General features: G+C 38.6%; 3 protein-coding genes across 3 annotated transcripts; 1 reads left to right on the top strand and 2 right to left on the bottom strand.

Moving 5' to 3' along the window:
* Positions 1-13,492: 13,492 nt before the first annotated feature.
* Positions 13,493-27,358, bottom strand: tmem30b (transmembrane protein 30B). Its single transcript, XM_063007360.1, has 8 exons — positions 27,171-27,358; positions 21,908-22,104; positions 19,970-20,077; positions 19,758-19,865; positions 19,573-19,663; positions 18,733-18,876; positions 16,261-16,467; positions 13,493-14,151 (listed from the first exon to the last, which is right to left on the bottom strand). The coding sequence occupies exons 2-8, from the start codon at positions 22,091-22,093 to the stop codon at positions 13,967-13,969; spliced, it is 1,029 nt and encodes a 342-aa protein (XP_062863430.1). The 5' UTR covers positions 22,094-22,104; positions 27,171-27,358; the 3' UTR covers positions 13,493-13,966.
* Positions 27,359-27,735: 377 nt separating this feature from the next.
* kdm1a (lysine (K)-specific demethylase 1a) lies at positions 27,736-62,598 on the top strand. The gene is made up of 21 exons (XM_063007016.1): positions 27,736-27,784; positions 31,510-31,800; positions 33,075-33,240; positions 33,342-33,475; positions 38,585-38,663; positions 39,072-39,164; positions 39,242-39,348; positions 39,485-39,566; positions 39,704-39,798; positions 40,299-40,316; positions 40,640-40,782; positions 49,945-50,035; positions 50,935-51,069; positions 51,635-51,708; positions 51,861-51,972; positions 53,057-53,189; positions 53,593-53,780; positions 54,551-54,665; positions 54,876-55,003; positions 56,405-56,551; positions 62,001-62,598. Exons 2-21 carry the CDS (start codon positions 31,534-31,536, stop codon positions 62,184-62,186), a joined length of 2,493 nt encoding a protein of 830 aa, XP_062863086.1. The 5' UTR covers positions 27,736-27,784; positions 31,510-31,533; the 3' UTR covers positions 62,187-62,598.
* Positions 62,599-93,107: 30,509 nt separating this feature from the next.
* On the bottom strand, positions 93,108-143,919 carry luzp1 (leucine zipper protein 1). The gene is made up of 4 exons (XM_063007980.1): positions 143,722-143,919; positions 96,246-99,397; positions 94,827-94,949; positions 93,108-94,322 (listed from the first exon to the last, which is right to left on the bottom strand). Exons 2-3 carry the CDS (start codon positions 99,153-99,155, stop codon positions 94,842-94,844), a joined length of 3,018 nt encoding a protein of 1,005 aa, XP_062864050.1. The 5' UTR covers positions 99,156-99,397; positions 143,722-143,919; the 3' UTR covers positions 93,108-94,322; positions 94,827-94,841.
* Positions 143,920-144,179: the final 260 nt, after the last annotated feature.

Genomic DNA, 144,179 nt, shown 5'->3' with positions numbered 1-144,179 from the left:
ATCTTTCAAAGACAGCAGTTGGATGTGACGCTGAGCACGTGCACTCAGCTTCTTTGGACGACCAATGCGAGGTCTGTTCTGAGTGGACCCTGCTCTTTTAAAACGCTGGATGATCTTGGCCACTGTGCTGCAGCTCAGTTTCAGGGTGTTGGCAATCTTCTTTTAGCCTTGGCCATCTTCATGTAGCGCAACAATTCGTCTTTTAAGACCCTCAGAGAGTTCTTTGCCATGAGGTGCCATGTTGGAACTTTCAGTGACCAGTATGAGAGAGTGTGAGAGCTGTACTACTAAATTGAACACACCTGCTCCCTATGCACACCTGAGACCTAGTAACACTAACGAGTCACATGACATTTTGGAGGGAAAATGACAAGCAGTGCTCAATTTGGACATTTAGGGGTGTAGTCTCTTAGGGGTGTACTCACTTTTGTTGCCGGTGGTTTAGACATTAATGGCTGTATATTGAGTTATTTTGAGGGAAGAATAAATTTACACTGTTATATAAGCTGCACACAGACTACTTTTCATTGTGTCAAAGTGTCATTTTGTCAGTGTTGTCCCATGAAAAGATATACTTAAATATCTGCAGAAATGTGAGGGGTGTACTCACTTTTGTGATACACTGTATATACAGGTCCTTCTCAAAAAATTAGCATATTGTGATAAAGTTCATTATTTTCCATAATGTAATGATAAAAATTAAACTTTCATATATTTTAGATTCATTGCACACCAACTGAAATATTTCAGGTCTTTTATTGTTTTAATACTGATGATTTTGGCATACAGCTCATGAAAACCCAAAATTCCTATCTCAAAAAATTAGCATATCATGAAAAGGTTCTCTAAACGAGCTATTAACCTAATCATCTGAATCAACGAATTAACTCTAAACACCTGCAAAAGATTCCTGAGGCTTTTAAAAACTCCCAGCCTGGTTCATTACTCAAAACTGCAATCATGCAATCATTGACTGCCGACCTGACTGCTGTCCAGAAGGCCATCATTGACACCCTCAAGCAAGAGGGTAAGACACAGAAAGAAATTTCTGAACGAATAGGCTGTTCCCAGAGTGCTGTATCAAGGCACCTCAGTGGGAAGTCTGTGGGAAGGAAAAAGTGTGGCAGAAAACGCTGCACAACGAGAAGAGGTGACCGGACCCTGAGGAAGATTGTGGAGAAGGGCCGATTCCAGACCTTGGGGGACCTGCGGAAGCAGTGGACTGAGTCTGGAGTAGAAACATCCAGAGCCACCGTGCACAGGCGTGTGCAGGAAATGGGCTACAGGTGCCGCATTCCCCAGGTCAAGCCACTTTTGAACCAGAAACAGCGGCAGAAGCGCCTGACCTGGGCTACAGAGAAGCAGCACTGGACTGTTGCTCAGTGGTCCAAAGTACTGTTTTCGGAAATCAAGGTGCCAGAGTCTGGAGGAAGACTGGGGAGAAGGAAATGCCAAAATGCCTGAAGTCCAGTGTCAAGTACCCACAGTCAGTGATGGTCTGGGGTGCCATGTCAGCTGCTGGTGTTGGTCCACTGTGTTTTATCAAGGGCAGGGTCAATGCAGCTAGCTATCAGGAGATTTTGGAGCACTTCATGCTTCCATCTGCTGAAAAGCTTTATGGAGATGAAGATTTCATTTTTCAGCACGACCTGGCACCTGCTCACAGTGCCAAAACCACTGGTAAATGGTTTACTGACCATGGTATTACTGTGCTCAATTGGCCTGCCAACTCTCCTGACCTGAACCCCATAGAGAATCTGTGGGATATTGTGAAGAGAAAGTTGAGAGACACAAGACCCAACACTCTGGATGAGCTTAAGGCCGCTATCGAAGCATCCTGGGCCTCCATAACACCTCAGCAGTGCCACAGGCTGATTGCCTCCATGCCACGCCGCATTGAAGCAGTCATTTCTGCAAAAGGATTCCCGACCAAGTATTGAGTGCATAACTGAACATAATTATTTGAAGGTTGACTTTTTTTGTATTAAAAACACTTTTCTTTTATTGGTCGGATGAAATATGCTAATTTTTTGAGATGCCAAAATCATCAGTATTAAAACAATAAAAGACCTGAAATATTTCAGTTGGTGTGCAATGAATCTAAAATATATGAAAGTTTAATTTTTATCATTACATTATGGAAAATAATGAACTTTATCACAATATGCTAATTTTTTGAGAAGGACCTGTATATATATGATCCCCTGCTGATTTTGTAAGTTTACCCCCTTACAAAGACTTGAACAGTCTATAATTTTTATGGAAGGTTTATTTTAACAGAGAGAGACAGAATATCAACAACAAATCCAGAAAAAAAACATTAAATAAAAGTTATAAATTAATTTGTATTTAATTAAGGGAAATAAGTATTTGATCCCCTACCAACCAGCAAGAATTCTGACCCCCACAGACCGGTTATGTGCACAAAAGGCACAGAAATTAGTCCTGTCCCTGTATAAAAGATTCCTGTCACAGAATCAGTTTCTTCCATTCAAATCTCTCGACCACCATGGGCAAGACCAAAGAGCTATCAAAGGACGTCAGTGACAAGATTGTAGACCTGCACAAGGCTGGAATGGGCTACAAGACTGTCAGCAAGAAGCTTGGTGAGAAAGAGACCACTGTTGGTGCGATAATTCGAAAATGGAAGAAATACAAGATCACAGTCGATCGCCCTCGCTCTGGAGCTCCATGCAAGATCTCACCTCGTGGGGTAAGAATGATTCTGAGAAAGGTGAGGTCAGCCCAGAATTAAACAGGAGGAGCTTGTCAATGATCTCATGTTTATTATTTAAATGGCTTTATTTATATACTCAACATGGAACAGAGTGCTACAACAATAAATTATAAAATACAAAAACCAAGACCCATCTCAATTTGACCAAAAGGTCTGATTGTGTATATTACTTGTAAATTTGCATCTAGAGTGAAAGAACACATCAACAAAGCATCACTCAACAAAATATGAATGAAAATGTGCAAAAGAAAAAGCAGCATCCAGGTGACAGTATTTGTAAGTATTTAGTGAAGATTGGCATTCAGAAAAACCGAGCTCATCTTTGAGGGGTTGATCCTGTTTCTCCTTTCTGTTATGATCTGCCCTGTTTTGGAAAAGATTCTCTCTGAGGGGACAGATGTTGCTACAATACACAGTGACATGTATAAGATGTGGGTCTCAGTGGGTCTGAACTTCTCTGTTAAAGTGGTTCCTCGTGTCCAAACTTTACTGTTTCCTGTCACTCATTTTCCTCACCTTTCCAGCGTGTAATGTCTGGCTATGTAAAGCGCAATGTAAAACTTCATCAAGTGCTCTCTTTCTTTCTCTCTCTCTCACTACCTCCTGTTCATGTGCACGCTGTCCGTGTGTGTGTGTGTGTGTGTGTGTATATGTAACCCCGCCCCTCCTGCTCAGTGTAAACACACAAACGTCACCACGCATCTTGACCAATCACGTGCGGCTTTAACGGAAAAAAAAAAACCGGAAAAAAAACCGAATCGGCTCCGGATCCTGCCGTTCATTTTAAAGAGCCGACTCTTAGAGCCGGTTTGTTCGCGACCGACCCATCACTAATAAATTACAGAACGCACGTGCACTCGTACAATCGCGCAGATGGCGTCACATCAATGTCAAAACTAGCGCGCGCAACTTTTAATATTTCGCGCGTGTAAATATCCCTCTCGCGAGCACAAAAAGAGGAATCGCGTGCGCACTGATCATGAAATCGCTCTCGAATGTTGTTTTTCTGCTCAATTTCATTGTTGTGCTCGGCTGCTCTTTCTGCGCGACAGCAGTTTTTGCGCTCGAGTTTTGACAGTTTGGGGGCGGAGTCAGGGCCTCCGGGTTCTCGTTTACGGGCAGATCAACTTCCGGTATTCAGACGCCAACAAGCAGATATTGTTAGGCATGGCTCTCTTTTACACTTGTTGTCTTCAAGATTAATCTCGTCTGACAGTGAACGATTTAGACCGACCCACGCATGGCTTGTACTGCTTCTTCTAGCAAGAGGGATAAAGGATTTTAAATGTACAACTCCAGCGACATTGACAAATATATATATATATATATATATATATATATACATTTTCAGCATTTAGCAGACGCTTTTATCCAAAGCGACTTACACAATGAGCAGAACACGATGAGCAATTGAGGGTTAAGGACCTTGCTCAGGGACCCAACAGTGGCAACTCGGTGGTGGCGGGGCTTGAACCGGCAACTTTCGGTTTACTAGTCCAATACCTTAACCACTGAGCTATCACTGGCATTATATACAGTGTATCACAAAAGTGAGTACACCCCTCACATTTCTGCAAATATTTCATTATATCTTTTCATGGGACAACACTATAGACATGAAACTTGGATATAACTTAGAGTAGTCAGTGTACAGCTTGTATAGCAGTGTAGATTTACTGTCTTCTGAAAATAACTCAACACACAGCCATTAATGTCTAAATAGCTGGCAACATAAGTGAGTACACCCCACAGTGAACATGTCCAAATTGTGCCCAAATGTGTCGTTGTCCCTCCATTGTGTCATGTGTCAAGGTCCCAGGTGTGAATGGGGAGCAGGGCTGTTAAATTTGGTGTTTTGGGTACAATTCTCTCATACCGGCCACTGGATATTCAACATGGCACCTCATGGCAAAGAACTCTCTGAGGATGTGAGAAATAGAATTGTTGCTCTCCACAAAGATGGCCTGGGCTATAAGAAGATTGCTAACACCCTGAAACTGAGCTACAGCATGGTGGCCAAGGTCATACAGCGAGTTTCCAGGACGGGTTCCACTCGGAACAGGCTTCGCCAGGGTCGACCAAAGAAGTTGAGTCCACGTGTTCGGCGTCATATCCAGAGGTTGGCTTCAAAAAATAGACACATGAGTGCTGCCAGCATTGCTGCAGAGGTTGAAGACATGGGAGGTCAGCCTGTCAGTGCTCAGACCATACGCCGCACACTGCATCAACTCGGTCTGCATGGTCGTCATCCCAGAAGGAAGCTGACGCACAAGAAAGCCAGCAAACAGTTTGCTGAAAACAAGCAGTCCAAGAACATGGATTACTGGAATGCCCTGTGGTCTGACGAGACCAAGATAAACTTGTTTGGCTCAGATGGTGTCCAGCATGTGTGGCGGCGCCCTGGTGAGAAGTACCAAGACAACTGTTTCTTGCCTACAGTCAAGCATGGTGGTGGTAGCATCATGGTCTTGGGCTGCATGAGTGTTGCTGGCACTGGGGAGCTGCAGTTCATTGAGGGAAACATGAATTCCAACATGTACTGTGACATTCTGAAATAGAGCATGAGCCCCTCCCTTCGAAAACTGGGCATCATGGCAGTTTTCCAACAGGATAACGACCCCAAACACAACCTCCAAGATGACAACTGCCTTGCTGAGGAAGCTGAAGGTAAAGGTGATGGACTAAACCCAATTGAGCACCTGTGGCGCATCCTCAAGTGGAAGGTGGAGGAGTTCAAGGTGTCTAACATCAACCAGCTCCGTGATGTCATCATCAGTGGAAGAGGATTCCAGTAGCAACCTGTGCAGCTCTGGTGAATTCCATGCCCAGGAGGGTTAAGGCAGTGCTAATAATGGTGGTCACACAAAATATTGACACTTTGGGCACAATTTGGACATGTTCACTGTGGGGTGTACTCACTTATGTTGCCAGCCATTTAGACATTAATGGCTGTGTGTTGAGTTATTTTCAGAAGACAGTAAATCTACACTGCTATACAAGTTGTACACTGACTACTCTAAGTTATATCCAAGTTTTATTTCTATAGTGTTGTCCCATGAAAAGATATAATAAAATATTTGCAGAAATGTGAGGGGTGTACTCACTTTTGTGATACACTGTATATATATATATATATATATATATATATATATATATATATATATATATATATATATATATATATACAGTGTATCACAAAAGTGAGTACACCCCTCACATTTCTGCAAATATTTCATTATAACTTTTCATTGGACAACACTATAGACATGAAACTTGGATAGAACTTAGAGTAGTCAGTGTACAGCTTGTATAGCAGTGTAGATTTACTGTCTTCTGAAAATAACTCAACACACAGCCATTAATGTCTAAATAGCTGGCAACATAAGTGAGTACACCCCACAGTGAACATGTCCAAATTGTGCCCAAATGTGTCGTTGTCCCTCCCTGGTGTCATGTGTCAAGGTCCCAGGTGTGAATGGGGAGCAGGGCTGTTAAATTTGGTGTTTTGGGTACAATTCTCTCATACTGGCCACTGGATATTCAACATGGCACCTCATGGCAAAGAACTCTCTGAGGATGTGAGAAATAGAATTGTTGCTCTCCACAAAGATGGCCTGGGCTATAAGAAGATTGCTAACACCCTGAAACTGAGCTACAGCATGGTGGCCAAGGTCATACAGCGGTTTTCCAGGACAGGTTCCACTCGGAAAAGGCTTCGCCAGGGTCGACCAAAGAAGTTGAGTCCACGTGTTCGGCGTCATATCCAGAGGTTGGCTTTAAAAAATAGACACATGAGTGCTGCCAGCATTGCTGCAGACGTTGAAGACGTGGGAGGTCAGCCTGTCAGTGCTCAGACCATACGTCGCACACTGCATCAACTCGGTCTGCATGGTCGTCATCCCAGAAGGAAGCTGACGCAGAAAAAAGCCCGCAAACAGTTTGCTGAAGACAAGCAGTCCAAGAACATGGATTACTGGAATGCCCTGTGGTCTGACGAGACCAAGATAAACTTGTTTGGCTCAGATGGTGTCCAGCATGTGTGGCGGCACCCTGGTGAGAAGTACCAAGACAACTGTATCTTGCCTACAGTCAAGCATGGTGGTGGTAGCATCATGGTCTTGGGCTGCATGAGTGTTGCTGGCACTGGGGAGCTGCAGTTCATTGAGGGAAACATGAATTCCAACATGTACTGTGACATTCTGAAACAGAGCATGATCCCCTCCCTTCGAAAACTGGGCCTCATGGCAGTTTTCAAACAGGATAACGACCCCAAACACAACCTCCAAGATGACAACTGCCTTGCTGAGGAAGCTGAAGGTAAAGGTGATGGACTAAACCCAATTGAGCACCTGTGGCACATCCTCAAGTGGAAGGTGGAGGAGTTCAAGGTGTCTAACATCCACCAGCTCCGTGATGTCATCATGGAGGAGTGGAAGAGGATTCCAGTAGCAACCAGTGCAGCTCTGGTGAATTCCATGCCCAGGAGGGTTAAGGCAGTGCTGGATAATAATGGTGGTCACACAAAATATTGACACTTTGGGCACAATTTGGACATGTTCACTGTGGGGTGTACTCACTTATGTTGCCAGCCATTTAGACATTAATGGCTGTGTGTTGAGTTATTTTCAGAAGACAGTAAATATACACTGCTATACAAGCTGTACACTGACTACTCTAAGTTCTATCCAAGTTTCATGTCTATAGTGTTGTCCCATGAAAAGATATAATGAAATATTTGCAGAAATGTGAGGGGTGTACTCACTTTTGTGATACACTGTATATATATATATATATATATATATATATATATATATATATATATAATGTATGTATGTGTGTGTGTGTGTTCAATTCCCAGGTGGAGCGGTCTGGGTTCTTTCTGTGTGGAGTTTGCATGTTCTTCCTGTATCCATGTGGATTTCCTCCGGATGCTCCTGTTTCCTCCAATAGTCCAGAAGCGTGTAAGTGAGGTGAATTGGAAATACAAATTGTCCATGACTGTGTTTGATATTAAAATTGATTAATTGAACTGATGAACCTTGTGTAATGAGTAACTACCGTTTCTGTGTTTCTGTCATGAATGTTAACAAAGTGTGTAAAACATGACGTTAAAATCCTAATAAAACATAAAACAAACTTAACATTTCTGACTGGATATATTACCAATTTGCCCTCAATCTTTTGATTAAGTATAAAAAGTTTACTTTACCAATATATTAATAAGTTATCTTTTATTTATTATCAAATGTTATGTCAGACCTTTAAATTTTCATGTCATTTAATTAATTTGATGTTACAGTACAGAATAACATGTCTTTCTCCAACAAACATTTTTGTTGTAAATGTGAGGATAAATTTAGATTTTTTTATTCTTATGTTTTTTAAGGCAGGTTATCAAGACTTGGTCATTACAGAATTTATCATTGTCACGCTGGCAGCAATGGGCTATCAAATATATATGCTGTTCAATTCAAAACCTTGCGTTACAAAAGAGAAAAAAATGACTGTCATTTGAAATGAAATGTAAAAAGATTTTATTTCAAGCCTTTAACACCATTTAAGTGGTCTATTCATCATGAATAAATGCTAAACTGTCAGATTCACGAAACATGAGAAACAGCAAAAGTGGAGCTAAACTGTTTTACACACTGAATATGGACAAGTCTTTCTTTCTTTCACTGATCAGCTGTAACATTTAAACCACCTCCTTGTTTCTACACTCACTGTCCATTTTATCAGCTCCACTTACCATATAGAAGCACTTTGTAGTTCTACAATTACTGACTAACTGACTGACTGCATGCTTTGTTAGCCCCCTTTCATGCTGTTCTTCAATGGTCAGGACCCCCACAGAGCAGGTATTATTTAGGTGTTGGATGATTCTCAGCACTGCAGTGACACTGACATGGTGGTGGTGTGTTAGTGTGTGTGCTGGTATGAGTAAATAAGACAATAAATACAGCGCCCCGTGGGCAGCGTCCTGTGACCCAGATGAAGGTCTAGAAGATGATCGACTTAAACAGCAGCAATAGATGAGTGAAGGTGGACCAACTAGTTAGGAGTGTCTAATAGAGTGGACAGTGAGTGGACACGGTATTTAACTCCACTCATACCAGCACAACACACACTAACACACCACCACCATGTCAGTGTCACTGCAGTGCTTAGCATGATCCACCACCTAAATAATACCTGCTCTGTGGGGGTCCTGATTATTAAGAACAGAAAGGAGGCTAACAGAGTATAGAGAGAAACAGATCTACAGTCTGTAATTGTAGAACTGATAAAATAATCAAAGTGTAGATATAAAAGATATGTTTACATAATAAAAAAGCTTTTGTTGGTTTTTTATGCTTTTGTTTAAACACAGAAATAGAGTATAAACTATAATATATATTTACAATATTTAAATGTACACGTTATTTTAAAAAATTGCAGATAAAGGCGAGTGTTTAGCTTGCTTTGTCCAATCTGATGGTTCACATGCAGGCAAAACACAGTACACAGGAATGGACATAGCGATCACTCTGTCGAGCAACTTATGTTCTTTTACCCGTTGAATGCAGCGTTCAACATGAACTCTGAGAATGTTCTGATCCACCTCGATCTTGTTTTTGAAAACGCAAACTCTATATATTCACCACTATACGACATGTTGTGTTTAAAACTTTGCCGGGGTTCTCACACACCAGAATGTAGCGTCCCTGACTAAGGCTAAACGGAAACACGTCACAGAGTAGAGGTGGGCGGATCGATCCAAATATCGATAATATCGATACCAACGCTGGTATTGATATTGAGCAATACTCGTGTAAAAAGATCGATACTCAAGCTTTTTCTCTCCCGCACGCACTGACTGCTGCGCACGCGGATTCATCAAAGTCTCTCTGTCTGTAAGAGTAGCGCTGCGCTAAAACAAGGATTTTTAAGTGAAATGTTACAATTAAAATGGTGAACACATTTTATGCTAAATGTACTTATGTTAAAAACTGCTGGGACAAGAGAAAACTGTAAGGGAGTTTTATTCACTCACATACTAGGCAGTAATACTATCCAGCAGAGACCCTTGACTTTGTATATATGTCAGATTGTAGTTAAAATTTTTCCATCAGCAAACATTGTAGATCAGCGGTGCTTTAGGTGGGATAAGGCGTAGTTATTGTAACAGACTTTTCTGTGCTTGTATTGTGACAATGGTTTGATGGACATTTCTACACGAAGTGAGTGTGTTTTGACCCTTTGGGGCTTCCATAGTTCATGGAATAGCATGCTTGGCTAATGACTCTAGCTGTCCGCTATTCGGTACCGTAACAGAAGGAGTTAATAAAGCGTTCTGCTCCCGACAATTTGTGAATATACCGTGTATTTATTTCTTTATTAAGCGAGTGCATCACTACGACGCTCGGTTACATTATGTTAACGAACCGCAAATGAAAAACGGTGGCAAGTCTCAACATGAACTACGGATGACTCGCAGGGCCAAATAGAATTTGCGTTAACAGCACTATTTTTTTTTTATCGCGTTAAATTGAGATTGCGTTAACTTCGACAGCCCTTATATATATATATATATATATATATATATATATATATATATATATATATATATATATATATATATATATATATATATCTATATATCGCGAGTTTCATTATATATATATATCAAGTTTCATTATATACTGTATATATGTCGAGTTTCATTATGAATACTAATACGAATCCTTTATTGTCATTGCACATTGTACTTGCACACTTGCACAACAAAATTGGAATACAACCCCCCCTCTCGGTGCAAGAAAAAACAGCAAACAAGTGGGTGGGAGGCAAGACAAGATGTGACGTTTCACCAGTTTCTCGAAGCACTCTATGACAATCGGTGTCAGAGCGACTGGTCGGTAGTCATTGAGGCTGCTGATGCTGGTCTTTTTCGGCAGTGGTATGATTGTGGCCGCCTTCAGACATGGTGGGATGAAGGACTGGGACGGTGAAGCATTGAATATCTTTGTAAAAATCCCAGCTAACTGATCCGCACACTCTTTGAGGACCCTTCCGGTCACTCCGTCTGGTCTAGCAGCCTTTCTGGGGTTCACCGCCCTCAGTGTGCACCTCACCTCATGTTCCTGCATCACGAGGCTGTAGCTGCTACAGTCGGATGGTGGGGCTGCTGCTGCCTTTGAACTTTCCACCTCGAAGCGTGCGACGAAGTGGTTCAGCTCCTCCGCAAGCACCGGGTCGTCCTCAGCCATCGTGATGTTGCTGGACTTGTAGTTGGTAAGATGCTGGACTCCCTGCCACATATGCCTAGTGTTGTTGGTTTCAAAATGGTTCTCGATCTCCCTTTTGTACTCCATCTTGGCCTTCCTGATGCCTCTCTTCAGGTCAGCTCTAGCGGCTCCGTACTGCACACCATCTCCAGACCTGAAAGCAATGTCACGTTGAAAGCGATGTCACGTTCATTATATATATATATATATATATATATATATATATATATATATATCAAGTTTCAATTTATATATATAAAGTTTCATTATATATATCGAGTTTCATTTTATATATATATATATATATATATATATATATATATATATATATATATATATATATAAGTTAAAATTTGTATATATCGAGTTTCATGATATATATATATATATATTTATCAAGTTTCATTATATATATCGAGTTTCATTATATATATACGTATATATATATATATATCAAGTTTCATTATATATATAATCAAGTTTCAATTTATATATATATTGTGTTTCATTATATGTATGTATATATATATATCAAGTTTTATTATATATATATATATATATATATATCGAGTTTCATTATATCAGCGTTTGCTATATATTTCCTGTTTGTATGTATATATAAAAGAAGAGAGAGAGAGAGCGAGAGAGAGAGACGCACGACACTGAATGGATGTTTTCTTAATTTTATTAGAATCATAGCAAGTTCACCCTGATGCACTTTGGTAACAGATTTCAGTGACTTAAAATAATACATCAACATCAATATGTTTCATCTTATCGTCTTCATTATTTCCAGACCCATTCTTGCTTGTATACAGCTGATCCTTCTGTTAATACGTTTTTAATACTCAACCATGATGGCATTACTGATTACATATGTTTGTTACATAATACATCATGTTTTTTAGATAATATTGGTAACCCACTTGACTTGCTGTTTATTTAAATGTCAGTGTGTGTCAATTGCTTAGACATGTAGCTCTAAATTGAATAAGTCAAAATACAGTGGGGGAAATAAGTATTTGATCCCCTGCTGATTTTGTACGTTTACCCCCTTACAAAGACTTGAACAGTCTATAATTTTTATGGAAGGTTTATTTTAACAGAGAGAGACAGAATATCAACAAAAAATCCAGAAAAAAAACATTAAATAAAAGTTATAAATTAATTTGTATTTAATTAAGGGAAATAAGTATTTGATCCCTACCAACCAGCAAGAATTCTGACCCCCACAGACCGGTTATGTGCCCATGAGGCACACAAATTAGTCCTGTCCCTGTTTATACTCTTTCACACTGTACTCTTACAGGAGTCTGTCACAGAATCAGTTTCTTCCGTTCAAATCTCTCGACCACCATGGGCAAGACCAAAGAGCTATCAAAGGACGTCAGGGACAAGATTGTAGACCTGCACAAGGCTGGAATGGGCTACAAGACCATCAGCAAGAAGCTTGGTGAGAAAGAGACCACTGTTGGTGCGATAATTCGAAAATGGAAGAAATACAAGATCACAGTCAATCACCCTCGCTCTGGAGCTCCATGCAAGATCTCACCTCGTGGGGTAAGAATGATTCTGAGAAAGGTGAGGTCAGCCCAGAATTACACGGGAGGAGCTTGTCAATGATCTCAAGGGAGCTGGGAGCACAGTCACCAAGAAAACCATTAGTAACACACTTCGCCGTAATGGATTGAGATCCTGCTGTGCCCGCAAAGTCCCTTTGCTCAAGAAGGCTCATGTACAGGCCCGTCTGAAGTTTGCCAATGAACACCTAAATGATTCAGAGAAAGCTTGGGAGAATGTGATATGGTCAGATGAGACCAAAATTGAGCTCTTTGGCATCAACTCCACTCGCAGTGTTTGGAGGCAAAGAAATGCCCGGTGGGGATGGTGTTCTTGGGGTCATATCCAGCATTTCTCTGCTCCCAGCTCCCTTGAGATCATTGACAAGCTCCTCCCGTGTAATTCTGGACTGACCTCACCTTTCTCAGAATCATTCTTACCCCACCAGGCGAGATCTTGCATGGAGCTCCAGAGTGAGGGTGATTGACTGTGATCTTGTATTTCTTCCATTTTCGAATTATCGCACCAACAGTGGTCTCTTTCTCACCAAGCTTCTTGCTGATGGTCTTGTAGCCCATTCCAGCCTTGTCCCTGACGTCCTTTGATAGCTCTTTGGTCTTGCCCATGGTGGTCGAGAGATTTGAACGGAAGAAACTGATTCTGTGACAGGAGTCTTTTATACAGGGACAGGACTAATTTGTGTGCCTCATGGGCACATAACCGGTCTGTGGGGGTCAGAATTCTTGCTGGTTGGTAGGGGATCAAATACTTATTTCCCTTAATTAAATACAAATTAATTTATAACTTTTATTTAATGTTTTTTTTCCTGGATTTTTTGTTGATATTCTGTCTCTCTCTGTTAAGATAAACCTTCCATACAAATTATAGACTGTTCAAGTCTTTGTAAGGGGGTAAACTTACAAAATCAGCAGGGGATCAAATACTTATTTCCCCCACTGTAAGTGAACACTTGATCACTGATGTTAAATTAAGAGGCCTGGCTCAAAATCATGTGTCAGTCCATCCTAAAGATGTTCACTTGGGTTAAAAGTGAGGGTTCTATGCAGGCCACTAGAGTTCCTTCACACCAAACTCATCAAATATCTTTAAAAACTAGCTTCATGCATTCCTTCCCTAAACAGTTGCCACAATATCTAAAGCAAATATTTTTATATAATTCATTTTACATTTATTATTTTTATAGGTGTAACAGGCTAAATAATAAATTAGGCCGATTTACCTAAACTCAATAATTACTAAGGGTGTTTTCACACTGTACTCTTACATTACAATTCATAGATAATAAAGTGTATGTATGTGACAATGATGACTTAATAGTACAAACAACAATAACAATAATCTTTAGGATATCAGGGGATTTACAAGGCTAATTAATTCCATACTAATCACAATCATCATCTGGAAACTTATATTTAGCATAAACGATAAGCATGACTACAGCCATGCCAATGCAGAGAGAGCCTATCACAAGATAAGCAATTCCCAGGAACTGGTTCTTGCCTCCCATCCAGGAAACATTGCTGAAAACCACCTTTTTTCTGCCATCAAATTTCACCACGGGGTAATCTGGATAAAGAGTTAGGGATTATAGAATCTTTGATCTATTGAATACAGCATTGTTCATCCAATATTTAATAACATTCAAAATTAAACAGAATTTTGAAAAGAAAAAAAAAAAAAAAAAAAAAAATGGCTGGTGTATGTGTATGTATGTATGTATGTATGTATGTATGTATGTATGTATGTATGTATGTATGTATGTATGTATGTATGTATGTATGTATGTATGTACAGTGGGGGAAATAAGTATTTGATCCCCTGCTGATTTTGTAAGTTTACCCCCTTACAAAGACTTGAACAGTCTATAATTTTTATGGAAGGTTTATTTTAACAGAGAGAGACAGAATATCAACAAAAAATCCAGGAAAAAAAACATTAAATAAAAGTTATAAATTAATTTGTATTTAATTAAGGGAAATAAGTATTTGATCCCCTACCAACCAGCAAGAATTCTGACCCCCACAGACCGGTTATGTGCCCATGAGGCACACAAATTAGTCCTGTCCCTGTATAAAAGACTCCCGTCACAGAATCAGTTTCTTCCGTTCAAATCTCTCGACCACCATGGGCAAGAAGACCAAAGAGCTATCAAAGGACGTCAGGGACAAGATTGTAGACCTGCACAAGGCTGGAATGGGCTACAAGACCATCAGCAAGAAGCTTGGTGAGAAAGAGACCACTGTTGGTGTGATAATTCGAAAATGGAAGAAATACAAGATCACAGTCAATCACCCTCACTCTAGAGCTCCATGCAAGATCTCACCTCGTGGGGTAAGAATGATTCTGAGAAAGGTGAGGTCAGTCCAGAATTACACGGGAGGAGCTTGTCAATGATCTCAAGGGAGCTGGGAGCAGAGAAATGCTGGATATGACCCCAAGAACACCATCCCCACCGGGCATTTCTTTGCCTCCAAACACGGCGAGTGGAGTTGATGCCAAAGAGCTCAATTTTGGTCTCATCTGACCATATCAGATTCTCCCAAGCTTTCTCTGAATCATTCAGGTGTTCATTGGCAAACTTCAGACGGGCCTGTACATGAGCCTTCTTGAGCAGAGGGACTTTGCGGGCACTGCAGGATCTCAATCCATTACGGCGAAGTGTGTTACTAATGGTTTTCTTGGTGACTGTGCTCCCAGCTCCCTTGAGATCATTGACAAGCTCCTCCCGTGTAATTCTGGACTGACCTCACCTTTCTCAGAATCATTCTTACCCCACCAGGTGAGATCTTGCATGGAGCTCCAGAGTGAGGGTGACTGACTGTGATCTTGTATTTCTTCCATTTTCGAATTATCGCACCAACAGTGGTCTCTTTCTCACCAAGCTTCTTGCTGATGGTCTTGTAGCCCATTCCAGCCTTGTGCAGGTCTACAATCTTGTCCCCGATGTCCTTTGATAGCTCTTTGGTCTTGCACATGGTGGTCGAGAGATTTGAACGGAAGAAACTGATTCTGTGACAGGAGTCTTTTATACAGGGACAGGACAAATTTGTGTGCCTCATGGGCACATAACCGGTCTGTGGGGGTCAGAATTCTTGCTGGTTGGTAGGGGATCAAATACTTATTTCCCTTAATTAAATACAAATTAATTTATAACTTTTATTTAATGTTTTTTTTCCTGGATTTTTTGTTGATATTCTGTCTCTCTCTGTTAAAATAAACCTTCCATAAAAATTATAGACTGTTCAAGTCTTTGTAAGGGGGTAAACTTACAAAATCAGCAGGGGATCAAATACTTATTTCCCCCACTGTATGTATGTATTCAGATATGTCATTTTCCCTTTCGTTTCTGAAATAAAACAGTGTCCTGCAACTTTTGTAAAACAGGTTTCACACTAATTAATGTGATAAACAAACACATAACTACACATGACTATAACAAATAAACAAGACTAGTCATTGTGACTGACTAAAATGTTTCCCTACATTGCCTTTTAAAAAGACATTACAACACACATGCATGTTCCACCCAAACCAGACAAACCTGTTTGTGCACATTAAGCTACAAAAGGTTACAAATGAGAGGACGGTGTTGGCAAAGAGTTTAAAGCTCTGGAAGGAAATGTCAGTAAACAATGTAGTCCCGCAGTGGATGAATTTTAGTAAGTAAAAGGATACTGTAGGTAATTTCCAGCGTGTAGTTTCCTGCTGGCAGGCCTTGAGCATATTCTCCCCCTGTAATTCGCCCATACAGCTTTCTGAAGTCAGGAAGTGCTGCCCGTCTCATCCACACTAGAAAGTCTTGGTTTTGAAAGCCATTATTAGCCTGATCAGTTGGATCAAGCTCATATGCAGGCTTTGGCCAGTTTATGGGCTTTACTGTTCCTAGAAATATAATTAATATTTAAGTTTAATTTGACAAGACACACTCAAGCTTAATTACTGCTAGTACTGTTAAATCTAAACAATACTTTTTCAGTATATGATGCATACTATAAAGGTAAAGGCACCACAGAATAATGTGGTCAAATAAAATTTGAAGTAATTTAATTTATTTAGTTATTTACGTTATTTCTAAGAGGTCTGGGACTACATTAATGAAAGTGGGATTCTTTAAATAGATAAAACAGTAGTAAGTGTGAAGCTCAAGTGCAATACAGTTATGCAACAAGATAAAATAATCTAAAGTGCAAACCCAAACATGACCGGCTTTGGATAAAAGTGTCCCTCTATTTGTTTACACTTTGGTGGTATTTGACTTAACCCTCCTATTACCTTTGGGGTCAATTTGACCCCATTCGATGTTTAACGTCTTTAAATAAATGATTGACATAATTTTTTTTGCTTCATATTTGATGACTTTTCCTAATTTAATGGGGACGACTGGGTAAACATAAAATTAACACAATGTTATGTTTTCATTGTCCTGTACACATGTTGTACGCATCGGTGCTCTTTGGGGTCAATTTGACCCCGGGCTGTTTTAGCTGTATAAAACATATAAAAAATATCAACATTTTACACACATTTGTTTTGGTTGTTTAGGAAGATAACGAGGTCACTATGACATGCAATTTTATAATCTTCAAAAAACTTTAAGGCCCTAACCTCACATAACCATAACTGTAGTAGTGCGAGAACCACCGATAGTTCACACAACCTGGGGGAGGGGTAAACATCATCCTCGCAAGATTTTTCATATTTCCCATGCTGTGGGGACAGGAAAATATGGTTTCTGCGAATAGAGACAGAGGATGATGTTGAGGAGGACCCGGATTATTAGGCATCCTCCTCTGATGAGCATGAGACCCTCAGTGTTGACCCTTCTTTTGTCTCTCAACCACCAGCAAACACACTACCTTCCAAAACTGAAAAATTATAGTCTGTCTCCCCACTGGAATAACAAGGCAGACTTAGTGCTGCTAATGTCAACAGAATGCTTCCAGACCCCACCAGATATGCTGTCAGTCACGTCCAAGACATAAAATCATCATTTGAGCTCTTCATGACACCATCAATTGAAAAGGATATACTTGAGATGACAAAGTTAGAGGGGAGGCATGTGTATGGGGACAGTTGGAAAGACTTGGCTGTGACCCACTTGCAAGCCTACATTGGGTTGCTTATTTTGGCGGGAGTGTACAAGTCAAAAGGCGAAGCAACAGCAAGTCTTTGGGCTGCTGACACTGAAAGGGCAATATTTCCAGCCACCGTGTCTCTAAACACATTCCATGTTTTCTCCTGTGTCGTATGCTTTGATGACGGAGAAACAAGGCAGGGCCGACGAGAGCGTGACAAACTTGCAGCAATATGGGATGTATGGGACAAGTGGGTTCAGCGATTACCCTTTCTTTACAATCCAGGCCCCAACATGACTGTGGATGAATGTCTAATTGCATTTTGTGGGCTCTGTCCTTTCAGACAATACATGCCCATAATGATGATCTGTTTTACAAATAAAATCCTTCTAAATTTTCGAAATTGTGTGTGTGTCAAATTGACCCCAAACAGGTTACTATTCCATATAACAGAAATTGTTTTTCATTCCAAATGTTATAGATAACAAAAATATGTCACTCATATCAATCCATTAAAACACCAAAAAGATCCCTACTTCCAATTTTAGGTCAATCAATGACATTTGATGGTGATCTGCATATTTCTCCATAGTCACGCAACAGGTATTCTGGATGTATAAGGGGATGGGTGGGGGGGTTGTTTATTTTTTTAAAAGGCTATTTAGGTGGTCAATGAACAAACAAAAAGTATGTGACATAAATTTGGGTAACAATTTTAATTATAATCATTTTCTGGAGATTTAAATTGCTGGGGTCAAATTGACCCCAAGCATAAAAGGTGTTAGTAAATTTGAAGGTAATAGGAGGGTTAAATAAAATTTAAATTTTCCCATCTGTAATATGTGTAACATGAAAAAAGGCAAATAATTTTGTCACAGCACTGTTTACCATATACACAGCACATCTTCAAAAAAAGGCACTTTAATTTAGACTGGTATATCTGAGTAATTTAGCTTAACATACTGAAAATAATTTATATCATTTCTAGTGGAACCTCACTACATGACATGGCTTATACTGTATATATTCATGACCAGTGTGTATGTGTGGAAAATTAAAACTGCATGATTACCATTAAAAGCATTGGCAAAAGAACCATTCACTGGTGCAGGATTTCTGTATTTTATGTTGTAGTCTGTCCACCAGGCAATTCCTTTCCTATCAAACAGAACCTGCTTTTTCTCCCCATTGACATACCTGTACAGCTTGAAAGTGTCTTTTTTTAAACAAAAAGAGAATATTTGTTTATTAAACAGGAGCAAATTACTTTTACTACAATAAATAACATAGTAGGTATCAGTTAATAAATTATGCTGTTCTATTATGACCATTATGCTACATGGTCAGAAAATTCGTACAAAAAATCCTGAAGTAGAATGTGAGTATAATTAAGGCCAGGGGTAAAACAGGAAGTTTGGATATGTGAAAAGTATTCACAGAGAATATTTATTTATTCATTAGGATTTTAACGTCATGTTTTACACAATTTGCTTACATTCATGACAGAAACAGTAGTTACTCGTAACACAAGATTCATCAGTTCACATGTTTAATGTCAAACACAATCATGGACCATTCTGTATCTCCAATTCACCTCTCTTGCATGTCTTTGGACTATGGGAGGAAACCAAAGCGCCCAGAGGAAACCCACACAAACACAGGGAGAACATGCAAACTCCACACAGAAAGGACCCGAACAACCCCACCCAGGGATCAAACCCAGGACCTTCCTGCTGTGAGGTGACAGTGCTACCCACTGAACCACCATGCAACCCCCACAGAGAATAACATAGGCCAAGACATTAGCTGGGAGGGAGCAGTGGTAGGTCACTTCTTAGTAATAAATAGATCAAATAAGTTTGGTAAGACCACAGTGAAGTGATTAGGTTTTAGAAGCACAATAATAGTGTACCATTGAACATGCTGTTTGCTAGAGAACCACAGGGAACAATAGGCTTCAAACTGGAATCATACTGATAAGGAACGCAGGTGTCTTCTGGATTCTGCAAGTGGGCAGATTTTAAATATGTCAAATTAAAGAAAAGCATGTTTTAATGTTTCAACAATTGCAAAAAATATTCTTAGACAACACTATACCAAGAAGTACTTGGTGTCTCCAGATAGCTGGCTGGCATCTACAGATGCTCCGTACTGTCTGTAGTTCTGATAGTAATTAGATAGTCCATAATAGAAGAAGACAGGCCCCTGAAAACAGTAAGTTTAGCCTGTGAAATAACAACTACTTAATTCCCCTAGCAATTCTTACACTCAAAAAAAACACAAAGCAAAGGGGCAGAAAAGAACAGTACCTCTAATAGCTCACTAAAGCTGAAAGTGATCTCACAAATGCAATTTTTCACACCAGGAGTGGTACATTTGAAACAGGAAGAATCTTGTACGATACCCGTGTAATCTTTCTGTTAAACAAACACAATTTTCACATTGAATAGGGCTGCATCAATTAAAAAACATCATATAAAAGGTTTAAAGAAAAGGTTGCCTGTAATAACATTTTTATGCTTAAGGGAAACAGCCATGCTGGCTATTTTGTAATATTAGAAAAGGCTGTTTATTGCAAACTTTATTATTTATAATAAAAAAAGGCAACTAGACCAGTGCACATGCACACAATTCAATTTCCAAAAAAATCTGACAATGACATAATCTGTTTAGCGGGTTTACATGCACTTTAATAATGTTAATATGGGATGGTCAGTAATTACATTTTATTTTTAATCTTTGAAAAATCAATTATTTGCATATTTAATAACATTAATTAATCGAAGGTTCAGATTTTTAAAAACAAAACTAACAATTAGAAAAGTGTAACTGGGTGGTGAGTATAAACACTGGGATTTACCACCAGATTAATACTGGACCCAAATGCAGGAGCTGACCTGAATAAGAAATAATAAGGGGGTTTGTGAGAGGAAGCAGACAAAGGTAATCCTTACAGAGTGCCCCCCCAAGGAACGACTCTCAATGTTCCCAGGCCCACCTTCTGATTGCAGTGGAACTCCTGAATGGGGTCTGGGTCCAGAACATGCTGGGCTGGAACCAAGGAGGGAAGCCCCTAGAAGGTATTTGGTCCAGGTCCTGTGGCCCTGCATCCCCTCCCAATCTCATATCAATGGATGTCCCACCGGTACCCTGAATTCATAACGGGGTTGCCGCTCTTTCTTCTTTTTAAGTTATAGTGGTCATGTTCTACATTATTTTGATACCATTCAGATACAGACAGGTAGACAACCTACAAACCCTATTTTTAGAAAAGTGTGGAGATTTTGTAGAATGCAATAAGAACAGGAATCTGTAATTTGTTCATTTTTATACAACTGACAAAAAAAACTTATATTTATGATTTGGCTTACCAACTTATTTGTATTTCATAAAAATAAAGAGTAAAAAGTTGATTAAATTTTCAACTTACCAATTCACCTGCTTATTATGGAATGTTTTAAAACAATGTAATAGGTGAAGGTATTATAATTGGGTAAAAAAAAGGATCGACCAAAAGCTGTCTATGCAAGCAGAAATGGGTTGAAGTTCAACAACTTGTAAGAGAATTGTCAATCAGTTGAAAAAGAACATTTCTTAACAGAAAATTGCACATGATTTAGGTCTTTCACCATCTTCCATAGATACTATTGTGAAAAGATTCAGGAAATCTAGAGAAATCTTAGTTCATGCAAGGCAAGGCCAGAAACCACAGTTGAATCAGAGATAAGATGTTTAGCAGATCTTTCATCTGCTAAACATCTTATCTCTGATTCAGCTGTGGTAAGCAAGAAAAGCCAAAAAATCTACTTGCAAAACTGCAACAATTAAAATGATCAGTTCCCGAATGATTAAACACTACAATTAATAGGAAAGGTAATGTAACTGATCAACATACTTCAATCGCAAGTTTTTTTTACACTGAAATTCTAAAGTTGTTACAAGTTTACAAATACAATTTAAAGTTGGCGAGTGAAAATATTGGATTATTTTTCTTTGTGCTTTTGTCAGTTAATACCCAAGAGAATCAACAAATCACAGATTTTTGTTTTTAATGCATTTTACAAAATGTTCCATCTTTTTACAAAAATGGGGTTTGCAGAAGTAGTTCTAAAAAAAGAACTAGGATTTGGAATATGCCATATATAAGCCTATTTTTTTCTTGATTAAAACACATAAGAAACAGTCAATCAACCTATTACAGACACACATCTGGATTTAAAGGAACCCAGTTTTTATTTTTTCCTTACCTCCATCACTTTGATGTTCTGTGAGGTGACAAACAGTGCAACACCAATGCCAATGAAGGACAGGCCAATGATTGTAAATCCTGGTATGATTATACCTGCAGATAGCATGGGCTGCCAGGCTGGGAGCCGCTGCTGTGTGAATGCTGTGTTATCTGGCCTATTGGCCATGTCCCCTTTTGTCTTCATCCTGAGAATGTCTAAGAGAGAAATAACATAATGGTTATCATGTGCAGTTAATATAAACATTTATTTTGAAGAAAGTTTGTTTTTAGCAAAAGTACTTTAGTTTAATTTTTTATGTTTAAAGTTTATTTTATTTTTTGTTACTTTAAGTCTAAAGTTTTGTCAAATCCAGTTCTAAAACCCCCAAATGAGAAAGCCTTTTAAGCATCTATAATAATACAAATATACTGTCAAAATAAAAATTACCTATACATGCAATACATTTATTTTACCTGTGAATATTTGGAATTTATTGGAAACAATAAAAGTTTGTAGGAAAATAAAATTTTAATTTAAACATATTTTAACTAGTATAAAGAAATGCACTCTTGCTATTCTCAAATGAGTTAGGTCAACATATTGTTAAGGCTGGTGATGGTATTATTATTTTATTATACCTCTTTTTTCTGATAAATGGACCTGATTTACTGCAGATGCATAGTTGACAGAATAATAAAGTGGAAATATTACCTTAAAATTCCTAAATCTTAGGTGCAAGAAGTGTGTCAAAGGTTGTCAAAAGCAGGCTTCATGAAGTGAAAAAAATAACCAATTAGGGCGTCTTTATTTTCGACTCAGAAAGTTGATACATTTTATGACAACACACATTACATAATCACTTTGTGAATTAACTCAAATTTATGTTTATTTTGACTAAGAAGTATGTTTTCCAATGATTAACAAAACATAACAGGTGAACTGAAATCCTAAGACTGTCATGATATACAGTGCTGTGAAAAAATATTTACCACTTTCTTCCTCTACATAACTGGCAGGTTTTTGGTATTTATAACACTAAATACAACATTTACACTACAATTTGACAATTTTATTTATTGAAGAAATGTTCTCCAACACCATCAGGTCCTGTGTGGAAAAAAGTATTTGCTCCTTTAAGATAGTTTGTTGTTTATTAGGATTTTAGCATCATGTTTTTACACCTTGGCTACATTCATGACAGGAACGGTAGTTACTCATCACACAAGGGTAATCAGTTCACACAAGGTTATATCGAACACAGTCATGGACAATCTAGTGTCTCCAATTCACCTTACCTGCATGTCTTTGGACTGTGGGAGGAAACCGGAGCACCCGGAGGAAACCCACGCGGACACGGCAAGAACATGCAAACTCCACACAGAAAGGACCCGGACCACCCCACCTGGGGATTGAACCCAGGACCTTCTTGCTGTGAGGCGACAGTGCTACCCACTTAGCCACCGTGCCGCCCCTTTAAGATAGTAAATCAATCATACAAATAGGAAACAACACCTTATAATAATAATAATAATAATAATAATAAGTTAAACTTATATAGCGCCTTTCTCAATGCTCAAGGACGCTTTACAACATTTTACAATACAATACTTTTACAATACAATACAAAAACTATGAAAAATGCTCAGTAAAGAGAAGTGTTTTAAGCAAAGATTTGAAAATAGTGAGGGAAGACGCAGAGCGGAGAGCCAGAGGAAGGGAATTCCAGAGGCGAGGGGCAGCACAGGTGAATGAACGGCCACCCATAGAAGCCCGCTTGAACCTGGGTACAGCCAATAAGTCAGAGTCAGAGGACCTAAGACTGCGACAGGAAGAGTGATACGTTAGTAAGTCAGCTAAATATACCGGGGCCAGGCCATGTAGCGCTTTAAATGTAAGTATAAGTAATTTATATTTAATTCTCAAAGAGATAGGTAACCAGTGCAGCTTAGCCAGTACAGGTGTAATATGGTCATATTTTTGGGAAAATGTAAGGAGCATTTTTCCTTTTTGCATTTACGCTGCACATCAGCACACAAACAACTTTGATCACTCGCTTATTGTTGACGTGCATTTTTGGACGTAGTATAGTCGTCACTTCTGGCGTTTGTTTTCATGAAAAAACGTAGTTTGGGAGACCAGACAGACTCATCTGCGATTCCTCCTGATGGTAGATCGTGTAGTGTGAAACTAGTGATGGGTCGGTCGCGAACGATCCGGCTCTAAGAGCCGGCTCTTCAAAGTGAACGACGGGATCCGGCTCCTGATTGGGAGCCGATTCGTTTTTTTCCCGTTTTTTTTTCTTCTGTCAAAGCCGCACGTGATTGGTCAAGATACGTGGTGGCGTTTGTGTGTTTACACTGAGCAGGAGGGGCGGGGTTACACACACACACCCAAACACACCCACACACACACACAGCGTGCACACGAACAGGAGGGAGAGAGAACTCAGCGCTTTACACAAGTCAAATCAAATCACTTTATTGTCACGTCACATTAACACAGGTGTGAAAGGTGAGTGAAATGCTTAGGTGCTCAGTCCCTCACAGTTCCAATACACATTAATTACAAAAAATATACACATTAACTTACACAGGCAGACATTACACGCTGGAAAGGTGAGGAAAATGAGTGAGAGGAAACATAGTAAAGTTTGGACTCGGAGCCCCTTTTACAGAGAAATGCAGGCCCACTGGTGGGAGACCAAGTGTTCAGTCTACCCACATCTTATACATGTGATGGCACATAGACTGTGTATCTGTCCACTCAGAAATAATCTTTTTTTAACAGGGCAGATCATAACAGAAAAGAGAAACAGGATCAGCCCATCAAAGATGAGCTCCTTGGTTTTTCTGAATGCTGATCTTCACTAAACTAATCTTCTTTTTGTTTTGCACGAGTGTGAGTGATGCTTCGTTGATGTTGTTTCACTCTAGATGCTTGTTTATTTTGTTTATTAGGATTTTAACTTCACGTTTTACACTTTGGTTACATTCATGACAGGAAAATTCACCTCACTTGCATGTCTTTGGACTGTGGGAGGAAACCCACGCAGACACGGGAAAGACATGCAAACTCCACACAGAAAGGACCCGGGCTCTTCACCTGGGGCTCGAACCCAGGACCTTCTTGCCGTGAGGGCGACAGTGCCAACCACTTAGCCACCATGCCGTCCCACTCTAGATGCAAATTTACAAATAATATACACAATCGGATCTTTTTGTCTAATTGAGATGGGTTTTTGTTTTTGTATTTTATAATTTATTGTTGGAGCACTCTGTTCCATGTTGAGTATATAAATAAAGCAATTTAAATAATAAACATTTAATACAATGTTTTTTTTACATTAGTAATTTATTTTACATGTAATTTGGTAATAAATTAATTTAAGCAACAAAAAAATCTAAGGAGCCAGAGAACCGGCTCTCTAAAAGGAGCCGAAATTCCCATCACTATGTGAAACCCCCTATCGCCGATCAGTCGTGTAGTGTGTAGTGATGGGAATTTCGGCTCCTTTTAGAGAGCCGGTTCTTTTGGCTCGGCTCACTAAAAAGAGCCGGCTCTTTCGGCTCCCAAGTGGCTCCTTAGATTTTTTTTGTTGCTTAAATTAATTTATTACCAAATTACATGTAAAATGAATTACTAATGTAAAAAAACATTGTATCAAATGTTTATTATTTAAATTGCTTTATCTATATACTCAACATGGAACAGAGTGTTCCAACAATAAATTATAAAATACAAAAACAAAGACCCATCTCAATTAGACAAAAAGATCTGATCGTGTATATTATTTATACGTTTGCATCTAAAGTGGGATTCCCAGGTGAAGAGCCCGGGTCCTTTCTGTGTGGAGTTTGCATGTCTTTCCCGTGTCCGCGTGGGTTTCCTCCGGGTGCTCCGGTTTCCTCCCACAGTCCAAAGACATGCAAGTGAGGTGAATGTTCCCGTCAAGTGTAAAACGTGACGTTAAAATCCTAATAAACAAAACAAAATAAACAAGCATCTAGAGTGAAACAACACAACATCAACGAAGCACTCACACTCAACAAAATATAAATGAAAATGAGCAAAACAAAAAGAAAACACAGCATCCAGGTGACAGTATTTGTAAGTATTTAGTGAAGATTGGCATTCAGAAAAACCAAGGAGCTCATCTTTGAGGGTTTGATCCTGTTTCTCCTTTCTGTTATGATCTGCCCTGTTAAAATAGATTCTCTCTGAGGGGACAGGTACACAGTCTATGTGCCATCACATGTATAAGGTGTGGGTAGACTGAACACTTGGTCTCCCAGTGAACACTTGGTTCAGTGGATCTGCACTTCTCTGTAAAAGGGGCTTCTCGTGTCCAAACTTTACTGTTTCCTCTCACTCATTTTCCTCACCTTTCCAGCGTGTAATGTCTGCTTGTAAAGCGCTGAGTTCTCTCGCTCTCTCTCCCTCCTGTTCGTGTGCACGCTGTCCTGTCTCTGTCTCTGTCTCTGTCTCTGTGTGTGTGTGTGTGTGTGTGTGTGTGTGTGTGTGTGTAACCCCTCCCCTCCTGCTCAGTGTAATTACACAAACGCCACCACGTATCTTGACCAATCACGTGCGGTTTTGACAGAAAAAAAACCCCGGAAAAAAACGAATCGGCTCCCAGTCAGGAGCCGGATCCCGTCGTTCACTTTAAAGAGCCGACTCTTAGAGCCGGATCGTTCGCGACCGACCCATCACTAGGAAAACCACAACGACTAAAAAGACTCCCAAATGCAAGAGATCCAGTTGTGTAGTGTAAACTGTACAGCGATCCGAACAACTTGAAAGTCTGATGTACTCGTTTCCCAAAGGGTTTCGATTATTTTGAATTTACCGTGACTTTTTTTCCTCTATGGATTTAGAGTTGCGTAGTATAGATGCTAATAAAACACTAAAAATGTCAAAACATGTCTGCACTAAACCATATTATCAGGTTACCAAGAGTGAACTGAAGTAATGAAATATTAGAGATAATGATACAAAACATGAAAAAAATAAAAACAAGAAAAACACAATCTTTAAAAAGTCTATGATGGCTTAAACTTTATTATTAGGAATATAGCATATGGTTAAAGTTATTTACACTCACAGAGCATTTTCAAAAAATAACTTCTCGATGTTTTGATTAAGCATTGTTAACAAAGGACTTCCTGCTAGTTTTGTAGTTCTCTCAAAATTCCATACACTGTAACTCACCTATCCAATTTGCAACATTTATAGCAGTTAAAGAAATTAAACAAAAAATCCAAATAACTAGGCATTAACTTACTTGTTATTTACCGTTTACACAATAAGTCGTGAAGGCCGGAACATCACGCGTTACCTGTCGGGCGAGCTACCTTAAAGCTAGGTGGACTTCCTGTTTCATGCTACGCCGAGCATGAACTAACGGCATATGCACTCTAGGTAGCGCACTATAAGAATAGCTTGGTATTCAGAGAGTATAAAGTATCTTGGAACACGTTAAAATATTTTAAGCAAAGGTTCCTTTCTGTCCTTACCAGTTCAAACCAGGCGTCAGTGTCAAGGAATAAACACAAAGAAATTGTATGTATAGACAAATAAGTAGCTCCACCTACAATTAGCACTTACAATTGTCTATATTTTTATACATATTTTCCATATTTTTAAATAAATTATTAAATCTATGTAAAGACATAATAAAATAACAAGTAGGTTATGCGGATTTTAATAAACTGTTAATAGTGAATTATTTGCGTTACAATGTCCCTGCATAGATTTGATCGACGTACCTCCCAACCAGTTAAAACTACAGAAATTTAAACCCCGCCCATATGGATTGAACTGTATTGTCTGGTTGGATCTTTTCCCAGAGACTGCAAGACCCCTGGTTTCTTTGTGAGGCACGGAAGCTAGCCGAAGGTAAATAAATGTGTTTGGTATTTTTTTTTTTACAATACATATATACTGGCTGAATGTGATTTTAATAGGGATGTTTGTTGCTTAATATTAGCTAATTCTTACAGAAAATTCAACCGTTAACACTTCAAGACAACAGCTACATAAACAAATAGACAGGTTTAGCTAGCAAAGCTGCCTCTTCTGTAGCGTTAACCTACCCGTTTCGGACATGTCCCGCCTCTTGCAATCTGATTGACTAATCGTTGTTTTTATCAAGTTCTTAATTGGTAGCTAACTTTTCAGGGCAGTAATAAAGCAGGAGGCGGGTTACGACAAACCAATCCTGACGCAGGAGAAAAGAGTTGTCGCAATACGAGTGGGAAAATAATAGTGCAGGCTAGTATGTTAATTCATTGTGTTCTAACCCGGTTTGAAATTTCTAACGTAGATTTCCGTGTTCTCCCTTAAAACATACAAATCGTAGCGTCTGCATAAGTAACTAGGCGCTCATTTTCCTGTTTGATTCTGATTCTTCTTTTTTACTCCCCAGTGATTGAATGGATATTTCCCGGTGCACCGAGAAATGGGTAATACAAAGTTACTGTAATGTGCAGTCGACGTGATTTTTGCCATTATTTTGCACATCTTTCAGCACGCTGGTGCATCTTTATGTTTGTCATATTTGCCATGACGAGAGCTAAACCCCTCACAAATTGGCTATTAATTTAAAAAAAGATGTTATAGTAGAAAAACATGGTAAGATGGTTTTTTTAAAGTGTCATACTCCGTCCAGCCAAAACAGTACAAGTGCCTCCGTAGGTAATATATGCAATTTCTGTTAGGTAGTGGTTCTCAAACCTTTTAGACCAGATATATCGCTGATTAAATCCTGGCCCTGAATTAATACGTCCTAAAAGTTTTAGAAAATAAATTTTTTGTGCACTAACTGCTCAAAAATAACGGAATACATTAATCACATCTGTTTTTGTTAAATGAAAGATTGAAAATCTTTGCTGATATAAATCGTGTAATTTGTTGGAAACAAAACGACGGTCATAGGAAACTAAAATCATTAACCCATTAAGGCCTGGATTCTAAATAACATTAAAAATAAAAGTAACATGAAATCACAAGGTGATCCAGTTACCTTGTAACTTGACTCACTAGTGTATATGACCCTATATGCACTCCAGACAATGTCTGGGCGGGCGGCACAGTGGCTAAGTGGGTATCACTGTCACCTCACAGCAAGTAGGTCCTGGGGTCGATCCCCAGGTGGGGCGGTCCGGGTCCTTTCTGTGTGGAGTTTGCATGTTCTCCTCGTGTCTGCGTGGGTGCTCTGGTTTCCTCCCACAGTCCAAAGACATGCAAGTGAGGTGAATTGGAGACACTAAATTGTCCATGACTGTGTTTGATATAAAGTTGTGAACTGATGAGCCTTGTGTGATGAGTAACTACTGCTCCTGTCATGAATGTAACCAAAGTGTAAAACATGACGTTAAAATCCTAATAAACAAACAATGCCTGGGCAGAGTCCTGATGAGATGCTGGATGGTGTCCTGGGGGATCTCTTCCCAGACCTGGATCAGGGCATCATTTATTTCCAGCGCTGTCTATGGTGTTACTTGGCGTAATCTGATGCACTCGTACATACCGTCCCAGAGGTTCTCAATTGGATTCAGGTCAGAGAGACATGAGGGCCAGTCAATGGCATCCATGTCTTTGCCATTCAGAAACTGCCCTCACACGAGCCATGTAAGGCTGGGCATTGTCTTGCAGACAATTTGTGGTTCCATAAATTATGACAAGTTCTCCAGGTCCTGTGCAATCAAGGCAGTCACAGACTATAACACTACCACAACTATGTTTGACTGTTGGCATGATGTTCTTTTTGGTGGAATGCAGTGTTAGTTTTATGTCAGAAGCAGCAGGACCTATGTCTTTAAAAAATTTACTCCTTTCACAAAACATTATCGTAAAAGTCTTGAGGGTCATTTAGATCAATTGTTCCTGAAGTAAGTGTGTGTGTGTGTGTGTGTGTGTGTGTGTGTGTGTGTGTGTGTGTGTGTGTTGGGAAGGATACTTCAAGGCAAGTGAATGAGGCATGTCTGAGCCCTGCTAGCAATAAATACTGTTACACTGTATTAAAAAAACAAAACACTTTTTGTTTTGTTTACTAAGAAGTTGCAGTTCTGTATGGGTTACAGTGTTTAAAATAAATTCCAGGGAAAGACATGTACATGTTGGAGTGAGAGGCTTGAAAATATTTTTACCTACAAAAGGGGCATAAAAAGTTTGGGAACCACTGATCAAGATGATTTTTGGCAAATGCTGTTGTTTCCTTTGGTCAGCAGTGGTTTATGCCTTGCAGCTCCTCCATCAGTACAGTTTTGCCCAATGTTTTCATATTGTGGAATTAAGTACATTGGCCTTAACCGAGGCAGTTCTTTAGATGTTCTTTAGGTTCTTTTGTGATCACCTGTATGAGTTGTCGATGCATTTTTGGTAAGATTTTGCTAAGCTGGCCACATCAGGAAAGGTTTACCACTGTAGAATGTGGCATCATGTGTTGCTTTTTGAGATTGTGCTAAATTGGTCATCCTTCTTGATAGAGTTAAAAACGATGCACACGATTGATTCAAATAAAATTGTCGCTGGAGTAAGACAATACAATATGTAAAACCCAAGTGTAACAGAGTCTATTATAGCAGTGTTGAAAAAAACATTTTTAACAGGATTACAACAAATTTAAGAGCACTGCAGTGAGAAATTGAAAATGGTTGCAACTCCTGTTGTCTAACGTTACCATGCCAGATTTTTGTTCATTGTAGAATGTCATCGCTGCCACACTTTCAGTGAACAATTTCTAGTTTTATTGGTACACTTGGAAACAAGACAGTAGCATGTTATGTGTGATGCGGATAGTTCTGGATTTGGATGTGTACTGTATCATATTGTAGGATACCACGCTATGGAAAAGAGGCATTATAAAAACATGGAACAAGCAGTAAAAAGAAGGCTAAATTCCCAGCAGAAGACAGGATGCTTGGGGGAAACACTTCCCATGTAGTGGCTGGGAGTCAGAATTAAATAGATGGCATTTAACAATAAGGATACCTTATGGTATTACCAGTTCAGCTGTTTAATGTGAAGGATTTCAAAACTTTACTATTCTTTAAATTTTTCACTTTTATTTTACCTTTTCATTTAACAGATTTTTATTGCATTTTATAAAATGTCCCAACATTTCCTAAAATAGGGTTTGTACAAAACAAACTATTTCTTTTGTGGTGTATAAAGTTTTATAATGTCATTTAACTCATGGCATGGCTTCTTAATTTTTTTGTAAGTGATTAAGATGGTCTCCTCTGTGCCCATATAAATAGGACTAGTTTGACTGCACCCATTTAAATGACTGACAGGTTCTTTACAAGCATGTTTAAACTTTAGAATTCATCTGAACCACACTACTTGGCTTTTGATAGAGAGTTGTGTGTGTAATTTTACAAACTTGGCCTACGTTGGCATTTTTTAACACTTGAAAACCACTGCAACTTAGATGTGCCATTGGCTTGTGAATGTGTGTGTTCAGTCTGTGATCCACATTTAAAACTGCTTTGCCATTTACAACCATGCATTTAGCTCTAGTTCATTCTGTTTTCACTTTAAATGTTTCGTTTTATCATCTCACACGTCTCCCACACATCACACTTATCTCAAGTGTTCTCTGTTCTGTGTTGTTTCAGGAGAGGCCCCTGTCGTCACCTATCATGCTGTCAAATAAAAAAGATCTTGGCTCTTCCTCGTCATCATCGTCGTCAGGAGGAAATGGGGCTGACCGATTACTGGAGGCCCCTGCTGGCCCCCAGCCAGCCGTAACAGGTCCCACAGGAAGTTCAGTGGAGATAAGAAAAAAGGAGAGGGCATCTCCGAGTGGGGAGACAAGTGGAGCACCCCCACATCACCCTCCTGGCTCAGGGGCAATCGATCAGGACTCAGCTGACGGTCGCAGAACTAGTCGTCGTAAGAGGGCCAAAGTAAACACCTGCATTTTCCTTATTAGTACAGAAGCGCTGACTATTGGTTGTGTGATGTATGTCAGTATTAAATATTTTTGAGTGAACATGTCAAACATTATTCTGAAGTTTAATATAGACAGAAGTTGCATAATTGGCAAAATATATTCACCTACTGGCCGATGTTTTAGGAGCACTATACTAGTACTGAGTAGGAAGACCATTTGCTTTTAGAACAGTCTCAGTTGTTTGTGGTGTGTATGTGTTGTGAACATTAGATTTTATTCTTTGTTCACATGATTGTGTAACTTGATTGCTTAATATTTGTCAGCTGCACCTTCATGCTTTAAACATTTTAAAGGAGCTCTGTTGTATTTGATGACTAGTGAGGCTATTAAAGGGATTGGGTTGAGGCCATAAAGGGACAAATATAGTTAGTAACAATTCTACAGTTCTTCAATGGTCAGGACCCCCACATGACCACCAGAGAGTAGGTATTATTTAGGTGGTGGATCATTCTTAGCACTGCAGTGACACTGACATGGTGGTGGTGTGTCGTGCTGGTATGAGTGGATAAGACACAGCAATGCTGATGGAGTTTTTAAACATTTCACTGTCACTACTATACTGAGAATAGTCCACCAACCAAAAATATCCAGCCAACAGCACCCCGTGGGCAGCGTCCTGTGACTACTGATGAAAGTCTAGAAGATGACCAACTCAAACAGCAGCAATAGATGAGCAATCATCTCTGACTTTACATCTACAAGGTGGACCAACCACTCATACCAGCACAACACACACTAACACACCACCACCATGTCACTGTCACTGCAGTGCTGAGAATGATCCAACACACAAATAATACCTACATTGTGGTGGTCCTGTGGGGGTCCTGACCATTGAGGAACAGGGTGAAAGCAGGCTAAAAAGGTATGTAGAGAAATAGATGGACTACAGTCAGTAATTGTAGAACTACAAAGCGCTTGTATATGGTAAGTGGAGCTGATAAAATGGACAGTGAGTGTATAAACAAAGAGGTGGTCATAATGGTATAGCTGATCATATATTGATCATATATATATATATATATATATATATATATATATATATATACTGTATATATATATATACACATTACATATACATTACATACATACACCTAAAAAAAAATTCTGACTGTGAGATCTTTCTTGATAACTGTGTTTTAGATAGAAAAAGACTTCTTGTAAATGGTCAACCTGTAAGTGCTGCAGTGACTGTCGCATAATGTTTTTATTTAACCCCTGCTGAAGGTGGAATATAGGGAGATGGATGAGAGCCTAGCTAACCTCTCAGAAGATGAGTATTACTCGGAGGAAGAAAGAAATGCTAAAGCAGAGAAAGAACGAAAGCAGGTGATCCCTCCTCCTGCTCCACCCATTGAGGAGGATAATGACAGTGAGCCAGAAGAACCTTCAGGTATTAAGACATTGATTTAGGGTTTATTGGTTTAGGTGGGTTTTTTTTTTGGAAATTGTTTGAGCGTTTGTGGTTATGCCTATTGGTTCACCTATTTTCAGGCTTAGAGGGTGCAGCCTTTCAGAGTCGTCTCCCACATGACCGAATGACTTCACAAGAAGCGGCTTGTTTTCCTGACATCATCAGTGGACCACAACAGACGCAAAAGGTCTTCCTGTATATCAGGAACCGAACGGTAAGAAACGGTTTGCATTTGATTCAACTTTATGAATCAGAATTGGGACATTACATTGTTAAGCAGTTCAGCACTAGTTAGTATTTACTACCTTAATACTAACTGGTTACTTAATATATATATATTAACTTCTTAAGTGATTGTTTAAAATTGACAGATTAACTATAAATTCATGTTACCATTTACTACAGAGAATCTAAAACTTATTAGTATTGAATTTGCATGTTTGGCTGCCTGGGCAATGTTTACAGTTCATTTGTTTAATTAATTAACAAATTATTAGTTTAACATGGCGTTCATATGTAAAAATGTGTAAATGTTCACATAAAATTTGTGATGCAGAAAATAAAAGAAAAATTCATGAGATATCATAGTTTAGGGCAGGGGTTTTCAACCTGTGGGGTGGGTGTATCTGTGTGACATTATGAGACTTTTTTTTTATTATTCTAAAACTAAAGCAATTCATTTTTTACTCACAGGAGGCATATTTGATAAATCTTGCTGACCGTGCACAAACATGTCTAATGTTATCCACCTTAGTCTGGAAAGAAAAGTACCATTGGCTAGCAACACTTAAAAATAGAGCTAACAGTGTATGACTGCATTGTTTCAGCCGATGACTCCACTAGCAAGACAATCTATTCCGATAGCACTGATGACGATAAGCAATCTGCATCAATAGTTTTGGCTGTGAGTCAAAGCAGAGTATTCTGAACTGGTGAAATTAGCAGTTAGTGTACTTTTGCCTGTACTGCAAAATTGTATTGTATGTATGATGTGCACAGCATTAATTATATTATTTGAGATTGTCAAGAGCTTTTGCAATGGTTTCTGGGCGAGGGTTGATTGGGGAGGGGGGTGCAAGTTCAAGGTCGGCACATGTACTTGCTTACTCAATTACTTACCACTGTTTAATAAGTAAGTATGTAAGTATGTATGAAGTGAGGAGTGGTTCTATGTATACATACTCACATTATCCTTACCTAGTGCTGGACAATAATTCAATATCGATATATGTCGCGATAGAAAATGTTTCAATAATGGTGATATGATTTTTAAACAAATTCGATCGATATACTGGTGCTGGTCATAAAATTAGAATATCATGAAAAAGTTGATTTATTTCAGTAATTCCATTCAAAAAGTGAAACTTGTATATTATATTCATTCATTACACACAGACTGATATATTTCAAATGTTTATTTCTTTTAATGTTGATGATTATAACTGACAACTAATGAAAACCCCAAATTCAGTATCTCAGAAAATTAGAATATTGTGACAAGGTACAATATTGAAGACACCTGGTGCCACACTCTAATCAGCTAATTCACTCAAAACACCTACAAAGGCCTTTAAATGGTCTCTCAGTCTAGTTCTGTAGGCTACACAATCATGGGGAAGACTGCTGACTTGACAGTTGTCCAAAAGACGACCATTGACACCTTGCACAAGGAGGGCAAGACACAAAAGGTCATTGCTAAAGAGGCTGGCTGTTCACAGAGCTCTGTGTCCAAGCACATTAATAGAGAGGAAAATATGTGGTAGAAAAAAGTGTACAAGCAATAGGGATAACCGCACCCTGGAGAGGATTGTGAAACAAAACCCATTCAAAAATGTGGGGGAGATTCACAAAGAGTGGACTGCAGCTGGAGTCAGTGCTTCAAGAACCACCACGCACAGACGTATGCAAGACATGGGTTTCAGCTGTCGCATTCCTTGTGTCAAGCCACTCTTGAACAAGAGACAGCGTCAGAAGCGTCTCGCCTGGGCTAAAGACAAAAAGGACTGCTGAGTGGTCCAAAGTTATGTTCTCTGATGAAAGTAAATTTTGCATTACCTTTGGAAATCAAGGTCCCAGAGTCTGGAGGAAGAGAGGAGAGGCACAGAATCCACGTTGCTTGAGGTCCAGTGTAAAGTTTCCACAGTCAGTGATGGTTTGGAGTAGGGATGCACCGATCCAACTTTTTCAGTTCCGATACCGATCCGATACATATACTTTGCATATCGGCCGATACCCGATACCGATCCGATACCATTGTTGAATTAATAAACTGTATACTTTATTATGTGGGAAAGACTTAAGGCATCAGGATTGACTTAAACATTACTAAGTTTGCAAAACAAAATATAATTAACACAGATATAAATGTACTGAACTGCTATTTATTTGTCAATAAAATAATAAACAGGCATCTTAATATTTCAGTGTTATTTTCACTCAACGAGTGAGCATCCGACGCTGCCTTGGTGACCAAAGCAATCCCAGCATTCATTGCAGAAAAATAAACATAGCTGAAAGGGGCGGAGAAACGAATGGAGTTATTATCAAACGTAAATAAAATATTACTGATTTTTAACTTGTATAAACCTATACCGAGTGTTTTTATTTGCAAGTTCGAGCTTGTCAGGAAATGTAACCGTTATCGTTACATGAAGGGAAATGTTATATTGGCGTTAGCGCTGTGCTACCTCAGTTCATTGTTTTTAATTGATAACTTATTAGATAACTTTAGTTGATAACTTATTAGAATCCTCTCTACTGAGGCAGCCGCTTATGTAGACAGTAAGACAGCAAGGCAGCTCCTTGCACACCCAAAATGTGGCTGCTGACAATGAGAAAAACAGTAGTAGCTTAAATAACTTTTTCAAATAAACGTATCCGTAAATATTTAGTGCAAACAGTAATTCAAAATAAAATATAGCAGCTAAACATGAGTAATAAACATGTTGCCATCGAACTTGTTAGCATAGCAAGCGTGAAATACCTCCATGCAGCTGACTCTTTGGCTCGCTCCATGTTGCTCTTTTTGTTTGTGTTATATGCCATACGTCAGCAGCGTGTCCTGTATGGGCTTAGCACGCGTCGCAAACGAACTAAAGTGAACGTATCGGAACCCATGGATCGGCCTGATTATCCGATATCCGATCCATCTCATTTTGGTAATATCGGGACCGATATCCGATCTTAATATCGGATCGGTGCATCCCTAGTTTGGAGTGCCATGTCATCTGCTGGTGTTGGTCCACTGTGTTTTCTGAGGTCCAAGGTCAACGCAGCCATCTACCAGGAAGTTTTAAAGCACTTCATGCTTCCTGCTGCTGACCAATTTTATGGAGATGCAGATTTCATTTTCCAACAGGACTTGGCACCTGCACACAGTGCCAAAGCTACCAGTACCTGGTTTAAGGACCATGGTATCCCTGTTCTTAATTGGCCAGCAAACTCGCCTGACCTTAACCCCATAGAAAATCTATGGGGTATTGTGAAGAGGAAGATGCGATACGCCAGACCCAACAATTCAGAAGAGCTGAAGGCCACTATCAGAGCAACCTGGGCTCTCATAACACCTGAGCAGTGCCACAGACTGATGGACTCCATGCCACGCCGCATTGCTGCAGTAATCCAGGCAAAAGGAGCCCCAACTAAGTATTGAGTGCTGTACATGCTCATACTTTTCATGTTCATACTTTTCAGTTGGCCAACATTTCTAAAAATCCTTTTTTTGTATTGGTCTTAAGTAATATTCTAATTTTCTGAGATACTGATTTTGGGGTTTTCATTAGTTGTCAGTTATAATCATCAACATTAAAAGAAATAAACATTTGAAATATATCAGTCTGTGTGTAATGAATGAATATAATATACAAGTTTCACTTTTTGAATGGAATTACTGAAATAAATCAACTTTTTCATGATATTCTAATTTTATGACCAGCACCATTATATTACGTCAATGCGTGATGACATACGCCACAGGCACGAAGCCAGTGCTAAGCGTTACCGCTCTGATTACACTTCGCTACCTACGGTGGATATTAGCGGCAAAATGAGTTCAACAGTTGTGAGTGAATGAGCATCCACAGTCAGGGGCGGAGCCACCAGGCCACCATAAATTAATCTTCAGCCACCCCCCGGCTCCCCCACCACCGCTTTGCCGGTGTTACTTTTTTGCGGAAGCATTTTTGCACACAGGTGTTCCCACAGGATTTCAACAGCGTACCTCAAGCAAGTAGTTCTCCACCAAAACAGTGCAGTAATACAGTCAACATAAATGTCAACCACCAACACAATTACAGAAGAAGTACTACTACTGAGTACTTAGTACTACTACTACTTAGTAGTTGTGGCGCGCTACGAGTAAAGGCGCATTCCAGTGTTGCCAGATTGGGCGGATTTCATGTAAATTGGGCGTTTTTTTTTGGAAAAACAATTTAATAGCATTTAAATAACACTTCTATTTAAAAGAAAATATTCAGTTTTAAGAAGCCCCAGCATTGTAGAAGGCTATTAAAAGTAAAGTCAATTTTCAATGCTGATATGGCTTAATAGTGTTGGTCAGTCTGTGTCATTCTTGAAGTGACATTTTCCATGCATTCACGCTAGCATGTTCTGGGGTTCAAATGAGTCTCATCAGTACACACAAGATTGCAGTCAAATGATCAAGTATTGCAAAGGAATATCTTTGAAATTCTTTCTCATAATGTTAAGGTTGCTATATTGAAGTTTTTTTACTTGTCAGGGTAAATGAGAAAAAATAAAAAGCTTATTATGCTAGGCTTAATGTAATTCTACATGGCACTCACTGCCTGTATAGGTAAATGAGTGAGTGACCAAAACACTACTAGATCCACAGCTACTTGCCACATAAAAAAATATATTATCAGACATTTTCTGTGCCACCCCTGTGTGAGCAATGGTCTCAGTCTGGCCACCCCTATGAAAATTGTCTGGCTCCGCCACTGTCCACAGTTGAAAAAGAAGCAGACGAAATAGCTGATAAGAGAGGAAAGACTAATTCAGTGGTGTATTCAGCTTGTATTTCTTGCCAGAAACCAGAAAAGAGGTTTGCAGGTACAGCCATCCAATTTGTGTTTTTGGCAGTTTTTCTGACATTTGTATTATTCATATCGATATCGGAATTATATTGTATCGACCGAAATTAGGAGTTATATCGTGATATAAATTTTAGCTATATCGTCCAGCCCTATCCTTACCTCTTCATCTGGAGACATCTGGACTGATGGTTTTAACCAGTATCATAGTCCTCACACTGAACAAATGAATAAATAAATGCTCTTGTTTTTTTTTTATTCTCTTTTTCCAGATTCAACTCTGGTTGGATAACCCAAAGATCCAGCTCACTTTTGAGTCTACAGTGCAACAGTTGGAGGCCCCCTACAACAGTAGGATCAATACATTTTAGCAACTCTGTTTCATTCTTTTAATTTTTTTTAAGAAGTTATTTAAAATATTCTCGAATGTTAGTTAGTTAGATTTTATTAGCAATAAAAACTATTGAATGTGATGGGGCCTATTTGAGTTGTTTTCTATGTTGTTTAAAACTTTTATTTTTTTTATTCATTTTGTAACAACAACCTTGAAAACAAAATATTTACTGCAGCAGATGGGCTATAATTAAAAAATGTATCTGTATTGTAACTCTACAGAGTTTAACTATGATAGGTGTAGCTTAAACAATTAGTGGCTGTACATTGCATATAGGTGTACCTGACGAAGTGCTTCTGAGTGTATATACTTCTGTTGTATGGCACTATTAGGAGTTGTGTCTGAAATGTGTGTCCAAACCCCAGGTGATGCTGTCTTGGTACACCGAATTCACAGCTACTTGGAACGACATGGTCTTATTAATTTTGGCATCTACAAGAGAGTCAAACCTCTACCAAGTAAGAAGCTTTTTCATATAAAAAGTATCTGATTAATGAAAAAAAAGATTATAATTGAGGAAATGTAAATTATATAGGTAAGAAGACAGGAAAGGTGATAGTGATCGGTGCAGGTGTATCTGGCCTTGCTGCTGCAAGGCAGCTGCAGAGTTTTGGCATGGATGTCACTGTGCTGGAGGCTAGGGTAAGGAAAGTCCACAATTGTATGTTTAAAACATTATTAGGTTGTCACTTGTGTAAAGATGTTATTCATTTGTTGCTATTAATTATGCACTCTACTGATTTGGATCTAAGAAGCATTTACTTGCTGTTTTTAACAGGATCGTGTTGGGGGAAGAGTGGCCACCTTTCGGAAGGGCAATTATGTAGCTGATCTTGGAGCAATGGTGGTCACAGGCCTGGGTAAAAAGGCACAATTTAAACACATTGTTAATAAGGAATCACATTCAAGTCTGAAGTTACAGCATCTGAGAACTCGGGTGACATTGCTTAGTAACACACTCTTGCTCACTCTCTCTCTTCTACCTTCCCTCTTTTAGGTGGAAACCCTATGGCAGTTGTCAGTAAGCAGGTGAATATGGAGTTGGCCAAGATCAAACAGAAGTGTCCTCTCTACGAGGCCAATGGACAGGCTGTAAGTTCATACACAAAATGACTTGTGAGTGTGCAGCACTGCAAGGTTTTTTAATTTACATCACTGGGCCGGGAACATACACTGTCACTGTTTTGCTTTGCTAAAGCCATTTGTTTGTTTGTCCTATGCTACCATGGCCTTTAAGACTGTTTTTGATACAATTTTGATATCCAATATTTTACTTCTTTTGTATTTACTTAATGTTACTTTATAATCTATAAACTATAAACCCAATATAACTCACAGGTGCTGCTGTAATAGTAATACTGATAGTCACTTTAACATTAAGCTCTTGTTTTATATGATTTTTTTTGTTTTGTACATCTTTTGTACCTGTCTTATTGTGCAGAATTTAATGTCTACATTATAGAGACCCTGTCCAATTTTTATCTAACCCCCATCGAAAATGCTAATTTATCATTTGTCAATTTTTTCTGTCCTGCCTTCTATATTCATTATTTTATTTTTTTTTCTTTCCCTCTGTCACATTTGTTAAACAGGGAGAGAGATGCACAAGTGTGAGTATTTCATTATGTCATTTATACAACCTGACTGCAGAAATAGTTATGCAATGTTGCTTACCTAAGCTATATGTCATAGTTTTCTGTAACAGTAAATGATATTTGCTCACAATTTTTCTTTTTGTGCCACTAAAAGAATGTGCCTGGAATTATTTAAGCCAGTAATGCATGTGACCTGCATTTTTGATGACTTGATGGTATTTTAGAATTTGCATGTTTAAACTTTGTAGTTATTTTCTACATAGAATGGGTCAGAGCTGTTTTTGTTTGTCTTTTTATGTATCTATATGGTGCTTATCATGGTGAATTTGCATGTTCAGGTTCCTAAGGAGAAGGATGAGATGGTGGAGCAAGAATTTAATAGGCTGCTGGAAGCCACATCATACCTTAGTCACCAGCTTGACTTTAACTTCCTCAATAACAAACCTGTGTCTCTGGGGCAAGCCTTGGAAGTGGTCATACAGTAAGTGCCTTAGCTAATTTCTGTACTGCACATTAGCTTAGCCACATACAGTATACTGATGATGATGGCTGGTTCCTCACGTGCGAGGATCATGGGAAGAAAGAAAATGATTTCAGCTTTTACAAGCCCTCTGGTGACCTGAAGAGGCCAATGTGTAAGGCGCACGTTCTGTTGCATCTTGGGCAGATGAAGGAAGGAACTGGAGCTGTTATTGGTTGATTCTTTGATCCCTCTTTTTGCCTCCTGTGCTTCTCTTTTGCTGCATCGCTCCTCTCGTGTTCAAACTTTCTGGTGGCTCTTCTGATGGAATAGCGCCACTTGTCCTGTTTAAGTGCTTCCTGTTGCCATGTCTGGTGCTGGATCCCAGCCAATGACAGCTGCTTCTTTAGTTGGTCTTTAAAGCGTTTTCTGGGTGCGCTGCGGTCACATTTGCCCTGTTTTAGCCTGCCAAGGCAGACGGCTTTAGGCATTCTTGTGTGTCTTCCATCCTTGCTACGTGTCCAGCCCAACTAAGTTGCTGCTGTAGCAGTATGGACTCCAGACTGGGCAGGTTGGCTTGCTGGAGAACCTTTTCGTTGGTAACGTAGTCTTGCCACTTGATACCAAGGATGGAATGGAGGCAGCGTTGATGGAAGTGCTCCAACAGCCTGATCTGCTTGCAGTATATGACCCAGGTTTCTGAACCATACAATAGGGTAGGGACCACCACAGCTCTGTATACTTATTTTTTTTGTTGAGAGGCGGAGGGAGTGGCTCTGCCATACGTTCTTGGACAAGCGCTGGTGGTTCGGGCAGGTCTGTTGTCGTCAAGCTCTTTACTGACAGTTGCATCATTGGAGATGACGCTGCCCAGGTAGGTAAACTGCTCGACTGCATTTAGACTAGTGCCATTGATGCTGATCCGTGGTGGGCTGTACGCTTCTCGTGGGGGAGGCTGGTACATCATGTCAGAGAGAGAGCCGTTGAGCTTGACCTGACCCATCTGTCCTTCATGCAACTGGCGGAGAATGGGGATGAACTTTGGGGGGCAACCGAGATGCTCCAGTATCTTCCAGAAACTGTCTCCACTGACGGTGTCAAAGGCTTTGGTCAGGTCAGTGAACGCTGCATACAGGCCCATGTTCTGTTTTCTGCACTTCTCCTGGATCTGCCTAAGCACAAAGACCATGTCTGTGGTACCTCTGTTGGACCGGAAACCGCATTGGCTTTCTGGCGTATTTTCCTCAGCAATGGTGGGAATCAGTCTGTTGAGCAGCAGTCGAGCCAGGATTTTGCCTGCTATGGAGAGTAGCGTGATACCACGGTAGTTGGAACAGTCCGATTTCTCTCCCTTGTTTTTGTAAAGGGAGACAATGACGGCATCTCTGAGATCCTGTGGAACTGTCCCTTTTTCCCAGCAGTTTGTAAACAAATCCTGGAGTCTGTCTAGTACTGCCCTATCTCCCCCATACCCCCGTGGGTATCCAGGGTAGAATAGGTCCCCAGCCTCCTCAGGCTGCTCGTAAGAGGCGAGTGAATGAGGTGCCTTGTTTGCCGTGATGTGCGACCTGTGTCTGCGGAGAAAGGGATCCTGGTGTTTAAAGGGAGTGGTGGCTGAGGCTACCATTTCCCCAACACAACACTTTGGCCCTGACTTCGCATAGACGGGAGGTTGGAGTGGCCCAACCTGAATGATTTAACAAACAACTATGGCTACTAAACACATCCCCAAATGACGACTGATGAAATATGATGACGACCCAGATCTGGATACTAGATGCAGTCTTCAAGCTTATGTGAAAACTGGCCTAAATTCATATTAATGGAATCTACACAAGAGAATGCAGCTCTGACAAAACTGTCCCCCTGACTGTCAGGTCAGAAATACTGTAAAACGTGTGTGTGCCGGTGTATTCTGATATAAACTATCAGGGCAAAAATCGCGTAGTGTGAACTAGGCATAACGCAGCAATGCCTAGGCACACGGTATCGGATGTTTAGTATCGGAGCCTTGTTTGCGAGTACGAGTACAAGTTAATGAGCGCGGTATCGGGCAAATACCCGATACCAGTATCGGTACTCATGCATCTCTAGAACCATCACAATATGCTCAATTTATATCCCACCAAACTCGGTATTAGATCCAGCCAATCTCGATAGGCTCATCGAACAGTTACCCCCATCGTATATTCTACTGGGTGACTTTAATAGTCACAACCGGATTTGGGGAAGTCAGAACACCAACAACAGGGGCAAAATAATAGAAAATCTTATGAATGACAACAACCTGCGTCTAATGAACGCACCAGCTAGCACCTATATCCATCCCGGACATGGCTCATATTCCACAATAGATCTAACACTGTGCAGCCCTGAACTTTTCCTTGATTTCTCGTGGAAAGTGTGGGATGACTTGTGTGGCAGTGACCACTTCCCAATTGTGATTACACCAACCATGCCACAAAAAACACAAACCCCCCCCAGCGATGGCGCATACACAAAGCAGACTGGCCCATCTTCCAAAGCCTTTGCCAAGAAAGACTGAATACAGAACCAACCTACTCTACAGATTTAATCAAATGGTTCACTGATACACTACTAAGCGTAGCGAAGGAGACAATACCAAGAACCTCCCTAGTTACAAGGAAAAAACAAAACCCCTGGTTCAACGACGAATGCAGACTAGCCATAAGAACGTGAAAACGGGCAGAAAGAACTTTCAATAATCGCCCTACTACACAAAACCTGGATAACCTAAGAATTACCAGAGCTAAAGCTCGAAGAGTGATTAATTTGGCCAGAATGGAAATACTTCGTCAGCAATTTCAAGACTAATACCTCCTCAAAAAAAATCTGGAACCTCCTGAGTCGGATGAATGGTAAAACCAATTCACCACGAGTGCAATACCTAACCACAACAGATGGAACTGCTACCAGCGAAAAAGAAATTGCCGAACAGCTAGCAAAGGCCTTTGAAAGAGCTTCAGGTGGACATAACGCTTACCCAGAATTCATACAATTTCGAAAAAAGATAGAAATGAATAAAATAGACTTTGCTTCAGACATCACAGAAGCTTACAATTAGGACTTTACACATGAAGAATTAAGACTCTCACTACAAAAAGCCCATAATACTGCAGTTGGATATTATAACATACATTATCAATGCTAAAGAATTTGCCATCATCTTCAATGACTCTACTGTACTTCTCAAAATAATAAACATGATATGGCACGAAGGGAAAGTCCCATCTATGTGGAAAGAGGCCACAATTATCCCTTTTTCCAAAACCAGGAAAGGACCATAAATCCCCTGATGACTACAGCCCAATAGCACTAACCTGTATCGGTAAAACAATGGAGAGAATGATTAACAACCATCTGGTATGGCAACTGGAAACCAGTAATGTTCTCAATGAAGCCCAAAGTGGTTTCCGTAAAGGGAAGAAGCACAGTAGATAATCTGATTAAATTAGAGACCTTTATCAGAGATGCCTTTTTCAGGAAGGAGCACGCGGTAGTCGTCTTTTTTGACCTAGAAAAGACGTACGATACCACCTGGAGATATGGCATTCTAAGAGACCTCCACCAAGCTTGCCTCAGAGGCCGGCTACCGAACTTCATATCTGACTTCCTAACAGACAGACGTTTCAAAGTGAGAATTAACAACTGTCTATCAAGTGATCACCTCCAGGAAATGGGTGTTCCACAAGGATGCATCCTCTCCGTCACCCTCTTTAATCTTAAAATAAACAGCATAACCAAAGAAATTCCTCCAAACGTTTTCTGTAGCTTGTATGTTGATGACTTATGCATTGGATACAAAGGAAAACTTATGAATAACATCGAAAGACAACTAACTATCAACAGAATCCATAAATGGTCAGTCTACAATGGATTTAAGTTTTCTAATAACAAAACAACATGTATGCATTTTGCCAAAAACGAGCATTACATCTGCATCCAGAAATCCATCTCAGCGGAAACCCTATTAAAATAGTACAGTCGACTAAGTTTCTGGGACTAACATTGGACACTAAGCTCTCCTTCGTACCTCATATCACCTAGCTAAAAAAGGAATGTGCAAAAAAATTAAACATAATAAAGATACTGGCAAGAACTGAGTGGGCGGCTAAATTCTCATCACTCATTCATATCTACAGAACACTCATCAGAACAAAACTAGACTATGGAGGCACTGTCTGGATCAGCCAGGAAATCTTATTTAAAATCCCTAAATTCAGTACACCACCAGGGTATTAGACTGGCGCTAGGTGCTTATAACAAGAAATATAACAAGAAAACAAGAATGCATATAACAAGAAAAGAGACACCCATCCAGTTACATATCAACAAGAATTCATTATGATTAGACTGAAGTTTCCAATGCACCAAGCTATTTATACGGATGGATCGAAAACTGAGAATCAAGTATCAGCGGCAGTTGTAGCTGGTAGATACTCCAATAAAGTAAATCTCCCACAGAACAGCTCCTACTTTACAGCTGAAGCTTATGCCCTCCTAATGGCTTTAGAATATATAGAAACTACTAAAACAAACAAAGCACTGATATTTACTGACTCTAAATCCTGTCTGCAAGTTCTGGAATCTTGTACCCTACTCCATCCAACCATCATAAACATTCTGGAAAAAACTCACAAACTAACAGAGCACAACTTTGAAATAAAATACTGCTGGATCCCCAGTCACTACGGGATTACAGAAAATGAAAAAGTGGACTAATTAGCAAGAAGGAACACAAGTGAACAGATAACAGACCTCAAGCTCCCACCCTTTGATCTCTTCACTCTAATAACAGTATACATACTAAACCAGTGGCAATCAGAATGGAACTCACAAAACAGTAATAAACTGCATGAAATCTGTCCTGATATAACGACTCATCAAACATTTCTGAAAAAAATGGACAGGACAAACCTTATACACAAGATGCCGCATTGGACACACCCAACTCACACATTCATATTTGATAAGAAGAGAGGAGCCCCCTGTATACAACCTATGTCAAGCCATCATTACTATAAAACACATTTTCATAGAATGTGTTAAATATAACAGAGAGACTGAAAACAACTGACTCTATAAGCAATATCTTTACCAGAAACAATGCAAACATGATCATAAACTTTCTTAGAAATACAAATTTGAGGACTTTTTTATAAATGCAATAAATTACTGCCCCAAATAACCAGTCCTGCCTTGAAAATAACTCAACAGAGTAAACAAGGTGTTATAAAAACCAAATAAACAAACAAGTCTCCCCCATGCTGGTACACTTCTGCTGGAATGCCATCAATCCCCAGTTATTTTCCTGGGTTTAGTTGTGTTTTGGCCCTCCTTACCTCTTCGCATGTTGGCGGGACATCAGTTGGCGGGACATCAGTGATGACTTTTGTACAATACGCTTGTCGCGGAAGAGCTTTTTAAAAGTGTTCTGACCAGCGGTTCAAGATGGCATCCTTGTCTGTTAGTAGAGTTGAGCCATCCAAGGAGCGTAGAGGAGCCTGGATATGGTGTGACGGTCCGTACACGGTTTTCAGTGCTTCGTAGAGGGAGCGCATCTCACCCATGTCAGCATAGCGCTGTGTCCTTTTGGCAAGTACTGTCCACCAGTCATTCTTCATTTTTCTTAATCTGGCTTGTAGGGTATTGCAGGCAGTCCTATAGGCAGCCTTCATGCTATGGTTATCAGGTTTTGCCAGGAGATGTTTATGGCAGGAGCGTTTCTTTTCCAGTAGGTCTTGGATTTCAGCATCTGATTCATCAAACCAGTCCTGATGTTTCCTGGTTGAAAAGCCAACAATTTTTGCTGTTGTTTCTTAACAGGCGGCCTTCAGCTGTGTCCACTGGTGTTCAGGATCAACGTCTGGGTCTGCTTCGCTGCTTGGTCACTCAGGGTGCTGCCGAATGATGATGTTGTCTCGGGTCAACGATCAAACGACCCATGCACCTAAGCCGCCTACATGCAGGATCGAGACTGCAGCTTCCAGTGCCATCTTGCACCTGCTGTTTTTCCCATTACTGTAGAATTTTAAAACTCTCCTCTCTGTCCCGCCTGCGCTAAAATTTAAGTGGTGATTGGCTGGCGCACACCAAAACCACTCTTTAGACCAAGTGACACTCCACAGTGGCTCAGCAAACTAAGACAGCTGTAGCGACCACAAGGCTGTAGGTTTTACTTCAGAGTGTCCTTCTCCTAGCCTCTGGCTCAAAAACCTTCCCTGGAGGCACAGGGGCAGTAACCCATGCTGGGGCAAAGGTGCTGGATGCTCGATGGATGTCCATGGGTCCAAGGTCTGCGCGCATCAAAACTGTCCAGCACTACTTGGCATCTCAAGGGTGTTAAATCAGACTTTTCCTTGTCCTTGAGGGCTGCCCACCAGGTCTGAAGAGCTCCATCTACCCTTGTATTTGTATACCCTTGTATACTACTAATGCTTTATTCACTTAAAATCATTTTGTCCAACTTGCTCAATGGTTTAGATGTATCATAAGCATTATACACTGCCTGGCCAAAAAAAAGGTCACACACACTAATATTTTGTTGGACCGCCTTTAGCTTTGATTACGGAATGCATTCACTGTGGCATCGTTTCCACAAGTTTCTGCAATGTCACAACATTTATTTCTGTCCAGAGTTGCATAAATTTTACCTCCAAGATCTTGTATTGATGATGGGAGATTTGGACCACTGCGCAAAGTCTTCTCCAGCACATCCCAAAGATTCTCAATGGGGTTCAGGTCTGGACTCTGTGGTGGCCAATCCATGTGTGAAAATGATGTCTCATGCTCCCTGAACCACTCTTTCACAATTTGAGCCCGATGAATCCTGGCATTGTCATCTTGGAATATACCCGTGCCATCAGAGAAGAAAAAATCCATTGATGGAATAACCTGGTCGTTCAGTATATTCAGGTAGTCAGCTGACCTCATTCTTTGGGCACATAACGTTGCTGAACCTAGACCTGACCAACTGCAGCAACCCCAGATCATAGCACTGCCCCCACAGGCTTGTACGGTAGGCACTAGGCATGATGGGTGCATCACTTCAGCCGCCTCTCTTCTTACCCTGATGCACCCATCACTCTGGAACAGGGTAAATCTGGACTCATCAGACCACATGACCTTCTTCCATTGCTCCAGAGTCCAATCTTTATGCTCCCTAGCAAATTGAAGCTGTTTTTGCTGTTTAGCCTCACTGACAAGTGATTTTCTTAAGACTACACAGCTGTTTAGTCCCAATCTCTTGAGTTCCCTTTGCATTGTACGTGTGGAAATGCTCTTACTTTTACTATTAAACATATCCCTGAGTTCTACTGTAGTTTTTCTACAATTTGATTTCACCAAACGTTTAAGTGATCGCCGATCACGATCATTCAAGATTTTTTCTCCAACCACATTCACCTTCCTCGAAGATGATGTTTCCCCACTGTCCTTCCACTTTTTAATAATGTGTTGGACAATTCTTAACCCGATTTTAGTAGTTTCAGCAATCTCCTTAGATGTTTTCTCTGCTTGATGCATGCCAATAATTTGACCTTTCTGAAACAGATTAACATCTCTTCCATGACCACAGGATGTCTTTCGACATGGTTGTTTAACAAATGAGAAGCTACTCACTGCATCAGTTAGGGTTAAATAACTTGTTGCCAGCTGAAACATAATCACTTATGCAGTAATTATCCAATGGGAGGCTCTTACCTATTTGGTTAGTTAAATCCAGGTGGTGACCTTTTCTTTGGCAAGGCAGTTTATAAGAAGGCTCTGAACTGTTATCTTGGCAAAGGAAGGGAGCACAGAATGGTGCACACAGATTTAAGAAACATTTTTATGATTATGCACTTACTGAGCACTTTAATAGGTACAGCAATGTTGGATGTATTGATTGTGTATAATTGTTTATACTGACTGTAGCCCTTATGTTGCTCTGTACATCTTGTCACCCCTCCTGTACTTCATCATTTGAAAGGGACCTCTATAGCAGGGGTTTTCAACCTTTTTGGACATGCGCCCCCCCTTCGTGCGCCAACGCAAACTTGCGCCACGCCCCCTCCCCTTCGTCAACCACCGCACAGAAATCATTGAGAAAGCTTCTGACAAGCTAAAAATAACGCAATTAACATTGTGCACATCATACATACGATGCAATTTTGCTGATTGAAAATATTACTTTAAAAAAATAATACAGTCCGATCCCATCAGAGCCGATTCTATGAGCACATTATATAAATTAGTGGTTCACTTTGGTAAATCATAAGCGGTTCTTGCTTTTTGATATAGATGAGAGCAGAAAACATTACTTCACAGAGTCAAGCATAGACAAAAGTTCATCAATTTAACCAACTAAGTTGGTTAGTTCAGGATCATCTGCTCTGACTGACAAAAAACATTTAGCTCCACAGACAGAACGACTCTGAGTCGGCTCCCGCTCTGTGGTAATAGCCAGTTTAATTAAGCCTGAGCTTTTTAAGGTAAGCCAGTCACACAAAATGTTCTTTAGTAGTTGGTGTTTATTTACAACCACAACATTCATTATAACAGTAAAAACGGAGAGATGACTGAGAAAAGAAACTTTGACTCCTGAATCACGTACATCGATACTGTGAACAGAGCGTCTCTCTTAAAGACACAAACACGTCCTATAACAGCAGTCGTTGCTTTTGACACCGGTTATCTTTGCTGTGAGCCCTATTCTGAAAGTTTTTTTTCAGACTGAACTGAATAACATTAAACGTGCTTGTGTGTGTGGTCAGTGAGACTAATGAAATATGTCTCCCGTGGGTGAAAAATGAATTGCTTTAGTTTTAGAAGTAAAAAAATCTTGTAATGCCACGTCAGGCACTCGCGCCCCCCCCCCCCCCCCAGACAAGTACTCCCCACAGGAAAACCCCTGCTCTATAGGACCCCATAGATCAGGTGATTTTTGGATTGTTTAATTATGCTTAGCACTGAAATGTATAGCAATGCCTTTCTCCAGTTATGCTATTCCACTAATGTTTTTCTTCTTATTTGCAAAAACATCAGTGTGTAAAGTTTTCAGTCCTAATTAATACATACAAAATGCAGTGCTAGCATTGGTCTTTAGTGATGTGTTGTAATGACATGCATGCATAATGCTGTTGTGGGGCATGATCATTAAGATGCTATATGTGCCATGTCTAGGCTGCAGGAGAAACATGTGAAGGATGAACAAATTGACCACTGGAAAAAAATTGTAAAAACACAAGAAGAACTCAAAGAGCTTCTTAATAAGGTATAGTATGACTGAATATAAAGCCCTCTTTCTTTTTCCTATGTGAACAAAAATTGTGACTTTAGTTGTTGGTGCAGTAACAGGAGGAAATATTAAACAACTGATTAATTAGGAAAAACTGGTTAAATTTGTCTTATTAAAAACAATTTTGCAATAACTAGGTGGAGTGGTAAATTTTTACAGACTTATTTTTTAATCATTGTACTGTGCTATTTAGCTTCCCCTCACTGATTTAAGTTTGTATATTTGTGTATTTGTATGTGTGTAAAGAGGACCTTAGATATCAGCCTTATTAATGGAACTTGTTTGTTTGCAAATTGCCTATTTAGGCCAGAAATCATCCAAATCCAGTAGTCACAGGTCAAGAGTTAGGATAAAAGGAGTTAAACACTATGTAGCTGAAAATGTTATCATATTAACTAATTTGTATAATAAATTTTAAGATTACAATGAAAAGATACTTTGCTAGCTGCTAATAGTTTCAGTCAGTTTACAGAAAGTGCACTAAACCAGAACTGTTATCTACTATGTGACATCTGACTTCATGGCATGGCATGAACAAACCCCACCACTGCCAAGTTGCCACTGTTGGGCCCTTGAGCAAGGCCCTTAACCCTCAATTGCTTAGACTGTAAGTCACTTTGGATAAAAGCGTCTGCTAAATGCAGAAAATTTACATTTACATTTGTCTAGTAGTCTCCTGCTCCATCCCAAACCTTTTGAGATGACATTTCATAGTAAGAGCATTACACCAACATTAAAACATTGAAACATGGTATTGTGGCATGTAGTGAGCTTTTGAAATATAAAAATAAAAAAATGTGATAGTTATTAAGAAAGTAACCTTTGCTTGTAAAAATGTGTTTATTAAATGTTATTGTTAATTATTTGTGTGCTAGATGGTTACCACAAAGGAGAAAGTTAAGGAGCTTCATCAGCAGTATAAGGAAGCAAGTGAGGTGAAACCTCCCAGGGACATTACAGCAGAATTCCTGGTCAAAAGCAAACATAGGGACCTCACTGCCCTCTGTAAGGTGTGTCTTTAACAGACATATAAGCATGCACCCACATATGCAGTCACTAGTTTATTGATGATAACCTATTAAGGTGCAGCTTTAAATTACATTTTGTTTAATAAAAATTTAAATCATCAAAATCTGCGACCCTGACCAGGATGAAATGGTGGTAAACAGACGAATGAATGAATGAATGACATATCAAAAGGCCAACTTAGAAGCGTGGGACCCTCTTAAGTCTAGGTCTGTTTGTTAATGCATGTCTAGAAATGCATTTAGCTTCACTGTGCTCAAGCTTACCTGAAATTGCCTTATGAACTGTATTTTTGTGGTCAGAATAGGACCTAATTTAGTTCTTGAGTTTTATTGCTTTGTCTTTTATAAATTAAAAGCCTGTTCACAGTCAAGCAAGCTATCACCGTGGGTTTAGAGGCTGCCACATAAGCAAAAATTTGATTTAAAATTGGCACCTTAAGACTCTACTAAAGATTTGTGATTGTTAGACTCAGGATAGGGAACCAGTTGCTGTGTGGGTGTTTAATGTGTTATTTTAAAACAGCCTGCTGATATGTGTGTGTTGTAGGAGTATGATGCACTAGCCGAACAGCAGGTGAAACTTGAGGAGAGATTGCAGGAACTAGAAGCAAATCCACCCAGGTACCTGTAGTATACAAATGCATCTTTAGAATTAACTTTCCATTTACTTACTGCTTCACTATGATTCAGACATATTAACCATGCATAGTAGCCTGTATAACCAATGCAATACAGAAATATTTGGTGCACTGATCTCTGCCTTTCTTTCTCAGTGATGTGTACCTGTCATCAAGAGACAGGCAGATTCTGGACTGGCACTTTGCAAATCTTGAGTTTGCCAATGCAACACCTCTCTCTACTCTCTCACTCAAACACTGGGATCAGGTAACTTTGAGTGTCAGGGTTGTGTGGCTTGCTGCCTCCGTTTTCCTTACCCCCAATAAAATACCAACAAAAATAGGAATTACAGTCCTCACAAAAACTGTTACATCTAGAAAACATGAACAAATCTAGCTGTAAAAACATGACGCTTATCCTTTTAATCCTTCATTTAAAAGACTAATAAAAACCACCCTTTTTGATTAAATAGTTACAGTTCTAAGGAGATGGGGACCATAAGTCTGAGACAGCTACTGAAAATAACTATCTTTAGCTTTTTCCTGATACAGTGATGCAGTTAATACAGTGATCATATTACAAATAATAAAATCTGAATAACAAATTGAGTGGAATTTTGAGAATCTTCAAAACATTACCTTGTTTACTATTTGATATGTCCCCCTTTTTTTTCTTTTAAGCAAGCAAACTTGCTTTCAATCAAACTTTTGGCTCCACATGTTTGTTCAAAATCTGATAATCAGTGTTATTCCATCTTGATTTTACCGTATTCCAAAGAGCAAGTTGTGATGTTACTGAGAATTTGGAATTTCTCTTAAAGTACCCCTATAAATACTCAATGGTGCTTAGGTCAGGTTACTGTGAAGGAAAGTCCATGACAATCATCTTTTTTTAATCTTTTTGGTCTTTAAGTATGTTGCAAGGATTTGAGGGATGTTCTAGAAAACATTGTATTAAATGTAAATGCAAAAAAAAAAAAAACATTTTTACTAATGGTCTGTCTAATGGTAATTTTTTTTTTACTAATTACTGATGGTCTATATGGTTCAAGCTATTATCTTTGCAAAGGGAGGCCACTCAAAGCACTAAATGAAGGGGCACCAAAAATTGTGACACAGAGTTTAGGGGGAATAAAAATCATGTTTTGCTTTTTTTCTTCACTCATATACATAAAATGTACTGTTGTGTTAATATTTTAAGAGAAAGATCAAAAGAATAAGCAATAAAGTATTGTTTTAAGTATGTTGTTTTTGATTTTCAGAAGTACCAGTTTTTGCAGACAGCATTATATCTATACAAGGGGCTAAATGTGTGTTTGTTTGTGTTCCCCTTTCCTAATGTGTTTGTGCAGGATGATGATTTTGAATTTACAGGGAGTCACTTGACTGTAAGAAATGGCTATTCATGTGTTCCAGTGTCTCTGGCCGAGGGTTTGGACATTAAACTCAACACAGCTGTACGCCAGGTGCGCTACACATCCTCAGGTCAGTACACAACAGCACACAAAAAACCCAAGCACCAAGCTAACACTGAGTAGTTGCGCTTTGTTTGCTTTTTATACTAATGTATGAGTGTATAAATCATCCCCCCCTTTTGAGGGCTAAACTAGTAAGTACAGTAGATGAAAAAATTAATCATCGTTTTTGTATGTGTGGAATTGTAAAACAAATCATTCTCACCAATGTATATTTAGTCTTTAACAAAAAAAACTTTAAATTGCTTAAGAAGCACACAGCTGATGAACTTTTGTCTAATAGACAGTTTTTTGTTTCTTTTTTTTTAGAAACTTTCAGTCCAGCTCCCTTTAGTATCTAGTATGTCTAAATATACATGCCTGGCCTGGTTTATGTACTATAATAAACACAAATGTTTGTGTGTTGTTTTTAGGCTGTGAGGTAATTGCTGTAAACACGCGGTCCACCACACAGACGTTTATCTACAAATGTGATGCAGTACTATGTACTCTTCCTCTGGGGGTGATGAAGCAGCAGCCACCTGCAGTGCAGTTTGTACCCCCCCTCCCTGAGTGGAAGACATCTGCCATACAGAGGATGGGCTTTGGAAACCTAAACAAGGTGTGTATGTAGTTTTTTTTTTTAGCTTTTGTTTAACAAAATGCCCCATAATAACATTGGTCTATTGTTCAATTATTTGGCTAGTCCTCAGTTTTCTTAAATTATGTTCAAACTAAAAGAACCACTTTTTTTGTGATGAATTATGCTTGTAGTTCACTATGTTCCAAAAGTTTAAATGTGTAAAAGTTTATTTATATCAATATATCTTAAATTATGTAAGCTTAACATTTAAATTGTAAACAATGTGAAGACCAAAATCTAGAATTAAATTTTGTACTTCTAGGTTTTATACTTTGGATTTGACATTTTGCACATTTTTACTTAAAAAATGTAATACTAAGATCTAAGTTTTTGTTATCTTTAGTTTGTTTGTAAGAGACTTGGCTCTAGAGATGTCTGTTGTTAGCATAGCTATTAAAAAATAATAGCATATTTTCTAATCGCATTTCCTTGGGATAATATATGCATATATATAATATATGTCTTATAATTCAACCTTGTGAAATTCCGAAAGAAAGACTTTATATTGTTACATGAATCATTTTCATTGCAACACTAAACTGTGTGTTTATCGTGATTAAAACCATTATGGTACCAGAGAGGCCAGTCCAATTTTTAAGTCTATGGATCAAGATTTTATGTAGATTCACTGCTTTAAACAATGCATTACTATGGTCTTCAGCACAGTGGCTTTAAGCTAAGGACTGATTTCTCACAGTCTAGAAAAGTTTAGCTTTCTCTGCTTAATAGGATGTCCTCTATACCTGCAGGTTGTACTGTGTTTTGACCGTGTGTTTTGGGACCCAAGTGTGAATTTGTTTGGCCATGTAGGGAGCACCACAGCCAGTCGTGGAGAGCTCTTTCTCTTTTGGAATCTCTACAAAGGTCAGTGTTAATAATTGGTCATCTGTCACTTGATGCCAGTAAAAATGTCATTCTGAACTTTTATGGTGATTGTACCTAATTCTTGAACAAGCAAGATTATACAGCCCTTATTTGCTCCTTTCTGTTTCAGCTGTTTTTTAAATCCATAGAAGTTTTTAACAGCCTTAGAAGTGGTAACTTTTTTTTTTTTTTACTATTTGTGTTTCTTAGCCCCTATTCTGCTTGCTCTAATGGCTGGAGAGGCAGCAGGCATTATGGAGAACATTAGTGATGATGTCATCGTAGGTCGATGTCTGGCAATTCTGAAGGGGATCTTTGGTAGCAGTGCAGTTCCTCAGGTAAGTCTTTCTGTTTGTCTTACTTCATTTTAATAAGAACATGTAAATAATAATGCATTTCATTTAACCTTTCTTAACACCAAAGGACACTGTTCAAAATTAATATGAAGGAGAGAAAATTTTAATTAAAAAAGTAAAGAATAAAAATAATAGATGAAATTCAAAACTGAAATTGACCTAAAGCTTGAATAAAAAAGAAAGTTTTAAGTTTGGATTTAATTACGTTGATTGAAAGATTTACGGCCCATTTAAGGATAAACGGTATTTAACTGGTTGCCAAGAGCAAAAGAACAATGAGGGTGGCTGTAATATAGTCCCAGGGTTTAACAATGTACTGTAGTCCATCAACAGATGTTTCTGGAAGGCCAAGCAAAGGAGCAGTTTATTGTAGAACAAAGATGCGCAATATTTTTTTTAAATGGGCAAATGCTATTTTGGTTGAGAAGAAAGAGTAGGATCAAACAAAAGCCCAAAATTTCTGACTACAGTTGCAGCATATAAAGTAGACCTATTAAAGTGTGTGGTAAAATAATTTAATTTCTTTGAGGAATTGTAATGCTTAAAGTGCATATATATGTATATTGTATAATTAGGTAGTTTTACAAGTTGTTTTTACTGTATGGTGTATGTCATAAATTGTGGCCACTCCTACTCCACAACTATTAAGACTTTTATGTTCATTATTGTATCCAGGAGGCTCTGCCTCATTTAAACCTAAATGCTCATTAAAACTAGTAAATTCTAGTCTAGTTTATTCAGATTTATTTGGGTTGTAACACTATTAGTCTTCCAGCAATTACGTTGGGGTGTTTAAAATACCAACAATGCTGCACCTGCTGCCTTTAAATAAGTGCACACTTTATATACACACACACACACACACACACACAAACACTTTAAATGTCATTGTAGTGCTGAGAATGGTACATCAGCCAAATAATGTTTGGCTTGGGTTCATGTTGGGTTCATGGGGTTACAAGAGACTTACAATTGTGACTTGTAACAATTATTAAACAAAACTTACAGATAAGCAACCATAGCAAGCACATTAACCATCTGTTATCCCTTGGTACACTAATCAGCAACTGGAAAATTGAGTGGTTTTCCCACACAATTTTAAATATAAAATATTTATACTTAAATATTTTGAGGATAAGTGTTGCAATGTTGTTCAACTATGGAGAAAATGTATGCATTTATAATTACAAATATGAAGTGCAATGTAAAAAAATGGTAGTGTATACAAGTGTAAAATGTGTTTTCCTGTAGAGGTAGGTGGGCATGCAGATTTTTGCAGACATAACAACATAAGATAAAATATCCACTCTGTTTAATTAGCAGCAATTTAGCCTGCAATGTGATTTATAACTTAACATGTTTGGGGTTTTGTCTCTTTGATAGCCGAAGGAAACAGTAGTGACACGTTGGCGTGCTGACCCCTGGGCTCGTGGTTCCTATTCGTATGTTGCTGCTGGTTCCTCTGGAAATGACTATGACCTAATGGCCCAACCAATCACACCTGGACCTGCCATTCCTGGGGCTTCACAGGTGAGCCACGGCTGTTTTTTATTGGCATATAAAAATCTGATAAGCCAAAAGTGCCAATAGTTGCTGCATGTTATGTCATAACATTTCAACATTTGCCACGGTCAATAGTTTTTCTTGCTTAAGTTATAAAATTATGTGGCTGATTAGAGAACATTTTAGATATTTCAAAAAAGACAGTCAAACTTGAATGTATAGCTCTGGTATAATATGTTTACATGTAGCAGTACAATATATATATACACACACACATACAGTCAAGCTGGAAAGTCTGCACACCCCTTTCACCTTCTCCATGTTTTATTACATTACAGACTCATTCTATAATAGACTGAGTTTATTTTTTGTCACAAAATTCTACACAAAATAGCCCACAATGACAAAGTGAAAGCAGGTTTTTAGACATTTGTGCTAATTTATTAAAAAATCAAAATGTAAAATATCATATGTACACAAGTGTGCACATCCTTTGATATGACATCCAAAAGTGAGCTGAGGTGCTTTTTGTTTTCACTGATACTGCTTGAGATGTTTTCACAATTTAATTGTAGTGTACCTGTGGTAAATTCAATTGACTGGACATGATTGGGTGCCTATATAAGGTCCCACAGTTAACAGTGCATATCAGAGCAAACTCCAAGCCATGGGGTCAAAGGAATTATCTGCAGGCCTCAGAAACCAGATTGTATCAAGGCATAGATCTGGAAGAAGGGTACAGAAAAATTGCTGTAGCTTTTCAGGTCCATGACAGGTACCAAGAGAACTCTCAAACCATGAGAAACAAGATTCTCTGGTTTAATGAAACCCAAGTTGAACTTTTTGGCCTGAATACGAAGTGTCACGTCTAGAGGAGGCACCGCTCATCACCTAACTAGTGCCATCCCTACAGTAAAGCATGGTGGTGGTGGCAGCATCATGATGGGGGGATGTTATTCAGCAGCAGCGCCGGGGCGACTAGTCCTGATAGAGGGAAAGATGAATGCAGCAAAGTACACCGAGATCCTTGGAGAAAACCTGCTCCAGAGCGCTCTGGACCTCAGACTGGGGCGGAGGTTTACCTTCCAACATGACCGCGACCTGAAGCACACAAGAAAAACAAAGTAGTGGCATCGGAGAAAGTCTGTGAATGTCCCCGAGTGGCCCAGCCAGAGCCCAGACCTGAATCCAATCGAACACCTGTGGAAGGAGCTGAAAATGGCTGTGTATCGACGCTCCCCATCCAACCTGACAGAGCTTGCAAGGATATGCCAAGAGGAATTGGCAAAAATGTCCAGAAACAAGTGTGCCAAGCTCGTAGCCTCTTTCCCAAGACATCTTGAAGCTGTAATTGCTGCCAAAGGTGCATCAACTAAGTATTAGGCTAAGGGTGTGTACAGATATGTAAGCCTTAAATAAACAATTTTTGTCAGTAAAATAAAATTGCGTATTTTCGGAACCCTTTTATTGTAATTATTGGCGATTGTGTGTGGATGTTTGAAGCAAAAAAAGAACGTAATCTATTATAGAATGAGTCTGTAACCTAATAAAATGTGGAGAAAGTGAAAGGGGTGTGCAGACTTTCCGGCTTGACTGTGTGTGTGTATATATACAGGGGTTGGACAAAATAACTGAAACACCTGTCATTTTAGTGTGGGAGGTTTCATGGCTAAATTGGACCAGTCTGGTGGCCAATCTTCATTAATTGCACATTGCACCAGTAAAAGCAGAGTGTGAAGGTTCAATTAGCAGGGTAAGAGGTCAAAATATTGCAATGCACACAACATTATGGGTGACATACCAGAGTTCAAAAGAGGACAAATTGTTGGTGCACGTCTTGCTGGCGCATCTGTGACCAAGACAGCAAGTCTTTGTGATGTATCAAGAGCCACGGTATCCAGGGTAATGTCAGCATACCACCAAGAAGGACAAACCACATCCAACAGGATTAACTGTGGACGCAAGAGGAAGCTGTCTGAAAGGGATGTTCGGGTGCTAACCCGGATTGTATCCAAAAAAACATAAAACCACGGCTGCCCAAATCACGGCAGAATTAAATGTGCACCTCAACTCTCCTGTTTCCACCAGAACTGTCCGTCGGGAGCTCCACAGGGTCAATATACACGGCCGGGCTGCTATAGCCAAACCTTTGGTCACTCGTGCCAATGCCAAACGTCGGTTTCAATGGTGCAAGGAGCGTAAATCTTGGGCTGTGGACAATGTGAAACATGTATTGTTCTCTGATGAGTCCACCTTTACTGTTTTCCCCACATCCGGGAGAGTTACGGTGTGGAGAAGCCCCAAAGAAGCGTACCACCCAGACTGTTGCATGCCCAGAGTGAAGCATGGGGGTGGATCAGTGATGGTTTGGGCTGCCATATCATGGCATTCCCTTGGCCCCAATACTTGTGCTAGATGGGCGCGTCACTGCCAAGGACTACCGAACCATTCTGGAGGACCATGTGCATCCAGTGGCGGTGCCGTGTATCAGGATGACAATGCACCAATACACACAGCAAGACTGGTGAAAGATTGGTTTGATGAACATGAAAGTGAAGTTGAACATCTCCCATGGCCTGCACAGTCACCAGATCTAAATATTATTGAGCCACTTTGGGGTGTTTTGGAGAAGCGAGTCAGGAAACGTTTTCCTCCACCAGCATCACGTAGTGACCTGGCCACTATCCTGCAAGAAGAATGGCACCACTGTGCAGGACTTGTATATGTCATTTCCAAGACGAATTGACGCTGTATTGGCCGCAAAAGGAGGCCCTACACCATACTAATAAATTATTGTGGTCTAAAACCAGGTGTTTCAGTTATTTTGTCCAACCCCTGTATGTAGATATAGATATATAGATATACATATAGATGGATAGGAAAATTAGAACAGATTCATTGTGCTAGTAGTTGTGAATTAAACCAGAATGTAATTTTAACGCCAAATGCAGTGACCAGGTTAGGTTATCACACAGCCATTTATGTTTTTGTATTTAGTTTTTTAATAAAAAAAAACTTTCAAAATTTGACTTGTTTTGCATTATTATTCAGGCGTGGCTGAAAATATTGGTACTCGTGCATTTTATTAAAATAAACCACTATTTCCTCCCAAAATTAAAAAATATTTATTCTATACATACAGTGGTGTTCAAAAAAATAGCAGTCCAACACCATTAACCTGATAAATCACTGTTTTTAGTAAAAATTGTTCTTTTTAAGTCTAGTGGAGTTAGACAGTATGTCAGACAACCCCCGAGCACTGAATTCAAGCCAAAGTACACTGTGAAGACAAAACATGAAACATCCTGGCTTTATACTGTCTGCAATAAAATAAGTCAAAGTAAAATATAAGAAACATTGCTTATTCGCATTTCCCATACTGATTTAAGTTGTATTTAGAAATCTATTTATTCTGCCATTTAATATTAATGAAAATACCAAAATATATTTTAAGCTTATTGTTTTTGTTTCTTATTGTTATTAGATCAACTGCAGTGGGTGTTTAAGAATGCCACTAAAACAAAACAGAACAGAAAAGCACAGCAGACATTATACAGTCACATACATGATGATATGGGGATGTTTCTCATATCATGGTGTTATGCCTATTTATCACATACAAGGGATCATGGATCAGTTTAAATATATCAGAATACTTCAGGAGATCATGTTGCCCTATGTCGAAGAAGAAATGTCCTTAAAATGGGTGTTTCAACATGACAATGACCCAAAACATCTTGGTTACAGACAAACAAGATTGAGGTAATAGAGTGGCCAGCTTAATCCCCTGACTTTAATCCCATAGAGAACTTGTGGGCTGATATCTGAAGTGCGTTTTTTTGAGGCAAAACCCAAAACTGCAGAAGAACTGTGGAATGTAGTCTAATCATCCTGGACTGGAATACCTGTTCAGAGGTGCCAGAAGTTGGTCGACTCCATGCAACACAGATCTCGGAAACAATTGTTATGCCACTAAATATTAGTTCAGTAATTTAAAGTAAAGTAAAACCTCAAACATTTTTTTCAGTTTATAGATAATTTGTTTGAGCTTTAAAAGAAAAATGCTGGCACTGCTATTTTTTTGAACAGCCTAATATTCATTTTTCTTAACTTTCTGTAAAGGATTAACACAAACTGGCTAAATTTTGTTAATGTTTTGATTTAGAATTGAAAGTGTAGTATTTTCAGTGCATTTGCATTTATGGAAATAAAAGTTATTCTAATGATTTTGTGCTTTATTCGCTTTTTTAAAATCACTGCTATTTTTTTGAACACCACTGTATATATGTTTTTTGCTATGCACTGGAACTAAGCATTTTAATTTAATTCTTGTCTATTCTACAAAAGGAATAAAGAGGAAAGAAAAAAAAATAAATGTAGACTTTGGATTCACACTGACAGGCTAAAATAAGATAATAATAACATAGCCAGGACAGTGATTTTTTTTTAGGGTTGCTTTGCTGCTGATTTTGTGCTGGGTGCAATGAAGTTAGTCTATTTGGAGCAGAATGATCAGCCCAGTGTAAGAAAGCTCTGCCTCACTCTCAGGGCATGGGTCTGCCAGCAGGACAAAGACCTGAAACACATCATTTAAGCACTCAAGAATGGATAAGAAAAAAACCTTGAACCATTCTTACATGGTCTGCGGTGAGTTCTGGTCTGAATCCTATTAAGCATTTGTGGAAAAGAGCTACAATAGTGGTCTGCATTGGCACCCTTGATTGCTTAGTATAAAAGACAAAATCTTGCATATGTACCAACTTTATATTAATGTAATGTTGGTATGCATTGCCATAGAGCTCTCGTTTGGTTATATCTCTCCATAAAACATTTTTCCAGAAGGATTGCGGTTTTGTCTATGTATCTTTATTTAAGCATTAAGAGCCTCTTTGGGCTTTGCCCACAGAGCACTGTATTGTTCAGTGTGTGGTGTATGGTACAGGTTGAAACCATCACTCCAGATGTCGCCAGCTCAGCCTGAAGTTCTTGGGATGTTGTACATGATTTCTTAGCCATGTTTATAAACCACTTGTAGGGTTCTCATCAGTTTTCTTATTTTCACCATGTCTGGAAGGTTTTTGACTTTCATGAGTAGAAAACGTCTTAATAACATTTTGAACTGTTGAAGCTGGGGTGCTAAAATCTATGAAGATAGTCTTGTATAACTTTTAGACTACTTCAATTTAATTTACAAAAAATGTGTTTTCTTAGTTTTGAGAAGAGGTGGAAGAATACCAATGTTCATGGCCACATGTGTAGACAAAAATTCTTTTTGTTGTTTTATTTCCAATTTTAGTTGGAAAATGAGAAACTGAGCACACATCTGTAGTGCTACATATTAAAAAACATGGAAGGTGGCACTTTATTAAACAAAATAAATAATCACAAGGGTTTAAAATCTGTTCATCAAAGACTTGGGTTGTGTGAATGTGTCAATGTTGCAATGTAAATTTATATATGACTGTGTGTTTTGCAGCCTGTTCCTCGGCTTTTCTTTGCTGGAGAGCACACGATCCGAAATTATCCGGCTACAGTGCATGGAGCCTTGCTGAGTGGCCTGAGAGAAGCAGGGCGCATTGCTGATCAGTTTCTTGGAGCCATGTACACACTGCCACGGCAGAGCGCTCCTGCTGCCAACCCACAGCCATCGCCCAGCGTGTAGGCACATACACTTATTCACAGCTCTATCCCAGCATGTAGATGCCTGTGAGTAGTGTGTATGTACTACCCAGTGAAAAGATACACAGCCTTCACCTAAAGTAAAAAGACTCAGCCAGTCAGAATAAAGAGAGATGACTTCAATGTTAAAGGGGTTAGAAAGAGAAAATGTTTCTGTATAAATTCATCCCAAATCATAAAAAAGTGAATGTCTGATTACTCCTAAGACTAAACCGTTTATATTTGCAGTATAACTACATGTAAATGTATGTGCTACAACCAGAACTGTTTACAAACTTGACTGCATATCTTATGTGATTCTGTATAGATAAAAGCTAATTCCACGAGAGTGTGTCCGAGCTAAAGCTTTCCCACTGGCTGCAATGTACTATGGCTCAAATAAAATTGTCCAATGAGTCCTATGTCCAGTCAGTATATCACTAGCTTTAACACCCTATTTAGTAGTATGCAGCTGGAATGTGCCAGTTTTCAATATTATGTATTGACATAAGATGATACAATTTCTTTTTTTAAGGATTCTTTATACTTTGTGCCATGTATTAAAAAATATTAGACGCCCAAGTGGCACAGTGGGATATTGCGCTAGCGCTGGGATTCTGAAATCCCAGAGTTTGAATCTCAGCTCTGGAAATTGTCTGTAGCAGACAAAATTGGCCTCTAGTTTGCTGGGTGGGAAAAGACTGGGCTAAAAGGGGTAGGGTCTTCAACACTGTGTAAGGGCCCTAGGTGCCTGTACAGAAGTGAAGGAGTGCAGAGATCAGTGCATCGCTCTCCGTGACCTCACGTGCAAATCCATCCAAGTACAGGAGAATAAGAAGGGATTAGTGGACTTCGCATGTGTTGGGGAGAGTGTGTCAGGTGAATATACATCCTTCTTGGACACAATTGGGGTCCCCTTGCAGTGGAAGATATATATATATATATATATATATATATATATATGTATGTATGTATATATATATATATATATATGTATGTATGTATATATATATATATATATATATATATATATATATATATATGTATATATATATATATATATACATATATATATATACATACATATATATATATATATATATATATACATATACATACATATATATATTTAAAATTTCATAGTGTAGTGCATAGTATAATTTTATTATGCTTAAAATTTTTATGGATCCAAAAGATTTGTAGTTGGCACAAAGAGGATAGGGATTTCTCTATTAAAATGCATGCATCATTAAAACAATGAACAATAATATCTGCTACAATTAGACACAAAGCTAGTTTGTCCAGTCTGGTGCTCTCATCATATTTATTGCAACATGTATTTATTGCTTTTATTTTTCAAGAATAAAAGTATGCACCAAATGAATGCAGTACATATGAGGCAGTTCCATTACATTCACATAGTCAAAAGCATGTATAACCTCAGCTTTAGGGGGGAAGGAAGGGGAAGTAAAAATGAAGCGAGAGAGGAAGTCACGGAAGAGGAAAGAAACAAAAAAATTAAATGTAAGCTTTGGATTTACACTGACAGGCTACACTACAGCTGGGAAATTTCTAGTGTTTGACAAGTAATTCTCAAAAAAAAATCTCAAAAATATTTTTTTGACAGTCATAAGGCTGAGGTCTGATTACATAAAGAACCAAAATGGCAGCTTATAGTAACAATGGGAATCAAATAATTCTGCTTGCTGATAGTTTTAACTAAAACAGGAACTGTGCACTGACTCACCAAGCATTAAAATGAAGTCATTCACAATGCAATCATATTATGCTGAACCAGGTTATTAACTTGAATCAAAATCTCTGAACCAAAAAAATTAATGACATTGACTAACTGGCTTACTGTTGTATTTTCTAAGTGCTGTTGATTCTTGTGAAAGCTAATTTCTGGATGGCATCTGCAATTCTCTGTAGCTTCCACTTTCATTCACGTTTAGATTGATTATTAGTTGAGAATATAGAAAATATAAGCTTTTTAGTATTACTGTTATTTTTGTTGTTGAGGGAAAATTAGTTAATCTTGTTTTGCAATAAAGCTAGCGGTGTAAGCAGTTTTCTTAGTTTATTTTTATTGTTGTCATTACAATGTTTTTTTTATATATATTGTGAGAATTTGGTATTAAATTAAAAAAAAAAAATTCAAGTGCTGGTGTTTTTATTTTATTGTGTGTGTGCGTGCACCTGCACAACATAATTTGAGGGACAAATGTCAATCACTACTTGTTTTGCTGTTTATTTCATATATTTTGATTTTGTCAATGTTTCTCTGCATCAGTGTGTTTTAAAATTTCCAACACTCAGACTACCTATTTATTAGGGGTGTCATTGAACAATTGGTTAACTGATACCTGACAAATAAGTTGTTCTATTAATGCTGTTGGATAAAAATGGTACTTAAATTCATAAAACGCAGCTAGATAGTGCTGATCTAAAACACTCATAACCACCCATAGTGTGATGCACATGCACCAGCTTTGAGTACAGCTGCGTTTTGAGTTCGGATATGAACTTTTTTATATACATTTAAATATTGTACCACGAAATAAATGAACTGAAATTACAAACTGAATTCCTCTTCTAGTACTAGTAAATGGTAACACAAATATTCACCAAGTTCGAAAAAATGCTTTCAAAAAAGTGCTGTGATAAAGTTGTGTATGGGCACAATTTAGGAGAAGGATACAGAAAGATTTCAGCAATGTTTAGAGCTTCAAGAGGTGAAAAGGAAATGGCACCTCCTTGACAAGATCTGGTCTTCCCTCCAAACTGGATGACTGAGCCAGGAGGATATTGATCAGGGAAGCTACCAAGAGACCACTGGCAGACTCACAGGTCTGTATGGCTGAGACTGGTTGGTCTGAGCATGTGACAACAATCTTTTGGAATATTGTTCCTTATTCTTACACCCTCCTACAGCCTGTAAAAGATTTAACCTAGGGTGCAACCTTTTAATTATTAACAATTTTAATCATTCATGAAATCCTATTATACTCTATAATAATTTAAGATTAGGTTTTTGCCTAAATATCCCTTAAAATTTAAAATAGAATTATAGTAATAATACCATTTAGAATATATCTTTTCACTTTGCTTCATGTTATTTATACTTAATGTAATAGTTGAATCTATAACATTAACAGCTATGTAGCAACTACAAGCAAGGCATTGAGTTATACCTTTTTCTAAAACTTGTTTTAATTTTCTAACTGGAGTATCATTATCTAAGGATGTGCAGAACAAACACTAAGTGTTGGATTCCCTGCTATTTATGGCACTGGTGAGAGTTATTCTTGTACAACCCCAAATCAGAAAAAGTTGGGACAGTGTGGAAAATGCAAATAAAATTAAAATGCAGTGTTCCTTAACTTTACCTTGACTTTTATTTTATTGCAGACAGTTTGAACACGAGATATTTCATGTTTTGTCTGCTCAACTTCATTTCATTTTTTAATGAAATTTCCATTCCTGCATTTCAGGTCTGCAACACATTCCAAAAAAAGTTGAGACGGGGGCAATTTAGGTCTAGTAATGAGGTGAAAAAAATAAATAATGATGTGATTCCAAACAGGTGATGTCAACAGGTGATTGTAATCATGGTTTAGTACAAAAGCAGCATCCAGGAAATACTGAGTCTTTGATTAGCAAAGATGGCCGGAGGATCTTCAGTTTGTCAACAAATGTGTCAGAAAATGATTGAAATGTTTAAAAACAATGAACCTCAAAGAAAAATTGAAAGGGATTTGCATATTTCTCCCTCTACAGAGCATAATATCATTAAAAGATTCAAGGAATCGGGAGGAATTTTAGTGCGTTAAGGCCAAGGGCACAAGCTTAAGCTGAACGCCTGTGATCAATCCCTCAGATGGCGCTGCATCAAGAACCGCTGATATATCAACAACAGCTGATATAACCACATGGGCAAGGGATTACTTTGGCAAACCTTTGTAAAGCACCACAGTACAGAGTTACATGCACAAATGCCACTTAAAACTTTACTGTGCAAAAAAGAAGCCTTATGTTAACCATGTCCAGAAGCGGCATCGACTTCTCTGGGCTCAGAGGTATCTAGGATGAACCATCACACAGTGGAAATGTGTATTGTGGTCAGATGAATCAGTATTCCAGGTCTTTTTTGGAAAAAAATGGATGCTGTTATCAGCAACAAGTCCAAAAGCCAGGGTCTGTGTCAGTGCTCTTGGCAAAGGTAATTTATACTTCTGTGATGGCAGCATTAATGCAGAAAAGTACATTGAGATCTTAGAGCAACATATGCTGCCTTCAAGACGTCTTCTTCTCCAGGGACGTTCATGCATTTTTCAACAAGACAATGCAAAACCACATGCTGCACACATTACAAAGGCATGGGTGCGGAAGAAGAGGGTACGGGTTTTGGACTGGCCTGCCTGCAGTCCTGACCTGTCCACAATAGAGAATGTGTGCAGAATTTTGAAATGAAAAATGCGATGACAACCCCGTATTGTTGCACATCTTAATACGTGTTTGCAGGAAGAATAGGACAAAATTAAGCCTGAAACCCTAAATTGCTTGGTGTCCTCAGTGCCAAAACGTCTTTTGAGTGTGGTGAAATAGAATGGCAACATTACAAAGTGGTAAATGCTTTACTGTCCCAACTTTTTTTGGAATGTGTTGCAGACCTGAAATGCAGGAATGGATGTTTATTAATAAATGAAATTAAGTTGAGCAGATAAAACATGAAATATCTCAGGTTCATCCTGTCTGCAATCAAATAAAAGTCAAAGTACATGTAAAAAAAAAACTGTGTTTTTTTATTATTTGCATTTTCCATGTTGTCCAAACTTTTTCTGATTTGGGGTTGGGATTTGGGGTTGTAGTTTGTCAACAGCTGCGGTACCAGACATTAATACTGCGCTTGATGTGGTGTGGTGATAGACAAATGTGATAGACAAATGTCATTGGATACACATAGTTCATTAAATAAAAATCAGATCAAATTGCTTGCATTGTCACATCACATTAAACTATAAATGTGAGTAAAATCTTAGTGAATATAATTATGCATTTAATGTATTTAGGTTACTGTGAGGGACTACACACCTAACACTTGTACACTTCATACACACATACTACTACACCAATGTACAAAAACAAAAGATATACACAATATACTGTACATACTAACTATAACCCCAGATATGCAGATATGGATACAGCTCTGCAAAACATAATTATGCATGTCCAGGTACAGATGCAGTTCAAGTAATTGCAGTTCAGATAAGTACAGTGCAGACACAGAGTGAGTTGGTATGGGGTGAGGGTGTGGATTAACCATGTGGATAATTATGTTGGTGGTTTATTGAGATGACGGCCCTTGCTGTTCAGCATTATGATGGCCCAGGGGATAAAGCTGTTACAGAATCGACTGGTTCTTGACTCGACTTTGACCTCTGTACCTCCTGCTGCTAGGCAGCTGTCAGGTCAAGTCAATTTTATTTGTATAGTGTTTTTTTACAATAGACATTGTGTCAAAGCAACTTTACAGCATCCAGGACCAACAGAAAAATTTTTTTATTAAGCAAGACCCAGCAGGGACCTATCCTGATTGGGTGGCCTGGAGAACAATTTGAATGAATTAGACTTTTAGTTTAAATTAATTTTGTGCATACAGTGTATCACAAAAGTGAGTACACCCCTCACATTTCTGCAGATATTTAAGTATATATTTTCATGGGAGAACACTGACAAAATGACACTTTGACACAATGAAAAGTAGTCTGTGTGCAGCTTATATAACAGTGTAAATTTATTCTTCCCTCAAAATAACTCAATATACAGCCATTAATGTCTAAACCACCGGCAACAAAAGTGAGTACACCCCTTAGTGAAAGTTCCTGAAGTGTCAATATTTTGTGGGGCCACCATTATTTCCCAGAACTGCCTTAACTCTCCTGGGCATGGAGTTTACCAGAGCTTCACAGGTTGCCACTGGAATGCTTTTCCACTCCTCCATGACGACATCACGGAGCTGGCGGATATTCGAGACTTCACGCTCCTCCACCTTCCGCTTGAGGATGCCCCCAAAGATGTTCTATTGGGTTTAGGTCTGGAGACATGCTTGGCCAGTCCATCACCTTTACCCTCAGCCTCTTCAATAAAGCAGTGGTCGTCTTAGAGGTGTGTTTGGGGTCATTATCATGCTGGAACACTGCCCTGCGACCCAGTTTCCGGAGGGAGGGGATCATGCTCTGCTTCAGTATTTCACAGTACATATTGGAGTTCATGTGTCCCTCAATGAAATGTAACTCCCCAACACCTGCTGCACTCATGTAGCCCCAGACCATGGCATTCCCACCACCATGCTTGACTGTAGGCATGACACACTTATCTTTGTACTCCTCACCTGATTGCCGCCACACATGCTTGAGACCATCTGAACCAAACAAATTAATCTTGGTCTCATCAGACCATAGGACATAGTTCCAGTAATCCATGTCCTTTGTTGACATGTCTTCAGCAAACTGTTTGGGGCTTTCTTGTGTAGAGACTTCAGAAGAGGCTTCCTTCTGGGGTGACAGCCATGCAGACCAATTTGATGTAGTATGCGGCGTATGGTCTGAGCACTGACAGGCTGACCCCCCACCTTTTCAATCTCTGCAGCAATGCTGACAGCACTCCTGCGCCTATCTTTCAAAGACAGCAGTTGGATGTGACGCTGAGCACATGCACTCAGCTTCTTTGGACGACCAACGCGAGGTCTGTTCTGAGTGGACCCTGCTCTTTTAAAACGCTGGATGATCTTGGCCACTGTGCTGCAGCTCAGTTTCAGGGTGTTGGCAATCTTCTTGTAGCCTTGGCCATCTTCATGTAGCGCAACAATTCGTCTTTTAAGATCCTCAGAGAGTTCTTTGCCATGAGGTGCCATGTTGGAACTTTCAGTGACCAGTATGAGAGAGTGTGAGAGCTGTACTACTAAATTGAACACACCTGCTCCCTATGCACACCTGAGACCTAGTAACACTAACGAGTCACATGACATTTTGGAGGGAAAATGACAAGCAGTGCTCAATTTGGACATTTAGGGGTGTAGTCTCTTAGGCGTGTACTCACTTTTGTTGCCGGTGGTTTAGACATTAATGGCTGTATATTGAGTTATTTTGAGGGAAGAATAAATTTACACTGTTATATAAGCTGCACACAGACTACTTTTCATTGTGTCAAAGTGTCATTTTGTCAGTGTTGTCCCATGAAAATATATACTTAAATATCTGCAGAAATGTGAGGGGTGTACTCACTTTTGTGATACACTGTATATGATTTGTGTAAACAAATCATATATGCACAACATTAATTTAAACTTAAAGTTTTAATTAGCAAAAAACATAAACAAGCAATTAGAGTTCTTCATTATTCAGTCCAGTCTGTGATAAACTCTGTAGTGTGTTCTGGACATTTTTGGTGCCAACACACCATATCTAGCAGGAGCTGCATTGTTGGCACAGCAGTCTTGACTAGCAGTCTTCAACCTGAGATGGGTAAACAGGTTTCTGTCATTTATGAATAATTTTTCCTAATTGTAGCTTATAGAGTGTAAATAATAGAGGTCTCAGTACTGACCCCTGTGGAACACCATACTTTACTTTTGTAGTTTCCGAGCATTTATTATTTGCACAGACAAATTGAGAGCAGTCAGTCGAAAAGGATTTAAACCATTAAAAAAATTTGGGTACATATCCAAGGCTAAAGGATGCATTTATTGAGGTAAGCAAGATAAGTAACCTTTTAGAATATTACTTATACTTATTCTTAAAGTATCTAATGTTTAATGAACTTAAGTCTTTAAAAAAGTAATTTTCTGATATTAAATGTACTTAAGTATTGAAAAAGTATTGATTGCTGTTAATAAAAACGCAAGTGATCAGAATTTTGAAAAATATTCTACGAGGTCACAACATAAGAATTTAAAGAACAAAATAAATTTTCTTCCTTCCCTCTGAACATGATTTGTGTCACCTGTTTAAAATCACGTCATTATTTAGTTTTTTTTTTTTTTTTACCTCATTACCAGCCCTAAATTTCCCAGTCACTGTAAATGTAAGAAACACTTTTTTTATTTGCATTTTTTATACTGTCCCAACTTTTTTCAGATTTGGGTTGTACATTCATGTCATAGATATATCCCAATAAACTATAACCACTGAATTTTGGCAGAATTAATAAGAATCTTTCACTCCGACATATAAAAACATTTCTTGTAAATATGACCACAGGTGTTCCTGGCTGTCACTACCATTGTTTGTAGAAGAGTCGTTTGTAGTTTGTAGAAGCAGTAGCTATTTCTGCCTCTATCATGAAATCAATCTTATCGTCAAGTTCGGCACACCTGCTTGCTTGCAGTCTGTCACAAATCTTTTAGCTACCAACTTTCTTGCCATTTTATTTTTTAGTAATGAGTAACAAATTTGCATAGGGCAAATGTATCAGAGTAGAAGTATACATTTTATTTAGCAAATGCAATGTAGTAAAAGTGAAAGTTGACGAAAATTTTAAAACTAGTACAGACAGTACTTCAAAAAATACTTAAGTACAGTAACGAAGTATTAGCACTTTGTTACATTACACCACAGGGTTTCATTGACATTTTCAGTAAGTTTGAACACTGTCTTAAAAAGAAATCTAGGATTATTCTTATCATTCTCTATTAAGGAAGAATAATACAGTATAAAGATTTGGCTTTTGTAAGTGCATGTTTATACTCATTTAGGGCATCTATTTATGCTATCTTATAAACTTCTTAACCATGCTATCTTATACACTGATGGTGACATAACTGAAAGTTCCAGTAGACTGTTTATCTACTGGATACTAACGCTGCTGCAGTTGCACACGTAATAGTACGTTTAGATTTAAAACAATGTGGTTGCTGTATATCATTAGATAAGGACACTTTATAAATTAGGTGGGAATTATCTGAGATTGAGTTATTTTGTGGTAAAACAACCAGGTCAATACCTATAGATTCCGACATTAAAAAATATAATTAAATCCGACATCGTCTTGCTTCAAAAGACCAGGCCTTCCCTCAAAAGTGGACCAGTTATCTACAAAAGCAATGTTGTTTTAGACTTCCAGCAGTACATCGACAAAAAGCTGCTGTAGTTTTTGCCACTGCACCGAATTGGTAAGGGGCCAGAGCATACTACTGCCTCGGACATCGACCTAGCTAACTCACACACCTCTTTAACATTACTCTTTGTAACCTCAGACTGCCTCAAACGTACATCATTAGTGTCGACGTGAATAACAATCTTTGAAAATCTATGGTTAACATTTGCCAGCACTTTTAGATTTGCTTTGACATTGGGTGTCCTGGCCCCGAAAAACAGGTGACTATGGTTGCTGGTGTCTCTATGGGGGCAGCAATTCACACATGTCGAAGCTGAGATTCTCCTATAACCAGAGCACCTTTATTAACAGGCTTCTTAATGGGTGTGTTGCTCAGTAGGGAAAACCTGTTGGACAAGTGAACCTGAAATGTTTAGTGCTTAGCCCTACGACTATGTTGTTGAGATGTTCCCTAGTCGCCCCGCTGTGAGGGCCAGAGTAGGGAGTTCTACATCTGAACTAGTGGCATTTGGGACTACTAACGCTGGTTCTAAGCACTTCTCACTATTACTAGTCCCAAATGTGCCCTCCTAACACTAGCTGTAAGACTAGGCCGTGACCCTTGGTTGGGTTGGGTTCTTTTTTTTATTTTCCTGATCTTCCTCAGGCAGCGGCTAATGTATAATTCCAGGAGGTTTGGCAGCTGAACTTCAGTGATGTGATAGGCTGTTTGTACCAACCTTTTTAGCTTTTGCTCAAGAGAAGTGCAGTTCCCATACCAGGTGGTGATACATTCTGTCAGATCACTTTCCACAGTGCACATGTAAAATGTCTTGAGTATGCAGGGATTTATACCAAACTTCTTCAGACGTCTGGGATAGACGACGCATTGTTGTGCCATTTTTACCACCCGTGTGGTGTGTTCTGTCCATGAAAGTTTCTCTGTGATGTGAACACAGAAAAACTTAAAGCAGCTGATGGGGGTTTGCCCTTTCTTCTGCTTCCTGAAATACACTATCAGCTTCTTAATCTTGTTGACATTCAGTGAAGGGGTCATTTCAGCTACATACAAGTACACTGTAAAAAGTGGGACTGGGATTAATTAATATTTAGTACATAATTATAAGTAACCTAAACATAATAAAAACAACCTTAGACAGTTTGAAATTAAATTGAGTTGAGTTAAACAATTTTAAATGGTTTATCAGTAAAATTTTACACAGTTTTGGTTAAATAAAATCAGCTGTGAACCATTGAGTAGTATATAATTATTTTTTATCTGGACGCAGAAAGATGTAGAAAATTGATCAATTTTACTCAGAATGATATGTGGTTTTTAATCACTTTATGCTGGAACTCAACACTATTTTGCGCGCGCACGGAGAGCACACCACATGTAGGAGCAGCAGTCCTATTTTCAAAGGTGAGATTTTAAAAAATTTTAGGGAACAAATGGTTTCTTTTACTGTAGCAAACAAACATTGATGTGCTTTAAGTTGATATCAAACAAGTTATCGTATATTGTTTGCATTTTTTCAGGGGTTTTTTCCACAAATTTCTTCAACCCCTGCTGCACTTAGCAAACTGCACAACAGTGGGGCTAAACATTTGCTGTCAGGGGTGAGTAATTACGAATTATTCAGTTTCTTGTTCACAAATGAAATGCACTTAGTCACTGTGTTTTATTAATGTTATATGATGTTTAATTGAAGTTTATTTCAGCAGAATAAATCGTTTTTAGTCTCATTACATTTAAATACAAATTGTAAATTTGCCAGTTAAGTTAGCTAAGAGTTGTGTGCTATCTGAGCCTTTCTGAATGGTTTTATATTCCTGTTCTTGATACAGTGAGACCACAAGAGGACAGTTAGGTGATTTTTTTATTTTTCTGTCAAAGTATGCTTTTATCTAGTAGTTGTAGCCCATGCTGACATGAGGGCTGCGTCTGAAATCGCACACTTCCATACTAAACATTACATGAAAGCAGTATGTAAGAGAGGGTAGTGTGTCTGAATACATAGTATTCATCGCAAAGTACCAGGATGACAGCTTGCTTAGGCAGCCATTTTGAGTATGCAAACTAAGCACACTTAGTTCGTGTCAGCATGGGCTACAACTAATATTTGAAAGAATACTCCAACAGAAAACTGAAAAAAGTGCAAATTGCAGGACTGGAATATGGATTCAAGTTTTAGAATTGAAGACCTCTGCATTACACGGGTGTGTATTTTTAAACGCTGCTTTAAAGTCTGTAAATTAGAGCACAAGTGCGGACAATGAACTGACAGAGAAGTGTTAGGTTACATCCACACTAATGCGTTATAGTTTTAGCTCCTTAAATGAAGATTTGAAAACGCTGTTTTTGTCTTGGAGGGAAAACAACTGACATTTTGCTGATATGCTTGTTGCCAGCATAGGTGCTTGGGTTACTGACTAATATCCCTGACTGTAATGTGTCTGCTGAGCTTTCCAAAATTGTTGAAATATTTTCCTGAATGACGGTTTAAAAATATGTTGTTTTGTGTAGTCCTCAGATTTTCTGTACATGTGGACAAGCAAATGTAATATTTGAGAGTTTGTTTAGGTTTTACAAATGTATTATGAGTGTAAAATATGAAGCTGTATGGTTGATTTAAAGCAAATGTTTTTCTTTTCAGGTGCATGAACAATATTTGAAATCTCAGTTTATCAGACAGGTATGTGTCACACACTACAAAATATGCAGAGATAGAGATTTCATGTACATAATATGTGTAAATGTTTGTACACAGTTAGTTTACAAATTTAGATTTGTTAGAAAACAGCTTTTGGTGATTTTCAACCTGAATTTGAAATTAAAGCAACAACTGATTGCATATTATTCATATACAAAATTAAGATATGGTGATTCACAGTTTGAACATAATTCACCATACCTAATTTTCCATTTACTTGAATTTCATCATGTTGACATTAAGTCAGTGATATCAGACCTGTTACAGGATCAGTGATTTCTCAGGTGAACATCTACAGATCTAAACTTGGACTCCAAATAAAGTGAATTATATTTATGCAGTTAATTAAAAGTCTCTTGATCATCTACTGGTGCTTCAATGCTGCTACATTATTGATATGTTGTTGATATGCAGAGCCAATGGATAATTATTATTTTTTGTAATTTCAGGCTTCAAGCAATACTAGCATTGACATGTCAAGAGAAGTTGTCATTCAATGTTTGATGGTGTATCTTGGGGATTCTATAGATCACCTCTTAAAAGAGTATAATGTAAGTTGAAGCACATGCTAAAAAAGTCCTTAACCTACCTTTCCTTTCCTTAACCTACCTAATGGGAAGGTTGAATTACAAAATCAGTCATAACTACAATACATTTGGAAAGTCTTCAAACTCTTTTACCTTTTTCACATTGTTATGTTGAGGCCTTGTGCTAAAATAAAGTGTGAAGGCCAGATCTGGTAAAGGCTAAAAAAAATTGTCTGCTTGCTTGTATTATCAGACCCTTCTCCCTGATTGCTTAGGTTGATGGGGCAGCCAGCTCTAAGAAGAGTCCTGATTGTTCCAAACCTCTTTCACTACTTCTACTATTTTTTCTGTGTAATTCCTGTACTGTTTGTTTGTATGGCAAATATACATGTTCTTGTTCAAACAGTTTCATTGTCCAAACCTACATAATGTTTTTATTCTTGCTGTTTCAGGACAATGATGGAAACACAGAACATTGCTGAAGAAAGAATAAAAATCTACAAAATCAAGAATTAAATGTCAGCAGGATCTGACAACATTGGTTTTCTTCCTGCTCTGGGTAATTATGCAAGGGTGTGTTAGTGTGTGTTGTGCTGGTATGAGTGGATCAGACACAGCAGCACCGATGGATGTTTTAAACACCTCACTGTCACTGCTGGACTGAGAATAGTCCACCAACCAAAAATATCCAGCCAACAGCGCCGCGTGGGCAGCGTCCTGTGACCACTGATGAAGGTCTAGAAGATGACCAACTCAAACAGCAGCAATAGATGAGCGATCGTCTCTGACTTTACATCTACAAGGTGGACCAACTAGGTAGGAGTGTCTAATATAGTGGACAGTGAGTGGACACGGTATTTAAAAACTCCAGCAGCGCTGCTGTGTCTGATCCACTCACACCAGCACAACACACACTAACACACCACCACCATGTCATTGTAACTGCAGGGCTGAGAGTGATCCACCACCTAAATAATACCTGCTCTGTGGTGGTCCTGTGGGGGTCCTAACCTTGAAGAACAGGGCGAAAGGGGGCTAACAAAGCATGTAGAGAAATGGATAGACTACAGTCAGTAATTGTAGAACTACAAAGTGCTTCTGTATGGTAAGTGGAGCTGATAAAATGGACAGTGAGTGTAGAAACAAGGAGGTGGTTTTAATGTTGTAACTGATCAGTGTAGTTGCTCTTGTCTTTTAGAAGAACACATTGCCATGTTTGTTGGTGCATGTAATAAATAAAAGTGTTCATATGAAAATAGAAAAAGTTTTGCATTTGTCATTGTTGTTATTAAATGCCCCAGTGTGGACAGAGGTTCTTCATGCAGTTCTGGCACTTTTTACTGTCTTTTTTTTTTTATCACAAAAGAGCATAAATGTAGTCTTTCCTTTAACATGGATGACAAATAGATTGTCACTTGAAAAAGATTAGTTTTATGCATGGCAATCTGTTATAAAATAAATAAATCTTGCCACAAAGAAGAGATATTATTGGGTATAAAGTTAGTGAAAACATTTAGTCATGTGATACCAATTAAAACTTGGTTAAAAGTTATGTAACAGTTTGCTAAATTGGGTTTAAATAATTATTTAATGTAATGAATCCAAAACATCTTCATCCAGACATTTAATAAACTTAATAAAATTTAACTCAGAATATTAATAAATATAAATCAAATTTTACTATATAAATGATCAAACATAGATCAGTTTTTCTAGATATTTAGTATATTTAAATTAATTCCTCCTAAATATTTGAGTAAATCTAAATTAATTTTTCTCAGAATCTTACTAAATGTTTATACACTTTCCTTGTGAAATTGATTTCTATTTACTAAATATTTTTGAGCTACATTAACTCAAACATGCCATTCTATTGCTGAATTCAACACATTTTACCTGTTTCTTTTACTAACATCTACTTAATTTTTTTGTCTAATTTTAGTTAACCTATTCAGTAGATTTTACTTAAAGCTTAAGAAATTAAAATCTACTCAATTATATTACGTGTCACTTTGTTGCCATAATTTTTTTAAGTAAACCTTAGTCACATTTTTTACAGTGTACATATTGAAACAAAACAGCGTTCCTCTAGGATCACGGTGTAACACGGTACAAAAAGTGCAAGACAAAAACAGTGTAAATACAAAACAGTGTAAATACAAAACAGTGTAAATACAACAATAAATACAAAAAAAAAAATCCTATAATAAGTAACTACAAAAGATATTCCTAATTATCCCTAATCTAAACAAGTAATTAGAAGACAGGACTAAAGACAAGTGTTAGTACATGATGGTGAATAGATGGTACAATGGTTCATGAGGTAGTGACATGTTGTACATTAGCAGCGTAAAATTGGCAATGGAGATAAGGTGCCTAAAAAGTAAATAAGGTGCAAAAATACAAAAAGACTTTTCAATATTTGAATAAACAGTCTAACATAGTCAATACAGTTCAGCAGAAAAATTCCGGAGGAAATTTTTATAGTACTGAGTTGAGGAGTCTGATTGCTTGTGGGATAAAACTGTTACACTGTCTGGTTGTGTTAGTCCGGATGCTGCGGTATCGTCTCCCAGACGGGAGCAGAGTAAAAAGTCCATGTGATGGATGGGTTGGATCGTCCACAATGCTTAGAGCTTTGCGGATGCAGCAGGTGTTAAAAATGTCAGTGAGAGATGGAAGAGCGACCCCGATGATCTTTTCAGCTGTCCTCACTACTCGCTGGAGAGTCCTGCGGTCCGACGCAGTACAATTTCCGAACCAGACAGTGATGCAGCCACTCAGGATGCTCACGATTGTTCCTCTGTAGAACGTGGTGAGAATGGGGGATGGCAGATGAGCTTTCCTCAGTCTTCTCAAAAAGTAGAGACGCTGCTGGGCTTTCTTGGTGATGGAACTGGTGTTGAGGGTCCAGGTGAGATTCTCTTCCAGATGAACACCGAGAAATTTGGTGCTCTTGACGATCTCAACAGATGAGCCGTCGATGTGCAGTGGGGAGTGGTCCCTTAGTGTCTTTTTAAAGTCAATGACCATCTCTTTGGTTTTATCCACATGCAGAGACAGGTTGTTGACTTGGCACCAGTCCGTTAGATGTTGTATCTCCTCTCTGTACACTGACTCATCGTTGTTGCTGATGAGTCCCACCACAGTTGTGTCGTCTGCAAACTTAACGATGGAATTCAAGCTGTGCATTGCTGTACAGTCGTGCGTAAGCAGAGTAAACAGCAGTGGACTGAGCACACAGCCTTGGGGAGCGCCGGTGCTCAGTGTGGTGGTGCTGGAGGTGTTCTTACCAATCCGGACGGACTAAGGTCTCTCAGTCAAGAAATCCAGGATCCAGTTGCAGAGAGAGGTGTTCAGGCCCAGCGTGCTCAGCTTTCCAATTAGATGCTGAGTAATGATGGTGTTGAATGCTGAGTTAAAGTCTATGAACAGCATCCTGATGTACAGTGTATCACAAAAGTGAGTACACCCCTCACATTTCTGCAGATATTTAAGTATATCTTTTCATGGGACAACACTGACAAAATGACACTTTGACACAATGAAAAGTAGTCTGTGTGCAGCTTATATAACAGTGTAAATTTATTCTTCCCTCAAAATAACTCAATATACAGCCATTAATGTCTAAACCACCGGCAACAAAAGTGAGTACACCCCTTAGTGAAAGTTCCTGAAGTGTCAATATTTTGTGTGGCCACCATTATTTCCCAGAACTGCCTTAACTCTCCTGGGCATGGAGTTTACCAGAGCTTCACAGGTTGCCACTGGAATGCTTTTCCACTCCTCCATGACGACATCACGGAGCTGGCGGATATTCGAGACTTTGCGCTCCTCCACCTTCCGCTTGAGGATGCCCCAAAGATGTTCTATTGGGTTTAGGTCTGGAGACATGCTTGGCCAGTCCATCACCTTTACCCTCAGCCTCTTCAATAAAGCAGTGGTCGTCTTAGAGGTGTGTTTGGGGTCATTATCATGCTGGAACACTGCCCTGCGACCCAGTTTCCGGAGGGAGGGGATCATGCTCTGCTTCAGTATTTCACAGTACATATTGGAGTTCATGTGTCCCTCAATGAAATGTAACTCCCCAACACCTGCTGCACTCATGCAGCCCCAGACCATGGCATTCCCACCACCATGCTTGACTGTAGGCATGACACACTTATCTTTGTACTTCTCACTTGATTGCCGCCACACATGCTTGAGACCATCTGAACCAAACAAATTAATCTTGGTCTCATCAGACCATAGGACATGGTTCCAGTAATCCATGTCCTTTGTTGACATGTCTTCAGCAAACTGTTTGCGGGCTTTCTTGTGTAGAGACTTCAGAAGAGGCTTCATTCTGGGGTGACAGCCATGCAGACCAATTTGATGTAGTGTGCGGCGTATGGTCTGAGCACTGACAGGCTGACCCCCCACCTTTTCAATCTCTGCAGCAATGCTGACAGCACTCCTGCGCCTATCTTTCAAAGACAGCAGTTGGATGTGACGCTGAGCACATGCACTCAGCTTCTTTGGACGACCAACGCGAGGTCTGTTCTGAGTTCTTTGCCATGAGGTGCCATGTTGGAACTTTCAGTGACCAGTATGAGAGAGTGTGAGAGCTGTACTACTAAATTGAACACAACTGCTCCCTATGCACACCTGAGACCTAGTAACACTAACAAATCACATGACATTTTGGAGGGAAAATGACAAGCAGTGCTCAATTTGGACATTTAGGGGTGTAGTCTCTTAGGGGTGTACTCACTTTTGTTGCCGGTGGTTTAGACATTAATGGCTGTATATTGAGTTATTTTGAGGGAAGAATAAATTTACACTGTTATATAAGCTGCACACAGACTACTTTTCATTGTGTCAAAGTGTCATTTTGTCAGTGTTGTCCCATGAAAAGATATACTTAAATATCTGCAGAAATGTGAGGGGTGTACTCACTTTTGTGATACACTGTAAGTGTTTTTTCTGTCCAGGTGTGTAGAAGCCAGGTGAAGTGTAGTGGATATGGCGTCATCCGTTGAGCGGTTAGGACGCAAACTGCAGTGGGTCCATGGTGGGAGGCAGTAGGGTCTTAATATGCCTCATGACTAGTTTCTCGAAGCACTTCATGATGATAGGCGCGAGTGCTACGGGACGATAGTCGTTGAAGCATGACACAGATGACTTCTTTGGCACGGGTACGATGGTGGTCGTCTTGAGGCACGTTGGAACGATGGCGCTGCTCAGGGAGATGTTGAAGATGTCAGTGAATACATCTGCCAGTTGGTCTGCACATCCTTTGAGCACTCGGCCAGGAATGTTGTCTGGTCCAGAAGCCTTCCGTGGGTTGACTCCGTGCAGAGTTCTCCTCACGTCCGCTGTGGTGAGACAAAACACCTGGTCGTCACAAGGTGGGATCATCTTCCTCGCCAACATGTTGTTCTGTGCCTCGAACCGAGCGTAGAAGTCATTCAGCGCATCTGGAAGGGAGGCATCACTGTCACAGACGGGTGGAGTCGTCCTGTAGTTGGTGATGGCCTGGATGCCCTGCCACATTATTTTCCATATGTTGACGATCTGAGATCGTTATTTTGTGGTAAGACATCCAGGTTGTCCATGTCAATTCCAACAGTTGCACCAGTTATGAGGACCTATGATCCGACTTTTTTACTCTCTAACCCTATGAACAACAGCCAATCGTTGTTCATGCAGCCGCACAGCCCAGTCGGAAGGCAGAGCTGAGATTCAATACGATGTATTCGAAACCACAACTCTGGTGTGCTAGCGTACTTTACTGCTGCGCCACCTGAGCGGCCTTGGTTTATTTTTGACTCATCACTTTCTAAAGCCATATTAAGTCGATACCTAAGACTTCCTACTACCATTTGCTTCCTATTGTACCATGTGCTCAGCAATGACGATACTAAAATGTTGGTAAATGCTTTAATTTTCTCATGCCTGGATTATTAAAATTTCCTTCTTAACAGACTTCCTGCTAAGCTGGCTTTAGCTTATTCAAAATTCAGCGTTCAAAGTCCTTTAGTCCTTTACATTAGCTTTCATTAGCCACCCTTATCAAATACAAAATAATTCTGCTTACTTTTGAATCCCCTTATGGCCTCGCCCCTACATCAGTGCACTTTTTTATTTGCTTCCAGAATTCCTTACTAACAGTAACAGACATGTTTGCCTTTGTCTCTACAGTACACCAGACTTGCCCTTTCCTCCTATTTCTTTACGGGTTTCCCGGACATTATCAAATCAAATCAAAATCAAATCAAATCAAATCAAATTCAAATCAATCAATCAAATCAATCAAATCAAATCAATCAATCAATTCAAATCAAATCAATCAATCAATCAATCAATCAAGTCAAATCAATCAATCAATCAATCAAATCAAATCAAATCAAATCAAAATCAAATCACTTTATTGTCATGTCACATTAACACAGGTGTGAAAGGTGAGTGAAAATCTTAGGTGCATAGTCCCTAACAGTTGCAATACACATTAATTACAAAAAATATAAACATTAACTTACATAAAATTTCCACGTAAATGCCCAACTGGCCAATAGCACAACCGAGATTCAAACAGCAACAGTGGGCTAGCATACTTTATTGTTGTGCCAGCCAAAAAAATACTTGTGTCATTGGAGGTGGGGTGTGAAAATTAAATTGAGCAAAAGAGTCTGACTGTGGGGCACACGGCCCCACAGTCAGACTCTTTTGCTCAATTTAATTTTCACACCCCACCTCCAATGACACAAGTGTATTTTTCTTCTTCAATAGACCACATGATGTTGGGTTTTAAGGTTTTTGGTCCAGGGACCATCACACATACCTTGTCATGGTTTTTAATGTAAACAGTATCTGTATAAAGTACTGTATATCTAGGCCAGTCGGAAATTGTTCTTTTGAGTCTGGTTCCTTTTGTGTTTTTTCCTAATAAATTGTAGGGAGTTTTTTTTATGCTGACATTCTGTCCTTTAACTCCATGTAGGTCATGCCTACCAGCACTTACCTACAGCCCAACAGATGTAAATTTAGGAGAAAATACCAACTTGTATTTCTCTCTTATACTTCTATGTTACCTGTTCCTCATAAACCACCAGAAGCCACAGTAGACTAAACTTCAGGTTATGTTGAAGAGATTTGTTTTTGCCTTGTGCCTTAGTGACTTGTTACACCATAACTAATTGGGTTTTCCTTGAATAATAGGGAAATATATTCTACTCTTAAATCTTTTACTAACTTTAATTTGTTTTTTATTTTAATTGTATATTCTATTTTTGTAAAGCATTTCTGTTTACAATGGTATTAGAATTGATATTTGATTATTTTATTCATAATATTATTATTATATTTTTATAATAATTTTGGATCACAGTCAAGAACATTTAATTGTAACAATTAACACTCTTCTTCTTCTTTCGGCTTTTTCCCTTTTTCAGGGGTCGCCACAGCGAGTCATCCTCATGATCGCTCATTGATTTGGCACAATTTTTACGCCGGATGCCCTTCCTGACACAACCCTCCCTAATTTATCCGGGCTTGGGACCGGCACTACAATGCACTAGTGCATCTAGCGGCTAGGTATCTATAGGACAATTCAGTGTTTCCAATTAACCTGGTGGCATGTTTTTGGACTGTGGGAGGAAACCGGAGTACCCGGAGGAAACCCACGCGGACACGGGGAGAACATGCAAACTACGCACAGAAAGGACCCGGACCGCCCCACCTGGGGATTGAACCCAGGACCTTCTTGTTGTGAGGCCACAGTGCTACCCACTAAGCCACCGTGCCGCCCTAATTGTAACAATTAACACTAAAGGTACTAAATTTGACTTGTACTTACTTTTGTGTTCTTTAAACTCCTGCACTGTCTTCTCCCCTCTGATCCTCTTTGTTAATAACTTCGTTGTTCCATTCCCTTATGATTTCTAATTAGAATTTCAGGTAAGAGCTTTTGAACAGCCATTTTAATCCGCTTTCTATTGTCACTTGAGCTTACATATTTAAATTAGTTAATAGTTGTATAAAAACAGGTGTATAAAAACAAGCACCTAGCCATTCTATAACATTTGTTAAATAATGTGATAAAGAGCTCACTAAATTCACAAGTGGTAGTGTTTGTTTGTTTTAGGGATGCATCAATACCATTTTTTCCCAACCGAGTACAAGTACATGTATTTTTGTACTTGCCGATACCGATACCAATACCTATTTAGAATACCGTTTTTTTTTAAAAACAAAACACACGTGAGAAGTGACGAGGGGTTTATTGATACCACGTCCAAAAATGCACGTCAACAAGTAGCGAGTGATCAAAGTGTTTGTGCGCTGATGTGATGAAATCAAGGAGGAAAAATAAATGAATCTGAGTGGATTTGGCAACACGAATAGCATGGATAGTGAGTTGGAGGTTAATAAATATTTTTGCAATGTTGGTGTTTTGTTGTTATGTTTTGTAGAGAACGATCAGAAATACTGTAAAACGTGTGTGTGCCGGTGTATTCTGATATAAACTATATTATCCCCCTGTCCCACCTGTTTACACTCCTCTCCTGCATTTCCTCTCACACCGTATCCTGCGTTCTCATTGGCTGTTCGACATGTCACTCATTCCCAGTCGCACATCTCAGATCAGATATCTGACGTGCTAGAAAACTTGATCCGGTCGGTGAGCGCTCGGCGAGCTGGTCAGATCGAGTTGTTGGATAGTTCACACTTAGCGATCGAGAGCCGAGATTTGATCGCTGAGCGAACGCCGAGTTGCTCCCGAGCCGGCAAATCTAGCGCCGACCAGTCGCTGAGCGAAAATCAGGGCAAAAATCGTGTAGTGTGAACCAGGCATAACACAGCAATGTGCACTAGGGCACACGGTATCGGATGTTTAGTATCGGAGCCTCGTTTGCGAGTACAAGTACAAGTTAATGAGCGCGGAATCGGGCAAATACCCAATACCAGTATCGGTACTCATGCATCTCTAGTTTGTTTATGAGGATTTTAATGTCATGTTTTACACTTTTGGTTACATTCATGACAGGAACGATTTACGAGTTACTCTTTACACAAGGTTCATCAGTTCACAAGGTTATATCGAACACAGTTATGGACAATTTTGTATCTCTAATTCACCTCACTTGCATGTCTTTGGACTGTGGGAGGAATACCAGAGCACCCGGAGGAAACCCACGCAGACACGGGACTTGGTAGTGTTACACTACCAAGTCCCGTGTCCGTGTGGGTTTCCTCCGGGTGCTCGGATGCCATAGGGATGCCATAGGATGAAGTGGAAGATCACCAAGTTCAAGGAGTGCTTATAGCCACCCATGCGCTGCTGACCCAGGGTTGCCAGGTCCAGCCAAAATATTTGGCCCAAAGAGCCAGACCCTCCAACATCAGTGTCTGACCTCACAAATGCTCTTCTGGATGAATGTGCAAAAATGACCATTTCAAAAGCCTGTAGAAAGCCTTCCCAATAGCTATTATAGCTGCAAAGGGGGATCAAGTCCATGTGGATTTAGAATAGGATGTCATACAAGTCTGTAATGTGTTGATGTCGTAATATATTTCTCCACAGTATATATATATAGTGAACTTTAAAACCTTAATGCACATTGTCTATTCAAAGCATATGACAATGTAGATATGACATATGACAAAGATATATTAGTGACTAAAATAAAATCATTTTATTGCCAATGCCATTAGTTACAACAGTGCAATGATTCTCAAACTGCTTTAGTAGCTGTGGTCTCCCCTGAGTCTCCCCCAGCTGCAATACAAATGACCTTGAAATATTTGAAAAAAGTAACAGATGCCACGAAAGTAATGCTGTCTGACCATACAACATCAGATGTTAACTGACACACCTAGTTAAGCATGCGAATGTGAAGCATTAAAAATGGCTTCACATTGTATCCAACACAATTTGTCAAAGTTTTAAATTTACTTCACAGGTAAATCTGAGATGATGAAAGAACCAGTACTACAATTCAAACAGGATCAACCATTCACAAGGGCTTACAAGCATAAGTTACAAGTGTGTGTCTGGCCCATATAGTTGGAACCTGGAGGTTTTGGTTTTATTGAGAGTGGTATTTGGTCTAAAAAGTTCTATAACCCCTGCACAAGAATGTATCATTGTCCCGCTTGACAAAGATGCTGCATTTTACTTGGCCGAGATATAAAGTACATGCATATACAGTCATGTCAAAAAAGTTAAACCCATGAAAACCCTTGTTTTTTGAACATATTTAAACATATGAACATTTGAGCTTCATTTTAACAGTACTGAGAGATTGATCTTATATAACTAAACAACATTTTTTTTTTTTAATTACTTTTAAACACAAGTTGTAAAATGTAATGAACAAAAATGGAAATTCATTGTGAGGAAAAAGTTAGGACACCCTATACCTAAAATGTCTAAAATTAGAATGTGGAGCACCACATCAGCTGCATTGATTAGACCATTGTTAGAGGACATTGGAGTTTTATTTAAACCTCAGACATTAGTTTGGTTTGCTCTTGATTGATGATTGAGTGTTATCACCATGGTGAGATCCAAAGAGCTCTCTGAGGCCTTCAGAAAGAAGGTTGTAGACTCATATGAGTCTGGGAAGGGATTTAAAAAGATCTCAAAACAATTATAAAATAATTTACAAATGGAGAACATTTAAAACAACTGCCAACATGGCCAGGTCAGGCCATCCTAGAGCAGACCATTTGAGATCGTTATTTTGTGGTAAGACATCCAGGTTGTCCATGTCAATTCCAACAGTTGCACCAGTTATGAGGACCTATGATCCGACTTTTTTACTCTCTAACCCTATGAACAACAGCCAATCGTTGTTCATGCAGCCGCCCAGCCCAGTCGGAAGGCAGAGCTGAGATTCAATACGATGTATTCGAAACCACAACTCTGGTGTGCTAGCGTACTTTACTGCTGCGCCACCTGAGCGGCCTTGGTTTATTTTTGACTCATCACTTTCTAAAGCCATATTAAGTCGATACTTAAGACTTCCTACTACCATTTGCTTCCTATTGTACCATGTGCTCAGCAATGACGATACTAAAATGTTGGTAAATGCTTTAATTTTCTCATGCCTGGATTATTAAAATTTCCTTCTTAACAGACTTCCTGCTAAGCTGGCTTTAGCTTATTCAAAATTCAGCGTTCAAAGTCCTTTAGTCCTTTACATTAGCTTTCATTAGCCACCCTTATCAAATACAAAATAATTCTGCTTACTTTTGAATCCCCATATGGCCTCGCCCCTACATCAGTGCACTTTTTTATTTGCTTCCAGAATTCCTTACTAACAGTAACAGACATGTTTGCCTTTGTCTCTACAGTACACCAGACTTGCCCTTTCCTCCTATTTCTTTCCGGGTTTCCCGGACATTATCAAATCAAATCAAAATCAAATCAAATCAAATCAAATCAAATTAAATTAAATTCAAATCAATCAATCAAATCAAATCAAATCAATCAATCCAAATCAAATCAATCAATTCAAATCAATCAATCAATCAATCAAGTCAAATCAATCAATCAATCAAATCAAATCAAAATCAAATCAAATCACTTTATTGTCATGTCACATTAACACAGGTGTGAAAGGTGAGTGAAAATCTTAGGTGCATAGTCCCTAACAGTTGCAATACACATTAATTACAAAAAATATAAACATTAACTTACATAAAATTTCCACGTAAATGCCCAACTGGCCAATAGCACAACCGAGATTCAAACAGCAACAGTGGGCTAGCATACTTGGCCAAATGGAGAACATTTAAAACAACTGCCAACATGGCCAGGTCAGGCCGTCCTAGAGCAGACCACAAGATGCATAAAGAAGTCTCCAATAATCCTACAATGTCATCACAGAACTGGCAGCTCTTGCCACAGTTGATGTCAAGGTACATGCATCTACCATCAGAAAGAGACTGCACAAGTTTGATTTTCATGGGAGCAAGGAGGAAATCATTGCTGTCAAAAAAACATCAGGGCAAGACTAAAGTTTACCAGAGAACACCTAGACAAAGACCAGGACTTCTGGAACAATGTGCTTTGGACAGATGAATCCAAAGTTGAATTATTTGGGCACAGTAACAGAAGACATGTTTGGCGCAAACCAAACACAGCATTTGAGCAGAAGAACCCCATACCAATTGTGAAGTATGGAGGTGGAAATGTCATGGTTTGGAGCCGTTTTGCAGCAGCAGGGCCTGGCAAGTTCTCCATAATAGAATCCACAATAAATTCTTCACTGTATCAGAGGGTGCTTAGTGGAAATGTAAGACCATCTGTCCAAAAACTGAAGCTGAAGCGGAGGTGGACCATGCAACATGACAACGACCCAAAACATTCCAGTAAATCCACCAAGGAATGGCTCAAAAGAAAGAAATTGAGACCAGATCTTAATCCTATTGAAAATCTGTGGGATCTTCACACAGCTGAAGAAAATCTGCATGGAGGAGTGGGAAAAACTTTCTCCCAGTTGATGTCAGAGACTGGTAGATGGTTATAGGAAACGTCTAATTGAGGTTATTTCAGCCAAAGGGCTATTAGGACATAGGGTGTCCTAACTTTTTTGTTCATTACATTTTACAGCTTGTGTTTAAAAGTAATTTTTTCAGTTTTATTTGTTTAATGATATAAGCTCCATCTCTCAGTATTGTTCAAATGAAGCTCAAATGTTCATATGTTTAAATATGTTCAAAAACACAAAGGTATTCATGGGGTGTCCTAATTCTTTTACATGACTGTATAAAACTTGAACATATAAAACACATTAACACTACCTAATCTCATTAGACAAAACTTTTAATCAAGTGCTTATTTAACTCGATGGGGGTCCCTGCTGAGTCTGGTTTCTCTCAAGGTTTCTTCCTGTAATTTTAAGGGAGTTTTTCCTAAGTCACCCTCGACTTGCTCAACAAAGGTTTCTGGTCTGTTGGTCCTGGTTTCTGTAAAGTTGCTTTGAGACAATGTCCATTGTAAAAAGCGCTATACAAATACATTTGACAAAATTTGACTTTGACTGGTCCAGTGATAGTCAAGCCGGGAAGTCTGCACACCCCTTTTCACCTTCACGTTTTATTATGTTACAGACTCATTCTATAATTCTTTTTTAGAGTTCTTTTTTTGCCACATCTACACATCGCCAATAATTACGAACTGAAAACAGGGTTTAGAAAATATTATTATTATTAATATATATTATTTAAAGGTTACATATCTGGACATTTTTGGCCATTCCCATATCCTTGCAAGCTCCGTCAGGTTGGATGGGGAGCCATTTTCAGCTCCTTCCACAAATGTTCGATTAGATTCAGGTCTGGGCTCTGGCTGGGCCACTCAAGGACATTCACTTTCTCCGAAGCCACTCCTTTGTTCTCTTGGCTTTGGGTCGCTGTCATGTTGGAAGGTAAACCTTCACCCCAGTCTGAGGTCCAGAGAGCTCTGGAGCAGGATTTCTTCAAGGATCTCTGTGTACTAAGCTGCATTCATCTTTCCTTCCATCAGGACTAGTTGTCCCGGTCCCGCTGCCACCGCCATGCTTCACTGTAAGGATGGCATTAGCCAGGTGATGAGTGGTGCCTGGTTTCCTTCACACGTGACGCTTGGTATTCAGGCCAAAAAGTTTCATTTTGGTTTCATCAGACCAGAGAATCCTGTTTCTCATGGTTTGAGAGTCCTCTAGGTGCCTTTTGGCAAACTCCAAGCGGGGTGTCATGTGCCGTTTACTAAGGAGTGGTTTCCGCCTGGCCACTCTACCATAAAGGCGTGATTTGTGGAGTGCTGCCTGGATGATCTTCTGATAGGTTATCCCATCTTCACAAGGATATGCTGGAGCTCAGTCAGAATGACCCTTGGGTTCCTGCTCACCTCCCTGGCCAAGGCCCATCTTCCCTGATTGCTCTCAGTTTGGCCGGGCGGCCAGGTCTAGTTAGATTTTTGGTGGTTCCAAACTGCTTCCATCTATGAATGATGGAGGCCACTGTGCTCTTTGGGACCTGTAAAGCTGCAGCAATTTTTCTGTACCCTTCTCCAGATCTATTCCTTGATACAATCCTGTTTCTGAGGTCTGTAGATAATTCCTTTGACCTATTGGCTTGGAGTTTGCTCTAATATGCACTATTAACTGTGGGACCTTATATAGGCAGGTGTTGGCAATCCCCAATCATGTCCAATCAATTGAATTTACCACAGATGGACTCCAATTAAATTGTAGAAACATAAGCAGTATCAGTAAAAACAAAATGCACCTCAGCTCACTTTTGGGTGTCATATCAAAGGGTGTGCACACTTGTGTACATATGATATTTTACATCTATTATACTGTAGAATGAGTCTGTAATGTAATAAAACGTGGAGAAAGTGAAAGGGGTGTGCAGACTTTCCAGCTTGACTGTAACTGATGCAAACCACTAAACCTATAAATTACTGGTTACACAACCAGTTACACATCCATTCAGAACCAGTGCATTTTGAATAGTGACCAAATAACTCCAACAAACTTAAAAATAACCAGGAACCAGACACTGGATCATATTACAAAGATTCTTTATTTGACCTTAAATACATAGTCTGATGTCAATTTAGCAGCTTCTCGGGTAACATGCACAATGCGCTCAAATTAAACAGGCACAAAATTTCACACACCTTAATGGAGGATGGGGCCAGCATAGCATATGGCTAACACAAAATAAATGCAGTTTGACACCTATTAGATGTTTTACACACACTTAAGACATATAAAACTGAAACAACTTAATTACACTGTTTTATCAAATGAATAAAAAGTAACCTCTCATTTGATTACATGATCTCATTGGGTTATTGCAAGATTGCAGGGGTGTCAGAGAATTTGTACTTACTAAAAAGACTACATGCATATTCTATTTTGAGGATTGTATATGCATGTGCATGTTTGGGATTCTACCTAGACCATTTTTAGGGCTGTCTTTGACAACATTCTAATGTTCGGCACATACAAACCCCTGGTTTAAAAGCAGGGAGTTAAGCTGGAAAACAGCAGGTATTAAGCTGAAAGTAACGTACACATATATTTAACACTTTTAAATGTATTAAACAATTGCGAGACCAACAAGACAAAAAACAGGACAGTGGGACTTTAGAAATATAAAACTGGTATATTTGTATGTTGCTGGCATACATAAACAACATATATTGTAATACCATTCAAGTGTTAAAAGACAAAAATATATAGGGTAAAATAAGCCTCTCCAGGAGCCTAAAATAAAAATGTTTAGATTGTCTTACAAAAAAAAAAACAGTTTAAAAGAAATAAGATAAAATGACCCACTTTACATGATATTTTAAAATATACCTTTTCCTATATGAGCAACCAAAACAATACATACATTGGCAACCAATTTAGGACACAGTGAGAAAAGTATAAAAAATAACCCTTTTATTTCCTGTCCCGCTAATCCAGCTGTTTTGTTCACTGTAAAGTAAAATAAAAAATCCACATTGGAACAATTTAGACACAATTGCATAAAAATGGTTGAGTCGATAAAGCAGAAGTAAAAAAGCAAAGTGATGAATGTCATTCTTCAGGCTTGATGGTCTCTTTCCAGGTGAACTAGATAATAATTCTAGTAAATGGACCAAATGGTTAGGTTATTCATTAATTTAATTTTGGATGATGCGGTATAAACAAATACATATTTACAAATATTACATTGCTATGAAAACACATTTCCTGCATTTTTGCATATGTATCACACATGGTTTATAAAAACTGTAATGGAGAATAAGAAGACCAAAAACAAACATTTTTCAATGATTGGTTCCTTTTTTAAATAAAAAATGTTTTGCAAAACATATCAGCCATGTAAAAAATAACTGCCTAAAAACGTTACTGGTTGTGCCACCAATACCAGCAACAAATACAACAAAACCACTTAAAGATAATTGGAGATCAGTGTTTTTCCCCCACTCTTCCATTCAGAATTGCTTTATTTTATTTTTTTTTTTAAATAAAAACATTTGAGGGCTTTTAAGCATGGACTGCCTATTTAAGTCAACTTCAATCTTAAATTTTTTTCCTTTTGTAGTCATTTGCAGATGGCCAAGAGGATGCTTCTTCCTGGCTAATAATAACACAGTCAATGTTTTTTTTTTTTCTTAATTTAAAACCTAAAAGTTTGGAAACCACTTGGTTTTGTTGTTTTTTCACATACCCTGGGAATTTATCACAAATACACACAAAATTATAGCTGGTCCAACAGTGCTTCATATTAATTTACAGTTTAAATTTTTACAGTTTAAATCTTGAAACTTACTAGAGATGGCAATTTGACTAAAGTGGGCATCATGGCAAGAAGAACCTTGGTCAGGAAGGTAAGAAAGAGGCCAACGGCAATTCTAAAAAAGCTCTAAAAGCCCTGTGCAGAAAAAAAGAACCTGTTGATAGACAACCAGGTTTGCAGCACTTCATAAATCAGACTTTTATGACAGGGTGTCAAGACAGAAGACACCACTGGGTACAATAAGACAGCTCACCTAAACACAAATGAGTGCTGTCAAGTGTAAGAAAACCATTAATTGAGCTGACACTGGTTGACAGCTATGAAGTTTCTGTACCGGAGCTCTAAAAATTGTAATGGCTAATTTTTTTCTTTAAGTCCAAGTCTTCAAGTCCAGTTGCATCTTTTAAAAATGACACGGTATAGTATGAGTTGAGCATCAAGTGACACTAAATTAACATCATTGTAGGGTAAAATGAATACTATTAACCTTAAGTGTAAGACAACATAATATTTAAGGGCTTAATTTTATTAAGTGCAATTTTATAAAAATTATGGATTTTTAGGGATCTGCTGGCACACTGTTTGCCAATTAAGACTATAACAAACACCACTAAACATTTCTTTTTAAATGTTTTTAAACAAAATAAAACATTGTTGGTTTGCCTAAAGTATGCCACCAGTAATTATTTAGTGTACCTTCTTTTAAAAGACAAGTCCTATTCGGAATGTGAACACTAAATCAGATTTCAACGCAGGCAGAGACTGCTACAAAAAAAACCCCAAATATCACAGCAGCATTTACTGATTAAGCAGAAAATAAACATTTTTTGTTAAAATTTTATCAATGCCTGTAGTTTTAATTGTGGACCAATAGTTAAAAATACCAGTCAAAAAAAATTGCAGCCTTGGGACCTAGATCCTCACAGAAACAACTTTTGGAATCATATACTGGTGCTGGTCATAAAATTAGAATATCATGAAAAAGTTTATTTATTTCAGTAATTCCATTCAAAAAGTGAAACTTGTATACTATATTTATTCATTACACACAGAATATTTATTTCAAATGTTTATTTCTTTTAATGTTGATTATAACTGACAACTAATGAAAACCCCAAATTCAGTATCTCAGAAAATTAGAATATTGTGACAAGGTACAATATTGAAGACACCTGGTGCCACACTCTAATCAGCTAATTAACTCAAAACACCTGCAAAGGCCTTTAAATGGTCTCTCAGTCTACTTCTGTAGGCTACACAATCATGGGGAAGACTGCTGACTTGACAGTTGTCCAAAAGACGACCATTGACACCTTGCACAAGGAGAGCAAGACACAAAAGGTCATTGCTAAAGAGGCTGGCTGTTCACAGAGCTCTGTGTCCAAGCACATTAATAGAGAGGCGAAGGGAAGGAAAAGATGTGGTAGAAAAAAGTGTACAAGCAATAGGGATAACCGTCCCAGAGTCTAGAGGAATAGAGGAGAGGCACAGAATCCACGTTGCTTGAGGTCCAGTGTAAAGTTTCCACAGTCAGTGATGGTTTGGAGTGCCATGTCATCTGCTGGTGTTGGTCCACTGTGTTTTCTGAGGTCCAAGGTCAACGCAGCCGTCTATCAGGAAGTTTTAGAGCACTTCATGCTGCCTGCTGCTGACCACCTTTATGGAGATGCAGATTTCATTTTCCAACAGGACTTGGCACCTGCACACAGTGCCAAAGCTACCAGTACCTGGTTTAAGGACCATGGTATCCCTGTTCTTAATTGGCCAGCAAACTCGCCTGACCTTAACCCCATAGAAAATCTATGGGGTATTGTGAAGAGGAAGATGCGATACGCCAGACCCAACAATTCAGAAGAGCTGAAGGCCACTATCAGAGCAACCTGGGCTCTCATAACACCTGAGCAGTGCCACAGACTGATAGACTCCATGCCACGCCGCATTGCTGCAGTAATCCAGGAGCCCCAACTAAGTATTGAGTGCTGTACATGCTCATACTTTTCAGTTGGCCAACATTTCTAAAAATCCTTTTTTTGTATTGGTCTTAAGTAATATTCTATTACTGAATTTGGGGTTTTCATTAGTTGTCAGTTATAATCATCAACATTAAAAGAAATAAACATTTGAAATATATCAGTCTGTGTGTAATGAATGAATATAATATACAAGTTTCACTTTTTGAATGTAATTACTGAAATAAATCAACTTTTTCATGATATTCAAATTTTATGACCAGCACCAGTAACTTTCACAGCAGACACTGAACAGCTGCTTGACACTGAACCACCTTCTGACATTAAAAAAAAATTGCAGGTACAGTAAATGAGACCAAAGAGCTAAGACAATTAGACAGCCATGACATGTTTTTCTGTATTAAAAATAAATTACCAGCAGGTCCTTTAACATTTGTACATTGCGAGGTGAATCCTACAGGCATTGTGTAATCATGGAAAACATGTGCTGTATAAGAGGTGTTTTAACCATTTTAAAGCTTTACAGACTGGAGATGTATGTTTTTGAAGAGGGAAATTATGTGCAGTAAGCACCAAGTTATAATAAGTCTGACAGAAACTGACAGCATACATGAAAGAAATCAGGTACAATAGTCACAGCTGTACAATTTACAAGAACGATTTTGCATGTGTTTCTCTCAAATGGAATTTTTACATATAACTTGTAAGACTGAGAGGCATAACTGTAGTGTATACATTTGGTCAAATGCTTATGCTGTACTGCCGAAGCTTGTCATCATAGTTAACACACCTGTCATGGTAAACTAAAGTTTAGTCAGGTGTAAACTGTCAATTTGCTTTGTGACTTCTCTCAGTTACTTATAAGTTTGATAGGGGAAAAACACAATGTCTTTTGTTCCTTTGTCTGTGCAAAGCTTGCAGGAGTGCAGATTCCACTTTAGGCATACAAACCACCCAGGGGGAATTTTTATTACAAATAATTAGCCATATTTAGATGAACAAACAATTAGCTTAATGTTCCCAATAAGTTTTAGAAGCAGCCTGTCTGCCATAAAACCCATCTAGATCAATGCATGCATTTACAGTACTGGTGGCTATTTTCTGCTGGCCAAATTTAAAGTCCCAGTATGAGGGTGACCAGAAGAGCATCTAAGCATAAACATGAAGTTACACAAAAAGAAAAGAAATGTGTGACTTTGCACTTAAGACAAAGTAAAAATCTTTGATTAAAGAATGATTTAAAAATCCTGGATTAAAGCATAAGAAAAATCAAGCTTAAAATCTGAGCTACTATTTTTAACACAAAACTACAACTTTAGCATGGCCTCCAAAGTAATAGAGCGATAAGCGTTCACACTTATCACTCGCTCTAATTGTCTTGACCTTTCCTCTTTTAAGGAACTCTTCTTGTCCCAGACACATCTATCTGTTACTATGGGAGTAGACAGGAAATTGCAGGTATGGGAGGAATTAGCTAAATTGAAGTGCAGTTCAGTGGATAATGTCACAGTGCGAAAGCTTTTTTAGTATTGAGATGCAGCACTGAGCTCACATGGACCTGTGCAGAACAAAAATAAACCTTAGTTAATTTAACAATAAGTGCAATCAAACAAACTTAAACCAGCGATTTTTACAGTTATTTTGACATTTTAAAGATTTTTTAAATAAAAATGCTATTTTTTCCTAATCTCCCTGAAAGCTTAAAGCTTTTACCAGCTAAAGTATGTGTGTTTATGCATTTTTAGCATTGTAAACACATTATCACTTATACATCACAAAGCCATACTTGCAAGCTGGTTTCTGTTATCCCAACATAATAAGATTCCCAAACATTCCCAAAGACAAATTCATTATGCTGTAAAAAGGGTATTCTCTGCTTTGTGCAGACTTCAAAACAACATGTTAGACTTGCAAAAGAACTAAACACAGCACCTCCACACACACCCATTCACCCATCCACTGACCGCCCTCTACCCCTAAAAAATCCACCGCTTTTCCTACAAATGGCATTAATATTGATAGATATGGTGTTATTGATATGGTGGTGTGCATAGGAACTTACCTCTTTATTATGCAGTCAGTTGTCAACATGACGGCTACTCCAAGGACGACTTCCCTCTGTCCAAGACCCTCTGCCTCTTGTGACCTGCTTTCTCCAAGAGCTAGAGTCACGTGTATCAACAGCCTGAACACAAAGCCAACAACAATGTTAAACAAATCATCCTATTGTGATTTTATAATAGCAGATCTATATTCTAAGGCAGATAAAATGCCTCCATTTGTCATATAAAAGGGCATTGCTCAAGGGCCCAACAGTGGCTGCAGGCAATGCTGGGATTCACAGCCTTCCAGTGGACTGCCCAAAGCTCTACCCACTAGGATACCACTTAACTGACACTGTTATGTCACAAATGTTATGTTTGTAGACTTTATTTAAAGATGATTCAATTTGAGAATACTTTAGAACCACCAAATAGTATATTTCCACATAGATTTATGATACAGATAAAAAACATCCTGCCATACTGTGTGTTACTCTAAATGACTAAAATGATCTAATAAAAGGTCATCAATTCGCTGATACAATTTGGTATGCTGCGGACTACTACCAAAACCACCAAAAGTTTTTCCACCTATTTTATGGCTCTCACTGTTATTTGCTTAAGTCACAGAGAATTTCTTTCTGTTATGACATAGTGTACTGCTAGGTTACAGGAAACAAATAATTTAATTAATGTAAGGATTTAACAGGGCTGGTATTTATCAAGCCAGGGTGTCTCTAGTCTTATTTTAAAAATACCATTAAATTTGATTAAGGTGGCTGAGTAATTTGGGGAGCAGTTGAATTTTCACACGACCAGTAGGTGTTGGGTAATTTTAGTTTTATTCACTTTAACCTTTTTATACTGCATTACCCTATTAAAAATCATGATAGTCATAATTCAAGTGCAAACTATACCCAGGAGTCTTTTTAAATAGTAGTTAATAATTACAAACTAGTTAATATTCACAAACTTTTACTGGAATATGTAGTTTGTATTAATGTGCTGATGGTAGTTTTTATTATTCAAATGCTATGTACTGCCGGAGTGTGTAAAGTATAAAAATATACATGTGGCTGATGTTCACAAGAATTCTAATTTTCTTAATTCTTCTTATTATTGTTATTATTATTATTATATTATTATTAGTAGTAGTAGTAATAATAGTATTTACATTTTTAACTTTCTTTTTCTATGTTTAGGCACAAATACAAGTAATTATAAGCTATGCCTTTTTAGATTTGGACGTGTTGGACTATAGCACAATATTTTGAACACAAAAAAAAAACATCTTTGACTTTAGGGTGTATTACCAAAACCAGTGGTTGCTACAAAACTGTGGTGTATTAAATGTAAAACTTTCAACAAAATATTAACAACCAGTATCTGAATCTAGGCATTATTTGTATTAATTTCATTTTAAAAAAAGCATTACTCACTGTAGGTTCTTTACGGCTCCTTGCTTGCAGTTTTTTTCCACACACAGGCTCATGAGGAATGCACCTTCGAAGAGCACTGTCTAATATTGACACAACATGTTTGTTTTTGGGCACAGGTTCTAGACAATCTTTACCACTGCTGATTCTTAGCATGTACGTCTCTGCTGGGCTTGGCTTTCCACTTCGTGTGGTGTTTTCTTTGTGGAGTGTTTCATCTGTGTCCAGGACTGTGGTAGCTCTGTATGCTCTCCATGTTGTAGTAGACTCATCATCTAAACCACCTTGTCTTGGCCTCTGACCAGAATGGTCTAAAGATACTGCCCCTTGATTCTTCCAAGCATTTCTAACAGTCACATTTCTTGTATCTGGTGCATTTATGTTCACAGATGAGTGACGGTTGCTGCTATTGCTCTTCCAACTGGTGACAGCAGTGGTAGCAATACTGCCACTGCTATCAGGTCCAAATTCAGTGTTGATAAAGTCGGAATTAATTTCTGCAGGTTGAACGCTGAAGCTGTTCTGAGACAAAACGCTTGTCTCTATGCAAGCTGTGTCCAAGACATTGGAAGAATTAGAGTAGTCACTGTCGCCCTCATTTTGCCGAAGAGTAATCTCACTCTTAGGAATAGAGATTTCATAGGGAATACATATGCCACCTCTGAGGTCAGTGCTGGGTCCTATAACAATGTTGCTAGTGGAAGTATGTCGTTCCTTAGATGGAGTGTCACTTGATACATTGCTGCTTTGACTGCTAGTTTGAAAAGTGCTAGGGTCATTGGGGTAGAAAGTGATGCTGCTGGTCATCTTGTTAGGCTTGGTCAACATCATGGGTTTTTCGGTGGTTGGCAACATTTCTATAATCCCACCTGACATGATTTCCTTCCTGTCATATTCTGTGATGACTGGCTTGATGACTGCCTTAGAGCAAAGGCCCTCTCGTTGACTGCAGGCCCGCTTAATCTCATTTCCAATAGATGTCTGTACAGACTCCTGAGATCCACTCTCCAACGAAAGTGGCCTGTGCTGCTCCTCAATGTAAGACCTTTTTATTGTAGTTCCACCTAAATAATTATTTTGACACTGTGAGAACATAGCTAACTTAGTATCTGTTGGTTTTGCCCCTGTGTCTAGCTCACCCAGTGAATGTTTTAAAACAGTGGATTCTGTATCTGAGGCTGAAGAGTGACCTTCAGAGCCATGTTCACTGTAACCTTCTTGTGCTGTTAAATTGGATGTGTATGCAGTACAACACCCGTTTTCCTGAAACAGACTCAATACTGTCTCTTGAGAAGGATCTAAAGACTCAGGTTCAGATGACCTATGTTGTTTCGTTGAAGACAGACTGACAACCTTATTTGAGCTGTTCACAGCTGCATCTGAATTGTTTGATTCACTGTCACTTCCAGTGTACAATCTGGAAACCTTCTCAATTCTGCTTTTTTTGCTTTTAATGTTGTCAAGCTTCGCTGATGCTTTTCCTAGCTTTTGGTCACAAGCTGCAGGAGGGTAACGGCTAAGAACGGAAACCTTTTTGCTCATGCTTGATGGAGCACTGCTGGGTTCCTCCACCACACTGTGTTGTGTTTTCAATCCACTGTCAGAAGTAGTTGAAGAGCTCAATTTTAACCCAGTTTTCTTAGACCTGTGGGCAGGACTTTGGGCCCTTCTCAGAGTCCTGGGCGAGTTTTCTGATGAGTGGATAATTTCTTTGTTCTTGAGTTTGCACTGCTGAGGTGAGACGTCTCTGTTTTTATATCTTGAGATAACAGGCTCACCAGAAGCCACACCCTTATAGCACAATTTCTCCTGTATTAAACCTCTCCTAATGTTGATCTCAGTTTCGGGTTTACCATTCTCAAAAACATTTGTTGTTCTGGAAACACTGCCAGTAAAAAGCTGAATCTTTAGCTGCTCAAGTTCATCCCTTAGTGCATGGCTGCGACTCCTCTCCTGTTGAAACATTTCTTCTAGTTCAGCATTCTTGCAATCCATATTTTTCAGGTCCTCCTCTACCATTTCAAGCTGCTTCAGACGTATTTTTAGTTTCTCAAGTTCCTGTGTAAGGTCTTTGACCTTGTTGTCCTCTTGCCCCTCTAGGCAGTGTTTCTCATTCTCTGAAATGTTTCCAAAGCTTTCATGTGAGCACTTTACATAGTCTAGGCTCTTCTTTTGAGCAAATTTGTTACTCAGGCCTGCTGAGAGATCATCCTCAATCCAAAGCTCATTGCAGCTACTGTCTGACAACCCCAGCTTGCATTTTTGGAGTTCAAGTTTCTCAGTCAGTTTAAGAATGATTTTCTCATCCTCTTTTTGTTTTTCCAGGAGCTTTTTGCGCTCTATGGCAAATGTCTTTGTGAGACATTTCAGTTTCTCCATCTCTGTGTTTAGGGCCTGCTCTACTCGGTTCAGACGGGCCTCAGAAAAATCCACTTCCTTTACTCGGGATCTCAAAACCTCTAATTCAGAGAAGAGCTTTTTAGAGAGATTTTTTTCCTCATTAAGGCTATGACATAGCTGAGTGCATTCTGACTTACTCTTCCCAAATGCCTCTTCCAACTTCTCCATTTCAGTCATTCTACACTGAAGGTACTCAATTTCTGCTTTAAGCTCCTTGGTAAGGTTCTCCTCTTCCTCCAACTTCTCCTTTATTAAACGACAGAGATCTTCAGCTTTTCTCACCTCCTCATCCTTTCCTTCAATTTTTAGGACTCTTTTTCGAAGTGCCTCAACATCGCTGAGCAAAATGGAATTGCTACCTTCTGACTGAATTATCTTGTCTTGGAGATCCAAAAGTTCATCCTCAGCTTTTTGGAGCTTACATGTTGCTTCCTCAAGCTCATCTAGGCGCCGTCCCAGACTCTGAAGCTTGTGCTTCAGATGGCGATTGGTTGTGTCCTTGTATTCTGTCATAATAAAATCTAATGCTAGGCCACCGTAGGATTTATATGCAGCCTTTTTGAAAGGGAACACATTTGTGTAGTGGAATGTTATGGATGCATGTTTGGAAGTTTGAAGAAAAGGGATGGTGGATATCTTTCCTTAAACCAGAGGGATATCACATAAACAGTTTTTTATCCCTTTTAACGTCTGTGCAGTTTCATCCATTCAACTGCCAGGGCTCCATCACAAGTCTGCTGGGACTTCTCATTTACCTAAAGATAATAAAAAAATTGTTAACATTACAACATAATTATAGTAACAACAATCAGACTAACTACACCAAGTACTTTACATATAAATAAACACTTTCTGTATCAGAAAACAGGTGTAACTTATCAGATCAAATAAAATGGATCTCATATTTTAGAATGTTAAAACAACACTAATTTAAAGTGGTTACAATGCTTTTAGAAAAAACTTTGTGAACTTTTGGTTATTTTAGCCAGACAATGGCAGGTCTCATTCTGCACTTACTACAACAACATCGTTTTGTAGGCACAGTGTATGTAAGCTTGACTGGCCTACTTGCAGTTCATATCCATCTCCTACTGAAAATTTCATGAAGAGAAGGCTATGGTGACCACAGACTGGTGAGCAGCCGAAGTTTTGTATCATGGAAGGAAAAACTTCACTTGTAAAACTGCAACAATTAGTATGTATTGGTGTTCTTTATACAACCACAAATCCAAAAAAGTGATAGTATGGAAAATGCTAGGGACAATATGGAAAACGCTAATTAAAAAAAATGGAGTTTTTTTTACATTTATTATTAGTTTTATTTCATTAAACACACTATAAACAGTTCCGATTCTGCTTATACTGTAGATTCTAGTTCCAATCGATTTTCCATTTCGATTACAAAATGGTAAAAAAAAAAAAACGATCAAATGTTTAATCTTTATTAAAGGTTTTTAGATCTTTTTAAATCTTTAAAAGGTCTTTAGATATTTGTACTAATTTATTAAAAATCAAAATGTAAAATATCATATGTACACAAGTGTGCACACCCTTTGATGTGACACCCAAAAGTGAGTTGAGGTGCATTTTGTTTTCACTGATACTGCTTGAGATGTTTCTACAAAGTTCATCTGTGGTTAACTCAATAGATTAGACATGATTGGGGATTGCCAACACCTGTCTATATAAGGTCCCACAGTTAACAGTGCATATCAGAGCAAACTTCAAGCCATGAGGTTAAAGGTATTATCTGCAGACCTCAGAAACAGGATTGTGTCAAGGCACAGATCTGGAGAAGGGTAAAGAAAAATTGCTGCAGCTTTACAGGTCCCAAAGAGCACAGTGGCCTCCATCATTCGTAAATGGAAGAAGTTTGGAATCACCAAAAATCTTCCTAGACCTGGCCGCCTGGCCAAACTGAGCAATCAAGGAAGACGGGCCCTTGGCCAGGGAGGTGAGCAGGAACCCGAGGGTCACTCTGACAGAGCTCCAGCGTATCTTTGTGGAGATGGGAGAATCTATCAGAAGATCATCCAGGCAGCACTCCACAAATCACACCTTTATGGCAGAGTGGCCAGATGGAAGCCACTCTGCAATAAAAAGGCACATGACAGCCCGCTTTGAGTTTGCCAAAAGACTCAGACTCAGCAGGGCCCATCCTTCTTGGGTAGCCTGGAGGATACCTGAGAGAAAGCCTGCTCCATAGCGCTCTGGAACTCCGCACTAAGGCAAAGGTTTACCTTCCAACATGACAACGATCGGAAGCACACAGTCAAGAAAACAAAGGAGTGGCTTTGGAGAAAGTCTGTGAATGTCCTTGAGAGGCCCAGCCAGAGCCCAGACCTGAATTCAATCAAACATCTGTGGAAGGAGCTGAAAAAGTGTACTGATGCTTCCCATCCAACCTGACGGAGCTTGCAAGGATATGCCAAGAAGAATGGGCAAAAATGTCTAGAAACAAGTGTGTCAAGCTCGTAGCTTCCTTCCCAAGACGCCTTGAAGCTGTAATTGCTGCCAAAGGTGCATTAACCAAGTATTAGGCTAAGGGTGTGTACAAATATGTAACCCATAAATAGACGATTTTTGTCAGTAAAATAAAATTGCATATTTTCAAAACCCTGGTTTCACCTCATAATTATTGGCGATTGTGTACAAATGTTTGAGGCAAAAAAAAAGAACTGCATCTATTATAGAATGAGTCTGTAACGTAATAAAACGTGGAGAAGGTGAAAGGGGTGTGCAGACTTTCCAGCTTGACTGTAAATAAAAAAGTCAAAGTTCAATGTTTTCTGAAAAAATACAAATTCTAATTTTTAATCTAAAGATACTACTCAAGTTAATCACCCAATACCTAACTGATGTTAATGCAGAATTGTGACTTATGTCATGCAAGAGATGCAAATTTCAGTAGTAACATATGACACAATAGGGTCTTTATATGCATCTATCATCTCAATTTGTAGCATACAGAGCTACAATAGCTTTTCCTTGCCAAATAATTTGCTGTACTTTTAAAGATTTTACCAGTGCACCTAATTATTTTGTTAAATGTGTACAATTGGTGAAAGTTTTTTTTCCATTACATGACCTATAGTAACATTAACAGTGCTGCAGGAATTTCTGCAACAAGAAAAAAAAAAAACCCAAAAAACCCAGCTATATATATATAAAGTACAAGTCTGCCAAAAGCATGTGAGATAATGTGTTATGCTTTGATATAAGCAGGGTTAAATAAATCCTTGTTGATGTGTTGGTGGGTTAACTGGGGTTTTAGTCAAGGTGAAAAAAAAAAAAAACATTGAGGCCTGTGCTAAAAAACCCAAGATAAGGAGGAATTTCTTTTAGCATAACGGCCCACAAGCATTACTCCACATAAAAATGGCTTGGAATGGCAAAATTTTGGAATGGCCCAGGCAGAGCCCAGATCTGAATCCAATTAAAAATCTTTGGGGTAAACTGAAGAAGACTGTGCACAGGAGATGCCCTTTTAATCTGTCACAGATTTGGAATGCTTTTGCAAGTGAGAAGACTGCTCAAGATGTGCCATGCTGATAGACTGATAGACCCAAAAGACTGAATGCTGTCATAATATCAAAAGGTGCTTCAACAATGTTTAAGGGTGTGCATAATTATGCCATCACATTATTTATTTACAAAAAAGGCAGGAATACATGTTAACCCATCATAGAAACAACACACACACACACTTTCTGACCCACGTGTAGGGACATTTAACCAATAAGACTGCTGCACTCTCCCTCTAATAAACTAGTTTCTAAACTTGTCCATAAAATGAGAACCTCAGCATCTCAGCTGCCACTTCCAGCTCCCTCTCCTGTCTTTTAGCCTTCTATCACAAATCATTTCTGCCACTATAAGCCATCCACTCCACCCTGCCTGCATCTCTTCTTCACCGTTCTACCACACTCCTACCACACTCACCATTACTTTGCACGATCAACCCCAACTTGTCCACTTTTATCACCTCAACTCCTTGCAACTTAACCTTTACACCACCCTCGCTGTCATTCATGCACAGATACTCTGCTTTCCTCCTGCTATAATGCAGTGGTTCTCAATGCCTGGGTCATTTATTGGGCCACACAGAAAGAATATTTTTTTTTCTGTTTAATTGACAGATGTTTTATTGAAAAAAAACTGATTCTCTTTTAATAACATCTGTCTGTTCCTCTTGACGCGTTTGACACGTACCTATTTCAATCAAGTGACACCAAAAAATTAAGCCCACAAGCTAGCTGAAATGAGCAAAAAAAAAAGCTTAGGGTTTCCACTGATTTTCCATCATTGGTGAGTAGTATTGTTATGCACTTTGTGTTTTATATTATGCTGGTCATATAATCTTACAAGCCCAAATCAGAAAAAGTTGGGACAGTATGGAAAATGCAATTAAAATAAAAATGCAGTGTTCCTTACATTTACTTTGACTTTAATTTGATTGCAGACAGTTTGAACCCGATATATTTCATGTTTTGTCTGCTACACTTCATTTCATTTATTAATATACCTCCATTCCTGCATTTCAGGCCTGCAACACATTCTAAAAAAAGTTGGGACAGGGCAATTTAGGCAAGTAATGAGGTGAAAAAACTAAATAATGATGTGATTCCAAACAGGTGATGTATTTCATGAGCAATGATGGCCAAGGATCTCCAGTTTGTCAACAGATGCATGAGAAAATTATTGAAATGTTTAAAAACAATGTACCTCAAAGAAAGATTGGAAGGGATTTGCATGTTTCTCCCTCTACAGTGCATAATATCATTAAACGATTCAAGGAATCGGGAGGAATTTCAGTGTGTAAAGGCCAAAAGTGCAAGTCTAAGCTGAACGCTCGTGATCTTCGATCACTCAGACGGCACTGCATCAAGAACCACCACTCAGCAATAGCTGATATAACCACATGATAAGGGATTACTTTGGCAAAACTTTGTCAAGCACTACAATACATTACATGCACAAATGCCACTTAAAACTTTACTGTGCAAAAAAGAAACCTTATGTTAACCATGTTAGGGCTCTAGAGTGCGACCAATTTGGTCGCACATGCGACCTAATTTCTCAATGGTGCGACTAAAAAAAATCTGAGGTCGCACCGGTACGACCAGCCGTTCAAGGGGAAAAAAGTCTCCGCTACTCTGAAAGTCTCCCTGTGGTACAACAGACACACATCAGGCCCAAATCATGGTCTAAACCAATCAGAGACAGTGAAGGGCGGGACAATATTGTAGCGGCGATATGTGAGCGACATTCAGCTCAGCCAATCAGAATGCAGCACCAGGTTTATACATGTGCGTTTCGACGTTCAGTTGGTTTAGTTTTGTATATGAGACTCGCCGGACAGTCCCAGCATTAAAGTTCGGTTTCTGGAGCTAGACAGTGAAGTCTACCTTGTCGTGTGCTTTTATTCCCACACCTCCATCACCACACAGCAAGAGACCTGTAACATCCCGGACAGTGGTGAGCCGACCCTCTAGTAGCAATAGGCTAATGCTAGCGGTAAAGTGCGGCGATAGCGAAAGTAAAAACACCACAATATTTTCGTTAAGTAAAATATAAAAATAACTAAAAGACAGTGAAATATTAGAATAAGTGTACTGCAGTAAGTGCACCGCAAGTGATTTTGGGAATCTGTGTAAAAGATCCAGTAAAGCCGATAATATAATGCACTGTATTTAAGATTACACTCTAACACTCTAGAGCCCCATACACACACACAAATATACAGTATATATTATACATATAATTTTAAATATACACACACATATAAATAGATAGACACACATACATACACACATTTACTCTATTATTATTGTTATAATTTTTATAATAGTGTACTATAATTAGACTATAATACTATAATTAACTGTAAAGACCATGGGAAGACCATGGCCGGCAATAGTGTATTTGAGACTGGTTCTAATACATTTCGAATTGAAAGGCTGAAAAGCACAATGCATCTATAAAACACATTACGTGCCCCAATAAATGCACTGCCCAAGTGTCCCCTTGCCCAAGTGTCCCCTCTCCCCACTGCCTTTCAGCGGCAGGCAGCAGCAAACAGATCATCAGACGAGGCCATGTTGACCATATTGTTAGTTAATCATTTACAAGTCAATATTGCCTATATGGACAGCGAAAGAAAAGTGAACCTGTAAAACTGCGGTGTTAAATGCGATGCGGTCGAAAATTAGGGTGCACCTAACTTTTGTGCTGGTGCACCTAAGAAAAAAAGTTAGGCGCACCAGTGCAACCAGTGCAAAAAGTTAGTCTAGAGCCCTGCATGTCCAGAAGCAGTGTTGACTTCTCTGGGCTTGGAGGCATCTAGGATGGACCATTACACAGTGGAAATGTGTATTGTGGTCAGATGAATCAGCATTCCAGGTCTTTTTTGGAAAAAAATGGATGCCGTGTGCTCTGGACCAAAGACGAAAAGGACCATCCAGACTGTTATCAGCAACAAGTCCAAAAGCCAGGGTCTGTCATGGTATGGGGCTGTGTCAGTGCCCTTGGCAAAGGTAATTTACACTTCTGCAATGGCAGCATTAATGCAGAAAAGTACACTAAGATCTTAGAGCAACATATGCTGCCTTCAAGACGTCATCTTTTCCAGGTCCATGCATTTTTCAACAAGACAATGCAAAACCCCATGCTGCACACATTACAAAAGCATGGGTGCGGAAGAAGAGGGTACGGGTACTGGACTGGCCTGCCTGCAGTCCTCACCTGTCCCCAATAGAGAATGTGTGGAAAATTTTGAAAGAAAAAATGCGACAATGACGACCCTGTAATGTTGCACATCTTGTGTTTGCAGGAAGAATGGGACAAAATAAAAGCTGAAACACTAAATTGCTTGGTATCCTCGGTGCCAAAACGTCTTTTAAGTGTGGTGAAAAGGAATGGCAACATTACAAATTGATAAATGCTTTACTGTCCCAACTTTTTTTGGAATGTGTGCAGGCCTGAATTGCAGGAATGGATGTTTATTAATAAATGAAGCTGAGCAGAGAAAACATGAAATATCCACAAAGTAAATGTAAAAAAACTGTGTTCTTTTTATTATTTACATTTTCCATGCTGTCCCAACTTTTTCTGATTTGGGGTTGTATTTTAAATCCTCCCGCCCCCAAGGGTCAGTAAAATTATATCTTATATGAAACCGGTCTATGGTGCAAACAAAGTTGGGAACCGCCGCTATAATGTATACCTTCATTTCTCAAGGCTCCTCTCTACCTGCCCCCTACTTTCACTACAAATCTCAACGTCATTTGTGAACATCATATTTCACGAAGACTTCTGCCTAATTTCACCCGTCAGCCTGTCCATGAAAACAAGAACGAACTAAGAGACAACACTTAAAGCAGTCCCACTTCCAATTGAAACTTGCTCGTCATTTCTACTGCACATCTCGCCGCTGTCACACTGTCCTTGTACATATCTTGCACCACCCTCACATACCTCTGCCACTCCCGATTTCCTCATACAATACCAAGGCTCCTTTTCTGGCACCCTATCATAAGCTTTCTCTATATTTTTAAACACACAATGCAACTCATTCTGGCCTTGCCTATACTTCTCCATAAACATTTGCAAAGAAAACATTGCATCCGAGATGCACTTTGCTGCCATATTGTTGCTCACAAATTTTTTCTTAACCTTGCTTCCATTACATTGTCCCAGATTTTCATGCTGTGGCTAATCAATTTTATGCCTCTGTGGTAGCTGCAGCTGTGCACATCGCCCTTATTCTTAAAGATCAAAACCGTTACTCCACTCCCCAAGCATCCTCTCAGATTCCAATACTTTGTTAAACAATCTAGTTAAAAACTCCACTGCCAACTCTCTTAAACATTCCCATGCCTCCACTGGTATGTCATCTGGGCCAACTGCTCTTCCAATTTTCATTCTCTTTACAGCTGCCCACACCCAGCACCTGTCTCACCTTGCTAATGCAAGGCATTTCCTGACTCACTATCTCTGTCATCCAACCTTCTCACTCTCTCATTTTCTTTATTCATTAGCTCCTTAAAATACTCTTTCCACTTTTTTAATACAATCTCCTCATTTGTCAGCACATTCCCATCTGCATCTTTTATCATTTTAATTTGCTGTATATCGTTCCCAGCTCTGTTCCTCTGATTGGCCAATCGGTACAAGTCCTTTTCAACGTATAGCAGTGTTAATTTAGTTGACAAATGATTTTCGTCATAGTTTTTGTCAACGAACCTTTTTTTCATGACAAAAACGAGACGATAACTAAATAAAAACTACATAAAAGGATAAAAACTATGATGAAATGAACTGACACTTTCGTCAACGAATAAAAACAAGACGAAAATGTTTGGCAGGGACGACATCCAATCAGAACCGATTTAGTTTTGTGGAAGGTAGGGACATGTTAGGAAAAGATCCAATCATAACTACTTTAGCGTATGTGGAGAGGCGGGACAAGCCGGGTAGCCATCCAATCAGTCCTAATCTCTTTTGCAGTAACGCGGTAAGACCACACTTGCACAAATTTGATCTAAACCCGGGAAGACCAGACTAGCCTGTGAACTGTCTTTACTCATGGAACTAAGTTAACTCCACAATGTCAACAGGGAGAAAGAGGAGAGCCGATATATGGACACATTTCTCATTTGACATCGTGAAAAACAAGACGATGTGTAAACCATTTGGGGCGACGATCTCAGGTAAAAACAACAAATCTGAAATGACATCTGCAGACAAGTCACCCAGATCTCCATGCAAAGGTAAGCATTTTAATGCGAACGTTATTTCATTAACTAATGGTGTGTTTTTACTAGGGATGCACCGATCCAACTTTTTCAGTTCCGATACCGATCCGATACATATACTTTGCATATCGGCCGATACCCGATACCGATCCGATACCATTGTTGAATTAATAAACCGTATATTTTATTATGTGGGAAAGACTTAAGGCATCAGGATTGACTTAAACATTACTAAGTTTGCAAAACAAAATATAATTAACACAGATATAAATGTACTGAACTGCTATTTATTTGTCAATAAAATAATAAACAGGCATCTTAATATTTCAGTGTTATTTTCACTCAACGAGTGAGCATCTGACGCTGCCTTGGTGACCAAAGCAATCCCAGCATTCATTGCAGAAAAATATACATAGCTGAAAGGGGCGGAGAAACGAATGGAGTTATTATCAAACGTAAATAAAATATTACTGATTTGTAACTTGTATAAACTTATACCGAGTGTTTTTATTTGCAAGTTCGAGCTCGTCAGGAAATGTAACCGTTATCGGTACATGAAGGGAAATGTTATATTGACGTTAGCGTTAGCGCTGTGCTACCTCAGTTCATTGTTTTTAATGGCAAGATGCTAAATGCTAAACCCGATGGAATCGCTGTGTAAGTAGCGCATTCGAATAACCTGACTTATAAGTTGATAACTTATTAGAATCCTCTCTACTGAGGCAGCCGCTTATGTAGACAGTAAGACAGCAAGGCAGCTCCTTAGGTTTTCGAACACACCCAAAATGTGGCTGCTGACAATGAGAAAAACAGTAGTAGCTTAAATAACTTTTTCAAATAAACTTATCCGTAAATATTTAGTGCAAACAGTAATTCAAAATAAAATATAGTAGCTAAACATGAGTAATAAACATGTTGCCATCGAACTTGGTCAGGTAAATAAAGATGTTGTTTGAAATAAGTTAAATCTGTTTATGTGTGTATTGCACATTCAAACATTAATAATATTCCATAACTGGTTAAAACATGTTTCATTTTGTGTAAGTGTATATAATGACTTAAATAATTCAAGGGAACTGATGAAAAAGCATTTACATTTTACACCCTTTCTATTTTAGTTGACTGAATCGACTGTAGATTTAGTCAACTATATTCTTATGATAATTAGTCGACTAAAACTAGACTAAAACAATTCAGATGACTAAATTATGACTAAAACTAAATGACATTTTAGTCAAAAGACTATGACTAAAACTAAATCAGAATTTGCTGTCAAAATTAACACTGGTGTCCAGGTTATCATACAGCTTCCCATATGCCTTTTCTTTTGTCTTTACCACTTGCCCTACACCGCATCTACTTGTATTCCTGTCTCCTCTCTTCATCTCTCTGGAAATCACAGTTCTTTTTGCCAGTCTCTTACTTCTTCAAACTTTCCTGCCCTTCCTTATTCCACCAATCTATTTTTCTTTCTTACTTTGTCCAAATGTCACATTAACTACTTTCCTAGCCGTTTCCCTCACCCCTTTTGCAGTCATTGCCCAGTTGTCTAGCTCCCCATTCACCACCATTCACCACCCATAACCTCTTCTCTGAATTTCACACCAGTCTTCCTTCTTCCTTCCTTCTTTAACCTCCACCATCTGATCCTTGGTTCTACTTTCACTCTCTTTCTACTCTTTATCTCCAAAGACACCCTACAGACCACCATCCAATGCCATCTAACTACAGTCTCACCTGCCACCACTTTACAGTCTCCAGGTTGAATCTCCTGTATAGGATATTATCCACCTGTGTGCACCTTCCCCACTCTTATATGCGACCCCATGTTCCTCATCCTTAAAATATGTTTATTACAGCCATTTTCATCCTCTTAGCAAATTCCACCACCACCTGTCCTTTATTTTTGTCCTACCTTACACTCATAACAGTAAGCTCTGTTTCTAAAGCCCACCTGTGGGGCATATGCAAAGATGGCATTTATCAATCTTCATCTTAACACTAATCACTCAGACACTTTTTCACACCCACTACATTTTTGATGTACTCTTCTTTCCAAGACACCCCATCTACACAAACAGTTTAAACTCACCTCTAATGCTCCTAGCCTTACTCCTATTCCACTTGGTCTCTTGCACACAAAGTATGTAAACTTTTTTCCTCTCCATAACGTTGACTAGCTCTTTTCTTTTACCATTCATAGTGCCAACGTTCAACATTCCACCTTCTCGCTCTTCTGTCCCTCTCTCTCAGCTTTAGGACATTCTTTTCTCCTATCCTACTCCTTGGCCCAACAGTAAATTAATATAGAAATAATAAGTTATTAATAGACCACTGTTACTGGGTCTGTACTGACAATGGTTTTACTTTTTCATTTTTTTCTCTGTTTAATTACATTTTTCATTTAAATCCAATTCTATAACTTACCATGCATGATGATAACAATAATTTAGTCTATAATAACTTTGACAATCTCAAATGTTTAAACTCAGGGGTGGGCAATACAATTTTGCAAGGGGCCACACAAGAGACTGGGACTGTTGCAGAGGGCCGGATCAACAGGCTGAGCTAAATTCTGCTCAGTATTAATTGTATCTCTCTATACAGGCAGTACCATAGTATGTTTTTGATAAGCTCTTACTGAAATAGATTAATAGATGTTACAATCAGGCAATGAAAATGAGAAGCAAGTAAAGTAAAAACATCAATTTCCCAATACTATATATCCACCTTCTTTTTTAAACACTTTTGTTTAAGCTAAAACATACATACAGTGGATTCAGACTTTTTTTTAAAACATTTTGTGCCATGGATTTGATTTTGAATGCATACAATAGCCATTTTGTCCAGCTGCATCACTAATTAGATGAGATGTGTTTAGAACTCAACCAGAGTCCACCTGTTGTAATTTAAATTGAACACACCTGGCTTTATAAGATCCACAATTCACACTGCATTGCCATTCTGTAGATCTCCACCATAACATTGAGGCAAAGCATAGATCAGGGCAAGAATATAAAACACTATCTAGGGTGCTTTTTAAATAAAAGAAGCTTTGCTGCTTTAAGTCTTAAACCTTGAATCAGTATCAAGGTTCAACAGGTCAAATTGGGCAACTAGGCAAGAACATCAACTAGGCAAGAACATTTCTGTCAGTTTACTTTTTCATTTCATTTCATTTTCACAGATTTTTTCTCCCAATCTACTCATATCCAGTTAATTGCATTGTTTCCTCTACTGCTGCTGACCTCGACTCCTAAGCGAGGAGAGCTATGATTAACAGACCCCCTTCAACACTTGTACAGTAGCTGCATGCTTCTTTTAACCTGCATGCATGAGAAGGGCCCTACTAAATTCACAGGAAAATCTGAAAAATTCTCGTCCATGTTTTGGACGTCCGTGTTCACAGAATTGGTTGGGAGTTTTCCAAGCTCAGTTACCTGACTAGTGTTTTTAGCTGCTAAGACTTCGAGATCTTGGACATTATGACTAACGAATTGCTAACTTCATTGACGCAGGATTGCTAGGACCGCCTCATAGTGCAAAGCAAATTAACCGTAAGGCATTTGAACGCTACGCAAATAAAAAATGTTAAATCGCTAAACACAAACCTTACATTTTGAATTTCACAGCAAATTGCATATTACACGGGAAAAGGCTCATTTCACGGGCAAGTTCATATTGGGCTCAGTATCGTGTATGCACTTATCCCAGCAGAGCTCATCATTGCAGCAGTTATGAGGAATTCCCTCTTGTAATCCTATCTACGAACAAGCCAATCATTGTCTGTATAGGTGTCCGGCCTGAAAGCAGCAGAGCTGAGATTTAAGAACATGAGTTCAAAACGTCAGTGCCACCAGAGCACCTGTATACTGGCCATTTTGACACAAAATAAACAATACATAATATAATTAGACAACATAATTAAAATACATAACGAGGAGACCCATATTGTGTGTTGGTGACTAGGGTCAATTGGTGAGTTTTCTCAGGAAGTGAGATTCACAAGAGATTCAGATGCTAATCCTTAATCACCTGTGACTTCTCTTTTTCTCTGTCTCCCTCCATCACTTACACACAGCCATATACACATTCTTTGGACTGGCTAGTGAAAAAATTAAAATAAAATTAAAAAGTTTGCTAACCGAAAGGATGCATTCAGACAGGCAAACCAAGTGTCAAATTCATCTTTGCCAGTAATGCCTTTTTTAGGAATGTTTACACACACACACACACACATGTTCTTATGTAAAATAAATAATAAAAAACCTTATGTCAAAGTTTCCAAAGCTTTCTGACAGACAGGGTTTGCAGAAATGCTAAATAAAACAACTCTGTTTAACTTCTCTAGAAAAACCTGCTCTAATGGCATGTGCACTACATTACACACCCTGTTACTTGCCAAGCATACACAAATACTTATGCAAATTAAACATTAATTCATAATGCCATACGGAATTCAAATCTGTCACTTAAAACCTACAAATGTCAGCGGGTACAAAACTCAGAGTCAATAAGACTGGGTACATTTAATAAGAGAGTGGTTATGGACATCAACTCAAATAAACATAAGCTTAAACAAACATTAGCACTTAAGTCACAGTTAATATGCAAATTAGAACTAAACATAATACACTTTAACCATGCGTAAAAAAGCTCCAGCTTTTTTTTTTTTTTTTTTTTGTAGTGCCATGTTTTAACAGTTGTGATATTCACGGCAGGAATTGGTATTTTGTATTTGTTTTAGTGGTCTTATATTATATGTATGCTTTCAGTCTTATATTATTGAGAAATATAAGAACTGTTTTTGTATTATCTTGGGTAAGGGTTTCTTTTATTGTTTTGGGCATGTGTAGTCTTAGTCTTTCACTGTTATACTTTGAGCAATCATTCAGGATATGTTTTATGGTGATGGGTGTCTGACAGTCTTCGCAACGTGTAGGGTTTTCTCCCCATATTAGATGTTGGTGTGTCAGTCTGAAATGGCCTGTACTATATCTAGTGTAGAGTACTTGATCTATACATTTTCCATAGTTTATTTTTAGATGGTTCCTGAACTTGGGGTTTATCTTTCATATTGTTTGTTTGTGTGTTCTATTTGATTTGCCATATACAGTGGGGCCAAAAAGTATTTAGTCAGCCACTGATTGTGCAAGTTCTCCTACTTAGAAAGATGAGAAAGGTCTGTAATTTTTATCATAGGTACACTTCAACTATGAGAGACAAAATGAGAAAAAAAAAATCCAGGAAATCACATTGTAGGATTTTTAAAGAATTTATTTGTAAATTATGGTGGGAAATAAGTATTTGTTACTTTGTAACATAACCTTTGTTGGCAATGACAGAGGTCAAACGTTTCCTGTAAGTCTTCACCAGGTTTGCACACACTGTAGCTGGCATTTTGGCCCATTCCTCCATGCAGATCTCCTCTAGAGCAGTGATGTTTTGGGGCTGTCGCTGGGCAACACGGACTTTCAACTCCCTCCACAAATTTTCTATGGGGTTGAGGTCTGGAGACTGGCTTGGCCACTCCAGGACCTTGAAATGCTTTTTACGGAGCCACTCCTTCGTTGCCCGAGCGGTGTGTTTGGGATCATTGTCATGCTGGAAGACCCAGCCATGTTCCATCTTCAATGCTCTCACTGATGGAAGGAGGTTTTGGCTTAAAATCTCACGATACATGGCCCCATTCATTCTTCCCTTAACACAGATCAGTTGTCCTGTCCCCTTTGCAGAAAAACAGCCCCAAAGCATGATGTTTCCACCCCCATGCTTCACAGTAGGTATGGTGTTCTTGGGATGCAACTCAGCATTCTTCTTCCTCCAAACACGACGAGTTGAGTTTTTACCAAAAAATTCCATTTTGGTTTCATCTGACCACATGATATTCTCCCAATCCTCTTCTGGATCATCCATATGCTCTCTGGCAAACTTCAGACGGGCCTGGACATGTACTGGCTTAAGCAGGGGGACACGCCTGGCACTGCAGGATTTGAGTCCCTCTCGGCATAGTGTGTTACTGATGGTAGCCTTTGTTACTTTGGTCCCAGCTCTCTGCAGGTCATTCATCAGGTCCCTCCGTGTAGTTCTGGGATTTTTGCTCACCGTTCTCATGATCATTTTGACCCCACGGGATGAGATCTTGTGTGGGGCCCCAGATCGAGGGAGATTATCAAATGGTCTTGTATGTCTTCCATTTTCTTACAATTGCTCCCACAGTTGATTTATTCACACCAACCTGCTTGCCTATTGTAGATTCACTCTTCCCAGCCTGGTGCAGGTCTACAATTTTCTTCCTGGTGTCCTTCGACAGCTCTTTGGTCTTGGTCATGGTTGAGTTTGGAGTCTGACTGTTTGAGGCTGAGGACAGGTGTCTTTTATACAGATAACGAGGTCAAACAGGTGCCATTAATACAGGTAACGAGTGGAGGACAGAAGAGCTTCTTAAAGAAGAAGTTACAGGTCTGTGAGAGCCAGAAATCTTGCTTGTTTGTGGGTGACCAAATACTTATTTTCCACCATAATTTACAAATAAATTCTTTAAAAATCATACAATGTGATTTCCTGGATTTTTTTTTCCATTTTGTCTCTCATAGTTGAAGTGTACCTATGATGAAAATTACAGACCTCTCTCATCTTTCTAAGTAGGAGAACTTGCACAATCAGTGGCTGAGTAAATACTTTTTGGCCCCACTGTATTTTTGATGTAGTCATTTATATGGGGGTTTGGTGTCAATTGGAGGAGGTTTGAGGTTAATGATTTTTGTACAGTTATTCCTCTTGCCAACTGGTCAGCTTTTTCATTCCCTGCTATTCCACAATCAGCAGGAAGGGGGAAAGGTTTGGAACTGTGCATGGCTACATGCCAATTTGAAAACATTGATTTGTCCATCTTTGATCCTTGTATGGCCAAAAGAGAGCTGTTCACTTAAGTTGTAATGTGATCCTTTTTCTTTAAAAGTTACTTTCACTTTACTTGTTAGTCAACAGAACACTATCCCAAAAGGCTTTGAAATTAAAAAAAAAATTCTTGGAGGCAAGACTATGTCCCTTTCATTAGTAATGGTTTTCACATTGCCACTCTGCCGTAGATACATTTAAAAAATGGCTTTGTAACCCTTTCCAGACTCATTTCAGTAACTTACTTTCACCTCTTTCAGATTAAATCTTTGCTCGCAGGATATTGTGCTATTTGCTAAAACATTCGAGCCTACTTCACATTGCTGGAAAGGAAACACCTAATCTTTCTCAGCATCTTTTGTCATTAAATACTTAAAAATGTTAGCAGGTACAAGACAAAAACAGGACTGATACATCTGGTGCATTTAAAGGTCTAAAGAGTGGTTGTGGACAAACTCAGTCAAATACAAGCACTCACAAGCAGTAAACAAATCATAATTAAACAAACACTCTCACCATGTATGAGACAGATCAAGCTTTAGAGAAAAAGAGGGAGGGAATTTTAGTACTAGGCATGGCATTACATGCCAACTCTAAACAGAGATCTGTCTGTCCTTAGTCCTTATATGGGCAAAAAAAGGGGAGCTATTCACTTAAATCCATCTGGTTGGCACAAGTAGAGAGGAATTAGCCAACTAAAACCACAGATTTGCCACAAAGAGCAAGCAGATAAAACTGCCCTTTATAGTGCACTCAAACACAGCATTTTTGGGTCAAAGTATTGGAGTGAGACAAAGACTGAAAATTTAAGTGAGGAAGAAGAGGAAAAATTAGGAGTGGATTAAAAAGACTTCATATACATTGATGCTAATATGGCCTGTTTAACTGGTTAAAAATTGAATGAAGAGCTGCATTAAGCAAATCTGGCAGCACCCATTAAACCTAGCCACAAACTACAACAGGAATGCATAGAGACATGTATAGAACTCAGAAAGCTGATCATAGGTTTTACTACGGAATTTTACTTGGATCCATTTTTCTGGTCCCAATAATTACCTGTACAAAAAGTGTCCATAATGAAATAAAGTAAATTGTTAAACAATTGTTTTAAAATGGTTAAATTAGACTAAAATTAAGCTTCGCTTAACAAAAACCAGACACCACCTCTATTAGGAATATGTGAACTAGACGTCAACTATGTGCAATAAAACGCAACAAACACAAAGTGTCCATAAGCACATAAAACTTTGCTAAACACTTCCAATTTTGCCCAAATTTAAATGGAGTTGTTTCATAAGCTTGTTGATGACTATTAAAACCATTTAATCAAGATATAAAGAGAAAGCCCATGTGAAGCAGCAGTTTCCTCTATTAGAAGATGAGGCTTATTGGAGTCCAAAAATAATTTCCTAACAAATATGTTGTAATTATGTTTTGTCCTATATGTTTTGTTATGTCATATGTTGTTCTATTTAAGTGATGTTTAAATTCAACAGGGCAGGCAGTAATGGCGCCTGGGCATATAATTTAACCCAATTATAAGATACATTTGGCAAATTGATCAAGTAACTAAATGGCAATTACCTTTTTTAATATAGGACACGTTATTTTACACTAGATTTTTTTCAAATAAATAAAATGAAAAACTGAATTTAACTGAAAACCAAAGGTTCTTATGACTTGATTTAAAGTCCATCTCAAACTTTAAATATGAGCATAGACAGTAAATGTGCTTACAAGCACAATAATAATTATATTACACAATTCCGGAAGTTAACTAATTAAGTGCTTATGCATACACATCTAAAAACAAGTTACTAAAATTTCATTTAAAAGCTAGATTACTGGGCAGGTAGATCCTTAAAAAAGATTACTTAGCTACTTTTTTCCCCCAGAAACCATTTTAAGGTAAAAAATAAAGCACATTTGAAAATAAATTATGTATGGTAAGCAGTAGATAAAAAAGAATGACTGCCATATAAGTAGCAAGTGTAAAGAGGACACCAGCTGCCCTATTTTTTTTTTTTTTTTTTTTTTTTTTTTATAATTTTATTTTTTTTGAAGACATTACAAGCAAGTCACATCAAAGATTTTCTTAACATTTTCTAACAATGCCTTTAGCTTTTTCATTTTATTTTTTAAAATAAACATATAACTATGTACATTCAGGGAATATCTTGCATTCTCAACAATACAAAAAAAAATAAAAAATAGATAAATAAATACAGTCTAAAATAAATAAGTAGAGTCTAAAATAAACTGTTATGCCTTTAAGGTCCATTGTGAGCCACAAACTATTATCCATTCAACTGTCATTGTCTAAACACATTGTTTCCATCACATCTGGCCTCATCTCTGCTAAGTACTGCATCCACCTATTCCAATGATTTTTAAATACATCCATTTTAATATTTATTGAAAAAGTGATCCTCTCCATTGCATATATTTCTTTAGTTAATTCAATCCAGTCATTTATAGTTGGTCCCTCTAATTGTAACCATTTCCTGGTCAATGCCTTTTTACTGGCTGCTAAAAGCACTGCCATTAAATATTCATCTATTTGTCCCATATCAGGGTGAATATATCCCAAATATAATACCTTACTACACATGGGCACAACTTTTCTAAATATATGCTGCAGCGCTTCCCTTATGTCTTCCCAAAACTTTCTAATATTTGGACATTCCCAAAAAATGTGATAATGATTTGCCTCTTGGCATCCACATTTCCTCCAACACACTGGGGCAGTAGCATTCATGTGAGCTGTCTGCTGTGGTGTAATAAAGTACCTAATAATATTTTTCCAGCAAAATTCCTTCCATTTCAAAGATCTGGTACTTTTCCATTGAAATCTCCATATACTTGTCCATTCCTCTTCTGTAATTATCATTACCCCTTCCTTTTCCCATTTTTGTTTGACATAATCTGTTGAATGTATATTCATGCTTAAAAGGGCTTTATAAATCTTAGAGATTGTTCTATAACAAGTTTCATCTTTGGATGCATATGCTTTAATTAGTAGTTCTACTATACCATTATGTTTAACCCTACATCCCTTCTTCACTTTCTGATCAAAGTAATTTCTTATTTGAAGATACCTGTAAAAATCCTGGTTCTCTAATTGGAAATGTTCTTTTAGTTTTTGGAAGCTCATGATTTCTCCCCCCTCAACTATAGTACACATGGCTGTTATTCCTTTCGTCACCCAAGTTCTAAATCTATTATCCAATCTATTTGGTGGGAATTCCGAATCATATGCTCCCCATGTGAGGATTTTAACACAATCTTCCAACCTATATTCTCTAATAACGTTTTTCCACACTTTCAGTGTGGATTTTACCCACGGGTTATTGATTTCATCTATATATTTTTGTATCTCTTTATCTGTCATTATTGCTTGTAGAGGAGTATCATGTACAGTAAAGTTCTCTATTGATTTCCACTGTGCCTGATAATTTGGATTACACCAGCACACTATTGCTCGAATTTGTGCTGCTTGATAATAATTTCTCATTGATGGTAGAGCCCAACCCCCCTCCTCCTTTAATAGCTGTAATGTTTTAAAACGTACTCTAGGTTTTTTCCCCTGCCAAATAAATCGTGAAAGCATTCTATCCCATTCCGTGAAAAATTTCTTGTCAATTTCAATCGGAAGTGTTTGAAACAAGTACAGAAATCTTGGTAATACATTCATTTTGATTGAGTTCATTCTTGAGCTGAGACCAAGAAAAGGGATGAGACTCCACCTTTTTAAATCCTCCCGAATCTTTGTCTGAAATGGTCCATAATTCTTTTCCCATAGTTTGGAAATGTTCTTTGTCAAATTAACCCCCAAATATTTAATTGATTTTGTGTTCCATTTTAAGGGATATTTATCTGTAATACATGTGGTTGGTTTATAATTATACGCAAGGATTTCTGTTTTACTTATATTTATCTTATACCCAGATAAGGGCCCAAACTCCTGAAACCGATTCATAAGTTCAGGTAAACAGTTAGTGGGGTTAGTCAAATAAACCAAAACATCATCTGCATAACAAGCAATCTTGTGTTCCACTTGGTTTATGGTAATACCTTGTATATTTTTATTCTGTCTAACACTTTGGACTAGAGGCTCCAAATACAGTGCAAAAAGTGAAGGAGACCAGGCACAACCTTGTCTAGTACCCCTCCCCAAAGTAAAAGATTCTGTTAAATGTCCATTAATTTTAATTCTTGCTGTTGGATTATAATAAAGTGCCTGTATACTTTTAATTATCGTTTCATGAAAATTAAATTTTTCCAAAACCTTATATAAATAGGCCCATCTTACACAATCAAATGCCTTTTCAGCATCCAAACTTAAAATAATTGCCTCTACTTTGTTCTGCTGAATATTATGCATGACATGTAATGTACGCCGGATATTGTCCTGTGTTTGTCGTTGAGGTATAAATCCTGTTTGATCATTATGAATTAGATTCGGTAGGAATTTGTCCAATCTTCTAGCTATTATTGATGTATAAAGGCGGTAATCCACATTCAATACTGATATAGGTCTATACGATCCACATTCTAATCTATCCTTACCCTCCTTCGGTATGACTGATATTATAGCTTCTCTCCAGGAGGGGGGGGTCTCAGCCTTGTTTAGTGTCCAATTAAAAGTGGATAGCAAAATAGGGGTCAATTCCTTTTGAAAAACTTTATAAAACTCTGTTGTGAATCCATCAGTGCCTGGAGACTTATTTCCCTTCAACCTACCAATAGCAATCCTAATCTCTTCCATAGTTATTTCCGAAATCATTGCATTGTTTTGGCCTTCAGTCAAGGCAGGTAGGTCCACTGTGTCCAAAAATGTATCAATGTCTGATTCCCTCCCCCCACACTGCTTGGAGTATAATTTATAGTAAAATTTTTCGAATGCTTTTTGAATATTTTCCTGTTTATTTTGTGTAACATTATTTTCAGGATCCTTAATTTTATGAATTGAACTATTGGTCTGTTGCTTTCTTAATTGCCTAGATAATAACTTCATTGATTTGGGGCCACTTTCATAATATCTCTGTTTAGTAAACATCATCTTCTTCTGAATTTCCTGGGTATATATCATATTAATTTCATTTCGTATTTTTCTACTTTGTTCTAAAATAACCTGGCTTTGGTTGTTTTTATGCTTTTTCTCTAGTTGTTTTAACTCATTTTGTAGTTCATTTAATTTTTGTGTTCTCATTTTCTTCTTAAATGAGGCCAAAGAAATTATTTTGCCTCTTAAAACTGCTTTAGCGGCATCCCAGACCACATGAGGAGGCACCTCCCCATTGTCATTGTCTTTCAAATACTGTTGAATTTCCTCCTTAATTTGTGTTACAAAAGATGGATCATTAAGTAAGCTTGAATTAAATGTCCATGTTGTGTTTTTAGGTTTACACCCCAAATCCACTGTTAAATATATTGGAGAGTGGTCACTAAGATCAGTTACGCCTATATCACAGGCATTCACCCTTGTTCTGTCTCTGCTAAACATTATAAAATAATCTATTCTAGTATATACTGAATGTCGCGCTGAAAAATATGTATAGTCCTTTGTGTTGGGGAAAAGATCTCTCCATACATCAATGAGCCCAATGTCCTTCATAAGTAGATTAATTTTCTGAACAAGGGATTTTGGGTAGGGTGTTTTCTTATTTGATAAGTCGAGTTTAGGTTGCAGATGTACATTAAGATCCCCCCCACATATCAGTACCCCCTGTGTTTCAGACAAAATAATATCAAATATAATCTGGAAAAAACTAATCTCACTCCCCGGAGGGGCATATATATTAAGCAGAGTAACCAAAGTATCATTTATCTTTCCCCTTATTAGAACAAACCTTCCTTCTTTGTCTTCGCATGTGTGTATTTTTTCAAAAACAATCTTATGAGAAATCAGGATTGCTACTCCTCGTCTATGTCCCGAATGGTATGAAGAGAAATAAACCTGATTAAATCCCATTCTACTTAACTTTTTATGCTCACTATCAGATAGATGTGTTTCTTGTAAGTATACAATTTGGGCATTTTCTTTTTTCATCTTAGATAATATTTTAGCTCGTTTGACTGGATTTACAGCTGCCCTATTTGTAAAGCTCACAGCCATCAGGATTATCTGGTCTCATTTACCGAGAGATGAGCAGTTCCCACCCAGAAAGAGTCAATAAGCATTAATGGCTCCTGCATTGTTAAGATTTGAACACATAGATTCAAACACAATATTTTCTCTGGTTCCATCTCTTAAGATCTGTGACTTTTTACCAATCACACAGATTTAAAAACTTTAGAAAGTTAGGAAAACAATTCTTTCTGATATGTAATTTACTTACAGTGACAATATTAACATACAAAACCCATTTTTAGAAAAGTTGGGACATTTGCAATAAAATGCAATAAAAAAAAAAATCTGTGATGTGTTTATTCTCTTGGGTCTTAATTTAACTGACGAAAGAAACGACTTCCAGCGTTCACTAATTATATTTACAAAATACAATTAAGTTTAACACATTTTATGTCTGCACACATAAAAAAAAGTTGGGACAAAGGCATGTTTAGCAATATGTTCCATCACCTTACCCATTAATGGTACTTTTTAATGTTTTGGGAAATTGGAATGCTAATTGTTCCAGTTGCAAATAGAATTGTTCTCCATTTTTGCTTAAGACGAGACCTAAGCTGCTCAACAGTCTGTGGTCGTCGTTGTCTGATTTTCCGATTCATGATGCACCATACATTTTCAACAGGGGACTGATCTGGTCAAGCACTCTGTGTCTATGAGAGGAGAGTTCTCCAGATTTCTAAAGAAGTAAGCCCTAATTTATTCGCAATTTTGCACCCAGAAAGATTCTTAACTAACTGACAATTCTCTTATAAAGAAACTAGGGATGCATCAATACCATTTTTTCCCAACCGAGTACAAGTACAAGTACATGTATTTTTGTACTTGCCGATAGCGATACCAATACCTATTTATTTATTTATTTTTTTAAACAAAAACACACGTGAGAAGTGACGAGGGGTTTAATGATACCACGTCCAAAAATGCACGTCAACAAGTAGCGAGTGATCAAAGTATTTGTGCACTGATGTGATGAAATCAAGGAGGAAAAATAAATGAATCTGAGTGGATTTGGCAACACGAATAGCATGGATTGTTCTGTAGTGAGTTGGAGGTTAATAAATATTTTTGCAATGTTGGTGTTTTGTTGTTATGTTTTGTAGAGAACGATCAGGTCAGAAATACTGTAAAACGTGTGTGTGCCGGTGTATTCCGATATAAACTATATTATCCCCCTGTCCCACCTGTTTACACTCCTCTTCTGCGTTTCCCCTCACACCGTATCCTGCGTTCTCATTGGCTGTTCGACATGTCACTCATTCCCAGTCGCACATCTCAGATCAGATATCTGACGTGCTAGAAAACTTGATCCGGTCGGTGAGCGCTCGGCGAGCTGGTCGGATCGAGTTGTTGGATAGTTCACACTTAGCGATCGAGAGCCGAGTTTTGATCGCCGAGCGAACACAGAGTTGCTCCCGAGCCGGCAAATCTAGCGCCGACCAGTCGCTGAGCGAAAATCAGGGCAAAAATCGTGTAGTGTGAACCAGGCATAACGCAGCAACGTGCACTAGGCACACAGTATCGGATGTTTAGTATCGGAGCCTCGTTTGCGAGTACGAGTACAAGTTAATGAGTGCGGTATCGGGCAAATACCTGATACCAGTCTCGGTACTCATGCATCTCCAAAAGAAACAGTGGTGAGCCACTACTAGGGCTGGGCGATATGGATCAAAAATTATATCTCGATATTTTTTTCTGAATGGCGATATACGATATATATCTCGATATTTTTTTATCCCATAAGGTAATAACAAAAAGACACTTCTGAGACAAAGCTACATGTTCCAATTTTTTTACAGGCACTTTTATTAATATTCATGCTGGGGAAGCTTCACACAAGAATTATTTTTCCTTAAAAAAAAAAAGTTGTTTTCTAAGGCATCTCCTGTCGTCTAATGTGAATTACAAATATATTGTCTGGCCCTTTAAGAATGTTAAGTGTACTATAGGGCGCAGGGAGCGAGTGTGTAGGGAAGATGTCGGAATGACAGTTTCCGGCTGAGCTTGTGTGACATTAAAAGTAAAACCCCGTTAAAGTAAACCCCTCGTTAACCCCCCACCCCCCATGTTTGGACTTTATACATTATTTTATGTATATGTCGCCACAACATTAACATTTACATTAATATTTTCTTTTACTGTATAGAACTCAGTTCTGTAACAGGCAGAACTAATCGTTCATGTTACTGTGTAACTATTACAACATTTAATGCATTTTAATCAGCGTTCTTCTTCATGCACTTTATTATTATTTAACAGCTTTATTTGTTGTTTAATTGCTGTTTGCTCCTTGTTTACTGCAGAGTTAGTTCATGCAATTTAATAATGTTTGGTTGTTTATTGGCCGACAACAAGAAATAATATAATAGAAGATAAATAAATGACGTGTCGGACGTCGGGCGATCGTCCAGTATAAACTAACACAACCACGTACAACATCCAGTACAGAAATCACTCCCCATAATATTTGTTTTTACAGATAGAGCAAATATATGCACATCACATATACAAACACACACGTCAGAACAACAGGAGACGCACCGTTACGTTATTATTACTTTCTCAACACTTAATGTGAAGTACAGGGGTTGGACAAAATAACTGAAACACCTGGTTTTAGACCACAATAATTTATTAGTATGGTGTAGGGCCTCCTTTTGCGGCCAATACAGCGTCAATTCGTCTTGGAAATGACATATACAAGTCCTGCACAGTGGTCAGAGGGATTTTAAGCCATTCTTCTTGCAGGATAGTGGCCAGGTCACTACGTGATGCTGGTGGAGGAAAACGTTTCCTGACTCGCTTCTCCAAAACACCCCAAAGTGGCTCAATAATATTTAGATCTGGTGACTGTGCAGGCCATGGGAGATGTTCAACTTCACTTTCATGTTCATCAAACCTATCTTTCACCAGTCTTGCTGTGTGTATTGGTGCATTGTCATCCTGATACACGGCACCGCCATTGGATGCACATGGTCCTCCAGAATGGTTCGGTAGTCCTTGGCAGTGACGCGCCCATCTAGCACAAGTATTGGGCCAAGGGAATGCCATGATATGGCAGCCCAAACCATCACTGAACCATCACAAACCATCACTGATCCACTGATGGTACGCTTCTTTGGGGCTTCTCCACACCGTAACTCTCCCGGATGTGGGGAAAACAGTAAAGGTGGACTCATCAGAGAACAATACATGTTTCACATTGTCCACAGCCCAAGATTTGCGCTCCTTGCACCATTGAAACTGACGTTTGGCATTGGCACGAGTGACCAAAGGTTTGGCTATAGCAGCCCGGCCGTGTATATTGACCCTGTGGAGCTCCCGACGGACAGTTCTGGTGGAAACAGGAGAGTTGAGGTGCACATTTAATTCTGCCGTGATTTGGGCAGCTGTGGTTTTATGTTTTTTGGATACAATCCGGGTTAGCACCCGAACATCCCTTTCAGACAGCTTCCTCTTGCGTCCACAGTTAATCCTGTTGGATGTGGTTTGTCCTTCTTGGTGGTATGCTGACATTACCCTGGATACCGTGGCTCTTGATACATCACAAAGACTTGCTGTCTTGGTCACAGATGCGCCAGCAAGACGTGCACCAACAATTTGTCCTCTTTTGAACTCTGGTATGTCACCCATAATGTTGTGTGCATTGCAATATTTTGAGCAAAACTGTGCTCTTACCCTGCTAATTGAACCTTCACACTCTGCTCTTACTGGTGCAATGTGCAATAAATGAAGATTGGCCACCAGACTGGTCCAATTTAGCCATGAAACCTCCCACACTAAAATGACAGGTGTTTCAGTTATTTTGTCCAACCCCTGTAAATACGTGCATGTCAGCGCGTGCATGCGCTTGTGTTGGTTTTTAAAACAAATAACGACTCGTTTTCTTGTTTTTTAACTTTGGGATTTGAAGTGAAAACGAATGAAGGTACACGGAGCTGGAACCTTTTGTCTGGACTTGTTTTCGGCGTTCTCTACAGAATACATTATTCTGCTGCTCATCTGACACTTTGAATCCGAACCATCTCCAAATAATTCCAAAAAGAGGCATTATTTTTCTTTTTAGTAAGCAGCTCCTCCTCGATAGCTTCTGTCACGTCTTTATCCGTCTCCATGCTATCGCTGCCTGCAGGAATTACTGGTGAAGCGGTGGGGAGGGGGGAGTTGTGTTCAGTGAGGGAGAGGGGCGGGGCAGGTGAACATGTGCAGAGACAAACTGGGAGAAGAGAAAGACGAACTGTCTGATCTAACTGGAACGCAACATCTATATCGATATACGCGATATTGTCTTATCTTATATCGCGTATGAAAATATATCGATATTTTATAAAATCTCGATATATCGCCCAGCCCTAGCCACTACCCATAACTGCTTGTATAGACTGAGCCTCCGATGTATCGTCCTTTTATACCCAGTCATGATTCCCTCACTTGTTACCAATTGCATGGCATAACTTTTCTGGAAATGTGCTTTTTTAGAATTTTGACTTTTTTTATTTGTACTTTTAATATGAAACCAAAAACTATGCATGTTTAATTAATTAATATCAAAACTGGGAAGTATCCTGTTTATCATGGTTCATGCAGCAGCACTTTTCTTCTTGTGCTTAGTATGGAATGTTTAGTTATTCTCTCACTCGTTAGTGATAATCTAACACGTGACTAGTGTAAATTAATTATTGACAAAGAAGATTTCAACAATTGGAAAGGGGTGTTTGGGCTTTAGAAGACTAGTAATAGAGAAGAATGTTTAGAAACAAATGCCTCTAGTATAGAGGCACACAGCAGAGCAAATGGGAAACATCTCAGCAACATAGCCTTACGGATAAGCCCCAAACTTTTCAGGTCCACATGTCCAACAGGTATTCCCTACACAGTGAAACACCCACTGAGAAACCTGTTAGTAAAACTGCCCAGGTTATAGGAAACTCACCCATACTGAGACACCAGTGCTTACTATAATTATGTATGTACTGCAATCTTAAAAATGTGGAAATATTTACTGCAATCCTTAAAATTTAAGGCAGATTTCAAACATTCCTTTTGTCTTTAAGATTCTAGCAGAGTCTCAGGCTATATTCTGCACTGCTGACATTATTAATGATTGTTTGTATCAAACTTTAACCACATTTTTGGTGTTTTACTCCAAGATGGTTCTGACGTGAACCAAAAGACAGTTTAAACTTGTGGCGTGATCCGATAACTTGTTTTGGGGAGAAAACATGGATGCCAAGTTCTTTGTGCTACAGAAGAAAATTACCATTTAGACTGTTTTACTGAAAAAGTCTGTATGGTTGGGTATGCAGTAGTAGCTATGGCATGTGTGAAATGCCTCTAAGACAGCACTGAATGACTTAAAGAGGTCACAGAAGAACTTAGAAAAACATGTATAGACCCACAGGCCCTGTTTGACTTACATAACATCATCACAGTTAATTAGATACTTGGCAAAAAAGGTCTAAATGAGAGATGCTACAAGGTGCTAACCAAAAGGAACATAAAGGCTTGTCTTTTGCCAAAAAAAGAGAAAAAAACATGAATAAAAAACTTGGATAACCCCCAAGCCTTTTAGCATAATATTCTGTTGACTGTTGAACATGGGCGGCTTGTTCCTTAGGGCGATCGGGCGACGCACCAAAAAGGGCAAAAGGGAAGAAATTGTTCTATTACATTGAAAAATACTGAAATCCAACCAGCGTCAAGTTGTGTACAGTACCACCCCTTTTGGGCGATTTCAGTCTGATTGAAAATCGCCAGGATTGCTCTCATAGACTCTCATATTTTTTCGAACTGTAGGCACTGCAATACAATCTGTATGTGTTCCGGGAGGGCTCGCACTTACGTGCTTGTGCCACACGTAACCTGGTGTAGCGATCTCGTCACCATGGCTACCATTACCTCAGTTCGGAGCAACTCCATCGTGTCATGAAGGGAAATGCCATTCAGTCATCGTAGTAATCAGGATACATTAGCAACTAAAGAATTAGGGCCACCCAGACCAAATTTAAACATCAAGCAAGTATCTACAAAGGGGGGAAAATCATATAAGTTACAAGTAAATTACAAGTAAGTAATGCAATTTTTTAATTGTGAACTGTGATTGCACTTATTGTATCTCCCCAATTGCTTAATTGTACTTCTCTATTCATTGCACATCAACCCCAATGCCAATCTTTGTTCTGAATCTGCTGCACCTAAAATAAAATGCTATCTGATGAAGACTGAATTAAATTGTTAATGTGAAGGCTTTACTTAATTTTACTTAAAGTTATTTGTGAGGGCAAACTGACAGATGACTTAAGGTGTTAATTATTTAAGCTTTAATTTACCCATTGAACGGGTCACCTTGGCCATCATTACAACAATTGCCCCCCTGAGAGATTTGGCAGAAGCCGCCACTGCTGTTGAAGTAGAACTTTTTAGAAGACATGGGTCTTGTTTTGTCTGGCTTTTACTAACACAGCACTTGACAAAAAGAACATCATTCCAACAGTCAAGTTGTGTTAGTGTGATGGTGCAGGTATGCTTTTCTGCCTTATGGTCAATTATGGAGATTCCGTTTTGGGAAGTCCTGAGGCAAATGTTCAGTCATCAGTCAGTGATCTGAAGCTTAGGATTATGCAACAAGACACAGAGATACACCTCTAAATAGCTCATGAGAGTCATGAAAGACATATTGTTGAGATGTAGTAGCAGGACAGTTCATGCTCTAAAAACCCTCCAATATAGCTAAATATTTTCTGCAAAGAACAATGTGACAAAATTCCTATATAGTGAATGTGAAAGACTGGCCTCCAGTTATCTGAAGTGTTTGGTTGCTATTGACAATATGCACATGATGGTACTGGTGGTGGCAGTGTTTTAGAAAAATAATAAGTGTCAATGAATTGATGGTACATTGTCCATACTCCAGCAATAGTACTTAATTTTAATACATTTTCCTTTAATGCAAAAACAATACTCTAGCAATAGTACTTAATTTTAATACATTTCCCTTTAATGCAAAAACAATACCAAAGTGGATTGTCGCTATTTGAATTAAGAACATTACAGTCACCCCCATACGTCTGTTTGTAGCAAGCATTTGAAAAAGATGATGTTCCTAAGACAGGGTCCAAGACAAGGTGGAGACTGTTAAAGAAGGGAGCTGTTCCAGCATTTGAGTAGAACAATTTCTTCTCAAGACCTGGGGTTCGGAAGGAAAGCGCAACTGACGAAGTGCCCACAGACAGATATTTTATTGATCTTTATTGACTCATATGACCACTTTGTTAAATATAGACACATGCTTTAGCAATACTTTGGAATACCACTGCCACTTGACCCAGTCCATCGCTGTATCAAGAATGCAACCCAAAACTGTATATGCAAAGAGAATGCCATTCATTGATTTTACGCAGACGTGCCGCTGAGTTTTCTGGGCACAAGCTCAATCTGACCACATACCTGAACTTATCTAAATCAACGTTTCAGCCAGTTATTTGTGCCATAGAAAAAGAACCATTCAAAAAGCCAACATCTGTCATGGTATTAACGTGCATGGGTGACTTGCATATGTTTGAACAGAGACCAAGAATGAGTGTCCAAAAACTCCAAGATGGTTCTGACGTGAACCAAAAGACAGTTTAAACTTGTGGTGTGATCCGATAACTTGTTTTGGGGAGAAAACATGGATGCCAAGTTCTTTGTGCTACAGAAGAAAATTACCATTTAGACTGTTTTACTGAAAAAGAACCATTCAAAAAGCCAACATCTGTCATGGTATTAACGTGCATGGGTGACTTGCATATGTTTGAACAGAGACCAAGAATGAGTGTCCAAAAACTCCAAGATGGTTCTGACGTGAACCAAAAGACAGTTTAAACTTGTGGTGTGATCCGATAACTTGTTTTGGGGCCAAGAATGAGTGTCCAAAAACTCAAACCAACCCCTACCTCTACAGCTTTTATCCCAGGCCATCATCCTCCTAAACAAGGTCCCTTTTCACATCCCGCTGCTTTAAACTGCTGCACATGTACATTATTATTACACACACTATAACGTACCTAACATACCATATTGTAGTCAATGCACATATTCACTTGTTGTAAAATACAAAAACATGTTTACATGGTACACATACTGTATATATGTAATTCAGTATTCCAGTACTTGATTGTATCTGTACTTATCTTTTATTGCACATTATTTTACTTGCAGTTAGTTTAATTTAGGGATACAAATGTTGCCAATTTATTTTAACTGTTAACCATCCATTATTAGTCAATGGTTACAAGATGACAGACAAGCTTATAGCACTCTAAAAATTAAAACACATCACAGAGTTTCACCACATGGGCAAGGAATTACAAACATTTGTCAAGCACTACGATATGGAGTTACATTCAGAAATGACACTTAAAACTATGCAAAAAAAGAAGCCATGATGTTAACCATGACCAGAAGCAATGTCGAGTTTTCTAGGCTCAGAAGCATCTGGATCGGATCATCACACAGTGGAAACGTGTATTGTGGTCAAATCAATCAGTATTTCAGATCTTTTTTGGAAGAAATGCGCACTGGGCATTCTGGACCAAAGTAGGGCTAGGCGGTATATCGCGAATATCGATATATTCAATATTATTTTTTACACGATGTTAAAAATGGCCATATTCGATATATTGAGTATGTCTAGGATACACAGGTTACCTTTTGAGAACATTTAAAACAGTGCGCATAACGTTTTCTCTAGCGCATGAGCGGGTGGGCGAGTGCACATACACACATGCAAACTGAATCACTGAGTAAAGAGTCAGAAACGACTCTTTTCAAACGAATTATTTATTGGAATTGAATCAGGAAGCTGTGCTCTTATCTATGGTAAAGATTCATTCGTTTTGCTCACACAAATGAATCAGTTCATTTGTGAAAGAGATTCATTCATCGTTGAAGCCTTGAAAAACAGCTGTATAAACCAATCAGAGCTTCTGAATTCAGATTATTGGCGGAATTTCAATCTCTCTCTAGATTGGTTTCAGCTTCTTACCTTATAGAAGGATAAACACAGTTAAAAATGTATTAATATATTCTGGAAACATATAAGGTGGCCTTCAAGAAGAAAAACAAGGTCATTATATCCCTAATGGAACAACACGCAGCGGTTATGATTTTATGCTGTTGTGTGGTTGATCCGGGTCGCGGTGCTGTTGCTTAACGTGCACTTTCATTTTGCAATAATAGCAAAGCATTATTAAATATTGAACTTTCTCAGGATTTTTTTGATGCTCATTTATTTGAAGTAAAATGGACAGCATAAATTTGAGATTCTAATGGTTTGTTTGATATGAACATGTCAGTATGAATACAAATACAGCCTGTAATAAGACAAAATATAAACACTGTAAATCTGTCAGAACTACATTGTTGTGTGTGTTTAAGATAACTTATAAACAATATAAGCTAAAATACAAGCAGTAGTCTGCCACTGAACTTTAAGTTTACATTATATCGTATCGTATATCGCCACTTCTCAAAGGCATATCGAGATATGAGTTTTTTAGTTATATCGCACAGCCCTAGACCAAAGATGAAAAAAGATAATCCAGACTGCAAGAAACAAGTCCAAGCAGGGTCTGTCATGAAATAGGGTTGTGTCAGTGCCCCTGGCAAAGATATATTTACACTTTTGTTATGGCACCATTAATTCAGAAAAGTACACTGAGATTTAAGAGAAATAAATGCTTTTCCTAAGACGACATATTTTGGCAACTGATTTGTGTATGAATCGATCCTTGCAGATCATGTACACCCATGTGTGCTATATCGTATCGTTCACGATAATACTGGTATAATTTTTTTAATCCCATATCGTAATAATAGCGATATTCTGCATTGTTTACGTAATGACGTCACACAGCTACGCAATGGCGTACGTTCGTTACGTGGGTTATTTGGGCACAGCAACGAGTATGGCAGAAAGCGGCTCTGCGATGGAGGAGCTCGTTCCAAAAACTTCAAGTCCACCATAAATTAATCTTTGGCAACCCAAACCCCAACCACCGCTTTGCCGGCAACTTTTTTGCGGAAGTATTTCTGCATGCAGGTTCACACAGGGACGCAATTCATCAGCGCACCTCAAGCAAACAGTGCAGTAATACTCTCAACATTAAGGTCAACCACCAACACAGAAGTAGTACTACTACTACTTAGTACTACTACTACTGTACTTAGTAGTAGTAGTGGCGCGCTACGAGCAAAGGCGCCACCGGGCTCTGTGCGTTCCAGTGTTGCCAGATTGGGCGGATTTTGTTGGAAAACAATTTAATAGCAGTTAAATAACACTTCTATTTAAAAGAAAATATTCCGTTTTAAAAAGCTCCAGCATTGTAGAAGGCTATTAAAAGTAAAGTTAATTTTCAATGCTGAATGGTTTTTTTACTTGTCAGGGAAAATGAAGAGATTATTATGCGGGTCTTCGTGATGTAATTCTACATGGCACTCACTGCCTGTATAGGTAAATGAGTGAGTGACCACATAAAAAAAAAGGTATCAGTTTCTGTGCCACCCCTGTGTGAGCAATGGTCTCAGTCTGGCCACCCCTATGAAAATTGTCTGACTCCGCCATTACATTACATTATTTTTATTGGAAAGACAAAATACAGAAAAGTGTACATAATTCTTACATACTTCCTACATTTTTCTACGAAGTGTTAACTTATATTAATTCTAAATAAAACCTGAACATTATTTTTTTTGCAATAGTGTTTTCTCGAAATAAATAAAATATTGTTTGTGTTTTGTTATATCGCCAAAAATATCGTTATCGCAAAAATAACCTGAAATATCGTGATATTATTTTAGGGCCATATCGCCCACTCCTAACACCCATACATGCTGATTTTCTTTCCTGGAACGGATGGGACCTTCCAGCAAGGCAATGCAACATGTGACATGGATAGAAATGTCCAATATTGGTTGAAAGAGCATGACTTCCAAGTACTTTCCTGGCCCCCTTATTCCCCAGACCTGAACCCAATTGAGCATCTGTGGACCATCTTGATCATCAAGTTTGCTCTATGGATCCTCCCCCATGCACCTTCCAGCAGCTGTGGGATGCACTGCAGTCAGCATGGCTCCAGATACCTGCGACAACCTACACTTGTCAACAGTGTATTTGGTATGAAGATCTGAAACACTAAAATGGGACAAATGTGCAAAAACTGAAACCAAGCATATAAACGGTGTATGAATAAGTAGCTCTTCTTTATATTAGATTTTGCAGCTAAGTAGAAACTGGTATAAGGTTCTGAGACAAGGGATATCATGCTATTTTGGGGGGGGCAAGAATTCATTTTGAAAAATCCATCCATACAGAATACACATGTATTCTCCATTTGACTCTATTTACAAGCAGCCATCAAGCTAATTACTTTTCCACATGGCATTGTGAATATTAAAAAAGTGAATTTAATGCCTGCAACACTAAAAAAGTGTATCTACCCACTGTAAATAATAGTGTGCATCTCCATGGAATCTGGAGAAATATTACTCCATGTAGAGCAGGTCGGTAAAGTGAAATGTGTGTGATGTTTAAGCTCTCAGATGACACTGCATGAAAAAGTCATGCTACAGTCATGCTTTAGTAATTTCAGAATACCATTGTCACTTGACACAGTCCACCAGTGCATCAAGAAAAGCAACCTGAATCTCTAGTATGCAAAGAGAATGCTAGACAGTAATTTCATGCACAATTGCAGCCGAGTTCTCTGGGCCCATACTCATTTCAGTGGGACCAAAAGACAGTAAACACATGTAGTCAGACTGTTTTTAGGAAACAGTTCTTCGTGCCAAAGATGAAGACAAAGAGCACCATCCAGGCTGCCTACAGCGTAAGGTACCACTGATGCAGACATATTCTGTCATCAAGGCAGCCTCTTTTCCTTGGTGTTTTTTTCAGACCTTATTTTGCATGCTCTACAACATTGTGGATTCATTGACACAGAGTGTGTGTTCCTAAATAGCCTGCCTGAAGAATCAGACAAAGTCTTGTTTATATTTATAATTACAATAAGGCCAAGCTGGTCAGTAAAACATTGATATTCTTTGTATATTGTCAAATAAATAAAGTTTTTAGAGAAATGGGGTTTGTATTTTCAATGCATCTTTTTGATGTCAGCTTTTCACATTCAGATAATGTGCAGTGCAGGTATCCTTTAAATCCATTATGTTCACCGCAAAACAGAATTTTGTCTAGTATATTTGCACTTGCTCCTTTGCTGGTAAAATTCCAATGTATGGTCATTGCTAGTTAATTCAGGCCTTTAATCTGCCTGGTCTTACGCACCATATACAGCATGCAGCTGATTAAAGCATGTCACTGGTCTGTAAACAGTGATTTAGGCTGTGTGAGCTCTTAGAATATGAAGCAGTCAAAGCTGGCTACCTACAGGAACATTTAAACAGTTTTTAAACTGCCGTTGCATAATAATTGCAACACTGGTCCAGACTGCTAAGACAACATCAAATTAAGCATGAGCAGATACTGCTAGTCAACAAAATTAAAAAAGACAAAGAATCAGTCAGATGAACCAAGAAGAATATGTAGCAGGTGTTATAACCGATAATCGACAAAAGTCATTGTTTGAATAATGCTACCAGTTAAAAAGATAATTTTAAGTAATTTCCAACAGTTGACACTTGATTTACAAAGAGAGGAGCTAGTAAGACTGTAGAATGTTGATTTGTGAGTAACCCTTGCACCTACAGTGTGCATGCATTAGCTACATGTGAACCTACCTATAATGGTAGAAATTTGCTGATCATCTTATAATAACTACACTGTTGTCAAGAAAAGCTTTAATGACTGCGTCTTTATTAATTATGCTTAGCATAATGTAAATGTTTAATTAATAATAAAGACTTGTTGATATGAAACTTAAATGGCAAAACAGCTTATGAAAGATGTGTGTATACACACACCTTTTGTATATGCCCTCATGTTGCTTTAACATGCATGCACATGTATTGGAGGTGGTAACTCTTGAGTATAACTGAAAAGCCTTACATGGTTTAGCCTTCAAGTCTGAAACAGGTCAAGACAGGTCTTAGACTTTTATTCATGTTTTTCTCTTGCTCACGTCCACCACCTCTTTTTTTACTTGTACCAGCTGGCTCATAGCAAGGTTCCAAATACTTAGTGTTCTAAGTGTAAAGTGTACAGAGTATTACATGTGGTATACCTACAAAGTGCATCTGTATGGTAGATGTAACTTAGCATTATTTAATTAATGTAAAACCCCAAGTTGGGACAGCATGGAAAATGCAAATAATAAACACAGAGTTTCTTACATTTACTTTGACTTTTATTTAATTGCAAGACAGTATGAACCTGAGATATTTCATGTTTTGTCTGCTCAACTTCATTTTATCTATTAATAAACATCCATTCCTGCATTTTAGGCCTGCAACACATTCCAAAAAAAGTTGCGACAGTAAAGCATTTACCACTTTGTAATGTTGCCATTCTTTTTCACCACACTCAAAAGACGTTTTGGCACCGAGGATACCAAGCTATTTAGGGTTTCAGGTTTAATTTTGTCCCATTCTTCCTGCAAACACATATTAAGATGTGCAACAATATGGGGTTGTGGTCGCATTTTTCGTTTCAAAATTCTCCATACATTCTCTATTGGGGACAAGTCAGGACTGCAGGCAGGCCAGTCCAAAACCTGTACCCTCTTCTTCCACGGTCATGTCTTTGTAATGTGTGCAGCATGTGGTTTTGCATCGTCATTGAAAAATGCATAGAAATTCCTGGAAAAGGTGACGTCTTGAAGGCAACACATGTTGCTCTAAGATCTCAATGTACTTTTCTGCATTAATGCTGTTATCACAGAAGTGTAAATTACCTTTGCCAAGGGCACTAACACAGCCCCATACCATGACAGACCCTGGCTTTTGAACTTGTTGCTGGTAACACTCTGGATAGTCCTTTTCGTCTTTGGTCCAGACCACACAGCATCCATTTTTTTCCAAAAAAGACCTGGAATGCTGATTCATCTGACCACAATACATGTTTACACTGTGTGATGGTTCATCCTAGATGCCTCCAAACCCAGAGAAGTCAACGCCGCTTCTGGATATAGTTAACATAAGGCTTCTTTTTTGCACAGTAAACTTAAGTGACATTTGTGCATGTATTATAGTGCTTGACAAAGGTTTGCTCATGTGGTTATATCAGCTATAATTGAGTGGCGGTTCTTGATGCAGTGCCAACTGAGGGATCAAAAATCACAGGCATTCAGCTTAAGCTTGCAGACTTGGCCTTTACACACTGAAATTCCTCCCAATTCTTTGAATCGCTTAATGATATTATGTACTGTAGAAGGAGAAATATGCAAATCCCTTACAATCTTTCTTTGACGTACATTGTTTTTAATTATTTCAATAATTTTCTCATGCATTTGTTGACAAACTGGAGGTCCTCTGGCCATCTTTGCTCATCAAAGCCTCAGCCTGTCCTGGATGCTGCTTTTGTACTAAACCATGATTACAATCACATTTTTGGAATCACATCATTTAGTTTTTCCACCGCGTTAGTGTAATGGCAGATAGTGGTAAATGACTACCCAGAGCCAAGACCAGGCAGCAGACAAACAGGCCTAACTGACTGTCTGCGAGTCGCAATCGGACGTCACCCGGAATCCTTAAGTCACAAACCATTGAGACTGTGTCTGTTTACCGTTGCAGGTGTAAGCCAAAACAAAATCTAAAAGTATGTCATAATAACTTAATTAAAATTAATCTAAATAAGCATCATGAAAACACTAGTAAGGCTAAACTAAAGTTAGGACTTCTAAATATCAGGTCACTTGCATGCAAAACAGTAATTGTAAATGAAATGATCACAGACAATTGTCTTAGTGCACTTTGTTTAACTGAGACCTGGGCTAGACCTGATGAGAATCTAGGTTTAAATGAAGCAACTCCTCCGGGTTACAGTTATGAACATAAGCCACATCTTAGCGGTCGTGGTGGAGTAATAGCCACTATTTATGACAAAGACATAGGTCTTACTGTAAAATCATCTCCCATAACAAACTCGTTTGAAGTTCTTATCTCTGACATAGCCAATAAATGTTCATCTGATAAAACTAGTATGTTTAAGCTGGTTACTGTTTATCGACCCCCTGGTCCTTACTCAGAGTTTCTTCACGAATTTGCCGATTTTCTTTCCAAATTAGTCTTATCAACCAAAAAAGCTTTAATTGTTGGTGACTTTAATATTCATTATGAGGATAAGTGTAATCCACTCAAAATTGCGTTTGACTTTATTTTACAATCTTTAGGCATTGCCCAAAAAGTAACGGAACCCACTCACCGCTGTAAACATACCTTAGGTTTAATACTTACTTATGGTATGAACCTAGACAACCTGGTAATTGTACCACAGAATGACTTAATTTCTGATCACTCTAGGGCTGGACGATATGGCTAAAATTTATATCACGATATAACTCCTAATTTCGGTCGATACGATATAATTCCGATATCAATATGAATAACACAAATGTCAGAAAAACTGCCAAAAACACCAAAATTGGATGGCAGTACCTGCAAACCTCTTTTCTGGTTTCTGGCAAGAAATACAAGCTGAATACACCACTGAATTAGTCCTTCCTCTCTTATCAGCTATTTCGTCTGCTTCTTTTTCAACTGTGGACAGTGGCAAAGCCAGACAATTTCCATAGGGGTGGCCAGACTGAGACCATTGCTCACACAGGGGTGGCACAGAAACTGTCTGATACCTTATTTTTGTATGTGGCTAGTAGCTGTTGATCTAGTAGTGTTTTGGTCACTCACTCGTTTACCTATACAGGCAGTGAGTACCATGTAGAATTACATCAAGCCTAGCATAATAAGCTTTTTATTTTTTCTCATTTTCCCTGTGAAAAACTAAAATACCATAGCCTATAACCTTAACAGAATTTCAAAGATATTCCTTTGCAATACTTGATCATTTGATTGCAAACTTGTGTGTACTGATGAGACTCATCTGAACCCCAGAACATGCTAGTGTGAATGCATGGAACACAAATTTTAATTTTCTTTCAAGAATATGATACATTCTGACCAACACTATTAAGCCAAATCAGCATTGAAAATTTACTTTACTTTTAATAGCCTTCTACAATGCTGGGGCTTCTTAAAACTGAATATTCTCTTTTCAATAGAAGTGTTATTTAAATGCTATTAAATTGTTTTTGGAAAAAAACCCGCCCAATTAGGAGGAAAACAGCCCAATCTGGCAACAGTGGAACGCGAATATCCCGTTGGTGCCTTTATTCGTAGCGCGCCACAACTAATAAGTAGTAATATTAATAACTGGTATTAGTACTCAGTACTAGTACTTTTTCTGTAATTGTGTTGGTGGTTGACATTTATGTTGAGTGTGTAACTGTACTGTTTTGATGGAGAACTACTCGCTTGAGGTGCGCTGTTGAATTGCGTCCCTGTGGGAACACCTGCGAGCAGAAATGCTTCCGCAAAAAAGTAACACGGGCAAAGCGCACTAACGTATGCATATCGATCGAATTTGTTTAAAAATCATATCACCGTTATTGAAACATTTTCTATCGCGATATACAGTGTATCACAAAAGTGAGTACACCCCTCACATTTCTGCAAATATTTAAGTATATCTTTTCATGGGACAACACTGACAAAATGACACTTTGACACAATGAAAAGTAGTCTGTGTGCAGCTTATATAACAGTGTAAATTTATTCTTCCCTCAAAATAACTCAATATACAGCCATTAATGTCTAAACCACCGGCAACAAAAGTGAGTACACCCCTTAGTGAAAGTTCCTGAAGTGTCAATATTTTGTGTGGCCACCATTATTTCCCAGAACTGCCTTAACTCTCCTGGGCATGGAGTTTACCAGAGCTTCACAGGTTGCCACTGGAATGCTTTTCCACTCCTCCATGACGACATCACGGAGCTGGCGGATATTCGAGACTTTGCGCTCCTCCACCTTCCGCTTGAGGATGCCCCAAAGATGTTCTATTGGGTTTAGGTCTGGAGACATGCTTGGCCAGTCCATCACCTTTACCCTCAGCCTCTTCAATAAAGCAGTGGTCGTCTTAGAGGTGTGTTTGGGGTCATTATCATGCTGGAACACTGCCCTGCGACCCAGTTTCCGGAGGGAGGGGATCATGCTCTGCTTCAGTATTTCACAGTACATATTGGAGTTCATGTGTCCCTCAATGAAATGTAACTCCCCAACACCTGCTGCACTCATGCAGCCCCAGACCATGGCATTCCCACCACCATGCTTGACTGTAGGCATGACACACTTATCTTTGTACTCCTCACCTGATTGCCGCCACACATGCTTGAGACCATCTGAACCAAACAAATTAATCTTGGTCTCATCAGACCATAGGACATGGTTCCAGTAATCCATGTCCTTTGTTGACATGTCTTCAGCAAACTGTTTGGGGCTTTCTTGTGTAGAGACTTCAGAAGAGGCTTCCTTCTGGGGTGACAGCCATGCAGACCAATTTGATGTAGTGTGCGGCGTATGGTCTGAGCACTGACAGGCTGACCCCCCACCTTTTCAATCTCTGCAGCAATGCTGACAGCACTCCTGCGCCTATCTTTCAAAGACAGCAGTTGGATGTGACGCTGAGCACGTGCACTCAGCTTCTTTGGACGACCAACGCGAGGTCTGTTCTGAGTGGACCCTGCTCTTTTAAAACGCTGGATGATCTTGGCCACTGTGCTGCAGCTCAGTTTCAGGGTGTTGGCAATCTTCTTGTAGCCTTGGCCATCTTCATGTAGCGCAACAATTCGTCTTTTAAGATCCTCAGAGAGTTCTTTGCCATGAGGTGCCATGTTGGAACTTTCAGTGACCAGTATGAGAGAGTGTGAGAGCTGTACTACTAAATTGAACACACCTGCTCCCTATGCACACCTGAGACCTAGTAACACTAACAAATCACATGACATTTTGGAGGGAAAATGACAAGCAGTGCTCAATTTGGACATTTAGGGGTGTAGTCTCTTAGGGGTGTACTCACTTTTGTTGCCGGTGGTTTAGACATTAATGGCTGTATATTGAGTTATTTTGAGGGAAGAATAAATTTACACTGTTATATAAGCTGCACACAGACTACTTTTCATTGTGTCAAAGTGTCATTTTGTCAGTGTTGTCCCATGAAAAGATATACTTAAATATCTGCAGAAATGTGAGGGGTGTACTCACTTTTGTGATACACTGTATATCGATATCGAATTATTGTCCAGCACTAGATCACTCCCTACTAATATATGAAGTGTCCCTATCCAATAATATACAGCAACCACCTCGTTTTAAATGTTAGCGCACTATTTCTGCAACTGCAGCAGCGTTTATAAACTGCCTACCAGAATTACCAAATATATCAGCATCAGAACCTAAAGAACTAGATGTGACCACACATGCGCACTAAAACAAGCAGCACGAAAATTAGAACGCAAGTGGCGGCACACTACACTGGAAGTGTATAAGATAGCTTGGAAAGATGCTCTAACTGAATATAAACATGCCCTTATAAAAGCTAAATCTTTATATTATTCATCACTAATAGAGAAAAATAGGAACAATCCTAGATTCCTTTTCGAGACAGTGTCCAAAATAACTAAAAACGTCAATGAAACTGAATCTAATATACCACCCGACTGTACCAGCAATTTTTTTTTTTTTAATTCTTTAATGATAAGATAGAAAAAATACAACTTCAGAGTCAAAGTGTGTCACTTGCCAATGTTAAGTATGAACTCACTCTGAGCAGCATTGGTGATAATAGTGATGATAATAGTAACAAGGTAATCCAACTAAATTCCTTTAATCCAATCTCGCAAAATAAACTAACTGCGTTGATTAAATCATCAAAGTCATCATCATGTATACTAGATCCTGTTCCAACTCGTTTACTTAAAGATTTACTCCCAGCTATTGTAGAGCCCCTGCTTACATTAATCAATGCATCCCTTAGCCTTGGGTATGTACCTACATTGTTTAAAAGTGCTGTTATTAAACCCCTGATTAAAAAACCTAATCTTGATCCACATGTTTTATCTAATTATAGGCCAATTTCAAACCTTCCTTTTGTCTCTAAGATATTAGAAAAAGTAGTTTCCAAACAGTTATGTTCTTATTTGAATGAAAATTGTATTCATGAAAATTTCAACCTGGATTTAGACCCAACCATAGTACCGAAACCGCATTAATTAGAGTAGTTAATGAGTTGTTAATGTCTTCTGATAATGGATGTGTCTCTTTTCTTGTTCTATTAGATCTTAGTGCAGCATTTGATACGGTCGATCATAACATTTTACTGGATAGGTTAGAAAATACAGTAGGTGTTAAAGGACTCGCACTCTCTTGGTTCAAATCATATTTGACTGACCACTCTCAATTTGTTTATGTAAATAATAAATGCTTAGAAACTACAAAAGTAAAGTGTGGTGTTCCACAGGGGTCGGTACTGGGACCGCTATTATTTACACTCTATATGCTTCCACTAGGAGAAATTATTCATAAACATGGCATAAATTTTCACTGCTATACAGCTGTATATATCAGCCAAACCAAATGATACTGACACAATCAGTAAGATTGAAGATTGTGTAAACGACATAAAAAAACTGGATGTCGTGTAATTTACTTTTACTTAATTCAGGTAAAACAGAGGTTTTACTTGTTGGCTCTAAAGCTACAAGAGACAAGTTGTCTAACCTGGTGCTAAACCTAAACACTTTCTCTGTTACTCCCAGCTCAGATGTAAAAAACTTGGGTGTCACACTAGATTCAGATCTTTCCTTTGATACACACGTCAATAACATTACTAGAGTTGCTTTCTATCATTTGCATAATATTTCTAAAATAAGAAATATACTATCTGTTAATGACGCCGAAAAACTGATCCATGCGTTTATAACTTCTCGGTTAGATTACTGTAATGCTCTTCTAACTGGATGCTCTGGTAGATCCATACACAAACTCCAGTTAGTTCAAAATGCAGCAGCTCGAGTGTTAACTAGAACTACAAAATTTGATCATATTACTCCTGTTCTATCATCTCTACACTGGCTGCCAGTTAAATTCCGCATTGATTACAAAATACTTTTACTAACTTATAAAGCGCTACATGGTCTGGCTCCACAGTATCTGAGTGAACTTATTAATCACTACAACCCAGCGTGTCCACTTCGCTCACAAGATGCAGGGTTACTTATAGTTCCTAGAATTAAAAAGATCACGGCTGGTGGAAGAGCATTTTCTTACAAAGCTCCACAACTTTGGAATAATCTTCCTGCCTCTGTTCGGGATTCGGACACAGTCTCAATGTTTAAGTCTAGACTGAAAACATATTTATTTTCTCAGGCTTTTGATCAGTATAGACAAAGGAGCAGAGCTTGGGGGTTCTTGGTCATAGAAACTTGTGATCAGGGATGTTGGGTTGCTGTCGTTCTGCCTCTCTTGTCTGATCACTCAGGTTTGATGACGGTGGGGAGATGGGCGCTGATGTCCTATGAAAGCCTTCATGACCTTGTTACCTGCTCGCTCTCCCTTTTAGTTATGCTGTAATAATTAGGGCTGCCGGAGTCTAAAACTCTCTGTAAAACTGTTTTACTCAACCAGCATTGTACATTATTAACTACATTCTCTGTTGTTTTACCCCGAGGGCATTCTGATGGAAACCTGTTTACCCGCCAAGGTTAAGGATTGAAGTCGAGACTGCCGTGACAACGATGCTGCTCCTGCCGGATGTGACGGATCTGGCGTAATTGCACCGAGAATGACAAGAACTCACTACAGACTTTATTGAAGACTAGACCGAATAATAACTCTATTATTATTATTTATTTATTTATTTATTTATTTCCAGTTATAACTTTTAGTTCATTTATTTCTGTGTTTGTATGATTTGATGATATGATTTGTGTAAATCCTACTCATTTAAAGTATCCTCCAGGCCACCCAAGAAGGATGGGCCCTGCTGAGTCTGGTTCCTCTCAAGGTTTCTTCCTGTAATTTTCAGGGAGTTTTTCCTTGCCACAGTCGCCCTCGGCTTGCTCAACAGGGGTTTTTGTATCTGTTGGTCCTGGATTTTGTAAAGTTGCTTTGAGACAATGTCTATTGTAAAACGCGCTATATAAATAAAGTTGACTTGACACCTCATTACTAGCCCTACATTGCCTCTGTCCCAATTTTTTTTGGAATGTGTTGCAAGCCTGAAATGCAGGAATGGAGGTATATTAACAAATGAAATTAAGTTGAGCAGACAAAACATAAAATATCTTGGGTTCAAACTGTCTGCAATCAATAAAAGTCAAAGTAAATTTAAGGAACACTGCATTTTTATTTTATTTGCATTTTTCATACTGTCCCAACTTTCTGATTTGGTGTACCTAATAAAAAAAACCTAGTAAGATACTTCTATTAGCTGTGCATATGGTAAGCCAGTGGTGTATAAAGTATAAAAGTTCAAGTACCTTACCAGACATTTACTTTGATACAGTTGTGTATAAAGTTTAAAATTACAAGTATCTTACTTGTATATTACTTGAGTAAAAGTCTTAAAGTATCTGATGTTTAATGTACTTAAGTATCAAAAGTAATTTTCTGATATTAAATGTACTTAAGTATTGAAAGTAGAAGTACAAGTAAATGTTGTTAATAATAACACAAGTGATCAGAATTTTGAAAAATATAAAGGTTGTTCTTTTAATCATGTAAACCACCTTAACAATAGAGCCTATCTTATTCCTACAGAAAAACGAGGTCTTCACAACATAAGAATTTACAAAACAAAATACATTTTCTTCCTCCCCTGTGAACACGATTTGTGCCAAATAATGATTACAATTACCTGTTGACAACACTTTTATCAGTAAATTTTAAGTACATTTCTGGTAAGATACTTGTACTTTTATACTTTAAACACCACTGCGGTAAGATGACTGTTAACTTTATGATATGTCAGTGCTTGAAATGTAGTTTCAATTATATTCCTGTCCTGTATTTTGCTAGAATTTTAGTTTTTTCCGTTTTAAAAAACACACACAGATACTGGTCCTAATGACAATAATGTAAATATCCAACATATAAACAAACCAGAAACCCAAAGACATTATAGCATTTCTGACAACCGCTATCTGCACATAATCCACACTGGGAATTCTTTTTACCTTACTTTTATTTAATGTAAATGTGTATTTACTGTGCATTTTGGTTTCCTTATTTGTTGCAACAACTGTGTCGGTGTAAAATACAGTAGAACATGTACACATAGGTTTAAGGTATAGAAACACTATGTATTAAACTACACTCTTAAGCAGGCATCAGGCACACAAGATCACTCTGATATTTGACAGCTATCCCTTCCAATTAAGGTGGGTCTGACCTGATAGTACATTAGCAGTTGCGAGACGTTCATAAATTTGGTCCGGGATACTCAAGAAACAACATGGGCCTCTTTGTTAGTCGCATAGGCAGCCCGTTGTCTTTTCAGCAACAAAGATCTTAAAATGCATAGCGACTTTATCTGTAATTACATGCAGCCAAAAGCAGTTATTGAGGCCTCCTGCAACTCCATATGGAACTGAAATGTAACTGCTTACGAAATCATTAACTTACATTACAACTTAAACCATGTCCCTAACATTGCTATTGCTCACCGGATAAATGTAACAATTATTCACAGCTTCCTCCAGCAATACAACGCACCAGTTTAACTAACACACCTAACACACTAACACTAACACACAATACAACACACCAGTTTAACTAACACACCTAACTCGCATAGTAATTGTAAACATGCGTATTAGACGTGTCACTCTTTCCACTGTCAGAAAATCCAGAAAAAATCCAAAAAATACCGTATATAAATTTCGCTAAATTCTACACAAGGGGCCTTAAAAAGAATACAGTAAAAACTTCCTTTTAAACAAGGTTGCTGACGTAAGATCTGCCCGGACTGCTGGATCATTAATGTGCAGGCTATTTAGATCTTTTTCATTTTCTCTGGATATTAAGGCGTCTAAAATTTTAAAGGACCAGAACTGCTGGTCTATTATTTGTAGGTAAAATACGCCGTTGCAAAATCGTTTCTTTTTCGTTTAGGCTTCCATTTGACTGCGGCACAAGCAGAAGGCGGAGGAGGGGAAACTAGCCTTAAGAGCGGAGAACAACACGACACCCAGATCACCAGCATTTCCGCTTAAATATTTTATAACCAAAAATACTCGTCTATACTCACCTCGACACGTGGACGACTATTGGAGGTTGTTCGTTCCGATTAAAACAGACGAAAATGTCGAATGAAAGTTATCGTTTGTAGTGCAGCTTCGTGGCGAACATCCTAGTCACGCTGATTTTCTTGCCGCTCTCGCGGTTTGTGCGCTGCGCCGCGAGATTAAATCACAGGATTCTTCGACAAGTAGACAACGAAAAAAAAGGTGGACTTTTCTTGGATTGGACAAGAGCCAACACTAACAGCGCTATGCCTCGGAAAAACAGGCGCCCTTCCCAGCTAAAACAGGCCCGCCTCAGCTATGGAGGGAGGGAGGAAGGAAGGAAGGCGTAAAAGAAGAATATTTTTACAGACAATAACTATGTTGCCCTGCTCAAATGTTTCTCTTTGGTATTTCTTGTTAGTTTTATTTTGGTCAGCTTTTTCAGCCACAGTTAAATCAAATTAGTTTGTATAGCACTTTT

This window comes from Trichomycterus rosablanca, chromosome 13, assembly GCF_030014385.1.
Source record: "Trichomycterus rosablanca isolate fTriRos1 chromosome 13, fTriRos1.hap1, whole genome shotgun sequence".
Taxonomy (NCBI): Eukaryota; Metazoa; Chordata; class Actinopteri; order Siluriformes; family Trichomycteridae; genus Trichomycterus; species Trichomycterus rosablanca.
The sequence above is the reverse complement of the archived record's forward strand: the minus strand, read 5'-3'. Positions and strand labels throughout refer to the sequence as shown.

Bases quoted from the DNA above. Each gene is read 5' to 3' on its own strand.
- tmem30b (XM_063007360.1), bottom strand. From the start codon at position 22,093: ATGAAGACAAAAGGGGACATGGCCAATAGGCCAGATAACACAGCATTC. The intron at 19,664-19,757 runs GTATAGTGTTGT...GCCCACTTGCAG, and splicing joins GAGACACCAAGTACTTCTTG to AATCCAGAAGACACCTGCGT. The intron at 14,152-16,260 runs GTATCCTTTTAC...CTCTTTATCCAG, and splicing joins CACGCTGGAAATTACCTACA to ATTACCCCGTGGTGAAATTT.
- kdm1a (XM_063007016.1), top strand. From the start codon at position 31,534: ATGCTGTCAAATAAAAAAGATCTTGGCTCTTCCTCGTCATCATCGTCG. The intron at 31,801-33,074 runs GTAAACACCTGC...CCCCTGCTGAAG, and splicing joins GTCGTCGTAAGAGGGCCAAA to GTGGAATATAGGGAGATGGA. The intron at 51,973-53,056 runs GTAACTTTGAGT...GTGTTTGTGCAG, and splicing joins CACTCAAACACTGGGATCAG to GATGATGATTTTGAATTTAC.
- luzp1 (XM_063007980.1), bottom strand. From the start codon at position 99,155: ATGACAGAATACAAGGACACAACCAATCGCCATCTGAAGCACAAGCTT. The intron at 94,950-96,245 runs GTGAGTAATGCT...CTTTGTGTTCAG, and splicing joins GGAGCCGTAAAGAACCTACA to GCTGTTGATACACGTGACTC.